Raw genomic sequence first — 121,896 nt, 5'->3', positions numbered from 1 at the left:
GTCAGTTAACTTCACCTCTGCTCTGTGCCTCTGGTAGCCCTGGTCCCCACTGATGAACCCTCAGTGAACCCTTTCTTTGATAACACCTTCTCCCTGATATGCCTCTCCAAGCAGTTGCATTTGTCATTGTTATCATCACACAACCATTACCCACAATTCCACACTGGGTGTTACTTGTGTGGAGAGCTCCCCGGTTTTCTCAAGCTTCCCCCTATCTTGCCCCACTGCCTTCCTTATGACTGTACCGCTGATGCATTCACCCCAACAGGTGCTCACTTAGGTATATTTAGATTTGGAAACATGAGAATGCTGGGCTCTGATTGGCCACATACACCACATGATAACCCGGGTAGAAATCGCAGCTGTGTGCTGTCTCCCAGGGTCTCTTGTGGAGGGAAGTTGGGGAGGCTTTGGCGGCGCTTGGGAAACTCTTAAACTCTAAAGTGACTGGTAAGAAATTGAATGGAAATAAGCATACAAATCTCCATGTTTTCTCAACTCTGCATGCCCTTCCATCTGCCTGGACATCTATCTTCACTGTCCTCTTCTGGTGACTGGATTCTGGGGAGACAGTTCTTTTGGGAATATGGAGTTTAAATTTATTTGCTGCGCTTATTGAAGGAGTAACATTTTTCCCTGATGGTCCAGAACTGCAAACCTCAAGCAAGATCAGCAATGGCCTACCGTGGGATACTTCTGAAATCTCAACACCTCAGTCTGTCCATTTGCTCCATCTTCCTGCCTCTTCTTTAACCTTTTATTGGGGGGTAAAAAAGCATCTTTTTCAAGTGAAGAGTTGGAATTCAAGTACTAAAAAAGGGTAGTTAGTATATGCCATCCTATATTTAACCATGCAGCCTCAGAAGGCATTGCATCTCCGTTAGCTAAACAAAGCCAACCAATCGGGCTGTGGCATTGGCTTACATGAAAAATAGCTGGAGTGCTGTGGGGCAGCTGTCGCTTTGCTTCAGCCAGGAGGAGGCAGAGCTTTTGGTTAGGGTGGGGGCTATTGAGGGGAGTAGGTTGGCAAACATTCAAAGCCTGGGGCCTTCTATTTGGCTCTTGGAGTCACACCTACCTTATCTGCCCTTCCGTATACCTGATCCTTTTTCGATCAATGTATTTTTATTGATACATTTCTGTTATTCTATCTAGGATTGAGGCAAGTCAGAAAGTTGGAATATCCGTGTGGGACCCCATTTGCAAGTGACAGGACTCTTTTTCTGGTATGGTATGCACAATGGTTGGAGATTTATATATGTGTTGTTGTTTTAATGTTTATTTTATTAGCTGCATGTCTGTCTGCTTGTTTTAAATTTCTAGCTTGGGTTCAAGCATCCTAAAATATCAACAGTATGATAAAGATGTCCTCGAGGACGTCAATCAGTATGAGGCCTGCACTAGTCCAGGCCTCACTATTGTATGTGAACTCCTCATCTCAGTTGAATGTATGAATGCCTGATGGTGTCATCTGTGTCTTGTGTAGACCCTTTGAAACTGCCAACATGGCGGAAGAGGAATTTGATGAAGACTATGACGAAGAGGTTGATGAGGTAAGTGGATATGATTTCACAACACAACGTTGTTTTCATATTAATACATTGGTTTTAGTTCATTTTAAAGATGCTACAAATAATAATAATAGCAGGTCCATCCTCCCAAACATAATGCCATAATTGATAACACTACTTTCAAAGGATTGTTACAGATAATTCACTATAGATCACTATTTGTAATTCAGTTTTTGTGGTTTATTGCAATTAGTGATCCAGATACGCTATACACGATTCTGGGGGCTGAGGTTATCTTCTTGCTGCCCAGGTTCCATGGCAGACCCTATGAATAGTTAAGTTAGTTACGATACCCACCCAGTCAGCATTTCAGGGGACCAGGCATCCAGCCCTGCTATTAGATCCTGTTTCAGATGGACACCTCCCTGGGTTTCAGAGCCTGGATCACCCTTAAGAACCAGCTGTAAATCAAAACCAGCTAACTACAAACCAAAAATGAAAATATTTAAATTAAATAGTATGGAGCATCAAGATTAATGAAACACCTATGAACTGATAGATGGAGCTATTTGCACCACAGCCAAAATTGCAAAATATACACAGTGATATAAATTCATGCCGATTATAATGTATCTAGACCAGTGTTAACTGTCAATCACATGACACTTTTAGGACTGTAGTGTGTAGACAGTGGAAATGGTGGAAATTGATTTCTTGCAAGCCTCCACTTTCTTGAACATTAACATTGTGCTTTTCATGTTAAATAAGAGGCCTTTTCACACAAATTAACTTTCCCATAGTTTCCTCCAATCAAAAATAATACAGCAAACTTAATAACAGTTCAAACATAATTTTCTCTGTATTGTGTTTGTGTTTTATTGTCTTTATAGTGCAGCCCAAAACCCCCAGAAATCACTTTCCCAACTTATAAAACAATTATTGGTGAATGTATCATCCATGCTGTCTGTTAAAGATCTCCGTACCAGTGTGCAATGGAAGAGTGAAAGCAGAAGGCTAACAACTTAATCCCTTATTTCCTTGAGAAATAGGATTAAAGTTAGCCTGCTATTCATCCATCTGAAATCTTGCTGATATCTTATAGGGGAGTTGGAATGATTTCTTAAACTGAACCACAAAACAATTGTAACATTTCAGACTGGCTGTATATGTCTTCTTTGACATTAGAGTTGCAGATAAAGAATATCTATATACAGTACATGCAAATGTACCAATGTTATCATTTTGCTCCCATATAACATATTAACTAGCAAATCGTTTTACTTTCTTTAATACAAAGATGTAAATCATTTGTCAGGGAGTACATACAGTACATACAGAATTCCCATAAATCAATACACTCTGATTTCACTATTACTTTCATCTATACACTCTGGAGAACATTTGCATTGTCTTTATCTGAATAGTAAGGTGGCTTCTTATTGATCTACAGAATGGGGAGAAACATATTGCTATTAATGCTATGTACTGCTATACAGTACATATAGAAACATAAATAATGCATACACAAACATGTCTCTCTGTTATTTACTACGTTAATCAAACCGCCTCAACCAAACTCATGTTGTCATCACTGCTTCCATTATACGTTTATTTTCCTCATTATCAACTTGAGAAATTACTTCTTCCTCACCGCATTAATGGACGACTTGCAAAGGCCTGTGTCCATCAGTCAGACAAATTTAGAAGTCGACATCTACGGCAGACTGGTAGAGAGAGAGAGAGAGAGAGAGAGAGAGAGAGGCAGAGAGAGAGAGAGGCAAGTGAGATGAGCCACTGTGCTGTAAATCACACTCCCATAGCCTGCACTCTAAACCTAAACGTCACAGTAATGGAATGTGCTTAGGAGAGGTGGCTGCCTGAAAAAAAAACACTTGCTGGGGAGGTAGCGAGACAGAGAGAGGGCTGCACAGAAAAATCATGACTTCATTTTATTCTGAAAGTGTAAAAAGGTGAAAGGTGGCCGGTTTGACCCTTTGGCTCACCCAGTTTATCTGTCGCAGTGTCCCTGAAGACCCCTAAATACGGTATTAATAGCGTCCACTGCTCTTAATAGTTAGAATGGGTAAATGCAGCTCTAGGGTAAATTCCAGGTAAATGGAAATGTATTGGGCAAATACATATAACATATAATCTTATATTATGATTATTATTATACTTTTCTTCCGTAAAAAAACATTTTTACAATGGTTTTTTTATTGAAGCTCAGAGATTTCACATTTGTTCAGTTGCCGTATACAGTGCGTATAGAACAACCCATTTTTAACACATCACAGAAAAACAGCAAGTACCTTACCACAATGCAAGCAGACATTCCGTTAAGCAAACAAAAAAAGAAAGAAAGTAAGACAAACAAGTACACCACCGTTTTGACATGAATGTACATTCCATGTTATTATTATGATGATTATTATGATTATTATTATTATTAATAATAATAATGTTAATAATTAACCTATGAAGTATACGTGTATAGGTATGGTTCTTTCCTGTCTGATAGATTCTGATAATGAAGCCTCTTACAAATGTTGTTTAAAGCGTTTGAGATGTTCTTTCCCTCAGCTCTGGTTGGTTGTACTGTAGGTTGTATTGCACTGAGTTGTACCAGACAGACTATAGATTTGCATAGGTCTCTACTAGAAATATCTCAGTGGTCTGGGCTCGAACTTTCGTGTTGAGCATACTATAGCCATTTTCAAGGTCCACGGTGGACAAGGCCACAGCGTAGGTCACTGTAATTTAGGGACTGTTACATTTACCTGTAGAAACATGCTATTCACGGAATAGTGGGCTATGTGTTGGAATGTTAGTTAATGTAATGTTTGTACTGGGTTGACTGATAGAAAAGATCGGTATTAAACCCATGAGAACCTTTGTGTGAACAGACACAGATAAATTATTAATCGTTTATAAATTATTAGTTGGTACAGTGTACCACTAGGCACCCTAGTGATTCATTACAAGGACAGTGAATGAACCCTTTAACAAGTAATTGGAATAGCAATGAAGCCATGGGACTGCTTAGAGGTTCAAAGGGTTAAAGAGTTCTGCACACCAAGGATATTATAAGCCCAGCTGGGATATGGGCTTTAATTACACTGAAGCTTAATTCAGAGCATATTCTCCTCCGTGTATTTGAAAGTCATTTAAAGTTACTGTGAGTGAATGTCAGAACATATTATTACTGGGTCATGAGGACTGCTGTACTGTACAGTACAGTACACCGTGTAATTAGTCTGTTTTTAGTTTTGCATTTGTCAGAATGTACAGTATGCAACTATAATATTGTAGAAATACAGAATACAGCAATCATACTGTATGTCAGCTGAGGTTGCAAGTAAGCAGGTTTAAGAACTGGTGACAGAGCTGGGGAAAAATCAACCTCAATCCAATACACTGTGCTGTTTCTCCCAGTACCTTTACTATTAGTTTTGTACATTTGTAGGGATCTACAGTACAGTACAGTACAACTCTCAGTGGCTCTCAGCTCCAGGTAAAACACCATCTCCCAAAGGCCAGCAAGTAAAACAAAACAGTGTATACAGTAGTTTACATTTCCGGTGTCTAGCTGTTTTTTATTTTATTTTCTCACCATGTTGTCTTGTCTGCATGCCCTGGAGGCTAACCAATTGAATAGCTATTTGACTGTACTCCCTACTTATGTGAGCACCTAAAAGAAGATGACTGCCTTTATGGCAACAAAGGAAATGGCTGCTGTTATTGCAATAAAGTAAATGGCTGCCGTCATGGCCATCCATGACTTTTATGTTGTTATTGTTGACGTGTGCTGCTTCATTTGCCCATTGCTACACTCTGCTCCTTAAAATTCCTTGTATGTCTTCATCATACTCTAGTCTGTATTCCAAAAGACCTTGTGTCCTTTACCTCTTCTGTAACATTTTTGTAATTCCCATCCCATTAACTTGCTCATGACATCATAGAATTACTGTTTAATTCATTCCCCTTACCCCTATTTTGCTTCTAGTCATTGTTATGAGTGCTTAAAGGTAAGTAATGTAGCTGTAGTTTTATTGTACTGTGGGTTGAAATTACAGGTCAATTCCTGGTAGAGTTCTTCAGATTCCTACATAAGAATAAAATGATCTGCATTCAAGCAAACAATTAACATTTATTGAAGTCACGAACACTTTGTTTCAAAGTCATATTGGTCTCTTCTCCTCTTTTGTGTACAATATTGTAAATAATTTAAATATCTTGATGTTTCCTGTCTCAGTAGACGGTTGTGTCTATGCTGCTACTACTTACTAGGTCTAACTACATTTCTCCTTGATGCTGAGTATGGATTCTATAGTATAGTGCAGTACAGTACAGTACAGTACAGTACAGTACACTAACTACACTACAGTACAGAGTACACTACATTTGGGACTAAAACTGGACTCAAGTGTAAACAATTAACCTAGCATTCTAAATCTATTTGTATTATAAACTAGCATTTGTCAAAAAAGAAAGGACAAGAAGGGAGTTAAAGCTTTAATTCGTAATTATTTTCCTATCCAGGACTTGAACAAGGGTCTTTCATGCAAAATACCACATTTCTACGACACATCCAAGAGCCAAACCCACTTGGCAAGGCAATTAAGAGCTTCAGGCAGTACTACTTGTCTCACACGTGTGTCCTACCTCACCTGACACCAGGTGTTAAATGTCTCATTGGAAGAGTGGGGAGACCACCTCCAACCACTGCAGATGTGCAAGCTAGTATATTGTAATAACATACTCATCATACCATACAGATTGGTCAAAATCATGTTTTATTCATTACAATTTGTTCTTGATTGCAGCTTTAAATCAACACTCAGGATCTTACAGTGTAGGCTACTCTGTTGCTTTGCCTGCTGAAAGTGTTTCTGTGTGGGACCACGGGGTCATCATATCAGTAAAGTGTTTCTGTGTGGGACCACGGGTCATCATATCAGTAATGGTAGTTAATTGCATTTCCCTCTGCTCTCCTATAGACTGGCTTGGAAGTCAGGAAAGTCAGGAAGAAGGTCAAGGTGGATACTTCCAAGTTCATGACCCCTTACTTGGCTCATGCCACCAAGATGCTGGAGCAGTACAGCCACGTAAGCAGCAGGAGTTTTACATTGATTACAGTCCATATTCTTTTACATTTACAGTACAATATATTAACCATGCACGTACACCCTTACTTGGTCCCCTCTTTTTTTCCTCTAAAATATCTTGGCAGAAAATAGCCAACCTACAAGCTCAAAACGCACCGTCACTATGCGACGTGTTGTGAGCTTGTATGTCTGCTATTTTTATTTTCGCTGAACCCCACAATATATATATATATAATAGGGACTCTAGGTAAAAATAAAAAAAGTATTTAATTTCCTAAATCTTTTGAACGTGTATACATACTCCCCAACAGAATGTGTATCGTAAGGCCTATGACCTGTCCAAGGGGACACCACCTGCCTTAGCTACTGAGACCCCTGAGATGATACGCATCAGGAAGGCTCAAGCGCAGCTGAGTGAGGTACAGTATGGAAAGTAACTAAATACATTTAAGTATATGTACTGTACTTAAGTACACTTTTGAGGTATCTATACTTTACTTGAGTATTTTTGATTTCTAATAATTGTACTTCTACTCCACTACATCTCAGAGGCATTATACTTTTACTTAAGTAAAACATTTGAGAACCTTTCCCCACCACTGGTACTTAAACTACCATGCTTTTATTTATCCCATTCAAGTACTAATTTGACACCTTTAAAAATATTTAAAGGTGTGCTTGTAAATTGGTCACTGCTATAAAAAACGGGTGAGATTGAAAAAAAAAACATGCCTGCTCAGCAAAATAAATGGATACATAAATGCCACAGAACATAAAATAAATAAAAATTGATATCCTGCATTGTTTTTCCAAGCTAGGAATGCAGTATAATGGTGTTTATTATCGTCCGCCAGGTGAAATACCGCATGGAGGGCAACAAGGCCAAGACAGGAAGCTTGTACGGCGGGGATGCTAGAGAGGTCGTGCATGTCAAGCACGTGAATGAATTGATCAGCAAGGTGAGTGCCCTGAAAGGAATCGCATACACTGCAATTTATCTCTGAGAGTGGGCCCATTTTTACACCCTCAGAATTGTTTGACATGGGACGTCCAGGCCCCCCTCCTTTTTCCTCTTTGCTAAATGTCTTACCTATGTTCATTAACTTAAGGTACTGTACTTAAGTACAATTTTGAGGTATTTGTACTTTACTTGAATAATTCCAACTTCCTATACCACACTACATCTCCGATCCAAATATTGTACTTTTACTCCACTACATGTACTGTATTTGAAAACTTCAGTTACTAGTTACTTTGTAGATTTTGATTATTATTACAAAACATACAATAACCAATTCAAGCTTATACATTTCGGCCATTTAAAAATAGCTGATCTACAAGCTCACAATATGTCATTGTGAGCTTGTAGAGCTGCTATTTTCAAATTATCTTTTATTTGAAAACTTTTGATACTTTTGATACTTCAAGTACATTTTGATGCCAATACGTTCGTACTTCTGCTCAAGTACATTTTGAATTCCCAACTTTTACTTGTAACAAAGTATTTCTAGATTGCAGTATTGATTATTTTTGAGCACTTTTACCACCACTGTTCATTAATAGGGTTCATGTGGTTAAAGAGCTAAAGTTCTCAGTGCTGGGCATGGTATTGACTGCTCTTTCCCTTGCTCTAGGTTCTGTACAGACAGAAGTGGGATGAGGTAAAGGACAAGTATCTGCTGCCCCCTGATGCTCCTGAACTGGTTCTGGCTGTGAGGAACGCCAAGAACTACAGCAAGGTAAACACAGTCTGCCGTTCAGACAGGACAGTGAGCACAGTGTTTTACCCATATGACCAGGGTCCAATTTGTTGGTCGATCACTCTGAGGAAGGCTCAAGCCGAAACGTGTCTGTGTTGCTGCTCGTGCCAAAAAATATAAGCTAAGGACTTAAAGTGAGTGCTCTTTTGATTTAGTTTAATTCTCTTTGCACCAGCACCTGGTAAAAGATTGTTGTTTGTGATTTGGCACCATTTCTGTCTACTTGCTCTGTGTCTCGGAAGAGGGTCGTGGATAGTTCAGAAACACTGACCTCATCAAACCCTGGATAGCCATAGATACATGGTGAATACTGGATCATCACCTAGATCTGCATATACTGTATGGAGCCGGCCGGCCAGCAACTCTACACCACAAACCCTTAGATCTCCATATATGGAGCTGACCTGTTCTGACATTCCATATGTTGATCCCCCCCCACCCGTCCTTCCTCTTTGATGTCTCCCTTTTGACTGATACCTGTCCATTCAAACTCTAAGACCAAAGTTATTAGCGCAGCCTCGCCCGGCAGCCGGCGAAAACTAGAGTTCTCAACAGGCCCTACCTGGGCCCTCATCAAACCCTGTACACTCAAGACACTGCCCCCGCTGCCACCCTTAGATCTCCATATATGGAGCTGACCTGTTCTGACATTCCATATGTTGATCTGACCTCATCAAACCCTGTACACTCAAGACACTCCATTATGGCCAGACCTCATCAAACCCTGCACACTCAAGACACAGATTTCATTCCATATGTTGATCTGACCCCCATGCCAAAGCACCAGCGCTCGCCCAGCAGTCTGCCGTCACCCCAGGATGTGTGCACGCGACATCACCCTTTCGGGCGACTTACTGGTTATATCTATATTAATCTCTCAAGAACAGATTCAGTGAAAGGAAACAAACGGCATAGGGCGCAGTTTTTTCATATTTTTTGTCGATGGGTTCCCAGATTGTAACTATATGCATACCGTAAGGCGTAAGCTATGTCCTACTAAACCTTACGTGATATGCCTATATGAAATGGCTCTCGCACTTGATTTGACTTGATCTAATAACTTGTGGCTTCTTTGTTTTTAGAAACTGTACTCGGAGGACTGGGATTATGATAAGACCCAGTGTCTCCCCTACTCAGACAGTCCGGAGCTGCGCAGGGTGGCCAAGGCTCAGGAGATCCTCAGTGACGTAAGTGGACCAGCACCTCTCAACTACTAGACTAATCTAGAGGATATGAGAAACATGTATCTGACCAAAAAGAATGTATACTGTATTGCGCCCTTACTGCCCTTAGTCCCAAGTTCAATGTTCTTTTGCTTCAATACAGTATGCCCTCTAGGATAGTGATTAGCTTCTTAATTGGAATTTGAACTGACACTGTGCATGGTTATAAGTCTGTTATAAGTGGCTCAGGACTCAAAACTGCGACTCAATGCCAGGCTGCATTAGAGCCTATATATGGTATGTGCCTTAACCGTTAGGCCAGCACCCCCCCAACATTTCCAATGTTATTTTTTAACAGGCAATTCAAATTAAAATCACCCCAAAGGCCCAAACTATCTCTCTCTCTCTCTCTCGTTCTCTCTCTCTCTCTCTCTCTCTCTCTCTCTCTCTCGTTATCTCTCTCTCTCTCTCACTCACTCACTCACTCACTCACTCACTCACTCACTCACTCATCTTAGCTATTGATCTGGAATAATTAACCGGTGTCAGTAAATCTCACCCTTTCCCTCTTCCGCGGTGTCCCTGCAGATCCACTACAAGAAGGGTCATGCCCAGCGCACAGCCAAGTACACCTCCCTGGCTGAACCTCTTGAGGTGGAGCTGGCCAAAAAGGTGTTCGCCCAGCGCAGTGATGTAAGTGCCTGAATCTCAACACTGTACTTATTGATGAAATGATTGAAAAAAGTCGTATGACTTGTGCATAAAGAAAGGGATACAAAGAAAAAGAGAAAAGTTAATTCTGTCATAGCCCCTAAGTACAGTAGATCTGCTTTTTTTGCTACATTTAAACATTTTTCATATTTAATGGCATGCCCAAAATAGGGATGGTTGAAAATGTGGTTCATTAGTGGTTCTAATGATGGATATTGCACGTCCACTGACACACACACACACACACACACACACACACACACACACACACACACACACACACACACACACACACACACACACACACACACACACACCATCAAAGGTCCCACCATCCCAGGAGACTGATATGATTAACTGAACACCTGCTCTATGATATTACTGGAGACAGACATTCTAGGCTGGCAGAGAGAGTCAAAGTCCTAATAATAGCAGTAAATTACAGGAATACCTGTTTGCCACCAAATGTGTCTCATCATCACATAGATAGATAGATCTGAGTTTAACACAGCACTGAGTGGCAATAGGAACATTCTTTTGTTATGCATGTTATAATGCTTGGGAAAGAAGACACACTTAGGCCTACACCAATGCACTCCAGGATACTTGCATACGTAGGCACTCTTATTCATGAATTATAGACACAAAAGAAAAATGGTTTGCTTATTGTTATATTAATTATTAACCTGGTCAGTAGCCATGGCTCTAAGGATGGCAATACACTGTATGTCTGTCTAACAGTTTGGAGCGAAACAAGATATCTTCTGGCAGCGATTGTCATGAAACTTTTTTTTTAAAAGATTTTTGGGTTTTGGGTTTTTTGCCTTTATTGATAGATGTATAGTAGGTAGACAGGAAACGGGGAGAGATGGGGGTGAAGACACACAGTAACGTTCATCAGGATCAGGACTCGAACCCGCAGCACACTGTCATGCTGGATTACCAGCCAAGGTGCCTGGACCGCTAAGGCCCAGGCCGTCATGATTTTTTTTTTTTTTAACAATGTATTTATTTTCCTTTTTTACACACAAATGACAATACAAATATACAAAAAAACAACAATGAACATTACAAGACAATTACTGATATAAAGAAAGCAAAACAACAATAAGCACAAAACAAAACAAAAAACAAACAAAAAAACAACAACAACAACAGCACTACTCCTCTTCAGCTCCATCCATTAAATGTGACAAATTATTGTTCTTTATGTATCTTATAAAACGGCCCACACCTCCTGAAACATTTCTTGTTTGTCTTTAAGAATGTATGCAATCTTTTCCAAAGGTAAACATAAAGACAATTCCCTGAACCACTGTGTAATACTTGGTTTGTCTGGCCTCTTCCAGGTCAATGCTATCATTCTCTTAGCTTGTAAAAGACATATATCTATAAACATTTGTTCATTACGCTTTATCTTGTCCCTCCAGATATAGACCGAGCAGGAAGAACTTTGGTTCTGGTACAATATTTATTGACAAAATCTTCTGTATTTCCTGCCCGACCTTCCCCCAAAACTCCATCAATTTTGGACAGGACCATAGACAGTGGAACAATGTGTCATAAAACTTTCTAAGCACATTCTTGCTCTCTTCTTCCTGGAGGATGAACCGTAACCATTTGAGTGACACCATGACCTTTCCTCTAGCGCAAGCGTCATGACAAGATGTCAACATTGAACACAATATATTTCATAAACTAATAGGGAGATTCCAGGATGAGCTGTGCTGATTTTGGTGACCCCAACATTTTTAAATTATGAATTATTATTTATGCCTGCAGCTCAAGTACAGGGAGGACTACAATAAGAATGTGAAGGGCCAATGGTGCGAGACCCCCTACTTTGACGTGGCCACTGCCAGGGTGGCGATGGAGAACCTCAGCGATGTAAGAACATTTCCTTTGTTGGTATTTCTTGTCAGTTGTCACATCTTGTTAACCACTTAAGCAGTATACTGTATACAGTTTATATATATACTTTGTCTTACAATGAACAGCGAAAATAGCCGGTCTGCAACCTCACAAGGCTGGGACACATTTTGAGCTTGTATATTGGCTATATTTTCTATATTTCCGTAAAGTTTAAATGCCTTAACCACTGCCCTCGTTCGTTCACAGATTCGTTACCATAAAAAATGGGAGAAAGTGAAAGACAAGATTAATTTCATGCAAACGGAAACCCCAGTTTACGATTCAAACAAGAAGGCTCGCCAAACTATTAGCCAAGTGAGTACCACCAGCAATTGTGCACCCACGCACAGTCGCACACACACACACACACACACACACACACACACACACACACACATGCACGCACGCACGCACGCAGGCACACGTACACCTACCTACATGGTCAAAATTGAGCTGTACCTCAGAACAGAGTGTGAGTCAACACATATACTGTACCGTATGTCCACAGCCTGTGACTGCTGTTGACGTGTGCAGATTTGAACGACAGTAGCCTATACAGGATCTATGAGTAACACTTAATTTAATCTCGGAATAGATTTTCAGTGGATGGAATCATATATGTATATAGCTTTTTTGTTCTTACGAATTAGTGTATACTAATATAGTTGCAGCTACACTCCAGGCCACCCACTCATCCACATACAATGCGGTTATTCGTCATTTGACTCATCAGTCATAATTATATAAAATAGTACATTCCAGTAGATGTGATGTGACTCATTGTTTCTCAACCAGCTGTCCATGGAACACCAGTGGTCCATGGCATAATTACAGGTGGTCCATGGGAAAATCTTTTAAAATGTTATATACAGTAACTAAATACAGTAGCCTATATATTGTTACATATAACAAACATTATGGTTGATATTCGGAGGATAGGCTTGATATACTAAATTGTGCATGGTGTCACGCACCATGCAATATGGATTTAAATAAGCTAGTGGTCCAGAGCTCAAAAATGTTCGAGAACCACTTATATACCTCATCATAAACCGTGTACAGGGCCGGATCTACCATATGGGCACTTTGGGCACGTGCCCAGGGGCCCTTGGGCACCAGGGGCCCCTAAAAAACAAACAAAAAAACGTTTTTTTTTTGTTTGTTTTTTAGCTCCACAGAAAATTTCCCTGCTAATCCGAATTAAATAAATGGTGTCTAAAAAGATTAGTGTTTTATTGTTGGTGAGAAGGGCAGCTGAAAAGTGCAATTGTGTGTGTGTAAAGCAGCAACAATGCGCTAGATTGGCTGTCACTCTGGGGGGGGTAGGCGACCGGAAATAGGCCAATATAACGGCATAAAACTGCCCCAAAACGGCTCCGAAACAGCAAAAATGTTGCGCGCGAGTGAAGGGGGGCCCTTCGAGCTTCAGGGGCCCTCAGAGGTGTTAATCCGGCCCTGACCGTGTACCATCTGTTCTCTACTCTTACTCTGTTCTCTACTCTTACTCTGTTCTCTGTGTTTTCATCCATAGGTCCATTACAAGAAGGCTTACGAGAAGACCAAAGATCAGTCCGCTTACAACGTTCTTCCCGCTACAGAGAATCCTCTTCTCAGACAGCTCAGATATGCTGGAACCATCCTCAGTGATGTAGGTTTCCTATAGGATTACCATGTAGAAGAGCTTTGGGCTCTACATATGACATCCCTGTTCTTCATGTGCCTCCACAAATAACCCGTGTAAAATAAAAAAGCCACTTGTCTTGTATCATACTTTAGTAATACTTTTAAATACATAAAAGTATTTACAAATGTACACTTGGGCCCTGATTTGTATTGTAGTTCTCATGATAAATGTGATTTGTTTCCTATCCTTTACAGACGGTGTACAAAAAAAGCTATGAGAAATCCAGGGGATCCAGCATCAACTACTGCGACACGCCCAAGTTTCAGATGGACTCTGTACTTAAACAGTTTACTGAGGTGAGTATTCCTGTAGACTAGCAACAATCAATTGCTTTCTTAGTTTTAGAAAAGTATGTGCATTGACATGAAAGAAATGTGAGTAGATATTTTTTATAAGCAACCAAATCGATGACTCTGATGAACTACTTTAAGTCTTATTTTATACTTGTTATAAAATATTGAAAATCTACAAGCTCACAATGAGTCGCATAATGACGCATTGTGAGCTAAAAATTGGTTATTGATCATTTTATTCAAATCAATTCATGTTTTTTTACATAATTGATTAAATGGATTAGTTCGATTAACTGTGCACCCCTACAGCCATCCCTTTTCTTTTCATTTCAGCCCTCTAATTTGATGAGGCCTTTTGTCCAATCCCATGTCCAGATTATGACCATGTACATTTTTTTCCCAGACAAAATACAAAACAAAGTATGACGAGGAGGTGAAGGGACACTATATCGGCAGCTATGAGGATATCTGGATGATTCACTGCAAGCAACTTGAAGAAATGAAGAGTAACGTAAGTTTCTTCTGGTTGTGCTTTTTTTTCCTGATATTCTTAGTAATGTATCAATTCACTTATCATGTCCTGCATTTGGTTTTTCAGCAATGGTACAAGGGAGATGCTGATGACATCAACTCAAGATGCTTCTTCCCCCAAACTATTACGCCTGGATATGAAGCTACTAAGAGTCTTCAAAAATGTAAAGATGTAAGTAATCTTGGTTGATTTCATTTATGTAGTTAATTATTCCTTAAATCAACCAAGCAGCTCTGACATTTTATTCATATAGAAATATTTCATAGAGTTTTTGTGTTTTGTGTTTGTGTTTTGCAGAAAGTATACCGGCAACATCCGGACAAGGTGAAATTTACACAAGTGACGGATTCTCCAGTTCAAGTTCAAGCCGCCATCAACGCCAAACAGCTAAGTGATGTATGTATCAAAATGTTGCCATTGTTGAAAATGTTTGAAATTGCTAAAAAAAGAAAAAAAAGGCTAGAATAAATGCGTCTCTAATGGCGGCGCCCAAAATATGGATGCCAAGTTTAAAGTGACAAAAAGTCCACTAGAAATTGTAGAACTGTAATGTAAGCCAACAAAGATATATTAATATACTTTTTTTCTATTTCGGAAGGGGTCAGGTTAAATGCCAGTTGGATGAAGTGAATACAATCACATTTTCAGTTGTTACACACTGTATACATTTACTGACTCAAAATTGGAGGCAGCTAATTCATTGGATCTTATTGTGTTGGAGACATGATAGCCGAGGAGAGGACTTCCTAAAGAATTTGCCCATTCATCCACATAGCTCAGCTGTCTTTCCGTGACCACCATGGAAACTGGAGAGCCACCTCTGTAGTATAAATAGCAGCATGCGTTCAGTTAGCCCAGAATAAACCCTGTGATCACACCAGGGTTGATGGACAAGGAAAGTGTGTGACTGTTTACTAGACGGTATACTGTAACTATCAGATAAAGAAAGATCTCTCTTAGGCCGCCAGTACCCTCTAGTGACAGGAAGTAAAATAACTATTTGATCCTGAGTTTGTTCGCTATAATGTCGCTGTTAAGCGTGCATGAATTATTATTATTCAAATATTTGTATTGAAATTTTCACATTTTAGAAGGACAGACAACAGATACAAAACAAAACAAATACAGAACAGATAAAAAAAACGAAACAACAAACATAAAAAACAAACACCAGTACTCAACATTCATGTATAAAGTGTATGAAATGCAATGTAGAAAAATAAAACCCCAAAACTGTATGCTGAATGATATCAACTATAACTGGAATAAAGAAGGGGGGGGGGGGGGGGGGGGGGGGGGTAGAAAATACTACCTCAAAATAGGTTAGAAACGGTTAAGCGTCCATGAATGTGCATGAAGTTGAGGGGAATTAAAGACTACAGTGATCAATTCCATGCTGATTTCACTCTCTTTTTTTACAGCTCAACTACAAGGCAGATTATGAGAAGATGAAGGTTAAAAATGTCCTGCCCGCAGACTATCCATTCTTCATCCAGTCCAGAGTGAACGCCTATAACCTTAGTGATGTAAGTAAAACAACTACAAGTTTTTTTTTTTCACTGAAATCTAAACTTTTGATCTATCCCAGAGTCCATTTTCCATTGCTGTTTCAAACTCAAATGCCAATGTTTGCTATTGTTGTAGAACTCCTATCATCATGACTGGGAGAAAGTTAAAGACAAGCAGTTTGAGGTCAAGGGTGACGCCATCTCGATCCTTGCAGCCCGCGCCCACACAAACATTGTCAGCGATGTGAGTATTAAATAATGTTTATGGGAATACTTAAATCCCTCCTTTTTAAATATACAGTGTGTTTGGTGCTTCTGTATAGAATTTAAATTCAAATGTTGTTGTTGCTACTTTCAGGTTAAATACAAGAAGGAATATGAGAAGAACAGGGGACACATGGTTGGAGCCCTCAGCATTAAGGACGACCCCAAGATTATGTTGGCCGTTCATGTGGCCAAAATGCAGAGCGAAGTAAGTAATGTTACCTTTGGGTTATGGGTTAACTGCATGGAAAATAAATAATTTCCCTCATGTAATTAACCACGTATACTTGGTCATATGATGATGGGCCATAGCTTAGTGGGTAGAGGTTTTAGAGAGATTGCCTTCTGGTAATCAGAAGGTCACTGGTTAACCTCCCCAGCCCGCTACATGTTGACACGTAACCCCAAAAATGTGCCCTGCAAGATTAAAAAAGGTCAACCATCCTGCTATTTTCACCATGTTTGACTATTATGATTGAATGATGAATTATTGATGAATTATTATTTTTAGATTTGACAGAGTACATTACCACTGACTGTCGTATATGTCATGTGTCCACAGCGTGCGTATAAAAAGGACTATGAAAAGATGAGGACCAAGTTCCAATCCCCGCTGGACATGATGTCGGTCACCCTGGCCAAGAAGTCGCAGGCTATCGCCAGCATGTCTGGCTACAAGAACATCACCAACCGCTACCTCATGCCCCACGACAGCGTAGCGCTGGTCACGGCCAAGAATGCCAATCAAATCCAGAGTGACGTAAGACACATCAGACATCGTTTTTGTAGACAGACTGCAAACTGTGGATATTTTCTGGGTGGGGTGGGGGGGAGCCATTTATGAAACTGGTAAATGTTGGGAAATTGTGGAGCCAAATGATCCATTGTTACACGAAACTCCTGAGTGTTAACTCTGAAAGTAGTATAAAAGAGTATAGCTTTCAAATTAATGCTCAGGATTTTACTATAGTATGAAGAACATTTTTGTTTTCTTATCTTATATGTGCCATTTTGATCTTTTCTTTGTGCTAGAATGAATACAAGTATGACTACAACGTGAACACCAAGGGAACTGCATGGGTCCCCTATGGCTCCGTGGAAGTGGAAACAGTCAAGAAGGCCGGTGAAATCTTTAGTGAAGTACGTACTGTACACATACAGCATCCCTTCTCTTCCTCCCCTTGAGGATGCACGAAAGCAATATATCATTATTTGATATGCAATGGAATAATTATCTCATCAACTTCCCTGTATTCCCCCGCAGAGAAAATACAGACAACATCCAGCCACTGTCCCCTTCACGGCCATCGATGACCATCCAACCATGCTGCAGGCCAAAGTCAACCAGCTTCAGAGGAGTGACGTAAGTCTGCAAAGTTTGCACATTGGTATAGGCTGCCATTCATGGAGAAATGCAGAATCTACAAGTTCACAACACATCCGCTCTTTAGGCTTTTTTGTGTGTGAAAATGGTTAAGTCTGTCTGTGGGTATTTTAAATATAGAGCTTGTTGTGACTAAATAATAACTACATTGGATCCTTAGAACAAAGGGAATATACCAACGCGCCTCAAGCCTGGAACGGCTGATCCGGTGCATCACAGGAACAAGGACAACAGATGCAGAAGGAGGAGAGGACACTGGAGCAGCACGGACATTTATGTCTTTTATTAGGTGCTAATATACAAGAAAACAACATTTCGACCTTGCAGTCTTTATCAGAGTCAGAGTCATCATGACTCTGATGAAGACCGCAAGGTCAAAACGTTAGTTGTATTCTTATATATTAGCATCTAATAAAAGGCTTAAATGTCCGTGCTGCTCCAGTGTCCTCTCCTCCTTCTGCAACTACATTGGATCCATTGGAACACATCCATTTCCATTTCCATTTTTGAGGGGTGCTAGACCCTCCAATACATGCCTTTTGAAGATTCCATCATATGGCAGCCAAGTCTATGGGATTTTTAATGTTTGTTTACAGCACTTATAATGTAAATATTTGCCAGCCAAGTCTATGGACTTTAATGTTTGTTTAGGGCAGTAAAGGATGACGTTAGACGTCATCATATGGCCAATATAAATAAATCTTGTGCCCCTCACTTCACACAAGTGTGATTCATTTCTTTCTTAATGTTGCTCTGATCTGCAACATGTTTATGATTTAACATTATCTGTCCTCTGCCCCATAGCTGTTCTACAAGAGAGGCCTTGAGGCGATCCACCAGAAGTACTCTCTGCCTCCTGACGCCCCTGAGTTCCTCCTAGCCAAGAGTAATGCATACAACGTGAGCCAGGTGGGTTAGGAGAACTTAGGACACAGTACAATATGTTCATATGGCATATTTGTTAGAAAATAACTTAAGTCTCCTCACAAGTTGTGAGATGCATGTCACATTGTTTTGCCTCATGCATTAGAAGGGTTTGGACAGAGGATTGATAATTCCAATTCTTTATTTCAGAGCTGCTATAAGATGGCCTGGGAGGCGACAATTGCTAAAGGTTATCACCTGAAGCCTGATGCTATTCCCATTGTTGCTGCAAAGGCTGTCAGACATGCAGTCAGTAATGTAAGTATTTGTTGTCAGACTACACCCACCTATCTAAAACTGAAGAAAACCTTGGTCTTAATTTCACAAGCATAATGAATTGAATTTAAGAGTATGAATGAATGTTGTTTTCTTTGACAGGTGCAATACAAAAAAGCATACGAAAAGGCAAGGGGACACCACGTTGGCTTCCGTAGCATCAAGGACGACCCCTTGCTGGTTCACTACATGAATGTGGCTAAGATGCAGAGTCAGAAGAACTACCAGAAGGACTACCACAAGTCCAAGCTGAAGTATCAATCCCCCGTGGACATGATGAGTGTGGTTCTGGCCAAGCACGCCTCTACTATACAGACGGACATTGGCTACAAGAAGATCATCAACCAATACACTCTTCTACCAGGCGCTATGAGCCTGGAACTCGCTCGTACCATGAGCATCAACGCCAGCGATGTAAGTTTGAATATTAGCACCATATTAATACCATAGGTTATTATGTGTTTGCAAGCTAAGACTAAAACTTACCAGGTGCATTGCTACTGTACTATATATTTCTCAGTTGGTATTCGATTGAATAAATTGGGGCAAGAACCCCCTCCTCATTTCCCTTTGACCCTAACCATTACATTACAAAGGTAGACAAGACAAGAAAAGTTAATTGTGTATTTACATTTATAAAGAAATGAAGGCGGCAAGTTTTTTTTACACTGTTAACAATACACTCGTATTTGAGAGTGTCATGGTGTCTTGTCTGCTATAATGTGCAAACATTCAGTATAAAGAGCTCATACGTACAGTACATACAAAGAGAACAGAACCGCCAGTCACAAACAAACACATGGATTGCTTCACTGGAATACCAGTTTTTCTCCTTTTTTTGTGTGTGCACTTTTCAGGGTTTTCGCCTACATCACAATAATGAAACGATCAACAGAATCAACAATTCATTACTGGTGCTAGTGTAGGTACTCTAACTCTACTCTATTTTTAATTATTTGCTTACAGAACAACTACAAGAGTGACTATGAGACCTATATGAAGGGAACCAGTTGGGTCCCCATTGGCTCCGTGGACGTGGAGAAAGCCAAGGCGGCAGGCAAAGCAATGGATGAGAGGAAATACAGGCAGCACCCTTCCAACTTCAAGTTCACCAGTGACACTGGATCCATGAGCATGGAGCTGGCCAAGGCCAATGCCAAGATCATGGATGGGGTGAGTGGCAGTGGCCATAATATCTCATTATCTCGTTCTATGGCTATGTTTATAGAGCGTCACAGTCCCACCCCCTTTCATGACGACGAGAGACCCGGAAAAGAATTCCCTGTTCATTTTCCTCATAGACTTTTCAAAAACTATTTATTTAAAGACGTTTACGCTGCTGCGGACAAAGCCAACTCGAGTTGTGACAAATCATGACAATAAACACAATGTTTTGGACCGATCATATCATTTGTATCCTGCCTTTTTTTCTTCTTTCTAATTATTTGATCAGCCCAAAACATTGTGTTTGTTGTCATGATTTGTCACAACTCCAGTTGGCTTTGTCCGTGGTGTAAACGTCTTTAAATACATACTTTTTGAAAAGTGAGGAAAATGAACAGGGAATTCTTTTCCGGGTCTCTCGAGGGGGCGGGACTGCGACGCTCTATAGACTGGCAGTCCAAATCAGATTTTTGGCATATCCAGTTTGGAATGGCATGAGTTAAGTCTGGAAAAAATGATTTATTTAATTCAAATGTCATTACTGCGTGGTTTGAAATGAGTTTCAAATCTGATTTCTAAAGATGTCTCTCAGTCTGTACACTCGGACACTGAAGCCTGAATTAACCTTCGTCCTATAGTGATGTTGCTTGCGGACAAATAAGCCGATCTACAACCTTACAACGCGTCGCTGTGTGACTTGTTGTGAGCTTGTATATCTGAGTATAAAAGTATAGATTAAAATAATAATAATAATAATGTTTATTTTTTCCCCTCTCTCTTTTTCTTTATAGATTGCCTATAAAGCCTCTGGTCAGAAGTTCATGCGCACATACCATCTACCAGGCGATGCCCCTGAGTTCATTCTGGCTAAAGCAAATGCCCAGACCATGAGCAAGGTCAGAACACAACATACTTGTGGTTAGTGCAAATAAATGTATATTGTAAGCTAATCTTAACCGTGGACTTATTTTCTCCATCAGACTCACTACAATCGCAAGTGGCAGGAAGATATCGCCAAGGGATACGACATGAAGCCTGATGCTATATCTGTCGTGCATGCCAAGCATGGCAGACATATTGTCAGCGATGTAAGCACCATATCAACAGCATTTGCGGTTGCATTGCTATGAATGTATTCAGAACTACTATTTTTTCTTTTTCTTTATTCTTATTTGTGTGTGGTCGTTTTTTTCTCTTTTTTCATTCAGATACAATACAAGAAAGCATATGAGAAGGGGAGGGGCCACCACATTGGCGTCCGCAATGTCAAGGACGACCCCTTGCTGGTTCACTACATGGAAGTAGCTAAGATGCAGAGCAACAGGAACTACACAAAGGACTACCACAAGTCCAAGCTGAAGTATCAATCCCCCGTGGACATGATGAGTGTGGTTCTGGCCAAGCACGCCTCTACTATACAGACGGACATTGGCTACAAGAAGATCATCAACCAATACACTCTTCTCCCCGATAACCTGAACTTGGAACGGTGTCGCAACATGATGGACATTCAGAGTGATGTACGTTTTCAGACTTAATTTGATTGTGCCTGTCCTGTGCAAAACAATGGTCCCTTTCCACAGAATTGTCATAACAATGTAAAGACAGCTGCAGTTAATTAAATTAATGAGTCTAATTTAATTAGATGCAACTGTATTTACACTGTTATGCTGATACATGTGGGGAAATTGCCTATTGCAGTTTACTTAGGATAACAAATAATGGACATTGATCATGTTTTATCTGTCTGCACATCCACAGAATGTCTACAAGGCAGAGTACAACAGTTTTTATAGAGGTGCAGGATGGGTCCCTCTTGGTTCCGTTGATGTTGAAAAGGCTAAGGCTGCCAAGGCAGCTCTGGATGAAACGAGCTACCGCCAACACCCCAGTACCTTCAAGTTCAGCAGTAAGACCGACAACATGAACATTGCCTTGGCCATGGCCAACTCTAAGCAGCAGAACATAGTAAGCTCTTGTTCTTTTTCATCTAATGCCTCTTGGTATTTTAGTTGAGGTGATTGTTCCAAGATTTCACAAACCCCCTCCAAAAAAATATAGTTAATGTTCTTTTTTCCCCCCTCGCTTCTTCTTTCTAGACTGCCTATAAAGCCGCTGGTGAGAAGTTCATGCGCACATACCATCTACCAGCCGATGCCCCTGAGTTCATTCTGGCTAAAGCAAATGCCCAGTCCATGAGCAAGGTTAGAACACAACATACTTGTGGTTAGTGCAAATAAATGTATATTGTAAGCTAATCTTAACCTTGGACTTATTTTCTCCATCAGAGTCACTACAATCACCAGTGGCTGGCAGATATCGCCAAGGGATACGACATGAAGCCTGATGCTATATCTGTCGTGCATGCCAAGCATGGCAGACATATTATCAGCGATGTAAGCACCATATCAACAGAATTTGCGGTTGCATTGCTATGAATGTATTCAGAACTATACTATTTTCTTTTCTTTATTTCTTTTTCTTTATTCTTATTTTTTGCGTGTGGTCGTTTTATTCTCCTCTTTTCCATTCAGATACAATACAAGAAAGCATATGAGAAGGGGAGGGGCCACCACGTGGGCGTCCGCAATGTCAAGGACGACCCCTTGCTGGTTCACTACATGGAAGTAGCTAAGATGCAGAGCAACAGGAACTACACAAAGGACTACCACAAGTCCAAGCTGAAGTATCAATCCCCCGTGGACATGATGAGTGTGGTTCTGGCCAAGCACGCCTCTACTATACAGACGGACATTGGCTACAAAAAGATCCCTCACAATTATTTCCTTCTCCCCGATAACCTGACCGTGCAACGGTGTCGCAACATGATGATCCAATCCAGCGATGTAAGTGACATTAATGTTATCTAAATATCTCTGATCAATTGATATTTATCTTTTCATGGTCTAACTGATTTTTAAAACACTGCAAGACTTTATCAATACGCTAAACGTCATTCATCTGAGTATACAAGCCTAGATACTAACTAGCCAATCAATAATGTCATTCATCTGAGTATACAAACCTATACTAATTAAGCCAATCAATACAATTATGTAACCTAACCTGCTTGCCTGTCTTTCCAGTCGGAATACAAGTCTGAATGGAAAAACTATATGAGAGGAGTTGGATGGGTACCCATTGGTTCACTTGGAGTTGAGACTGCTAAGATTGGTGGTGATATTCAAAGTGAAAAGAAGTACCGAACTCATCCATCCACCTTTAAGTTCAGCAAGCTGATGGATTCCATGGACTTGGCTCTTGCTGCCGAAAACAACAAGATCATGAACAAGGTGAAGCATGCTCATACTGTATAACATATTTGAAGTGAAAAATGTACCACACTCTTCTACAGGAGTGCTTGTATTTGATATTTTGTATGCCTTTAAATATCCATGTGTCATTACAGCAAGCATACACAAAGAAATGGAACAAGGACAAGCTGACGGTCCATGTAATGCCAGATTCTCCTGAAATTGTCTTGGCCAAGTTCAATGCCCAGAATATGAGCGACGTAAGACAAATACAATTTCCATGGTCAAGTTGTGATGGTAGTACATCAATATAATAAAATAACTGCAGAATGTTATAGTAGTCCTTGTTATTTAATTTATGTAAAGATCTAATCTCTGTTCTGCATCATTCACAGAAACGTTACAAAGCCAGTGTCCTGGAGATGGCCAATAAGGGCCATAACATGAAAGCAGACGCCATCCCTATATTGGCTGCCAGGGCTGGCACCACTATTGCCAGCGATGTAAGTTGGGATGCCCCTTGCTACAGTTGGGTGCCACCGATATTGTCCCTTATCATTTGACCCATTTAGGCCTGACCTCAAAATTTAAAAACAATCCTTCTAAATCCTCCAGTTTTCTGAAATAAATATTTTCACGATTTTTCAAAAATAGCAGACCTACAAGCTCGTAGCGTGCCACTCGGTGGCGCGCTATGAGCTTGTAGATCTGCTATTTTTCAATAGCTAAATTATAACAATGTTTAAAACACCAAAAGGGGTTCCCGCCCAAAATGGGTTAACTGTCCTTTTGCGCAGATCACGCAAACCTCAGCAAAAAGAAAAGGACAATATCGATGGCCTCCAACTGTATACCAAACCAATATTTGCTACCACACTTTATATAGTATAGCAGTTATGACAAAAACAAATCTCATCACCAATTACAGTACAAGTACAAGCTGTCCTTTGAGAAGGCGAAGGGACACCATGTGGGCTTCCGCAGTATCGAGGACGACCCCTTGCTGGTTCACTACATGCATGTGGCTAAGATGCAGAGTTTGAAGACTTTCATTTTAATAAAATGCATCCTTGTTTTTTTAGTACAAGTACCTTGCAGGATACCGTAAGCAGAGGGGCCACCATATTGGTGCCCGTTGCATCCAGGATGATCCTCTGATGATGCTGGCTCTGAACTCAGCCAAGATCCAGAGTGAGGCCCTGTACAAGAAGGACTACGAAAAGTCCAAGCTGAAGTATCAATCCCCCGTGGACATGATGAGTGTGGTTCATGCCAAGGAAGCCACTCGTGCTCAGACCATGATTGGTTACAAGCGCATCATCAACCACTATACAGTCCTCCCTGACGCCATGAATCTGGTAACAGCTCGTAACATGCAGTTCATCGCCAGCGATGTAAGTGTAAATCGTTATTTCTTCTTTTTATTATAATTTTTCTCCTAATTTGTATGCAGTGGTGGATTAAGTACTTTTACTTAAGTAAAAGTATCAATGCCTCTATGTAGAAAAGTCTGTTACAAGAAAAATGCCCGTATTCAAGTATTTGTATTTATCAAAATATACTTTGTACTCAGAGTACTCCTTTTACACCTTTTTAACTGAGGTATAAAATAGAACTTGAAATCTGTAAACTTGACTAGTAACTCAAATAGTAGTGGAGTAATAAAAAGTATATTTGCCTCTGAGAGTGGAGTAGAAGTATAAAGTATTGAAGAATGGAAATACTCAAATACAGTAAAAGTACCTCAAAATTATATTTAAAGGACCACTTCATCACTTTTCAACCTATCTTCATATAATTGGTCCTCACTAATGTTCATGATAAAATACCACAATCTTTTTCCTACTCGGTCTGTGTCTCATAGGGGGGCTGTGGGCAGTTCAGAAACCTGTCCACCAGTGACACCATTATTAGGCAGATTTTTTTTAAACGAGATTAAAAATATATATATATTTTGATTTTTATTATCGTGAGAACGATGCCATCCATTTTTGCATTGCAACTTTTCAGGAATATATTAATTAAAGCCTGCAGTTTCTATTAGCTTGGATTCCCCATCGATGATGTCATTGGTGGACGGGTTTCTGGTCTGCCCACAGCCCTCCTATGAGACACAGACTGAGTAGAAAATAATTGTGCTATTTTATCATGATCATTAGTGAGGACCAATTATATGAAGATAGGTTGAAAAGTGGTGAAGTGGTCCTTTAAGTACTTCAATAGGCTAAATGTACTTAGTTCCCTCCCACCACTGCTTTTATAAATGATTTTCTTTGTGCAATAGACTATAAAAGTAAATGTAATCTATTTTGAATGAGAACCATCTCAAGGACCCCTGGGGGCCCCCGAACCCCACATTGCAAACCACTGTCATACAACACATTTAAATAATGATATTGACATTAATTGTAAAGTAACATGTTTTATGTCTTCCTTCAGAACCAGTACAAGAGTGAATACAACAGCTACATGAAGGGCATAGGATGGGTTCCTATTGGTTCTGTGGACGTTGAAAAAGTGAAATATGCTGGCAAGGTCTTGAATGAGACACGTTATCGCCAGCACCCCAGTAACTTCAAGTTCACCAAGGACATGCATTCCATGGACCTGGAACTGGCGACTGCCAACAACAAGAATATGAATAAGGTGATGGGTGATACTCACTGACCGTTTGTACAAGACTACATAGTGTTCATGGAACATCAAAACACTAACATGCACATGTGTCTTTCCAGCAAGCATACCTGAAAGCCTGGGAGGCGGTCAAGACCGTGAACCACGTGATGCCTGATGCCATGGATATTGTTCTGGCCAAAGCTAATAAGGCAATTTACAGTGAGGTACAGGACTGGACTAGTGCATTTCCATTTATTTGTCAACAGCAAACAATTATGTATCATTATGTGGAATGACCGTTCATGAACAGAATCACTGTGGTACATTCTTTGACCAATTCACATTATTATGTAGTCCCTGACATTTCTATTGACCACCAACTCATGCTCTCCTTTAAATAAATATTTTATCCCTCTTTAGAAAGCATACAAGTTGGACAATGAGCTGTCCAAGAAGAAAGGACACCATGTACGTACTGATGCCATTGCAATCCAATCTGCCAAAGCCTCCACCCGCATTGCCAGTGATGTAAGTTGTTTTTTTGTTCATCATGCTACTGTCATCCCCATTAGATTAGTCTTACTTTTCCCCCATAATTTAACATTAATATTACACTCTCTTTCACAGTACAAGTACCTTGCAGGTTACCGCAAACAACGTGGCCATCACATTGGTGCCCGCTGCATAGAGGATGACCCTCTGATGATGCTGGCTCTGAACTCAGCCAAGATCCAGAGTGATGCCCTGTACAAGAAGGACTTCCACAAGTCCAAGACCAAGTTCAACCTTCCAGTGGATATGATGCAGTTTGAACTGGCCAAGAAGAACCAGATTCAGGTCAACCACGCCAAGTATGTCACTCGCCTGCACAACTGGACCTGCCTGCCAGATGCCACTGACGTTGTCCAGGCCAGACATGCATATGATCTGCAGAGTGATGTACGTATCAGACCAGATCAAAATGTGTGATTATCGTGAGAATGATGCCATCCATTTTTGCATTGCATCTTTTCAGGAATATATTAAAGCCTGCAGTTTCTATTAGCTTGGATTCCCCATCGATGATGTCATTGGTGGATGAGTTTCTGGTCTGCCCACAGCCCTCCTATGAGACACAGACTGAGTAGAAAATAATTGTGCTATTTTATCATGATCATTAGTGAGGACCAATTATATGAAGATAGGTTGAAAAGTGGTGAAGTGGTCCTTTAAGTACTTCAGTAGGCTAAATGTACTTAGTTCCCTCCCTCCCACCACTGCTTTTATGAATGATTTTCTTTGTGAAATAGACTATAAAAGTAAATGTAATCTATTTTGGAGTTATTGGTTCACTCACATACTGTAAATGTTATATTTTCCATGAAGTTGCTTGCATGTTGTGTGTAGACTACATGACTTAGTTAAAATAGTGATTCTCAAACTTTGATATGCATTAGGCCACCATTCACCATTTGATAGAATTGTTTTAATCTCTTTGACACCAATCTACCACTGTTTGTTAGTAGAATTGAACAGACCCACAAGCCCAACTGGTTCCATTTGTAGCCTTCACTGAGTTACACATCTGTAAAGGTCCTTTTTGTTCGTGAATGTCCACTAGGTTCATAACTATCAATCATTTAGTTGAGGACCCCATGGAACCATCTCAAGGACCCCTGGGAGGCCCCGAACCCCACGTTGCAAACCACTGTCTTACAACACATTTAAATAATGATATTGACATTAATTGTAAAGTACAGTAACATGTTTTATGTCTTCCTTCAGAACCAGTACAAGAGTGAATACAACAGCTACATGAAGGGCATAGGATGGGTTCCTATTGGTTCTGTGGATGTTGAAAAAGTGAAATATGCTGGCAAGGTCTTGAATGAGACACGTTATCGCCAGCACCCCAGTAACTTCAAGTTCACCAAGGACATGCATTCCATGGACCTGGAACTGGCGACTGCCAACAACAAGAATATGAATAAGGTGATGGGTGTTACTCACTGACCGTTTGTACAAGACTACATAGTGTTCATGGAACATCAAAACACTAACATGCACATGTGTCTTTCCAGCAAGCATACCTGAAAGCCTGGGAGGCGGTCAAGACCGTGAACCACGTGATGCCTGATGCCATGGATATTGTTCTGGCCAAAGCTAATAAGACAATTTACAGTGAGGTACAGGACTGGACTAGTGCATTTACATTTATTTGCCAACAGCAAACAATTATGTATCATTATGTGGAATGACCGTTCATGAACAGAATCACTGTGGTACATTCTTTGACCAATTCACATTATTATGTAGTCCCTGACATTTCTATTGACCACCAACTCATGCTCTCCTTTAAATAAATATTTTATCCCTCTTTAGAGATCATACAAGTTGGACAATGAGCTGTCCAAGAAGAAAGGACACCATGTTCGTACTGATGCCATTGCAATCCAAACTGCCAAAGCCTCCACTCGCATTGCCAGTGATGTAAGTTGTTTTTTTGTTCATCATGCTACTGTCATCCCCATTAGATTTAGTCTTACTTTTCTCCCATAATTTAACGTTAATATTACACTCTCTTTCACAGTACAAGTACCTTGCAGGTTACCGCAAACAACGTGGCCACCATATTGGTGCCCTCAAAGGGATCCAGGATGATCCTCTGTGCATGCTGGCTCTGAACTCAGCCAAGATCCAGAGTGATGCACTGTACAAGAAGGACTTCCACAAGTCCAAGACCAAGTTCAACCTTCCAGTGGATATGATGCAGTTTGAACTGGCCAAGAAGAACCAGATTCAGGTCAACCACGCCAAGTATGTCACTCGCCTGCACAACTGGACCTGCCTGCCAGATTCCACTGACGTTATCCATGCCAGACATGCATATGATCTGCTGAGTGATGTACGTATCAGACCAGATCAAAACGTTTGAATGTTATAATGTTATAATTTTTTAACTGTACTTGTTGATTTTTCAAACACAACATGGGAATATTTGTTTTTATGTGTTCAGTATCTGTGAAACAATTATTATATTTTTTGTTCGATCCAGGCTGTTTACAAGGCTGATCTGAAGGACCTGCGGGGCATTGGATGGGTTCCTTTAGGTTCACTGGATGTGGAGAAGGCAAAGATTGCTGAACGAATCCTGAGTGAAAGAAAATATCGTAAACATCCCAGCAACTTCAAATTCACCAGCACAACTGATGCCATGCCCATGGAATTAGCTAAGGCCAATGCTCTGATTGCAGACAAGGTAACACCCTGTCAACAATAAACATCAATCTCATGACCAGAAATGTACCCCTATTTACATCAAATGAAAAATATATTTGAAGTAGAAAAAAAGGCTAAATTATTGGCTGGTATTGAATGAACATTAAAAGCTTGATTTGGGCTCAGACTGCTGGCGTAGAGGTCTGGGCACCTAGGCTACAATGCAGCCTGACAGCGTGCTGCGGGTTCGAGTCATGATCCCGACGGTCTTTGCTGCATGTCACTCCCCTTCTCTCTCTCCCCATTTCCTGTCAGCCTACTGTCCTATCCATAATAAACGCATAAAAGCCCCAAAATAAATCATAACAAAATAAAAGCTTGATTTGATCTTTTTGGTTATATAATTACATGATTATTCATTGACCTTTCATTGCAGAAAGCATATAATGCTGCCTGGGAGAAGGACAAGACTAAACTCCACATCATGCCTGATTCTATGGATATCGTTCTGGCCAAAGCAAATAAGGCCAACTACAGTTTGGTAAGTCTTCAATCCAAAACACGTGTTTGCAAATACTCAATTTTGTATTGTAAATAATTGTAATTTAATTGTAAATTTCTTCTGCAGATACAAAATGTTTTAAAATTCTGATGTATGATTGAAATGGATATACTATATTGTTTAGATCTTAATGTCTTCATGTTGAATCCACTAAGATTTTGTCATTTATTTCTCATACAGAAACAGTACACACAAGCAAATGAAGACGCCAAGAAGAAGGGGTATGATTTGCGTAATGATGCCATTGCCATCATTGCAGCCAAGGCTGGAAGGAACATTATCAGTGATGTAAGTTCTTGTACATAAAGACTTTTACAGAAAGTGTGTTACTACACATTACCATGACTTTCATTTTAATAAAATGCCTCCTTGTTTTTTTAGTACAAGTACCTTGCAGGATACCGTAAGCAGAGGGGCCACCATATTGGTGCCCGTTGCGTCCAGGATGATCCTCTGATGATGCTGGCTCTGAACTCAGCCAAGATCCAGAGTGAGGCCCTGTACAAGAAGGACTTCCACAAGTCCAAGACCAAGTTCAACCTTCCAGTGGATATGATGCAGTTTGAACTGGCCAAGAAGAACCAGATTCAGGTCAACCACGCCAAGTATGTCACTCGCCTGCACAACTGGACCTGCCTGCCAGATTCCACTGACGTTATCCATGCCAGACATGCATATGATCTGCTGAGTGACGTACGTATAAACCAGATCAAAATAAATTGTAATTTCCGGGTAGAATGTCTATTCATGTTTTCACGATATAAAAGTGTCCAAAACATTAGCTGTCTAGTTGATCAACCTGTGGATATTTATAGCAAAAATATAATAGTCAATAACAATATCATATAAGGGTTATCTAGCCGGAAGTATATATTTTTTGGTAGTGATGTCATGATGATTTTGTTGTTATGTGTTCAGTATCTGTGAAACAATTAAAATGTTTGACCCCCCCTCCCAGGCTGTTTACAAGGCTGACTTGAAGGACCTGCAAGGTATTGGATGGGTTCCTATTGGTTCACTTGATGTGGAGAAGGCAAAGATTGCTGAACGAATCCTTAGTGAAAGAAAATATCGTCAGCATCCCAGCAAATTCAAGTTCACCAGCACAACTGATGCCATGCCCATGGAATTAGCTAAGGCCAATGCTCAGATTGCCAACAAGGTATTGACTCAATATAAAATGAAGTAGTATAATGTCAAATTATTATGCTGATAAGACAATTAAATTCCTCTCTCTTAAAGCAGCATATTTACTGTATTTTCAATATAAACATTTCCCATGTTGTTTATATATCTTAACAGCAAGCATATCTAAAAGCCTGGGAGAAAGACAAGACCAAACTTCATGTTATGCCTGATGCCATGGATATCGTTTTGGCCAAAGCAAATAAGTCCAACTACAGTGTTGTAAGTAATTATACCAAGATATGGTGATGTTAAAATGTACATGCATATCTGGATCATATCCATGTGGTACTAAAGTGTATGGGATGTTCTTGTTTTTTTTACAGAAAGCCTACAAACAAGCAAATGAAGATTCCAAAAAGAAGGGCTACGATCTACGTATTGATGCCGTTGCCATCATTGCAGCCAAGGCTGGAAGGAACATTATCAGTGATGTACGTTTCAGATTGATTTTCAGTAAACATATTTATTTATGGTTTTATTTATGTATTTATGTATTTGTTTGTTTATTTATTACAATTACTTCTACTACTAGAAAAAATGCCATTTGACCCGGTCCTTCCTGAAACCCTCCCCCCATTGCCCCCCCCCCCCCCCCCCCCCCCCCCCCAACACAGCTTCCAACCACAAGTACCCATATACTGTATCACTGAGTGATTATTTTTGTCTGAGTTATGTTAAAGGTCCATTTTAAATTGTAGATTGATTTGAAAGATCTAGACTTAAATAGGTTTTATTTGATTTATTTTAATTTATTTTTAAGAATGTGTATGCACGTTATCCTGAATGTTCCCTCCTTTTGTTTTGCAGTACAAGTACCATGCAGGATACCGTAAGCAGAGGGGCCACCATATTGGTGCCCGTTGCATCCAGGATGATCCTCTGATGATGCTGGCTCTGAACTCAGCCAAGATCCAGAGTGAGGCCCTGTACAAGAAGGACTTCCACAAGTCCAAGACCAAGTTCAACCTTCCAGTGGATATGATGCAGTTTGAACTGGCCAAGAAGAACCAGATTCAGGTCAACCACGCCAAGTATGTCACTCGCCTGCACAACTGGACCTGCCTGCCAGATTCCACTGATGTTGTCAATGCCAGGAAGGCCTATGATCTGCAGAGTGATGTGAGTACCTCAAACATATTAAACATGTTATTTCATGTAATTTAATTGTGGCTCTGCTCTGGTGAACTTTCATGCTGATTAATTTGCTCCTATCTATACAGGCTATATACAAGGCAGACCTGCAGGACACTAAAGGAGTTGGATGGGTACCCATTGGTTCACTCGATGTGCTGAAGGTCAAGCATGCAGGAAAGATCCTCACTGACCATGGCTACCGGGTGAAATTAGACAAACAGAAATACACCTCGGACATGGAAGCAATGCCTATGCAGTTGGCAAAAGCAAACGCTGCGATCAACGACAAGGTATGCAATGAGATATCTTCATTTTGAGTAAGACTTTAGTAAAATGAAATCAATACAGAATTACAAACGCTCCAGATTACAAATACATTAATCAAACTATTTTGCTTTTCTATTACTGGATTTAAATGGTCATCACTAAATGGGTTGATTGCTGATATAAACATCTAATGACAGATGATGATCGAAGCTCATGTCAATTGTCCCACAGGTGCCTAGCCCCACATTAGCCTTCTGCCATTAGCTAGCTAGTACGGTTGTTACTTTTCATTAGAAATGTTTAACTATAATTTTAAACTGGTCAAGTGTGAAATACTCAAACTCTAATGACCTGTTCAATATAAACATTGAAGTGCAACTGATGCCATGCCCATGGAATTAGCTAAGGCCAATGCTCAGATTGCCAACAAGGTATTGACTCAATATAAGATGAAGTAGTATAATGTCAAATTATTATGCTGATAAGACAATGACATTCCTCTCTCTTAAAGCAGCATATTTACTGTATTTTCAATATAAACATTTCCCATGTTGTCTATATATCTTAACAGCAAGCATATCTTAAAGCCTGGGAGAAAGACAAGACCAAACTTCATGTCATGCCTGATGCCATGGATATCGTTTTGGCCAAAGCAAATAGGTCCAACTACAGTGTTGTAAGTAATCATACAATACCAAGATGTGGGGAATGGGGATGATAAAATTGACATAATTTGGAGAATTGTCCACGTGGTACTAAATTGTATGGGATGTTTTTGCTTGTTCACAGAAAGCCTACAAACAAGCAAATGAAGATGCCAAAAAGAAGGGCTACGATCTACGTATTGATGCCGTTGCCATCATTGCAGCCAAGGCTGGAAGGAACATTATCAGTGATGTAAGTTTCAGATTGATTTTCAGTAAACGGAAATATTTGTTTGTTTATTTAATTATTATCATTTCTACTACTGTACTACTAGAAAAAAATCACTCCTGTGTGAAGTGAGGGGCGCTCTTATCATCGTACTGTAGCGATCTGGCACCCTGGCGCTCGCCCCAACAAACCGCTAGAGTACATCATCCATTCATTGTCAATGGGAATAACATTTTTGTGTAGGACAAAAATATCCAATTTGCTCGTCTACAACTCTACATATGACGTAAATTCTCCATTCATTGTCAATGGGAATTAAACTTTGTGTGGGACAAAAATAGCCGATTTGCTCGTCCACATATGACATAAATTCTCAATTAATTGTCGATGGGAATTTAATGTTTGTGTAAGACGAAAATCTACACTATAGGTGAATAAATAGTTCCTGGAGAAAAGATCAATTCATGAATTAAATCCAAATGTCCATGACAAATGAACTGCGCACTTATGTTTGACCATCTTTGACTAAATTATTCAGGTATGTTTGGTAACGTTTTTGAGGGGCGCTATAGCCCCTCCTATGCCCAGCTTTCCGGGTTTGTGTGAACACAAACATTGGCTTGTGATTGGCTGATCACCCCATAGCAATGATTTGATTGGCTGAGCAAAGTTAATATTGAAGCTGAAAGTGAGGGCAGAAAAGTGAAGACGGAAAAGTGAGGACGCAAATTGTGATTGGCCAGAATGAGATGATGTATGATGATAAGAGTGCCCCTCACTTAGTTCACATGGGTGTGATTTTAATAATCTAAACTGAGAAATGGTCGGTTATGTACAGTAACATATGGCCCAAACTGTGAATCGATGAAGACATAGACATATTGACGCCGGTATCGTCTTTCTTTTAAATACAATTTTGTGTGTTACTGTAAGTAAGTTGGCTATCGCATAAAGTATTTATTTATTTATTTTTCATTATTTTTTTAAGAATTTGTATGCACGTTATCCTGAATGTTCCCTCCTTTTGTTTTGCAGTACAAGTACCATGCAGGATACCGTGCACAGAGGGGACACCATATTGGTGCCCTCAAAGGGATCCAGGATGATCCTCTGTGCATGCTGGCTCTGAACTCAGCCAAGATCCAGAGTGATGCCCTGTACAAGAAGGACTTCCACAAGTCCAAGACCAAGTTCAACCTTCCAGTGGACATGATGCAGTTTGTACTGGCCAAGAAGAACCAGATTCAGGTCAACCACGCCAAGTATGTCACTCGCCTGCACAACTGGACCTGCCTGCCAGATTCCACTGATGTTGTCAATGCCAGGAAGGCCTATGATCTGCAGAGTGATGTGAGTACCTCAAACATATTAAACATGTTATTTAATGTAATTTAATTGTGGCTCTGCTCTGGTGAACTTTCATGCTGATTAATTTGCTCCTATCTATACAGGCTATATACAAGGCAGACCTGCAGGACACTAAAGGAGTTGGATGGGTACCCATTGGTTCACTCGATGTGCTGAAGGTCAAGCATGCAGGAAAGATCCTCACTGACCATGGCTACCGGGTGAAACTAGACAAACAGAAATACACCTCGGACATGGAAGGAATGCCTATGCAGTTGGCAAAAGCAAACGCTGCGATCAACGACAAGGTATGCAATGAGATATCTTCATTTTGAGTAAGACTTTAGTAAAATGAAATCAATACAGAATTACAAACGCTCCAGATTACAAATACATTAATCAAACTATTTTGCTTTTCTATTACTGGATTTAAATGGTCATCACTAAATGGGTTGATTGCTGATATAAACATCTAATGACAGATGATGATCGAAGCTCATGTCAATTGTCCCTCAGGTGCCTAGCCCCACATTAGCCTTCTGCCATTAGCTAGCTAGTACGGTTGTTACTTTTCATTAGAAATGTTTAACTATAATTTTAAACTGGTCAAGTGTGAAATACTCAAACTCTAATGACCTGTTCAATATAAACATTGAAGTGCAGCAGGCTATAAGTGAAGGGTTCCTGTTAGACTAAGGCTAATGTAATGGCTCTGTGCACAAGATACTTAATTTCCCATCAATGCTTGAGTGCAGGCATCACCCATTGGATGTATTGTTTGTTGCCTTGTAGACGGAGCCTGACATCCAAGCATCATTCAGGAGATAACAATATTTAGACCACACCCCCAAGTCTCAAGCAATTCTAAAGCCTAATTTATACTCTGTGTCACTTGCCAAAAAGCCCTGATTTTCAGGTATAGTAGTATAGCAAGCGACACAGAGTATAAATTAAGCTTAACACCCATTCAACCCTCTTGAAACATGTTAGCACAGTAGCATACAACATGTATCCTGTAAAATCTCCATGATACTAAAGTTATTTTATTTTCAGAATGCTCAAATATTGGTGGATGATACAGATAGTTCTCAAGAATGATACTAAATAAGAAACAAACTGTTTATCATAACTGTAATGCTTTTGTTCCGTAAACTTGATAACAGGACAAGATTATATGGTTTTGTAGAAACATGTTTACCTTGAGTTCTAACTTTTGTATTCTCTCATTACAGCGAAGCTATGTGGCAGCATGGGAGAAAGACAAGGTTAAAAATCACGTGTCACCTGACATGCCTGAAATGGTGCTCTCTAAGGCTAATGCTGCCAACATGAGCAAGGTGTGTATCAGTCTCACAGGAGATGCATTCTACAATGTGTACTACAGTATATAGTTTTCAGACTGAAATTGGTTGCTGTGACTTTACTTTTGTCATTTCACTTTCAGAAATTGTACAGACAAGCAGTTGAGGACATATTCAGAAAGGGTTATGACCTCAAGGCAGATGCAGTGGCTATTGTTACGGCCAAGAAGGGGAGAGAAATTATCAGTGATGTAAGTGACATCTGATCTAATCATTTCTTTCATATTATAATTATATTATGTATTCATATTTATTCTGACATTTTCACGAATTCTCTTCACACAGTACAAGTACCATGCAGGATACCGTGCACAGAGGGGACACCATATTGGTGCCCTCAAAGGGATCCAGGATGATCCTCTGTGCATGCTGGCTCTGAACTCAGCCAAGATCCAGAGTGATGCCCTGTACAAGAAGGACTTCCACAAGTCCAAGACCAAGTTCAACCTTCCAGTGGACATGCTGCAGTTTGAACTGGCCAAGAAGAACCAGATTCAGGTCAACCACGCCAAGTATGTCACTCGCCTGCACAACTGGACCTGCCTGCCAGATTCCACTGATGTTGTCAATGCCAGGAAGGCCTATGATCTGCAGAGTGATGTGAGTACCTCAAACATATTAAACATGTTATTTCATGTAATTTAATTGTGGCTCTGCTCTGGTGAACTTTCATGCTGATTAATTTGCACCTATCTATACAGGCTATATACAAGGCAGACCTGCAGGACACTAAAGGAGTTGGATGGGTACCCATTGGTTCACTCGATGTGCTGAAGGTCAAGCATGCAGGAAAGATCCTCACTGACCATGGCTACCGGGTGAAATTAGACAAACAGAAATACACCTCGGACATGGAAGCAATGCCTATGCAGTTGGCAAAAGCAAACGCTGCGATCAACGACAAGGTATGCAATGAGATATCTTCATTTTGAGTAAGACTTTAGTAAAATGAAATCAATACAGAATTACAAACGCTCCAGATTACAAATACATTAATCAAACTATTTTGCTTTTCTATTACTGGATTTAAATGGTCATCACTAAATGGGTTGATTGCTGATATAAACATCTAATGACAGATGATGATCGAAGCTCATGTCAATTGTCCCACAGGTGCCTAGCCCCACATTAGCCTTCTGCCATTAGCTAGCTAGTACGGTTGTTACTTTTCATTAGAAATGTTTAACTATAATTTTAAACTGGTCAAGTGTGAAATACTCAAACTCTAACGACCTGTTCAATATAAACATTGAAGTGCAGCAGGCTATATAAGTGAAGGGTTCCTGTTAGACTAAGGCTAATCTAATGGCTCTGTGCACAAGATACTTAATTTCCCATCAATGCTTGAGTGCAGGCATCACCCATTGGATGTATTGTTTGTTGCCTTGTAGACGGAGCCTGACATCCAAGCATCATTCAGGAGATTCACACAGAGTATAAATTAAGCTTAACACCCATTCAACCCTCTTGAAACATGTTAGCACAGTAGCATATAACATGTATCCTGTAAAATCTCCATGATACTAAAGTTATTTTATTTTCGGAATGCTCAAATCTTGGTGGATGATACAGATAGTTCTCAAGAATGATACTAAATAAGAAACAAACTGTTTATCATAACTTTAATGCTTTTGTTCCGTAAACTTGATAACAGGACAAGATTATATGGTTTTGTAGAAACATGTTTACCTTGAGTTCTAACTTTTGTATTCTCTCATTACAGCGAAGCTATGTGGCAGCATGGGAGGCTGACAAGGTTAAAAATCACGTGTCACCTGACATGCCTGAAATGGTGCTCTCTAAGGCTAATGCTGCCAACATGAGCAAGGTGTGTAATTGTGTATCAGTCTCACAGGAGATGCATTGTACAATGTGTACTACAGTATATCGTTTTCAGACTGAAATTGGTTGCTGTGACTTTACTTTTGTCATTTCACTTTCAGAAATTGTACAGACAAGCAGTTGAGGACATATTCAGAAAGGGTTATGACCTCAAGGCAGATGCAGTGGCTATTGTTACGGCCAAGAAGGGGAGAGAAATTATCAGTGATGTAAGTGACATCTGATCTAATAATTTCTTTCATATTATAATTATATTATGTATTCATATTTTTTCTGACAATTTCACGAATTTTCTTCACACAGTACAAGTACCATGCAGGATACCGTGCACAGAGGGGACACCATATTGGTGCCCTCAAAGGGATCAAGGATGATCCTCTGTGCATGCTGGCTCTGAACTCAGCCAGGATTGCCAGTGACAACCTGTACAAGAAGGACTTCAACAAGTCCAAGACCAAGTTCAACCTTCCAGTGGACATGCTGACAATTGAGCTGGCCAAGAGATGTCAGAAACAAGTGAATGACTTCAACTACAGAACCTACCTGCACAACTGGACCTGCCTGCCAGACTCCAGTGACGTGGTCCAGGCCAGGAAGGTCTACGACCTGCAGAGTGATGTAAGTGGCACTGGAACTCTTGACTGGTGCAATTCCAGTTGATGAATGTCGTTACTGATGATGTGCTGAATTTGTTGCATAACATTTGATTCACAAATGACGGATGTTGGTGATCTCCTTTTAGGCTGTATACAGAGCTGACATGGAATGGATTCGTGGATGCGGCTGGAATCCTCAGGACAGCGTAGATGTCGTCAAAGCGAAAAATGCCCAGATCGTCCTCAACGACAGATTATACCGTCAGCACCCTAGCAACTTCAAGTTCAAAGCTCAGACAACTGACATGCCATATGCCCTTGCTACAGAAAATGCCAAGATTATGAACAAGGTACCAATACCATATCTCATATTTTTGCTTCATCTTTATTTGCATAATCATTTAAGTTAAAATATGTGTATAAAGTTTTGTTTCTGTAAAATAAGGTTATTTAAATGTTCTTGATCGTCCATTTACAGAAAGCATACGTTGAAGCTTGGGAGAAGGATAAGATCAAGCTCCATATCCCTAGTGATACTCCAGAGATTGTCCTGTCCCAGCAGAACAAACTGAACACCAGTCTGGTAATAAAACGCATGATTTGCACCCAAAGTCAATGAACAAGTAGCAAGGTTCCGATGTCATGAATGTCTCAATTCTAATAGCCAAAAACAAATATAATGTGTATGACATTTATCACATTCTATTATAATTAGATTTTCTGCTCTGTAGCCAATAGATAATAATAATAATGTCATATTTTGTTCCCACAGAAATATTATCGTGCAGGATTTGAGGACATCATCAGCAAGGGCTATGTCCTGCCAAAGGATGCCATTTCTGTCCTGCACGCCAAGGCCTCTAGAACCATTATCAGCGATGTAAGTCTTGAACTTTGAATTCCTCATTTGATGTTAGAACTTTTCAGACTATACTTCTGTGTACTATTTTGACAAAACATTTCCTTTGCAAATGTTCCAGTACAAATACAAGGCTGGCTACCGTAAGCAGACAGGCCACCACGTTGGAGCCCTCAGCATTCAGGATGATCATATGTGCATGCTGGCCAAAAATGCAGCCAGGATCCAGAGCGATAATATATACAAGGCGGACTACAACAAGATCAAGACCAAGTTCAACCTGCCAGTGGACATGCTGCAGTTTGAACTGGCCAAGAAATGTCAGATCCAAGTGAATGACGTCCACTACAGAACTAAGCTGCACAACTGGACCTGCCTGCCTGACTCCAGTGATGTTGTCCAGGCCAGGAAGGTCTACGACCTGCAGAGTGATGTAAGTGGCACTGGAACTCTTGACTGGTGCAATTCCAGTTGATGAATGTCGTTACTGATGATGTGCTGAATTTGTTGCATAACATTTGATTCACAAATGACGGATGTTGGTGATCTCCTTTTAGGCTGTATACAGAGCTGACATGGAATGGATTCGTGGATGCGGCTGGAATCCTCAGGACAGCGTAGATGTCGTCAAAGCGAAACATGCCCAGACCGTCCTCAACGACAGATTATACCGTCAGCATCCTAGCAACTTCAAGTTCACTGCTCAGACAATGGACATGCCATATGCCCTTGCTGCAGAAAATGCCAAGACCATGAACAGGGTACCAATAGCATATCTCATATTTTTACTTCCTCTTTATTTCAAGTAGGCAGGAGTCCTGGAGGCATTTAATACTCAGGTTGCTTAGAAGTTTATATTTTGTTGCTTGGAAATAAAGTCATTAAATGTTCATGATTGTCTGTTTACAGAAAGCATACGTTGAAGCTTGGGAGAAGGCCAAGACCAAGTTTAACCTGAAGCCAGATATTCCAGAGATAGTCTTGGCCAAGCAGAACAAAATCAACACCAGCCTGGTAATAAATCACGCACGCACGCACGCACGCACGCACGCACGCACGCACGCACGCACGCACGCGCGCACGCACGCGCGCACACGCACACAACACACATACAGTATATATATGTATATACGTATATATGCCAAGTGCTGAGTGCAAAGTTGGTTGGATTCTCCAGCACCAATGTTCTGTGTGCATTGATGCTATGGACATATACGGATATCCTTGATGACATCAATATAGACTGGCTTCCAAGTACTATGATAATGGCTACTGCACTAAGTACTCTGACAATGGGCACAACGGGTGTATGTATTCCCAACAGGTATCGATCGGCCTAATTTGATTAATGCAATGTAGCCTGGAATCATGGAATGTATTATTAGTTTTACTTGAACGGTGTCTCGTGTCTCATCTTTGCTCCTCACAGAAACTGTACACCAAATCGTGGGATGACACAAAGGCCAAGGGCTACCACATCAAGGAGGATGCCATCTCTGTGCTGAAAGCCAAAGCCTCCAGAGACATCATCAGTGATGTAAGAGAAATATTCACTGATGACAGCAACTCACTTATTACCATAGAGGAGACACCAATTCTTACGTCTTTATCCATGTCTCTCTCTCTCTCTGTGTTAGTACAAGTACAAGGCAGGTTACCGTAAGCAGACAGGCCACCACATTGGTGCACGCTGTGTCCAGGATGACCCTCTGTGCATGCTGGCTATTAACTCAGCCAAGATTGCCAGTGACGCCCTGTACAAGAAGGACTTCAACAAGTCCAAGACCAAGTTCAACCTTCCAGTGGATATGCTGACAATTGAGCTGGCCAAGAAATGTCAGATCCAAGTGAATGACGCCCACTACAGAACTAAGCTGCACAACTGGACCTGCCTACCAGACTCCAGCGATGTGGTCCAGGCCAGGAAGGTCTACGAAATGCAGAGTGATGTGAGCTTAATTTTGTACTTAATATTATTTTGTATTTTTCCATTTCAACTCAGGGGTTGTTAGTTTACCCCCCCCCCCCCCCCCCCCCCCCCCCCCTATTGAGCCCTGGAGCTCTGGGTTTAGAGGTGGTATCTTAAACATGATATGAAAGATAACTCTGGTGCTGCTTCCATAGAATGTGTATAGAGCTGACCTGGAGTGGATTCGTGGATGCGGTTGGATACCAGATCAGGGAGTGGATCACATGAAAGTGAAACACGCTCAGAAGATCCTTGCTGATGTAAGTCTGTCTCTTAACCCCATCATCATCATCCCACAGATTTTAGTGACTCTGTGAGATTCTGCATATTAATATATTTATTCGAGAGATGTTTTGTATGGTTAAACAAATATGAGCTAGAATTAGATTTGTCATACCATGGGAAAGTAAAGTGTGTATGTTTATGTGGTGAGACGTTTAAACCATTATTGATGCTGTGTTAACAGAGAGGCTACCGTGTGAAGTTGGATACTCAGAAGTTCACCACCAACACAGACAGAGTGGACTTTGTTTGTGCAAACGCTGCTGCTGAAGTCCGTGATGATGTGAGGAATGAGCTCTTCTGTTTGGCGCCTCTTGTTGTTCTTGTTAATCATTATTAGATCATTTGGATGACATAATTATATCATTGTCATATAATGCATGCCAGAAGAGAATCTTGTGGTTGGTAATTGTCTTTTGACTCTACACTCCACAGTGGAAGTATCGTGAGGCCTGGCAGAAGGACAAGACCAAGTACACACTGACAGACACCCCAGTCATGGCCACAGCTAGAGAGTCGGGTAAAATGTTCCATCCGGTAAGACATATTGAAATAGAAATACAGAATCTTACCAAAAATTGATGCATTTAACACCAAAAAAACGAAAATAATGATTATGAATAATTGACTTCCCTCACAGCATCTATACACCAAGGATTGGGACAAGGCCAAGCAAACTAAGTTCTTCATGCCTGGAGATGCGGTGGGAATAAAGCAAAGCATTCACAATAATAAAGTACAGAATCAGGTGAGTGTCCAGGCCAAGTGTTTTCTTCTACAACAGTTTTTTCCCTCTGCACCAAATCTCTTCACCGAATATAATAAAAGAATAGGGATGCTAGGGTTCATGTAAGTGGTTCATGTAAAAGAAAAAGAGTTCCTATTAAACAAACATCATTCTCGGAACCCCTGTTGAAGATCCACAGTTTAGAGTGAATAATAAAAAAATATCCTCTATGTTTCCCTCACAGCGCCTCTACAGGGAGGGCTTCGTGAAACAGTGCGGTCACCATATTGGCGCCCGCTGCGTTGAGGACGACCCTCTTCTCATGCTGGCCATTAACTCAGCCAAGATCCAGAGTGACTCCCTGTACAAGAAGGACTTTAACAAATCCAAGACCAAGTTCAACCTGCCAGTGGACATGCTCCAGTTTGAACTGGCCAAGAAGTGCCAGATCCAGGTCAACGATGACAAATACAGGACACGTCTGCACCAGTGGACCTGCATGCCTGATCAGAACGATGTCATACAGGCCCGCAAATCATACGAACTCCAGAGTGACGTAAGCGCTGCATAATAAAAAATGCACTGAAGCGGTAACTTGTCGTCAGCACACACATATCATTACAGCGTGGAATAAATACATTTTCCTTCTTACTGCTCAATATGTAATCTTTCTTCTGTCCACAGATTCTCTACAAGGCTGACCTGGAATGGATCCGTGGCTGTGGATGGATACCAGCGGAAGGTGTTGACCACGTCAAAGTCAGGAATGCCCAGAGGATTATCAATGATGTACGTTCACCACCATAACATATTCACTATTATCCTCATTCTTTGTGTGTTTGTATGAGTGGTGAGGACATGTTTAATATGCTTTTGTATGAATTATTTGTGTCTCATGTTGTTGTTGTGATGTCGCTTGCAGAGACACTACAAGAAGCATGCCAAGGAATGCTTCGGCAAATTCACTGTCATTGTGGACACCCCAGAGATCGTTCTGGCTAAGGTCAACGCTGCCAATCTCAGCGACGTATGTAAACGAAGCAGAAAAAAGACCAAAGTTTATTTTCAAGGGTATTGTTGTGTTTTTTCCTGTGAATTCTGACTGATAATTTAATTCCTTTTTGTATATCAGCTTAAGTACAAGGAGACCTTCAATGCACACAAGGGTCACTACATCGGCTGTCCGGACACTCCTGAGATGGCCCATAGCCGGGAGTGTAGTGAGAATATCAGTGAGGTACTGTATATTAACCATATGGTTCATTCATTCAATATCTACATTTACAGATGTGACAGCTACTGACTCTGATGACCCTTTATGTGATTTCAGAAACTTTACAAGAGCAAGTGGGATGAGACCAAAGCTACTGGTTACACGCTGGACAAAGAATACGTCCCCCTGCTCACTCACAAAAAGAGCCGAGATATCATCAGCGACGTGAGTCTCCATCCTACTTGTGCGAAGATATCCAATTGTGTCGAATTTATTTGTAACATTTTATTACTGATCATCTCCAAATGTTCTTCATGATAGACGATGTACACTGATTTCTTTATAATAATAATATTGACTGTTGTTTCCCCTTTGAAATGGACTGCTAATAGGCCAAGTACCACAATCTCCATGAGCTGCATAAGGGCCACTACATGGCTAACACCCTGGCTGACTTCCCTGAGGTGGTGCGCTGTGGCGAACAAGAGAAGGGCAAGCCAATGGTGAGACATTCTGGTTCTAAAAATAAATTAAAAAATAATAATATAATAATTTGTTTCTCCTTATCAGTTAGTTAGTTTTTATTCATTAAAATAATCTATCATATTGGAGAATTATCTGCCCCTATTATGACTTTTATATATATATATATATATATATATATATATATATATATATATATATATATATATATTAAATCTACAGACTGCACTTTAGACTGCATTATTTATCAAAAGAGTTTATTTATTTATTTTGTTCAGATGATGATTTTTTATTTCTATTTCATTTTCAGAGGCACTACCAGAAGGACTACAAAACAACTGTTGTCAAAAACAACATCCCAGCAGACATTATTGCCAACCAGGTGGCCAAGAGATGTCAGGACATGCTGAGTGACGTCCTCTACCGCACCCGTCTGCACCAGTGGACCTGCCACCCTGAACAGATGGATCTCATCCGTGCCCGCAAGAACAATGAGATTCTCAGCAACGTAGGTTTTCTTTTGTTGTTGCAATTATAATGTGATAATTATAATATATTATAAATGTTCTGTCACTGTCAGGCGCCTTAGCAGCCAAATTAGACGACCTCAGAATCTCAGGCATTTGTACCTTCAACGACTGTGATGATTGTTTTTCCCATTGTTATAACTTTTTTAATTCATTTTTTTAACGAGACAAACGGGTACAAGCATTAATTTCAGATGAAATACAAAACCAATAAATCTCTAGCCCCCTCAATGGCTCTTCCAAGAGAGACAGCCCCAAACCCTGCACCCCGACTCCAACCACCACATAAAGGATCAAATTAACTTAATACTAACGCAATAATCATTCACAATATAATAATTCAATTGCACGTAATCAAAGTAAGACAAAGTTAACCAGAACAATTATAAAATGTATCAATGAATCCCATTGTTAATTAATACTGATTCTATATGATATGCCATACTATAGGTGTTCTACCAGGATGACCTGAACTGGATTAAGGGTACGGGCTGTTACGCATGGGACACACCTGAGATCATCCGTGCCAAGAAGTCCTATGAGCTGCAGAGTGATGTGAGTTGAAGATCATACTAGCACACATGCTTGATTTACTCATCACCAATCACAATGTATTCTTTATGTGTGACTACATATTGACTACATATGAATACAACATTTGAATGAATCCATGAACAGGACCTGGTGTTGTTCATTGATCCTTGTCGTACTGTCATTTACAGCTGAAATACAAAGCGGATGCTAAGAAGGAATTCGGCAACTACTCCATCGTGACAGACACCCCAGTCTATGTGACTGCTATTCTGGGCAGCACATGGGCCAGCGAGGTGAGTGATCCTTCCCTCTGTTTAAAATAAATAGTGTTTCATCCCTCCTGAGAGGAGTTTATCCAAGTAACGTAATCAAAATTACTTTGAAATTAGCCAGTGAGGTGAGGGAAATAACGTGGATTTTTAAATATTCCCACAGCTGAACTACAGGGAGGCTTACCATAAGGAGAAGCACCTGTATACCACCATCGTGGATACCCAAGACTATGCCAGATGCCACGACTTCAAATATTTCTTCAGCAATGTAAGCAATGATGCCATTCACTTTAACTGAGACCTCAGTTCTGGAACTGGTGCATTTTCAACAATGATAATGCCATTTCTTCTCTCTACAGAAAAACTACACAGCTGCTTGGGACAAAATCAAGGCTACTGGCTACTCAGTTCCGCACGACTCCTACGAGCTGATGCATGCCAAACATCAGAAGATCGTGCTCAGCAATGTGAGTTTAACTCTGCCTTCTTTAAAGAGTTCCGATAACACGGAGTGCCCCTTCTTTGTGGCCTCCACCGTATGTGGTTTAAAAAAGAATTTACGGACAGAACCTTTTATGTTCAGTTTTAAAAGATGAGACTATTATGTTCTTTTCAAATCTAGGTGAAGTACAAGGAAGATTATGAGAAATTCAAGTCCCTCTACAGTCTGCCCAAGTGCCTGGAAGATGATCCTAATACTGCCCGCTGCGTCAAAGCTGGAAAGCTCGTCCTAGATGTAAGCCTGGATTGATTTCTACTTCTCTCATGGATATGTATTATTAGTAGAATAATATATATTTTTATTATATTCTTTTCTCAATTATTGATTACATAATATAATGTGAGAAATTAAACCTGTTGGTGTTTATTGTTGCTGCTCTCATAGCGCCTGTACAAGGCGGACTATGAGAAGACCAAGGCCAAGAACAACATCCCAGCAGACATGCAGGAGATCCTGCTTGCCCGTACCACTCAGAACGCTGTTAGCGAGATCGGCTACCGCAAGAAACTACACCAGTGGCTCTGCCTGCCCGACATGCAGGTGTTCGTCCAAGCTCGCAAAGTCAACGAGCAGCTCAGTGATGTGAGTGTCTACCTTTACAAAACCTCTCGGGTGACCTGAAAAGGAATTAAAATGTTTTAAATATTAATATATTATTGTATGGCATACTGTATTTATGAATGTATAGTGCTTACCTTTAGCGGTATCTTACCTATGTTACTGTAACTATGTCTGCATTTAGTGTTTAAGTCATAACATCTAGCGCTAACTAAATTTATGTTTAGCTTAATTCTTTAAATCTCCTGATGCATTAAATCCCTAATTTGTTAAACATACTAGTATTTTCTTCAGTGTGTTTACACATTTCTGTAAACTGTCTTCATAACAGTTCATTATATGTGCCTTAATTCCCTAGGTCTTCTACAAGGATGACCTGAACTGGATTAAGGGCACCGGCTGCTACGCCTGGGATACACCAGAAATCCTCCGCGTCAAGCATGCCGGCATCCTGCAGAGCGAGGTCAGGCAAATCATCTCTATCCTTTTCTGTCTTCTGTCCTCTGCTTTTCATCACTCCCCAATGTCCCATCACCTCCGGTGGTTCTTAAAGTAGTAAAGTAGTAATGTCAGACTCAGAAACTGTCTGTTGTGTTCAGATTAATCACATTTGTTTCATTACTGTGTTCCAGGCCAAGTACAGAGCCAAGGGCATAGAGAGCTTCAAGGAGTATACCGTTGTGACGGACACACCAGTGTATGTGACCGCCAAGGAGGGCGCTGTGAACTTGAGCGATGTGAGTGCCACAAATCCTTGCCCTCATAGTCTGTTTGCCTGTCTGTTCACTGCGAAGATGAAGTTCTTGCCTTTATAGTCTGTTTGCCTGTCTGTTCACTGCAAAGATGAAAAACTTCTGTTTTCTTGTCCCTTCCAGCTGCATTACAAGTATGATTACAACACCAATATCAAGGGCACCAACTCCTCACCTGCTGTCACCATGGACACTGAGAGGGCGCGCATGGCCAACCACATCCAGAGTGATGTAAGACATTAGTTCTCAATATTAGGCCTGACCGATGCCATATTATTGGGTCCATTGAGTCCACCGATTGCCAATGTTTTGATCAGTATTTTGTCTAAACCTACAATATTTTCGAATCAATTTAAAAAACTTAGATTTTATATAAATGTATATTTGTAACATTTTACAATAAAATAAAAAAAATGTAACGTAAGACATTTCTTGAAGTATATATACATATATAAATATAACTATGGGAAAATAATGTTTAACAATGAACAATGAATAAGCAAATTTAAAATACACGCAAACATAACAAACTGAATTTTTTTTTTCTTTTTTTTAACTATAGCACAAGGCTAACCTACACAAGTACCTTGTTAAGGATTTTTTTTCCTCCATCGATTATGTATTCTGTATTTTGCTGTAATGGGTCTATACTCTATCCTGTTTTCAGAACTTGTACAAGGAGGCTAACAATATGTCCATGGCCACTGGATACTCCCTGTCCAACGACACTCCAGTCGTCCGACAGGTTAAAGCCAACAGCATTGTCACCAGCAGTGTAAGTCCTTCACTATCTTCTTACCTTCAGTAGTCCACTATCCAGTTCCCTTGATATCAATGAAGGCTGTTTTAGTCCTGGACCAAATTACAATTACTACACCAATTCATGGAATGAATGACATATAAACCAGGGACAAAACGTAATGAATAACCAAAACAAAGTACTTCACTTATTTCCTGTTCAATGCCACAAAGTCACACATAACGTTTATTTTTTTATTTTCTACTGTTTAGGTAAAGTATAAGGCAGCCTATGAGATGATGAAGGCAACGGGGTACCAGCTTCACCCAGAGGGCGTGAGCTTTGAATGCGCCAGGAACGCCAACAAAGTCTTCAACGATGTAAGATCCAGATTCCAATTGCTGTACTGTATGCATAAAAAGCTGTAAACGATTATATATTTTTTGGTTTGACCCTAAAAACACGATGAAGTTATCTAATACCCGCCTCTCTTCAGCGCCTGTACCGTGCAAAATATCACAAGGAGAAGGACAAGATCCACTCGGAATTAGACACCCCCGAGATCCGGCAAGTGAAAATGAACCAGGATGTCATCGGTCCCGTAAGTACAATATCCATCTGTTTCTTGTTACGTTCTTCCTTTCTCTATTTGGTTCCTGGCATGCTTGACTTTGGATAACGGCGTGAACACTCTTTCCTCTCTTCTCGCCACAGACTTGGTACAAAGAGAAGTACAACAGGGACACCAAAGGGCAGATGATCGCCATGGCCTGGACGCCTCAGCTGATGCACTGCTCCCATGTCAACGATATCACCAGTGATGTACGACTAAAGGCTACATCATTTTACATGTATATTGTTTCAAGACATCCGATTGTCCATGCTATGAAACCGTTTTTATTTAATTATTATTATTGTCATCAGATTCGTTACAAAGAGGACCTGCAGTGGCTGAGAGGTATGGGCTGCTTCCTGTACGACACCCCTGAGATGGTCACCCTCAAGAACATCAACAAGTTCAAGGTGTGTGTTTTTGCCCCTTAACCCATTCAGGCCTGACGTCGAAATAAAAAAAACGTTCGCTCTGAAAGAATATATATTCAAAGATTTGTGCCGCATTTTTACGATTTTTCAAAAATAGCAGACCTACAAGTTCATAGCGCGCCACTCGGTGGCGCGCTATGAGCTTGTAGATCTGCTATTTTTCAATAGCTAAAGTATAACATAATGCTTAGTTAAAACACCAAAAGGGGTTCCTGCCCAAAATGGGTTAAAAGCTATAATATGACACAGATGCGTCCTCAGGTCTAAATGGGTTAAATGTTCCTTTCCAGCACATCGTCTGCTGTCTCTCAACAGAATAGCCTTGTAATCATTTAATATATCCTTTATTTCCTTTTGCAGGCCAACTATCCAGTTGAGGCAAAGAAGAACCATGCTAAGTTCACCGTGGTCCTGGACACACCAGAATACCAGCGTGTGACGGAGCTCAAGACCCACATGAGCAAAGTGAGTCATCTGGGCTTATCTTGCTATTTACAGTACTCCATCAGATCATCTAATCTGTTTAGGTGAAATCACAGTAATGTTTGAGGAAGTTGTCTAATGACATCAGACAATTCTCTAAAAAATCTCTAAAAAAATACACTACTGCATGAGCTCTGTTTCTACAGTAAATTAAAACACCACAAACTGATGTTTCAGCGCTGATATCTGTTGTTTATGTCTCTCTTCAGCGGATCTACCAATACAACGCCAAGCAAGAGATGACCAAAGTACACATGCCTCTCAATGCCATGGACATCGAGAGAGTCAAATGGGCCCAGCAGCTGTCCAACAAGGTACATTCAGAGTAGCCATCACCGCTATTATTCATACATATTGCCACAATGCTAGCCACGTTATTTTATGACATATTTCTGTACTTCTGTTCTCTCTGCAGTTCTTGTACACAAACCTTGCCCAGAAAGAGAGGGCCCACTTTACCCCAGACAGCCAAACCCCTGTAAATGTCCATGCCAGGCGTATGAAGATTGTCCAAAGTGATGTAAGTCTGCCTCCTGGTTCCACCCAACAGATTATCTAACTATGCTGATGATCAGCAGTCACTGATTTCAACACCTCTGTTTTCAAACTACAGCTTTAGGATGTTGATGTTGAACACTTTTTTTCAGGCGACTTTAGCTTCTGCTAGTTTTGAAATAACTGAATAGCGCTGTCAAGGAATTCCCTTTCTAATATTTTGCATCAACTTTACTCATCCCCTCCTCTAGGTCAAATACAAGGAACAGTATGAGAAGATGAAGCACAGGTACACTCCCATCGCGGACACACCTCTCCTTATCCGTGCCAAGAAGGCCTACCTCCAGTCCAGCGATGTGAGTATACAATACAAATATGAACCAGTTATCAAATAGAGGGTATGCACATGCATAAAGTGAATGGCAAATCGAGTGGAAAATCGAGTGGCAAAGTAAGTGCGTTTAACCCATTCAGGCCTGACGTCGAAATTAAAAAAAAAAAAGTGTTCTAAATCATGACAATTTTCGGAAAGATTTGAGGCACATTTTAACGATTTTTCAAAAATAGCAGACCTACAAGTTCATAGCGCGCCACTCGGTGGCGCGCTATGAGCTTGTAGATCTGCTATTTTTCAATAGCTAAATTATAACAATGTTTAAAACACCAAAAGGGGTTCCCGCCCCAAAATGGGTTAATGGTTAATGTGGTTAAACGCTAACGTGACATGGATGCGTTCCAGGTCTCAATGGATTAATGCAATCAGATAGGACTTTTCTGTTTGGATGTATGGTCTGTCAAGACCAGAAAGTATTTTTTTGCCACTTACTAGGTGTTCCTGCGTAACTTCCGGGTATGATGATGATGTCACGTCTATAGGATAATCATTTTGTTTTTTTATTACCTCTGTTGACCCTGTTCAACCTACCTTTCTCCTCTGTAATAATAATAATAATAATGTTATGATAGTTGTTGTGGTGATGGATGAAAAAATAAATTGCTGATTCTGAAGAAAACGTCTGTAATTTGCTTGATATCTGACCTTTGTTGTTATTGTCCATATTTCTAGCTGAAATACAAAGAGACGTTTGAGCTGGCCAAGGGACACTATCACTCTGAGAAGGACGCCCTGGACATCCTCTGTGCCAAAAGGGTCAGAGATGACATCAGCGAGGTCAGGAAACAACCCCAATGATTATTTGCAGTGGCTTCCTCTGCCTCTCTACATACTAGATTTTTTTTAATAATACAGACATGAGCCATGGAGAGGGGATTAAAATCTCTCTCTCTCTCTCTCTCTCTCTCTCTCTCTCTCTCTCTCTCTCTCTCTCTCTCTCTCTCTCTCTCTCTCTCAGGTCAAATATAGGGAGAAGTACATCAGCACCCTGGGCACATGGAAGTCCATCCCTGACCGTCCTGAGTTCTTCTACAGCAAGATGGCCGGTGATAACATCAGCAGCGTGAGTACAGCCGTCTGAATATGAAAATGCTAATATCACATTTATTGCAACTGACTATTTGCTTCTAAAATGGTGTTTCACTTTCAGAATTATAGATATTTTGGCACAATACTGGACATGTATATTTGGCATTGTCCATCACAGTTGTTACTTACAACAGAATAACCTCAAAATAATCTTTTTTCTTTGTTCTTAGGTCAAGTACAAGGAGGATATGGAATGGCTGAGGGGTATTGGCTGTTACGTGTGGGACACACCTGAGATGGTGCAGGCTGAGAAGAACAAGACTCTGTACAGCGAGGTGAAGGATCTCTGAAGTTATGTTGTACTGTAAAGATGGTAGAGGGTATACTTCTCTGATAAGTGGTTAACCCATTCAGGCCTGACGTCGAAATAAAAAAAAACGTTCGCTCTGAAAGAATATATATTCAAAGATTTGTGCCGCATTTTTACGATTTTCCAAAAATAGCAGACCTACAAGTTCATAGCGCGCCACTCGGTGGCGCGCTATGAGCTTGTAGATCTGCTATTTTTCAATAGCTAAAGTATAACATAATGCTTAGTTAAAACACCAAAAGGGGTTCCCGCCCAAAATGGGTTAAAAGCTATAATATGACACAGATGCGTCCTCAGGTCTAAATGGGTTAATGGAATCCATCATATGACATTGTATCATATCAGAAAGTCTCAAATAACATGTTTATTTCTTGGTAACAGAGACTGTACAAAGCCTCCTTTGAGAAGAACAGAGCCAACTTCCATTACACCAGTGACACTCCATTCTTCGCAGCTGCCAGGAATGCCTCCGTTCTCATCAATGACGTACGTAACCTCATTTTCTGAATACAGATCACAGCAGATAACATGATTTATTGATATACCTGTTACTGTTAACTGTGTAAACAAGCAAAGTTTTTTATTTCTCATCATGCATCTCAATTGGATTATCAGCTTTGGAGGTGAAAGATAAATTCATAGTAGTATCTAAATGATCATTTATAATGTGTGTTGTGTTCTACTGATTATGATCAACACAATTGTGGGACTGTTCTTCTCTTTGTACCTGTTTTTTAACCATACCTTCTCTCCAGCAAAATGTCATCATATGGTTGTCATACGTTCTGGGATGTGTGTCTCTAACTGCCTTTTGACCTTCCCGAGTAGAGGATGTATAAAGCGGACTATGAGAAGAGAAGGTCTAAGTTCACCATTACCACAGATGATCCTAGATACGTACTGGCCAAGGAGAACAAGAAGATGGGCCAGGTAAAAAACCCTGGAATGGACTGTACGAGAGACCCACCTTCTGCCTCCCTTTGGTCAATGAGATCAGCCTTGCCTCTGAGCCTGGTGCATGGGGTCCTGAGCTGCCTGCTGGAAGTCATCGCAGCATGCCTATGACGTCACTATGACATAATTCAACACAAAGTCTCTCACTCTCTGAGAGAGACGTTCCTTTCTCCTTCTCCTTAAGGATAGTGGGACTATCCTTAATCTTTGCCTTCAGAGACAATATTATTTCACCCTGAAAACAAATTATTTGCACAAACAAGGTGCTACGGCAACTCTGTTATTTTACAATTTGGCTGTTGATCATTGTTGTTAACTTGCTTTGCACTGACGGCAAAGATTAGGATACCGGCTTCTCACTTGGACCTCAGGAGACCCACCTCCAGTCTTCCCAGTGTTCAACTTTTTGTTTGTGTGTTTGTACTCAACAATGGCATGCTGTGTGTGTGTGTCCTTATGGACAGAAATTGTATAAAGCCAAAGCCAAGGATCTGCTAAAGAGTGGCTGCAATGAGCTGCATCGACCTGACATCCTCGTAGCCCTTTACCAGACCATCTTGGGCAGTAAGGTAAACTAGTACAGTCAGAGAATCAGTATTTCTGGGCCACTAATAATGGCACAGTTCCTGGTGCCGATTCACAAACATTTATTCTAAGAGTTCATTCATCCCAACTTTAACTTAAGCTGTGAACATTCACATTTAATCTTCACACCACTACCTCTACTCCAGTCCTCACCATGCTTTGATTTGGATTCAGCCACCATCCATCCCCCACACCTGAAGCTGTCATTCATCAGTCATTCATCAAGCAGTCAAGCAGTCATTCATCCCTAGCATTCTTGTTTAATATCCCATCCTACTGTAAGTGCAGTCCTGCAATAGAGTAACTCTGCAGTCACACAGAATGATATAGTCTGCTGTTGTAATCAAAACACACCTGTCTGCAACACACTAGAGACATAGTTTAATATTACAGATGTGATATTTGCTATACCACTGTAACTACAAGCAAGCTCTGTTAAACCTTTTTTTTAATCAATAATGGAAACGCTATTCTGTTATAAAGTTAAGGCATTGTCTTATTTCATCTTTCAGTAAGTCAAATAGTCTGCTAGTGTAGCTTGAATATTATTATTACTACTATTATGCATCACACACAGTCAGGTTACTTGATTTAAATGGATTTGTGAATATCTCATGTTTACTGAAACTATGTATCAGGATCACAGACTCAATGACAGGACATTCTGTGTACATCGCACAGTAAGGATTAGACGGACAACTAGTCACCGCAAGCTGTGTGGATAATACACGTTTCATAACTGATTCCTGAATATTGGTAACATGAATCTCTGTCTTCATTCTCACACTCAAAGTTTCTTACTCATTGTTTGTGATGCATGTTTTTAATTAAGGCATGTTTTGTAAACGTATGCATGGCGTCATTTAACCACATTTAGAGAACATACTTAATTGACCTTCATAGCAAACTTAAATGTTATATTTTAACATACTGAAGGAAGAACATATTAGAGTTCATGTTAACTCTGAAAGTAAGTAGTGTAGTTAGTTCTCACTATGTAACCTTTTTAATGAATGCATTTAGAATGTGTCCAGTCTGTATGGTAGAGTATGTTAGTCCAATATAACTTATAGAATCAGCGGGGTTGTATTTTGCCTCCCTGCTCTTCTATTGAGAAATTTAGATTGTGTCAAAGGTCAAGTCTCACCTAGACACAGGATCTGACACGAATTTTGACCTGATGGTCAAGATTTAATTTATCCCCTGAGCAAGGAGGCAGGCTCTATTAGCTGTTAGCTCAATGGTAAAATGTCAGCACTGTAGCAAGTTATAATTATAGTTCTACTTTAATGGTACCGGTAATACATGTTCATTAAATGTAAAAACAACTTTAAAATAAATACATATAATTAGACTAGTGTGTATATATAGAAATATTTAAACAAGTATGAGTGATTCTAACTTGTGCGTCCTCTTGCGTCGCCCTCTTCCCTCAGTTGAAGTACAGGGAGCAGTATGAGAAAGCCAAGGATAAGTTCACCTCCATCTTGGACACACCTGAATATGAGTCCCACAGACGCACCAAGAAGATCAGTGATGTGAGTGTGCTTCTCTTTTCAACGAAAATGACCAATTGACACGAGTCACAAGTTGCATCTGAAGCTTTCTTTCTGACATTTTCTACTTGCATTCCATTCAATCCTGCCATGTGATGTGACTGTTTGACCGTAATTGTCTTGCAGATCATCTACAGGATGGACTACAATAAGACCAAGGCCAAGGGATACAGCCTGCCTTATGACACTCCCTACCAGCAGCACATGAAGAAAGTCAAGGAGATCACTAGCAATGTATGTGCCCCCTTTTAACACATCATCAAACACCAAAATACAAATGTGTCCTTCCATTGACATTGTGAGGCCAAGGACAGGTCTTATAAGTTAATATCGGAACGGCTGTCTGTTATTGTATAATCGACTAAATATGTTGTCATGTTCCTTTTAGCTGAAGTACAGAGAGGTGTACGAGAAGAGCAAAGCTCAGATCAACATGGCTCCAGATGCCCATGAGCTCCGTGCTGCCAAGGAGGCTTACAAGAACATCAGCAACGTGAGTGTGGCCAATAAGAAGAATTGTACACAGATTTGGTTTTTTTAAGTAAAAGTAACAATACCACAATATAAACTCATTTCAAATAGCATAAGTATAAAATAGGGTGTATGTTTTGTAATAATAATCTCTAAATCTAGAAAGTAACTAGTAACTAAAGCAGTCTAATAATTGTAGTGGAGTAAAATGGAGTATAAATAAATGTGAAGTATGTAGCAACGACATTATGTGTTGCTACAAGTATCAAAAAATGGAAATACTCAAGTAAAGTAAAACCTCAAATGTGTACTAGTCTAGTACAGTACATGAGTAAGTATACAGATGTACAGAATGATCATATGGATTGACTAAGAAGGAGCTATTGCTTTGCTCGTTGTAATGACCATTTTTATTCTGCCCATGTTCAGCTTGAATATAGAAAGAAGTATCACGCCACCAAGAACAAGTGGATCTGGACCCCAGACAGACCTGACTTTCTCAATGCTGCCAGGAACACTCTACAGCAGAGCGACGTGAGTTAAGAACCTCTTGTAACCTACAGTACCATACTGTGAATTAGTGATCGACTGATTAGTAAACTACAGATATTATTATTATTATTATTATTTTGCCTATCTGTAAAGGGTAAAAAAACAATTGTCTACAATGAAACAAAATTAAAATGAATCCGCTGGGGGAAAAAGAGCCTAATATCTGTCGACCACTACTGTGAATATATATATATTATTTATTTATTTCAACAACAGGAATCTCCCTTACTGTATGTCACTCTAATATATATTCCTTTGTCCACAGATTGAGTACAAGTATGATAAGGAGTCGATGAAGGGCTTTGTGCTGTCAGTAGTGGATGATAGGAACACTCTCCTGGCTATGAAGAATTCTGAGTTGAGCAGTGATGTAAGTATCTCGATCCCCTGTACATTACTGTATAGTGTATACAGTAAGCTCTATAATTTGCACTATAAAAAAATTAAAAATGCACATACTCAAGTCTGCATTTTGTATTTCTTAACCCTCCAGGTCAAGTACAAACAGAAGTATGAGCAGGCCAAGGGTCACTACATCCCCGTCAAGGACACTCCCCAGATCCTCCATGCCAAGTCAGTCAAGTCACTCTCATCTGAGGTGAGAACCGTACAGTTTCTGCACATTGCACAATTTTAATAACCACTTTTACAAACAGTGATTCTCAACCTTTTTCATTTCGAGGACCACCAGTTTGGTATTAGGCCACAGAACTTAGATTTTAGTTGTTGTTTTTTGAGTGGTGCAACTCCAAGGAACAGCTTTGTCCCTATGGGACTATGTTTAGAGTACCAAATGTGACTATGTTTAGAGTACCAATAGGGGGTGCTGTTGCACCACTCGCTTCAGACTGGTCTGATTTTTTTTATCTCTAGGACCCAAATCTACACTGTACAATCCTCAGTGTTTATTATATACACTGTGAAAGTGTACAAATTGAACCAAATGGATCCATTGGCTCCAGTGTTCTCTTTTGTCCCTCTAGACTAGACCAAATCTCTTCACCAAAAACAGCCAATGTACAATCTCACAACGCATTATGTAGATGTAGATCTGCTGTTTTCAGTGAATGTTCCCCCCAGAATAGTGATGCTAGGACTCAAGTGGATAATAACTCAATGGAAAATGAGAAATCTATCTCTCATATACAGTATAGACTTTATCATGTTTTCTCTCTTTTTCTTACACTCTCTCACATTCTCAATCTTTCCCAAGGAACAACATTGTAGTCTGTACTGTAGGTACTACAGTATATCTTACTGAAAGCATTGCTTTAAGTTAATAATGGATGATATTACAAGGTATAAGCCCCATGTCTATTTTCCCTACCACAGAGTAAATACAAGGAGGCCAGTAAGAAGGACATGACGGCCGGCTTATTCACCACCATGGCTCAAAACCGCGACACCATCCACAGCAAAGAAGTCAACAAGCTTATCAGCGGGGTAAGGTCACCCTTCCTTTGAAAATGAACCACTTCCAACCTAATAAATATTTTTTCTTTCATTGCAATATTAAAAAAATATCCAAGAATGTATTTTTTATTTTTATTTTTGAAATCCTAGATTAAACGAACCCCTTACGCCCATATAGTCAGGACCACAGCCACGCCACTCTGACTCAGACATAACCATAAATAAAACGATACGCCCACATATTGGCATGTCACTATGACCCAGACATAACCATAAATAAATATTCCCAGAATATTATATATCAGCAAGGACTCGAGTTGTTCGGATATACAGTACGGTTGTCCAGAAATGCAGAACTGACCGATATGCCCATATATGGGGATACCAATAAACAGAGTATGGGCATATACTAATGACATCAGGGATCTCCATATATGGGCATACAACTGACACAGACAGGTACAACAGGCACATTGGTCAGATCGGTGCGACTATTGGGTGTGAGGACCCAAACCTCTAGTTTTCAAAGCATACATACAAGCTCACAATTTACCTCACAACGCAATGCGTTGTGAGCTTGTAGATCGGCTATTTCCACTAAAAGCCATACAACAACATATACACAATCTTAAGTGTTTAACGTACTACTTGGCCATTTGTCAATCCTGTACTATTTTATTTTATTTGGTAACTAACTTCCCTTTCCTCCCCTGCAACAGAAACTGTACAAACAGAAGTTCGAGAACGAGAAGGGCCAGTCCAAGTACAACAAGATGATTGTTCCCCCAGATGTTAAGCACGCCATGGATGTCGCCAAGAGTCAGAGCAGTGTAAGACATTTTAACAGGCTCTGAATTAACATAACCTTTTTCTTGCCATTGATTTCACACGTGCTATACTATTAAATACATTCCGCCCTGGGATGGGTGCATAGGATATTCATTAGAACATTGCCACAAAATGTTAATGTGGTGGCTTGTACTGTAGTTAGTGTAGTCCAAGTCTCCCTCGCGTGGTTCATTCTTCTGTATGACTCTGTCTTGTTCCTTCTTCCCAACCCTGTAGTTCGCCTACAAGAAGGACGCCAAGGCCAGCCTGTGCTACACTTCAGTAGCCGACCGCCCTGACATCAGGAAGGCCACCCAGGCCTCCAAGCTCGCCAGTGAAGTAAATACAACCAATACTTGTAGTCTGAGATCACTTCAGATTAAATCACATACATTGCCACTCCTTTGTACACGGTCCATCAAAGCCTGTTTCCTGTCTCTGTTAGGTTGGCTACCGTGACAAGGCTCGCCAGGAAGCGGCAAATCGTGGCTCTCTGGTCAACCGTCCAGACATTATGAAGGCCACAGAGGTGTCCAAGCTGACCAGCCAGGTATGGTCAGCCACGTCTGCCCCTGAACTCAACCTACTACTTTCAAACTGTATCCTGTATTTGTACAATTTCTCAATGTACATTCACCTTGACCTTATTTTGACCTTAATTTGAAACCTTTTTTCACAGCTGAGATTACATGCATTGAGTGAAAAGTGACTGTACTTACTTACAGCTAAGATCCGCTTCCTAGAGACCATCCTCGCTTCAAGCTTTTAAGAGCTCATAATAGCTTCTGTAATAACTGTGTAGCTGCAATAATATAGCTTCAGTATGTAGGTCTAACTTCCGAACTAGCAGCTGTTCTGTATCGCTTCCCCTGCCACCCTGCCTTACTCTCCTAGTACTATTTTATCACTGTGTCCAATCCTGAATTTAGAATTACACATTACACTACTACTAACTCATAATGCAGTTTTACAGGGTTGATGTCTTTTTTTGAGGCCAACTCCAAAGTTACCTCCACCAATGACCATGGGTTTCTGACCACAGATTTCCAATGGAACATTTGCATTTTTCTTTTTTAAATTAGCTCCATAACAAACCAGGTTTATGATATTAACACGTTTTGTTGAACGAGATAATCTCAACAAACCAACACAGACTTAACTCTGTTACATTTGTGGATGTGTGGATATTGGTACTGTATATCATAACATACTGTACCACATACTGTAACCACAACGTTAGATTTATATACTTATAGTTGTACTATGGTGTCCCGCACTAACAATAGCAGAGCATGTAGATCAGCTATTTTCACCATTGGACACTGTCTGTAGAGCGGAATATAAATTAGGCATTTCCCTACCACCCTGCATCCCTAATGTCCATCCCCTCACCCGTCTCCCCTCCTCTGTCATTCCATACTGTCCTGCTCACTGTGTGCTCTCACCCCTCCATCTCAATGCGCTTTGTAGGCTGATGCCAAGCCCTACCTCCATGGAGCATCCTGCTACGATACCATACAGATGCGCCACCTTAAGAAAATGAGTGCCCTGACTAGTAATGTAAGGAGATCTTTAACCCTGTGGGACCACTGGGTTGCTTGTGACAACATGTCTGCTCTGCCTCATTATCCTGCCCTCTGTCTCATTTGATCCCTATCCGCTGACAGATTGACTGACTTGTTGAATTCTGACAGTAACTGGGGTCCCACATGGTTTTGAACAGGAGGAATAGCTTTTGTGAACTTGTTTATGATTTTCATTGCTCAGTATGTTTTTTCTTTCGTCTTCAGCATGTCTTCAGCTTGTTTTTGTCCCACTGGCACGCTATGCATCATTGCTAAGCATAGATTAGTCATTAGTCTAATGAACTTTTTTGATATACTGTATATTGCCCGATTTGTCTTTTCCTTACATCGTTGAAGGGTTTCTAAAATGTCCTGACTCATGTCATTGTCTCTGTCTCGGGAATGTTTTAAATGGAATTAATGAGTGTACAATGCCATGAAAATGGTAAACTGATGCATCTGTTTTTGTTTCTAAAGGTCTGTGTACAATCCAGTAGTCAACTACTACACTCTCACTTCTAACACTAGGAGGCAGAGTTGTACCTTTTGAAAAGAGGGCTTTTAACCACATGAACCCTATAGCGTCCCTATTCTGCACTGTGAGCTTGTAGATCGGCTATTTCCGATGAAGAGATTTGGTGTTGAAGTGGAAAAACAGAGCAGACAGTATAGGGCCCTGGGGGAACCTGGTCAACCAAGTATATATAGGGTTTAAGTGGTTAAATTAGCCCTGGCACACTTATTGTGAAGTTCATGAAGTGAATACCACAATACATGTACTGTAGTTCCTGCTTTAATGTACACATGCCTAGAGAAACAAACCAATAACATGATGTTTTATAGACACGGCTCTTTCTCTCACTGCTTCTCTACGGAGCTGCAGTACAGAAGAGTCCTGTGTTTGTTGTGTGTTTTCATACATTAGAATGTTCCATTCCAGTTCTATGGCAGGGACTGCATGTCCTGCCTTGTGGGATGTGTGACATGGACAGACCATGACTAATTCCCAGAAGACAGTCCATGATTGGACAGCAATAGTTCCACCTGTATACCAAGGGACTGAAATGATCTTGATGCACAAGCAGTCCAGGCCCAAAGCCATCACTGTTTCTGATTTGCTCAACCCTTTTTATACAGTTGGACCAATTACTGTCTTGCCCTTTAAATGTTTCTGTTCCAATGTAACCTAAAACCCCTCTTAGAGTGTGTGTGTGTGTGTGTGTGTGTGTGTGTGTGTGTGTGTGTGTGTGTGTGTGTGTGTGTGTGTGTGTGTGTGTGTGTGTGTGTGTGTGTGTGTGTGTGTGTGTGTGTGTGTGTGTGTGTGTGTGTGTGTGTGTGTGTGTGTGTGTGTGTGTGTGTGTGTGTGTGTGGCCCACCAGTCTGCCCATAAGGCTGCCAACGTTTAGTAACTAATTCATAACATGTATCCTACTTCACCTCCTAGGTGAAGTACAAGGAAAAGTTTGCCAATGAGATGAAAGGAAAGAAGTCGCAGTATGACCTGAAAGACAGTAAGATTTACCAGACATTGAAGGACGCCAACAATCTGGCTAGTGAGGTAAGAGGTCACATATTAAGTCACATCCTTATTCCTTTGAGGATTATGTCTAGTAACATTATCAAACTTTATTGTTCAGTGTCCAAGGTATGGTTTAAAACAAAATGATCCTCTCATATATTCTTCCCCTGTCTGAGTCTGTACATTTCCCATTTCCAATTCTGCGATAAAGCTCTTTTAAGATAAAAGAAAATGGCAATTACCACATTCTCCTCTATTCTCCATAGAAATAATGTTATAGCATGGTAATTTCTGTTCATAACAATGCTGTGCTTCCATGTCAGACATGAAGGAGGAATCCACAGTTGCATGTTACTGTAAAATGTAATCATCAGATCATGGGATGCCCCAGCAGAGTACCTGGCTGTAAACATGGAACTCTTATGACCTATCCTTTTTAAAATCTATGTTATTTACCCCAGGTGAAGTACAAGGGTGACCACCTGAAGAAGGTCCACAAGCCTGTGACAGACATGGCTGAATCTCTGTCCATGCAGCACAACCTGAGCACCAGCAAGTTGTCCAGCGACGTAAGACATTGTCAGACTACTTAAGCCTGGTTTATACTTAGATGGTGTCACATGCCGTAAATAGCCAATGCACAAGCTCACAACATGCTATGCTTTTTGACGCATTGTGAACTTGTAGATAGGCTATTTCCAGTGTGCGACACAATACACAACCAAGTAAATCAGGCATAACCCTCTCATTAACTCTTCCCCCACAACCCACCCACTACTAACACCCAGGATGATGGGTGTCGGTTCGGTTTCATTTGAAATGGACCTGACCTCATCGTCCTCCAGTAGTCTCCATCCATTACTCCATCATCACATTATAACAATCATCTCTGACTCAACCTGCTGTAGACCCTCCTCACATGGACTAAAGGCTGTAGCATACATCCTGCAGAAACAAAGTTCAGTCATGTATGAACAAAATTACATAGTTGCAATGAAAACAAACAAGGACATATGACAGTTTTGAAGAAAGGTTAGCTGAGGAGGTTAGAAGGTACAAACCTCTATAATCCCTCTCTGAGGGACTACAAACACAACCAGGTGGCAATTAGTTCATGGATAGAGATAGCACACACACACTTTGTCCACTGAATCTGTCGACCAGATATGGCAAAACCTACTCGGAGACAAATATGTCAAGGCGCATCCAGGTGGCAAAATCTCCATTCCAGGTGTGTTTTCAGTGAGCGGGTTCTAATGTTCGAATACGTCACATCGAGTATAAAACAATTTTATCCGTAAAGAAATTTTGGCCAAAAAACAATATTTCTACTTATTTTGAAGTATGCTGCCAGCTTAAGTTGAGTGTCTTCCCAGCCCTCATTCATCCATAAACAGTATTCAGGAACTTCATCTGGTAGTGATTCAGCTCTCTCTCATTCTCTCATTCCCATGACCCTCCATTACTAGTATCATCTATAACCACCTCCTCCATATTGTTTTTTTCCATCCCATGGATTTATTTTTCCCTCCCAAAATAATGGTAATGTTAAGCTCAATACAGAGGTTCTTTTTAATTCCACCCCCCTTTGTTGTACTGAGCTGTGTTACTTGACTGGGAATTCCCCCTTAGTACCGCTACAAGAAGAAGTTTGAGGAGAGTAAGGGTCACTACCATATGATTGCTGACACGCCAGAACACCTCCATCACAAGGATGCCTCTGACCTTCAGAGCAATGTAAGTGGCACAGTCTATGAGGACTCAGCTGTCCCAGAGTCCTCATAACATCACCTGATATGGTTTTCACTTCATCTTATCTACCAGTTTGCCTACAGTACACGTGGAAGCATTTCCTGCAGTGTGTCCCATTGAAAGCTACAGTTTTCCCTAACTGCTATTCCAGTTTTCCCTAACTGCTATTCCTAACAGCAAGATTTAAGAAATGCTTCTCAATAATTGTGTGCTTACCAAGTTCTAAACTATGTTTAGAACAAATAAGGGGTCAGAATGACTTTCAGATTACAGCCAGCACACCTACATTTTCCCAGACACTTGAAAACTATAAAGTAGTTGAATTACATAAACACTTCAGTGTTTGTGTTACTTAAGTAGGCCTTGGCTGACCCTGTAAAACAGTTTTACTGGAGGGCGTTGTTTGCCGTGTCCAAGTGCAATTTGTGTAAGTTTATTAAAATAGTAAAGTTTTGTTGTGCCTGTCCATGAACTGAAACAAGCTATTTGTATAATTTAGTGTAGGTTGTTTAAATTAACAATGCACATACAGAGGTCTGTAGAGGGTACTCCTACTCAACAAGGAACCCCATTGGTCCCATTTAATCTAAATTCCGGATCCAGTGCCAACTTAACTATAGCATGCTATAATACAAAACACACAACACAACACATTGTGTTTCATGTACTTTTTCATGTACTTTTCGGTATATTTACATACAGTCTAGAATCTGTGTTGTGGAGTCTGTTTGACTGGTGTGTGGGCTCTTACAGGTGAAGTACAAGGAGAAGTATGAGAAGGAGAAGGGCAAGGCTATGCTGGACTTTGAGACCCCAACATATGTAACCAACAAGGAAGCCCAGCACATGCAGAGTCAGGTAAAGTACCCTTCAGGCACCCAGAGCCCGGACGCAGAGACCATTCCATTAACCTTTTGTGTTACAGGACCACCACTCTCTCGAAATCTTGAAGGACCACTGTGAAATCCTGCAGACATCTCTTCCTATGCTTTATCACTTGTTGAATTTGGAAATGCATTAGCCTGTTGTATGTCCTGCTTTTTATATTGTTGGGTGTATGTCTAGTATGATGGCAGCACAACCTGTTTTTACATTGCCTTCGCAGCCAAATTCATTAAAGTGAGGTCATTATTTTACCAGCTTCAATTTCATAGAAAAGTAGAAATTTGCCAATGAAAAGTTTTAATTTCCTGAAATTATACGGATGTGAGACTTGAAAAAGTAAAAGGCAGTGTAAAAATGATGTGTAAGCCTTGCATTAAACTGACCCTGAGCCTCAATATGTACTGACTGTCTAGTTTGTCTCTGATGATCCAGGGCCAAGAAAGGTACAGTATACATATTTGTCGTTTACATGTCGTTTAACAACACGTTGAAGTATCCACATGATGATACTGACACTTTCCATTCACATGGACATTTGTTGATGATGATACGTTTTTAAATGTATAAATTTCAGTAAACGTACACATACGTTCCACCTTTAGGTAAATTGTCACACATCAAAGTGCATGCATGCAGAGGTTTTGAGTGAATGTTCCAAGGAGAATGGTACAGTTAAGAACCACGGTAACCGCATTGTGAACCAGGACTGCCTGCATGTGCTTATCTGAGCCATGTCTGTCCCTTGTCTTATCTTTTTATGGTCAATAGAAAGACTATAGGAAGGACTTTGAGGAAAACATGAGGGGCAAGAACCTCTCAGGCTTGGAGGTCACCCCGGCCATGATACATGTCAGACACGCCACCAAAATAGTCAGCGAGGTAACTGACGGACCAATCCCCCGGCCGTCCCCGTCCCTTCCCGCCCTGGGTGTTAATCCTCCCACAACAACCCCACCCGTGCTTTATAATCATACTAAGACCACGGCACAACCACAGCCCCTCTCTTCCCTCCCTCCGTCTTTTTTTTTTTTATCCCACCTCTGTTTCTTTTTTTTCTTCATTCTTTTTTCCCCCCCAGCTCTACCACCCTGTTTAGTTTGGGGTTAGCTTGCATGGTTTATGCCAAAACCATAATGCCCTCTTAATAATACGCTACATTCACCCATGCCTCTCCTCTTGTAGGACCTCTCCATTGTGTGACTGGTGATATTAATGTCATTTGTTGTGTCCCTGCGTCTATGTACGCGTTAATGCAGGGGTTTCTTTCCAAACGGTTCCATGCAGTGGACCCCCAAATAGACTGTGGCCCCTCTATTGCGAAATGCCTTTAAAAAGAAAGAAAACAGCAACAATAGCCCATCTACAAGTAGATTGGCTTTTTGTCACAAAAGCAAAAGACAAATTTGGAACTATTTTGACAATAATGACATTGCCAAACAGGTTGAAAATCGCACAATTATTTGAAATATATATATATATATATATATATATATATATATATATATATTATTGGCCCACCTTTCAAAACCACTGTGTTAATGTAATTTATTGTGTTTGTGTGTCTGTGTAATGTGTATGTGTGTTTGACACCCTGGATGATTCCAATTCATGCTTAACTCTCCATCAAGCAACCCTCCATACCAATAATATGATGGATTTCTGTCTGTATTTGTTTGTGTATGAGGGATTTTGCATAACAAAATGGTATCTCAAAAAGCCTAATTTGTAAAAAAAAAAAAAAAAAAAAAAACTGCGGGCTTTCGATGAGTTGTCATGCAAAAAGTGTAAATTAGACACGAGAGCGCACGTTTACTGTTCTAATGAAACAACGTCTTGAATGCAGTTATTTCTGTGTTTTCAAGCTGTGTATGATAAAATGTTGTTAACATTGCTTTTGTCGGGCTACTTGCTAAAGTCACCAATGTCTCTCTCTAAACATCTTTTTCATGAACAATGAAAATCTGATTCGGGATTTGGGAGTCTTGGTGACTTTGCTCAAAGCTCTGTGTGCCCTGGCCTGGCCTGCTTGTATGCCCGTCTCTCTACAGTCTCTCTGTTCTTCCATCCTGTAGAAAGAGTACAGGAGGGATCTAGAGGAGGGAGTGAAGGGTAAAGGGCTAACTGCCTTGGTGGTGGAAACTCCGGAACATTTGAGAGCACGGAATGCCACTCAAATCCTGAGTGAGGTATGATTGTACAATTTATGAGTGGATGGAAGTGGCTTTGTTCCCTCCATGCCCACTCTCTTAAAGCATCCTAACCTAGCCAAAGCCTTTAACATAATGTTGCATCGTCACACTAACATGGTAACCCCTGGCCTGACATGTTGGCCTTGCATGATGACATTACTAATATTTCCCATACTGTAGTTGTCCTTTTAACTGTATTATATTCTGTACCTGATCATTGTATGACTTCTACTCATTTAACACACTGAAGTTCCTAACTAATGCTGTTCTACCTTTCAGTGTTAAGTGGAGCCTCACATGCGATCCTCCATTGCAACACTATAATCATTCCCTCTAGTCCTTAATTCATGCTAACCTTGTTTTATTGAACATTCCCCCAGGAGTTTTTGGTTTTGCAGCCCCTTTCCTTATCCTAATCCACCAGTCAATTCTCATGTTATTAAGGCTGTGCTAACATTGTGTACCTTGTCTCATTTGCAGAGAGAGTACAAAAAGTCACTGGAGACGGAGATCAAGGGCAAGGGAATGTTGGCTTTGGCTTGTGACACCCCAGACTTTATGAGGGCAAGGAACGCTACTGACATCCTCAGTCAGGTTCGTCTGTAGTCTTTCAAGTATTGCTCTCTTATATTTTGTTTGGAGCACTCCAGGTTAGGGTAGGGCGGGTGAGGTTCTTAAGGTATGACAGAGGCCATTTTGTATTTGGAAAGTCGAGGAAAAAGCTGTGCCATATGTTTACACTGGGTTGGTGGAGTTTCGTAGAATTAACGTGTCATTGTTTTTTGTCCTTTAGAAACTGTACAAGCACACTGCCGAGATGGACAGGGCCAGCTACACGTCAGTCATTGATACCCCTGACATCATCCATGCACAGCAGATGAAGAACATTGTCAGCCAGGTATTGTAGTCTGACAGGTCTATAATTGCCTTAACCACTCCTCTTTTGGGCAAAACATTTTCAGAAAATCACAAAGTTTTCCAAAAATACATGAGGGGTCGACAAGCTCATAATGTGTTACATCATGACACGTTTCTCAATGGCTTTTTGCTCCCTACAGAAAAAATACAGGGAGGAAGCTGATAAGTGTATGTCTCATTACGTGCCGGTCATGGACACCCCTGAGATGTTGAGAGTCCGTGAGAATCAGAAGAACTTCAGCACCGTAAGTAGTTGATGAAAACAAATTGTTGATTAGTGACACGGTATAAGCAGGTTCTTATAAGAACCTTGGGATATGGACTCAAAGGTTAAGTCCAATGTCCTGGTGGCTCTATATGTGTGTCTTCATGTCAGCTCTTTAAAGTATTACCTGCAATACTTTATACTTGTGTGTGTACTGTTCATGAAATGTCTTTTTGTTTAGCGTCCCTAGAAGTTCAAGTTGCCTTAGTGTGTAAAGATTTTTTGGAATTCAGTGCTATATACAGTATATATAGCCTAGTTTGTTATTAACCCTGGGCTGAAATCAACATGACACTCTTTTTGTGGATCATGAACACTTTTAACTACACCTGTCCTCTTTTTCCTGTAGCTTCTGTACCAGACAGACCTTAAAAACATAAAGGGCAAAGTGTCTGCTGTAAACGACACTCCTGAAATGCTTCGTGTAAAAGAGAATACAAAGAATTTCAGCTCGGTACCTACTTTGCAAATAGTACCCTTTTAACCGTTTTTCCTTAACCTTATTCTAATAACATGTTTTTGGCTTTTTTTTCTTCACCGTTCTTCTTTCATTGTTTCTTTATTTTCTCCCACACTCGATTTTTTTTTTTTAGATGAATCTTAAAAGTCCCTGACATGCAGCCCATTTTTGTGAGAAAGACAGTATCTTCTTGATGCAGTAGATGGCCTATATTAACCCCAAGGATTTTAAACTAAGCAACTAACTATAGCTGAGTTGTTACGGTTCTTCTTTTAGTAGTCCACAGCTTGAGTGCCGTTGAAGGTTTTGTTCACTGTCAGCGTGTTGTGTGTGGATTATTGTTGAACGATGTCTATTGTTTTTATGTTTGTGTTAAATGTATATTTGTCTGAGGTGTACTCAATTTAGCTTGTAAGATATGACAGACAGAGTCAACACTGAATTGTCACAAAATCCCTTACCCAAGGTAAGCAATGTTGAGCTTATCTCAGGTTTAGGTATGTTGGATAAGGGAAAATTAGGCTAACCCTTTGTTGCTGCTTTCATTCTATGAAAAGATTCATTACAAAGAGGATTTGGGTGGAGGGACAGCTATACCTGAGACCGCTGACATGGAAAGAGTTAAACGCAATCAGAAGAACATTAGCACGGTACTCCAACTCCATAGAGTGACCCTGGCTTTCTTCCTCTCCTCTACCCCTCCTCCTCCTCACTTATTATTTTCATTACACTATCCCCTATAGTATCCAATGTTGAACTTAACCTGCTCTTCACAATTAAGTGACAGCCATTTTTTCTATTTCCAACATTTTTTATTATCCCTTGTTTAACCACTTAAACCCTTACATTGACCAGGGTCCCCCAGGGCTGTAGCCCCGCCCCACTCCTTTATCCCTCGACACCAAACCTCGTCACCCAAAAATAGCCGATCTATAAGCTCACAACTCCTTTGCTTGTTTACTTTTTGTGAGCTTGTAAATTATTTTTTTCTGCTGAATGTTCGTCTATTATGACATGCCAAGAATAGGGACACTAGGGCGTTCAAGTGGTTAAACTATTTTACAAGATCCCACATGTTTTGATTCTAACTTCTGGATATTCCGTTCTCTCAAACTAAAGACTAAAGATGCCACCCATTACATGCACGCTCGCGCGCACACACACACGCACACGCACACACACACACCGTATAATATGATACCGTATGTAAATCAAGGTAAAGGTAAATCAAACTTTGATTTCCCATCCATGAAAAGATTCAATACAAAGAGGATTTGGGAGGAGGCACAGCTATACCTGAGACCCAAGACATGGAAAGAGTAAAACGCAACCAGAAGAATATTAGCACGGTACTCCATAGACTTGAGTGACCCCGCCCCCCACATCCCCTATCATTCTCACTCGTATCTTCCTCTCATATTTCCCTGACCCCCTGATCTAGTATAGATAGAATGTAGAACAGTACCTGATCCTCACACATGTAATCCCTGTTCAAATGACAGCCATTGTTAATTTCCACCTTCATAAATGATCCCTCGTGTTGTTATACAGTACTAATTTCAGGATTTGTTTTAGCTCTTGGATATAAATAATCCGACTGTACATATACAGTTAGATGCCACCCATGATAACTGCATCTAAGCCCCCGAGTAATGAACTAAATGAAGCATCATCCATTGTGAGCATTACCTGTTCTCATCATTATGGTGATGACTCATTTCCGTATTTGGTTCATATAGCGTTGGTAACTGTGATGTATGAATGGATGGTGATTTGTGTGTGTGTGTGTTCGTGGCACTATGTTTACCCCTCTGTCTTACTCTGTGCTTGTGAAACCCATGGGGTCAACGGGTAGATAAAGTACAAGGACTTGCTGGGTCAAGGCATAGCCATACCAGATCTCCCTGAGGTGAAGCGGGTCAGAGAGACCCAGAAGCACATCAGCTCGGTAGTGTAACAACAGAAACCCCGAGTGAACCCCTTGTCATTTCCTGCCATCGAGCCTCTGACCCCCATGTCACACATGCTCAATGTCACTACTGACCTCTAAGCCCGCTTTCTACTTAGTCGCAACGACAGTGTGGCGCGGGGAACATAGCCGATCTACGAACCGTCTCGCATTCCGCGACACGTTGTACGCTTGTACATCGCCTTATGTTCGCCGCCCGACACCGTTGTACGACGTGGCATAAATCAGGCCTTAGACTTGTTGCAGGAGATATCCTGTTGTGGTTTTGCTGTGATTGTCCCTGTACCATCTTAAGAACCTGTTAAATCCATATATTTCTTTTTCCCTTTACTTTAAATTGTAATATATTGTACTGTGTATATTTCCCGACTGACTGGTCTGACACATTTGACCTTTTTGTGTCCCTGGATTTTCTCCCATGTATTCCCTTCCTTACTAAAAGGGAACAAAAACCTCTATTTCAATTGAACGTTTAACACCTATTCATTTACTTATTTGCTGGTTTATTTATTTTTGCTGTTTTATCCCCCCCAAAGCTTCAGTATAAAGAGGATTTGGGACAAGGCACAGCTATATCAGGGACCCCAGAGATGGAGAGAGTTAAACGCAATCAGCTGAACATTAGCACGGTACCCTACTGAGTGAAACCGGTCTCTCCGGACACATTTTGCGTTCATTTGCCCCCTCTCAACTTCCATATACCCTGTAAAAAAAAACATCATAACCCCACCCACCATTCAAGGTGTTTTTACTTTGCAGTGTTTTTCCTTTTCTTCTTCTTCTCTCTCTCTCTCTCTCTCTCTCTCTCTCTCTCTCTCTCTCTCTCTCTCTTTACAAAAATCTAGACAGTGTCTACTGTCTATCATGGTAATAAAACAACAGTATCTACTGTCTATCATGGTAATTAAACAAACTTAATCTCTGATCTTCATCCCATCAAAGCCATTGTGAGCTGATACTAATCAATTTTAGTGCGGTTGAATTTACCCCAATGTTCATCTAACACAGATGACACATACAATCATGTATTGTATCGTTGCAAATGGGAAGAAACCTTGTATGTCTATATTTAATATATTTTTCTTCGGAAATGAATGCCCGATTTTATACTTCATCGATTGAGAATGTAACACTAAAGTTGCAAAAACACACAATGCATTATTTGTGAGATAGTAGAACTTGTGACTAAATAATAACAACATTGGATCCATTGGAACATAGTTCAGGGTCTTTTTTCCATTTCCTGAAATGTAACTTTTGGACATACTGTAGGCTACAAGGTTTCGACCTGACATCGAAGATATATTACATTTAAATAGTAATAACGAGGTGTTCCGCCCTTGTTTTTCTGAACAGGTAAGGTCATAGCAAAAGCTTCTTCCTTGTGTGCTTTGACATCAAATAGTCAACAGCATTTACTTTCACTCTCTAATGTTCCATGGCAATTGTGATGTACAATGATGTGCTATGTGTGAGCGTGTGTTGTCTTTCTATCTCCTCTCCATTATCTCTGACTGATGCCGGCTCTGTTGTGTTTGTCCTCCATTCCCTATGCATGGAACCCGATACACAGATAAAATACAAGGACTTGTTGGGTAAAGGCACATCCATACCAGACCTCCCGGAGGTGAAGAGGGTCAGAGAGACTCAGAAGCACATCAGCTCGGTAGTGGAACTATAGAAACCAGAGCCGCGCGTGCTCATAACTGCTGAGAGTGACCCAACACCCACTTAAAAAAGCCCTTGATTTGCATCATCAATCATCAGTTCATCTTCTTATCAATTCATCTTCCCATCATCTCATCTCATCCGCCCTCATCCAAGGCTCAGACAGCAGTTTCCAGAGCTCCAGCCCTTCCATACAGCGCCAGTTTCACCCTAATCAAGCCTGTTGCCCGACCTACCTCCTTAAAGCTTCCATTCATTCATCCCTTGTCTTCTTCTGTCGTCATGTACTCTTGCAAATCATCTTTGAGCTTCAAATCATCCCCACCACCCTCAAGCCTTCCCTTTATGTGGCCTATGATACTCCCCAAGGGCCTACCCTATTTCTTAACCAAGCGCTTTCTTCCCATTAAATTGCTGTAAATTCTAATTTCACAGTGTTACCCTCAGAAACACAAGCTGTTACATTTGTGTGTGTGTGTGTGTGTGTGTGTGTGTGTGTGTGTGTGTGTGTGTGTGTGTGTGTGTGTGTGTGTGTGTGTGTGTGTGTGTGTGTGTGTGTGTGTGTGTGTGTGTGTGTGTGTGTGTGTGTGTGTGTGTGTGTGTGTGTGTGTGTGTGTGTGTGTGTGTGTGTGTGTGTGTGTGTGTCTGGGAGTCTGGGCTTAATGCAGGTCTATGAAAGCAGTCCTATACGTGTTCTATACGTGTTCTGTTTGATGTGTGTGTTTCAGCGTGTTTGACTGTCCCCTCGGGGGCACTGTGCTTTTGTCCTGTAGGTGTTGTATAAGGACACTAAAGCCAAGGGAACCCCCGTGTGTTACACTCCAGAGATGGAGCGAGTCAAACGGAACCAAGAACAGATTAGCTCGGTACCAAACGTGTTCTCAACCCTCACCCCCCCCCCCCCCCCCCCCCCCCCAGTAGTGACCCCCACCCCCTAAGTTAACTCTTCCCTAACTCTTGTGTCCCCTGCCTATATTTAATCATATTAACTCTTCTATTGTTCCTTCTTAAATGTGTTTTAATACAGCACTGCCAGCTGTGAGGTGTTTTGTGCACACATCAACACTGCTAACCTCCTGTGTTGTCAAGACTACTCTTCATCTCTTTCCCCTTTCTTCCTGCTGTGGATTGGAACACACTTGTTTCTCGTATGATTGTTCCACCCTCTCTTAAAAAAAGAAATTCTCCCTGCTAATTCATTCGTCTGAGCACCCAATAGTTTCCCAGCTCCTTCTGCAAGCAGCCCTGTATGTCATTGTATCTCTGTGTGCAATCAATGCTGATGTTTACTGTGTAAGAAGGCCGAACGGTTTCAGAGCGCTCACTGTGTGCCGTTGCTGTGTCGTCCTGTCTGTCCTGCCCGTCTACCAGGTGCTGTATTCTGACAGCTTCCGTAAGCAGGTCCAAGGCAAGGCCGCCTTCGTTCTGGACACCCCAGAGATGAGACGTGTGAAAGAGACCCAGCGCATCATCTCTGGAGTGAGTCTGATTCTGTGTTCCTTTTGTTTTGCAGCGAGTAGCGGTGGAAGCAATGTAGAAATACTCAAATACTGTATTTGTACAGTAAATGTACAAAAGTATTGACATCAAAAATATGCTTACAGTACCAAACATGAATGTTGTCCTTAATGCAGAATGGCCCATTTCACAAATATGTATGTATTATGTTCCAAACGTAAAAGTGTTCATTATGCAGAATGGCCCATTTCCCAATCATATATGCATTAATGTGTTAATCACTTTAAGGTTTCAACTGGTAAAGGTGGTGCTGATTTGAATTACTTTATGTATAATATGTCATCATTTATCAGTTAACCCATTTTGGGGCGGGAACCCCTTTTGGTGTTAGCATTATGTTATGCTTTAGCTATTGAAAAATAGCAGATCTACAAGCTCATAGCGCGCCACCGAGTGGCGCGCTACGAGCTTGTAGATCTGCTATTTTTCAATAGCTAAAGCATAACATAATGCTCTGAAACATAGCTTTTTCAGAAAACTGTCAGGATGTAGAAGACATTTTTAGAATCTGATCTCAGGTCAAAATGGGTTAACGTATGAATATATTAATAATCGGAATCTAACTAACTTTAGTAACTAGTAACTAAAGCTAAAAAACCCAAACAGCAGTCCTATATGAAGGGTGACTGACCCCAGTCCTTATTGTCATTATATGTCTACTGTGTGCCACACTCACCAGGTGAGATACCACGAGGACTTTGAGAAGAGCAAGGGCAGCTTTACCCAAACCGCCACTGACCCAACGATGGAGCGCGTGAAGAAGAACACAGAACAGTTCAGCGACATCAACTACCGCGGCATCCAGAGGCGCGTCGTAGAGATGGAGAGGCAACGCACCGTGGAACACCACCAGGAGACCACCACTGGTATGGCCAGCCCAGGGACACACGCACAGTACACACACACACACACACACAGCATGCACATGCACATGCACGCACACACACACACTCACACACTTACACACATACGCACATTCACACATGCACACGCGCACGCACGCACACGTACATTTACGTAGACCTACTCAAAATGCTCTATAACAATACGGTAATTGCAGGTCACTCAGACTTTTGGCCAGGATCAATAGTGGTATTATAATCTTCCTAGCTGTAAATACTTATAACGGTCTAATCACTGTTATTATTTAATTATAGTGTATTGCGACTATGAGAATTATAATACAAAACAATTGTCTTACAAAAAACGCACGAACGCAGAACACACCGAAATACACAGATTTATATCACTCTCGCTGTGTCCTCAGATCTGCGCGTGTGGCGTACCAACCCAGGCTCTGTGTTTGACTACGACCCCGCAGAGGACAACATCCAGTCCAGGAGTCTGCACATGATGTCAGGTGTGTTACACCAACAGCTTTTACTCCACACTGTAATGCATTGGTTCTCCAGTTATATTGTATTAATTCATACTCTGTATACCTGACTGTTCTTTCTCCAGTTATATATTGTATTAACATAGTATCTAAACCTGTTCTTTCTCCAGTTCAAGCCCAGCGTCGCAGCAAGGAGCACTCCCGCTCCACCAGCGCCATGAGTGGCCTGGGTGATGAGAAGTCTGAGGTCTCTCAGGATGTGGACCACCACATGTCCCTCTACAGCAACGGCTTTGGTGCCTCCAGTATTGGTAAGATGTCATCACATCATAGATACAACGCCCACCACGTTATAAGATAATGAGAAGAGGGAGAGAAAGCACTGTAAAGCAAAACGCCCACAACACTCCAGGCTAACCCATAAAAACCGGGAAAGCATCTGTGTATTTATTTACTTATTTGCGTTGGCTATTCCAAAATAGTAGATATACATTATACAAGCTCACATCGCACCACTTTGTGCGGTGCTGCAAGCTTGTACATCTGCTATTTTTGAACATTTTTGAAAAAATCTTGAAAGTGTGTGAGAACTACTGTGAAAATGACATTAATATTGCTGGCTGTTTGTTTTTTTTAAATCAGTTTTCAGTTTGCCTATCATATTGATAGGAAGTAAACGTATATTCCATGTGCAGAATGTACTGGGAACAGACATAACAGTGAACATGTTTGTTTTGCTGTGCACAGGCTACCAGCATGCTAAGACTGTGGAGCTGCAACAGAGGTCATCATCAGTGGCCACACAGCAAACTGCCGTCTCCTCTGTCCCATCACATCCCTCAACCACTGGTGTAAGTACCCCCACAACACACACACACACACACACACACACACACACACACACACACACACACACACACACACACACACACACACACACACACACACACACCCCACATGTGTGGCCCCCAGTGCCCCCCAGAACTACTTAATATTCCTCAAAACCAGACCACCACGAGACTCGGTCAATGAATTAATACCTTTGCAACCAAGTATTTCATACAGCTTTAAGTCCCAAAAATTCGAACTATATCACTTTAATGCAAATGTCTGAAATAACATACTAACATACTATTTAGTATGCCGAATTACCTTCTAGTATATGCAGAAGCTTAGTGGCTACTAAATGGTAAAGTGAGATGCATAATACATTCAGGCAAATGTATAGTATTCAACAGTGGACACTATAGTACGCTGTTATCCCAGAATGCAATGGCAATGGCAGAGAAACTCGGAGAACAACAGTCATCAGAAATAATGTATGCGTTGCCCATGTCGTTGCTCTTAGATATAGAGCTAGATATCAAATTTTGACAGCTTGGAGAGGACAGGTTGGCTGAAATTTGCACCAGATCTCCGTAGTATGTCCGAAGTGAAAGCGTACTGCTTAGGCCTTTTGGAGATATTAAACAGTAGACTTAACATAGCATAGCATGTGTAGTGTGTATATAAGTATAAGTGTTTGTACGCAACTTAGGATGCTTGGACTAGATTATCCATTCAGATGGAGCATTTTTCAGTCATTTTCAGTCGGTTTCGTTTTTCAGCATTTTTCAGTCATCAGTTTCTCCAATGTAGAATTGTTGATGTCGTCATAGAAAAGGAATCTTCAGTTAACACAATAACGAGCTGAGCACCATGTGGCCCTGTGTGTAGTGAGCAGCTTTGGATATTCTATGGCGTGAACATGGGAAATGGGGAAACCAGAGGCAAGAGAAAGAGTCAGTTTGTGCTCTGTAGGCGTCTGGCCTGCTGAGAGATTCACTTTTTCCAAGTGTACTTTTTGTTTATTTATGCTGGGATGTTTATGAAATTCCTTAAAGGAATATCAGCTTGCATGTGAGAAAGTAGAGAAAGCATAATGCTGTGGTGTTGACTTCCTGAATCAGCCTGCCCTGGACTCTGGTCTCTCTCTCCCCATTACATTTTTCCCCAACCCCATCCATCCATCCATCTTCAACCGCAGACATTCACAAGCATTAGTACAGTAGTACAGTACTACTACTACTACTGTCTACAGTAGTAGTAGTAGTAGTATAGTAGTAGTAGTCCAGATCTCATATAGTTAAGCGATTTGCTATTGTGATCATGTGATAGACTTATTACACTTTCCTCTCCTCTACAGAAAACCGTACGTGCCATGTATGACTACACAGCAGCCGACAGTGACGAGGTGGCCTTCAAGGACGGTGATGTCATTGTTAACGTGCAGTCCATCGACGAGGGATGGATGTACGGTACCGTGCAGCGCACCGGCAAGACCGGCATGCTGCCAGCCAACTATGTTGAGGCAGTCTAAAGATAAAGCCCGCCCACCCCCCACTCATCCTGTCTCAGGAGTGGGTGAGACACATCCATGGCGCATAGGTCTGCCACCACCTGCGGCTGGATCTATCGCTTTGTGCAATGTCTAGATTTTAGGTTCTAACCAGCTCTTAACTGTTTTGTTGTTGTACTGTGACTAGTGTGTTGTCTGTTGTCAAATAAATATGTTATCAAATATGGCTGTGTTCCCCCCTGTTGCCTGTGGAATCGTGGATGTGACAAACCATATGATACATATAAATACTTCTGAATACATACCATACCTATATGATATGATAGACTACTGTTGGACGTTCAAGCTATTCCAAGACTCTATCTTGTGATGATGACATCATTTAGTTAACGGACGATTATTATGTAAATTGCAAAACCACATTATTTAATATATATATAGAACCTTTTTTTTTTTTTTTGGACAAAGCCTTATCAACGGAGAAATGATCTCAAGAATATAGGGGCTCATGCTGTTTGAACTACGCTAATAGAAATGTTGAACCTTATGGAGATAAACTCTAGTCACGTACGACAGGAGTAGTGAAGAGAAAAAGAAGAAAGAAAAGTTAAGAACCTGAAGGAGGCATTAACCCTGTATCTCCTCCATGATCAAACCAGTCCTAAAGAGTTGAATGAGTCAAGCCCCAGTCTACCCTCCTTTACTGAAGGCTGGCCATTAGTAGAGTGTGTGTTTTGTTTCTTCTGATTATCTAGGTCTGACGCTAAGGGATGTTGTGTACCTTTAATCTGTAGTTAATAAAGCACACCAAGCTTCTGCAAGACTCTGCTATCTTATTTTCATCCTACCAAAAACCATGAAATACGACATATACTATATGTCGTTTTTCACGATATCTTTTTTTTTACGTTAAACCATGAAAAACACGTTATTTATTTTTATTTGTTTTTTTATTAAAAAAAAGAAAGTGCTTTTGGATGGCATACTATAGTAGGCTATGTCGTTTTTCATGGTTTTCGACGATTTCATGGTTTTTGACAATTTAAAAAGATGGTGGAAATGGTGCAAAAAACTACCTTTTAGTCTAGTAGCCAGAATGTGAACCCGGGACATGTTGAGTACACCAACGTTTTATGTTATAAATGTTTAGTATGGGTCCCCAGCATGTAGAAAAACCATCAACAACCTATATGTCATCATGCTTTATGTAGCATGTGACGTGTCAAACTAGGGGGTTTTCATGATGCTGAATCCATTCCAAGCATTAGTTTTGCAAAAAATCACTCATTGGGCTAAAAACGGCCATTGCCGTCATCACAAATGTGATGATGTCAGCACAATTGGGCAAGTGGGCATGGCCGTTTTTAGCCCAATGAGTGTTTGTGGCACGTCAAAAATAGTTTTAGAAATATAGTGCTTTCAAATTTGAGAAATGTATAATGGGCTCAATGGCAGATATTGGCACGTCAAAAAAGCACTTTCACCTAGAAACTCCATTCACACTTTTTATAATTCAGCTTACTGTGGAGACACATGCTGGAACTTTTTACTTTGAAATGTTTTGTAGTTTCTGAGTTATTTAACTTAAACGCCCAATGCATTCCCAATGGCAATAGCACAAACTTTGGCATGCTACTAGTCCTACATACTTACACCTAGAAACCCCATTCAAGCCTATTTAGGTTCATCTTACGGTGGACATGTTTGCCTGAAAAGGAATCTTTGAAATGTTTTATCGTTTTAGAAATATAGTGCTTTTAAATTTGAGAAATTCAGAATGGGGGTCAATGGCAGATTTTGGCAAGTAAAGATTTGAGTGGGGTTTGAACCCACAATCTCCAGATCATGCAGCCAGTGTGCTAAGTCATTGATCTACTTGCTACCTGCCACAATGCAGTCTGCTGTTCCCTTTGAGTACAACATTATACAAAAATAAAATACAAAAAATAAAATAACAGGAGATTTGTCTATTGTTTCTTTTGCTGTTGTTTATCTCTAGACGTTTGAATGTTTATGAACCACAATGGAAACAAGTCTCTGGCTCTTCTGTCATTATCTTTTCGGCCTTTTAAGAACAGCATGCACAGTGGTTCACTGGGTACAGAGCCTGCCTGGGAATCATGAGGCTGCAGGTTCAAGTCCTGGCTCTGACATAGTGTCCCAAAATCATGAAAATATGACATTTTTTTCAAATCCTCCAAAATCATGAAAAACGACATGCTATAGTATGCCGTCCGAAACCATGAACTATAGTATGTCGTTTTTTCATGATTTTCATCTTTTTTTCAAACAGTCCAAAATCACGAAAAACGACATTCTATAGTATGCCGTCCGAAAAAAATTATAACTTTGGCATGCTACTAGTCCTACATACTTACACCTAGAATCCCCATTCAAACCTATTTAGGTTCATCTTACGGTGGACATGTTTGCCTGAAAAGGAATCTTTGAAATGTTTCATAGTTTTAGAAATATAGTGCTTTAAATGTGAGAAATGTACAATGGCAGATAGTGGCACGTCAAAATCACTTTCACCTATAGAAACTCCATTCACACGTTTTATAATTCAGCTTACTGTGGAGAGACATGCTGGAACTTTTTACTTTGAAATGTTTTGTAGTTTCTGAGTTATTTAACTTTAACGCCCAATGCATTCTCAATGGCAATAGCACAAACTTTGGCATGCTACTAGTCCTACATACTTACACCTAAAAACCCCATTCAAGCCTACTTAGGTTCATCTTACGGTGGACATGTTTGCCTGAAAAGGAATCTTTGAAATGTTTCATAGTTTTAGAAATATAGTGCTTTCAAATTTGAAAATTTTACAATGGGGCTCAATGGCAGATATTGGCACGTCAAAAAAGCACTTTCACCTAGAAACTCCATTCACACGTTTTATAATTCAGCTTACTGTGGAGACACATGCTGGAACTTTTTACTTTGAAATGTTTTGTAGTTTGAGTTATTTAACTTTAACGCCCAATGCATTCTCAATGGCAATAGCACAAACTTTGGCATGCTACTAGTCCTACATACTTACACCTAGAAACCCCATTCAAGCCTACTTAGGTTCATCTTACGGTGGACATGTTTGCCTGAAAAGGAATCTTTGAAATGTTTCATAGTTTTAGAAATATAGTGCTTTCAAATTTGAGAATTTTACAATGGGGCTCAATGGCAGATATTGGCACGTCAAAAAAGCACTTTCACCTAGAAACTCCATTCACACTTTTTATAATTCAGCTTACTGTGGAGACACATGCTGGAACTTTTTACTTTGAAATGTTTTGTAGTTTCTGAGTTATTTAACTTTAACTCCCAATGCATTCTCAATGGCAATAGCACAAACTTTGGCATGCTACTAGTCCTACATACTTACACCTAGAAACCCCATTCAAGCCTACTTAGGTTCATCTTACGGTGGACATGTTTGCCTGAAAAGGAATATTTGAAATGTTTCATAGTTTTAGAAATATAGTGCTTTTAAATTTGAGAAATTCAGAATGGGGGTCAATGGCAGATTTTGGCAAGTAAAGATTTGAGTGGGGTTTGAACCCACTATGGCCAGATCACGCAGCCAGTGTGCTAAGTCACTGATCTACTTGCTACCTGCCACAATGCAGTCTGCTGTTCCCTTTGAGTACAACATTGATACAAAAATAAAATACAAAAAATAAAATAACAGGAGATTTGTCTATTGTTTCTTTTGCTGTTGTTTATCTCTAGACGCTCGAATGTTTATGAACCACAATGGAAACAAGTCTCTGGCTCTTCTGTCATTATCTATTCGGCCTTTTAAGAACAGCATGCACAGTGGCTCACTGGGTACAGAGCCTGCCTGGTAATCAGGAGGCTGCAGGTTCAAGTCCTGGCTCTGACATAGTGTCCCAAAATCATGAAAATATGACATAATATATTATGCCGTCCCAAACCATGGACTATAGTATGTCGTTTTTTCATGATTTTCATCTTTTTTTCAAATCCTCCAAAATCATGAAAAACGACATGCTATAGTATGCCGTCCGAAGCCATGAACTATAGTATGTCGTTTTTTCATGATTTTCATCTTTTTTTCAAATAGTCCTTAATCACGAAAAACGACATGCTATAGTATGCCGTCCGAAAAAAATTATAACTTTGGCATGCTACTAGTCCTACATACTTACACCTAGAATCCCCATTCAAACCTATTTAGGTTCATCATACGGTGGACATGTTTGCCTGAAAAGGAATCTTTGAAATGTTTCATAGTTTTAGAAATATAGTGCTTTAAATGTGAGAAATTTACAATGGCAGATAGTGGCACGTCAAAATCACTTTCACCTAAAAACTCCATTCACACGTTTTATAATTCAGCTTACTGTGGAGACACATGCTGGAACTTTTTACTTTGAAATGTTTTGTAGTTTCTGAGTTATTTAACTTTAACGCCCAATGCATTCTCAATGGCAATAGCACAAACTTTGGCATGCTACTAGTCCTACATACTTACACCTAGAAACCCCATTCAAGCCTACTTAGGTTCATCTTACGGTGGACATGTTTGCCTGAAAAGGAATCTTTGAAATGTTTCATAGTTTTAGAAATATAGTGCTTTCAAATTTGAGAATTTTACAATGGGGCTCAATGGCAGATAGTGGCACGTCAAAATCACTTTCACCTAGAAACTCCATTCACACGTTTTATAATTCAGCTTACTGTGGAGACACATGCTGGAACTTTTTACTTTGAAATGTTTTGTAGTTTCTGAGTTATTTAACTTTAACGCCCAATGCATTCTCAATGGCAATAGCACAAACTTTGGCATGCTACTAGTCCTACATACTTACACCTAGAAACCCCATTCAAGCCTACTTAGGTTCATCTTACGGTGGACATGTTTGCCTGAAAAGGAATCTTTGAAATGTTTCATAGTTTTAGAAATATAGTGCTTTCAAATTTGAGAATTTTACAATGGGGCTCAATGGCAGATATTGGCACGTCAAAAAAGCACTTTCACCTAGAAACTCCATTCACACTTTTTATAATTCAGCTTACTGTGGAGACACATGCTGGAACTTTTTACTTTGAAATGTTTTGTAGTTTCTGAGTTATTTAACTTTAACGCCCAATGCATTCTCAATGGCAATAGCACAAACTTTGGCATGCTACTAGTCCTACATACTTACACCTAGAAACCCCATTCAAGCCTACTTAGGTTCATCTTACGGTGGACATGTTTGCCTGAAAAGGAATATTTGAAATGTTTCATAGTTTTAGAAATATAGTGCTTTTAAATTTGAGAAATTCAGAATGGGGGCCAATGGCAGATTTTGGCAAGTAAAGATTTGAGTGGGGTTTGAACCCACTATCTCCAGATCACGCAGCCAGTGTGCTAAGTCACTGATCTACTTGCTACCTGCCACAATGCAGTCTGCTGTTCCCTTTGAGTACAACATTGATACAAAAATAAAATACAAAAAATAAAATAACAGGAGATTTGTCTATTGTTTCTTTTGCTGTTGTTTATCTCTAGACGCTCGAATGTTTATGAACCACAATGGAAACAAGTCTCTGGCTCTTCTGTCATTATCTATTCGGCCTTTTAAGAACAGCATGCACAGTGGCTCACTGGGTACAGAGCCTGCCTGGTAATCAGGAGCCTGCAGGTTCAAGTCCTGGCTCTGACATAGTGTCCCAAAATCATGAAAATATGACATAATATATTATGCCGTCCCAAACCATGGACTATAGTATGTCGTTTTTTCATGATTTTCATCTTTTTTTCAAATCCTCCAAAATCATGAAAAACGACATGCTATAGTATGCCGTCCGAAGCCATGAACTATAGTATGTCGTTTTTTCATGATTTTCATCTTTTTTTCAAATAGTCCTTAATCACGAAAAACGACATGCTATAGTATGCCGTCCGAAAAAAATTATAACTTTGGCATGCTACTAGTCCTACATACTTACACCTAGAATCCCCATTCAAACCTATTTAGGTTCATCTTACGGTGGACATGTTTGCCTGAAAAGGAATCTTTGAAATGTTTCATAGTTTTAGAAATATAGTGCTTTAAATGTGAGAAATTTACAATGGCAGATAGTGGCACGTCAAAATCACTTTCACCTAGAAACTCCATTCACACGTTTTATAATTCAGCTTACTGTGGAGACACATGCTGGAACTTTTTACTTTGAAATGTTTTGTAGTTTCTGAGTTATTTAACTCTAACGCCCAATGCATTCTCAATGGCAATAGCACAAACTTTGGCATGCTACTAGTCCTACATACTTACTCCTAGAAACCCCATTCAAGCCTACTTAGGTTCATCTTACGGTGGACATGTTTGCCTGAAAAGGAATCTTTGAAATGTTTCATAGTTTTAGAAATATAGTGCTTTCAAATTTGAGAATTTTACAATGGGGCTCAATGGCAGATATTGGCACGTCAAAAAAGCACTTTGACCTAGAAACTCCATTCACACGTTTTATAATTCAGCTTACTGTGGAGACACATGCTGGAACTTTTTACTTTGAAATGTTTTGTAGTTTCTGAGTTTTTTAACTTTAACGCCCAATGCATTCTCAATGGCAATAGCACAAACTTTGGCATGCTACTAGTCCTACATACTTACACCTAGAAACCCCATTCAAGCCTACTTAGGTTCATCTTACGGTGGACATGTTTGCCTGAAAAGGAATCTTTGAAATGTTTCATAGTTTTAGAAATATAGTGCTTTCAAATTTGAGAATTTTACAATGGGGCTCAATGGTAGATATTGGCACGTCAAAAAAGCACTTTCACCTAGAAACTCCATTCACACTTTTTATAATTCAGCTTACTGTGGAGACACAGGCTGGAACTTTTTACTTTGAAATGTTTTGTAGTTTCTGAGTTATTTAACTTTAACGCCCAATGCATTCTCAATGGCAATAGCACAAACTTTGGCATGCTACTAGTCCTACATACTTACACCTAGAAACCCCATTCAAGCCTACTTAGGTTCATCTTACGGTGGACATGTTTGCCTGAAAAGGAATCTTTGAAATGTTTCATAGTTTTAGAAATATAGTGCTTTCAAATTTGAGAATTTTACAATGGGGCTCAATGGCAGATATTGGCACGTCAAAAAAGCACTTTCACCTAGAAACTCCATTCACACTTTTTATAATTCAGCTTACTGTGGAGACACATGCTGGAACTTTTTACTTTGAAATGTTTTGTAGTTTCTGAGTTATTTAACTTTAACGCCCAATGCATTCTCAATGGCAATAGCACAAACTTTGGCATGCTACTAGTCCTACATACTTACACCTAGAAACCCCATTCAAGCCTACTTAGGTTCATCTTACGGTGGACATGTTTGCCTGAAAAGGAATCTTTGAAATGTTTCATAGTTTTAGAAATATAGTGCTTTCAAATTTGAGAATTTTACAATGGGGCTCAATGGCAGATATTGGCACGTCAAAAAAGCACTTTCACCTAGAAACTCCATTCACACTTTTTATAATTCAGCTTACTGTGGAGACACATGCTGGAACTTTTTACTTTGAAATGTTTTGTAGTTTCTGAGTTATTTAACTTTAACGCCCAATGCATTCTCAATGGCAATAGCACAAACTTTGGCATGCTACTAGTCCTACATACTTACACCTAGAAACCCCATTCAAGCCTACTTAGGTTCATCTTACGGTGGACATGTTTGCCTGAAAAGGAATCTTTGAAATGTTTCATAGTTTTAGAAATATAGTGCTTTCAAATTTGAGAAATTCAGAATGGGGGTCAATGGCAGATTTTGGCAAGTAAAGATTTGAGTGGGGTTTGAACCCACTATGGCCAGATCACGCAGCCAGTGTGCTAAGTCACTGATCTACTTGCTACCTGCCACAATGCAGTCTGCTGTTCCCTTTGAGTACAACATTGATACAAAAATAAAATACAAAAAATAAAATAACAGGAGATTTGTCTATTGTTTCTTTTGCTGTTGTTTATCTCTAGACGCTCGAATGTTTATGAACCACAATGGAAACAAGTCTCTGGCTCTTCTGTCATTATCTATTCGGCCTTTTAAGAACAGCATGCACAGTGGCTCACTGGGTACAGAGCCTGCCTGGTAATCAGGAGGCTGCAGGTTCAAGTCCTGGCTCTGACATAGTGTCCCACAATCATGAAAAACGACATGCTATAGTATGCCGTCCGAAGCCATGAACTATAGTATGTCGTTTTTTCATGATTTTCATCTTTTTTTCAAATAGTCCTTAATCACGAAAAACGACATGCTATAGTATGCCGTCCGAAAAAAATTATAACTTTGGCATGCTACTAGTCCTACATACTTACACCTAGAATCCCCATTCAAACCTATTTAGGTTCATCATACGGTGGACATGTTTGCCTGAAAAGGAATCTTTGAAATGTTTCATAGTTTTAGAAATATAGTGCTTTAAATGTGAGAAATTTACAATGGCAGATAGTGGCACGTCAAAATCACTTTCACCTAAAAACTCCATTCACACGTTTTATAATTCAGCTTACTGTGGAGACACATGCTGGAACCTTTTACTTTGAAATGTTTTGTAGTTTCTGAGTTATTTAACTTTAACGCCCAATGCATTCTCAATGGCAATAGCACAAACTTTGGCATGCTACTAGTCCTACATACTTACACCTAGAAACCCCATTCAAGCCTACTTAGGTTCATCTTACGGTGGACATGTTTGCCTGAAAAGGAATCTTTGAAATGTTTCATAGTTTTAGAAATATAGTGCTTTCAAATTTGAGAATTTTACAATGGGGCTCAATGGCAGATATTGGCACGTCAAAAAAGCACTTTGACCTAGAAACTCCATTCACACGTTTTATAATTCAGCTTACTGTGGAGACACATGCTGGAACTTTTTACTTTGAAATGTTTTGTAGTTTCTGAGTTATTTAACTTTAACGCCCAATGCATTCTCAATGGCAATAGCACAAACTTTGGCATGCTACTAGTCCTACATACTTACACCTAGAAACCCCATTCAAGCCTACTTAGGTTCATCTTACGGTGGACATGTTTGCCTGAAAAGGAATCTTTGAAATGTTTCATAGTTTTAGAAATATAGTGCTTTCAAATTTGAGAATTTTACTATGGGGCTCAATGGCAGATATTGGCACGTCAAAAAAGCACTTTCACCTAGAAACTCCATTCACACTTTTTATAATTCAGCTTACTGTGGAGACACATGCTGGAACTTTTTACTTTGAAATGTTTTGTAGTTTCTGAGTTATTTAACTTTAACGCCCAATGCATTCTCAATGGCAATAGCACAAACTTTGGCATGCTACTAGTCCTACATACTTACACCTATAGAAACCCCATTCAAGCCTACTTAGGTTCATCTTACGGTGGACATGTTTGCCTGAAAAGGAATATTTGAAATGTTTCATAGTTTTAGAAATATAGTGCTTTTAAATTTGAGAAATTCAGAATGGGGGTCAATGGCAGATTTTGGCAAGTAAAGATTTGAGTGGGGTTTGAACCCACTATCTCCAGATCACGCAGCCAGTGTGCTAAGTCACTGATCTACTTGCTACCTGCCACAATGCAGTCTGCTGTTCCCTTTGAGTACAACATTGATACAAAAATAAAATACAAAAAATAAAATAACAGGAGATTTGTCTATTGTTTCTTTTGCTGTTGTTTATCTCTAGACGCTCGAATGTTTATGAACCACAATGGAAACAAGTCTCTGGCTCTTCTGTCATTATCTATTCGGCCTTTTAAGAACAGCATGCACAGTGGCTCACTGGGTACAGAGCCTGCCTGGTAATCAGGAGGCTGCAGGTTCAAGTCCTAGCTCTGACATAGTGTCCCAAAATCATGAAAATATGACATAATATATTATGCCGTCCCAAACCATGGACTATAGTATGTCGTTTTTTCATGATTTTCATCTTTTTTTCAAATCCTCCAAAATCATGAAAACCGACATGCTATACTATAGTATGCCGTCCGAAGCCATGAACTATAGTATGTCGTTTTTTCATGATTTTCATCTTTTTTTCAAATAGTCCTTAATCACGAAAAACGACAAGCTATAGTATGCCGTCCGAAAAAAATTATAACTTTGGCATGCTACTAGTCCTACATACTTACACCTAGAATCCCCATTCAAACCTATTTAGGTTCATCTTACGGTGGACATGTTTGCCTGAAAAGGAATCTTTGAAATGTTTCATAGTTTTAGAAATATAGTGCTTTAAATGTGAGAAATTTACAATGGCAGATAGTGGCACATCAAAATCACTTTCACCTAGAAACTCCATTCACACGTTTTATAATTCAGCTTACTGTGGAGACACATGCTGGAACTTTTTACTTTGAAATGTTTTGTAGTTTCTGAGTTATTTAACTTTAACGCCCAATGCATTCTCAATGGCAATAGCACAAACTTTGGCATGCTACTAGTCCTACATACTTACACCTAGAAACCCCATTCAAGCCTACTTAGGTTCATCTTACGGTGGTCATTTGCCTGAAAAGGAATCTTTGAAATGTTTCATAGTTTTAGAAATATAGTGCTTTCAAATTTGAGAATTTTACAATGGGGCTCAATGGCAGATATTGGCACGTCAAAAAAGCACTTTCACCTAGAAACTCCATTCACACTTTTTATAATTCAGCTTACTGTGGAGACACAGGCTGGAACTTTTTACTTTGAAATGTTTTGTAGTTTCTGAGTTATTTAACTTTAACGCCCAATGCATTCTCAATGGCAATAGCACAAACCTTGGCATGCTACTAGTTCTACATACTTACACCTAGAAACCCCATTCAAGCCTACTTAGGTTCATCTTACGGTGGACATGTTTGCCTGAAAAGGAATCTTTGAAATGTTTCAAAGTTTTAGAAATATAGTGCTTTCAAATTTGAGAATTTTACAATGGGGCTCAATGGCAGATATTGGCACGTCAAAAAAGCACTTTCACCTAGAAACTCCATTCACACTTTTTATAATTCAGCTTACTGTGGAGATACATGCTGGAACTTTTTACTTTGAAATGTTTTGTAGTTTCTGAGTTATTTAACTTTAACGCCCAATGCATTCTCAATGGCAATAGCACAAACTTTGGCATGCTACTAGTCCTACATACTTACACCTAGAAACCCCATTCAAGCCTACTTAGGTTCATCTTACGGTGGACATGTTTGCCTGAAAAGGAATATTTGAAATGTTTCATAGTTTTAGAAATATAGTGCTTTTAAATTTGAGAAATTCAGAATGGGGGCCAATGGCAGATTTTGGCAAGTAAAGATTTGAGTGGGGTTTGAACCCACTATCTCCAGATCACGCCGCCAGTGTGCTAAGTCACTGATCTACTTGCTACCTGCCACAATGCAGTCTGCTGTTCCCTTTGAGTACAACATTGATACAAAAATAAAATACAAAAAATAAAATAACAGGAGATTTGTCTATTGTTTCTTTTGCTGTTGTTTATCTCTAGACGCTCGAATGTTTATGAACCACAATGGAAACAAGTCTCTGGCTCTTCTGTCATTATCTATTCGGCCTTTTAAGAACAGCATGCACAGTGGCTCACTGGGTACAGAGCCTGCCTGGTAATCAGGAGCCTGCAGGTTCAAGTCCTGGCTCTGACATAGTGTCCCAAAATCATGAAAATATGACATAATATATTATGCCGTCCCAAACCATGGACTATAGTATGTCGTTTTTTCATGATTTTCATCTTTTTTTCAAATCCTCCAAAATCATGAAAACCGACATGCTATAGTATGCCGTCCGAAGCCATGAACTATAGTATGTCGTTTTTTCATGATTTTCATCTTTTTTTCAAATAGTCCTTAATCACGAAAAACGACAAGCTATAGTATGCCGTCCGAAAAAAATTATAACTTTGGCATGCTACTAGTCCTACATACTTACACCTAGAATCCCCATTCAAACCTATTTAGGTTCATCTTACGGTGGACATGTTTGCCTGAAAAGGAATCTTTGAAATGTTTCATAGTTTTAGAAATATAGTGCTTTAAATGTGAGAAATTTACAATGGCAGATAGTGGCACGTCAAAATCACTTTCACCTAGAAACTCCATTCACAAGTTTTATAATTCAGCTTACTGTGGAGACACATGCTGGAACTTTTTACTTTGAAATGTTTTGTAGTTTCTGAGTTATTTAACTTTAACGCCCAATGCATTCTCAATGGCAATAGCACAAACTTTGGCATGCTACTAGTCCTACATACTTACACCTAGAAACCCCATTCAAGCCTACTTAGGTTCATCTTACGGTGGACATGTTTGCCTGAAAAGGAATCTTTGAAATGTGTCATAGTTTTAGAAATATAGTGCTTTCAAATTTGAGAATTTTACAATGGGGCTCAATGGCAGATATTGGCACGTCAAAAAAGCACTTTGACCTAGAAACTCCATTCACACGTTTTATAATTCAGCTTACTGTGGAGACACATGCTGGAACTTTTTACTTTGAAATGTTTTGTAGTTTCTGAGTTATTTAACTTTAACGCCCAATGCATTCTCAATGGCAATAGCACAAACTTTGGCATGCTACTAGTCCTACATACTTACACCTAGAAACCCCATTCAAGCCTACTTAGGTTCATCTTACGGTGGACATGTTTGCCTGAAAAGGAATCTTTGAAATGTTTCATAGTTTTAGAAATATAGTGCTTTCAAATTTGAGAATTTTACAATGGGGCTCAATGGCAGATATTGGCACGTCAAAAAAGCACTTTCACCTAGAAACTCCATTCACACTTTTTATAATTCAGCTTACTGTGGAGACACAGGCTGGAACTTTTTACTTTGAAATGTTTTGTAGTTTCTGAGTTATTTAACTTTAACGCCCAATGCATTCTCAATGGCAATAGCACAAACTTTGGCATGCTACTAGTCCTACATACTTACACCTAGAAACCCCATTCAAGCCTACTTAGGTTCATCTTACGGTGGACATGTTTGCCTGAAAATGAATCTTTGAAATGTTTCATAGTTTTAGAAATATAGTGCTTTTAAATTTGAGAAATTCAGAATGGGGGCCAATGGCAGATTTTGGCAAGTAAAGATTTGAGTGGGGTTTGAACCCACTATCTCCAGATCACGCAGCCAGTGTGCTAAGTCACTGATCTACTTGCTACCTGCCACAATGCAGTCTGCTGTTCCCTTTGAGTACAACATTGATACAAAGATAAAATAAAAAAAATAAAATAACAGGAGATTTGTCTATTGTTTCTTTTGCTGTTGTTTATCTTTAGACGCTCGAATGTTTATGAACCACAATGGAAACAAGTCTCTGGCTCTTCTGTCATTATCTATTCGGCCTTTTAAGAACAGCATGCACAGTGGCTCACTGGGTACAGAGCCTGCCTGGTAATCAGGAGCCTGCAGGTTCAAGTCCTGGCTCTGACATAGTGTCCCAAAATCATGAAAATATGACATAATATATTATGCCGTCCCAAACCATGGACTATAGTATGTCGTTTTTTCATGATTTTCATCTTTTTTTCAAATAGTCCTTAATCACGAAAAACGACATGCTATAGTATGCCGTCCGAAAAAAATTATAACTTTGGCATGCTACTAGTCCTACATACTTACACCTAGAATCCCCATTCAAACCTATTTAGGTTCATCTTACGGTGGACATGTTTGCCTGAAAAGGAATCTTTGAAATGTTTCATAGTTTTAGAAATATAGTGCTTTAAATGTGAGAAATTTACAATGGCAGATAGTGGCACGTCAAAATCACTTTCACCTAGAAACTCCATTCACACGTTTTATAATTCAGCTTACTGTGGAGACACATGCTGGAACTTTTTACTTTGAAATGTTTTGTAGTTTCTGAGTTATTTAACTTTAACGCCCAATGCATTCTCAATGGCAATAGCACAAACTTTGGCATGCTACTAGTCCTACATACTTACACCTAGAAACCCCATTCAAGCCTACTTAGGTTCATCTTACGGTGGACATGTTTGCCTGAAAAGGAATCTTTGAAATGTTTCATAGTTTTAGAAATATAGTGCTTTCAAATTTGAGAATTTTACAATGGGGCTCAATGGCAGATATTGGCACGTCAAAAAAGCACTTTCACCTAGAAACTCCATTCACACTTTTTATAATTCAGCTTACTGTGGAGACACAGGCTGGAACTTTTTACTTTGAAATGTTTTGTAGTTTCTGAGTTATTTAACTTTAACGCCCAATGCATTCTCAATGGCAATAGCACAAACTTTGGCATGCTACTAGTTCTACATACTTACACCTAGAAACCCCATTCAAGCCTACTTAGGTTCATCTTACGGTGGACATGTTTGCCTGAAAAGGAATCTTTGAAATGTTTCATAGTTTTAGAAATATAGTGCTTTCAAATTTGAGAATTTTACAATGGGGCTCAATGGCAGATATTGGCACGTCAAAAAAGCACTTTCACCTAGAAACTCCATTCACACTTTTTATAATTCAGCTTACTGTGGAGACACATGCTGGAACTTTTTACTTTGAAATGTTTTGTAGTTTCTGAGTTATTTAACTTTAACGCCCAATGCATTCTCAATGGCAATAGCACAAACTTTGGCATGCTACTAGTCCTACATACTTACACCTAGAAACCCCATTCAAGCCTACTTAGGTTCATCTTACGGTGGACATGTTTGCCTGAAAAGGAATATTTGAAATGTTTTATAGTTTTAGAAATATAGTGCTTTCAAATTTGAGAATTTTACAATGGGGCTCAATGGCAGATATTGGCACCTCAAAAAAGCACTTTCACCTAGAAACTCCATTCACACTTTTTATAATTCAGCTTACTGTGGAGACACAGGCTGGAACTTTTTACTTTGAAATGTTTTGTAGTTTCTGAGTTATTTAACTTTAACGCCCAATGCATTCTCAATGGCAATAGCACAAACTTTGGCATGCTAATAGTCCTACATACTTACACCTAGAAACCCCATTCAAGCCTACTTAGGTTCATTTTACGGTGGACATGTTTGCCTGAATAGGAATCTTTGAAATGTTTCATAGTTTTAGAAATATAGTGCTTTAAATGTGAGAAATTTACAATGGCAGATAGTGGCACGTCAAAATCACTTTCACCTAGAAACTCCATTCACACGTTTTATAATTCAGCTTACTGTGGAGACACATGCTGGAACTTTTTACTTTGAAATGTTTTGTAGTTTCTGAGTTATTTAACTTTAACGCCCAATGCATTCTCAATGGCAATAGCACAAACTTTGGCATGCTACTAGTCCTACATACTTACACCTAGAAACCCCATTCAAGCCTACTTAGGTTCATCTTACGGTGGACATGTTTGCCTGAAAAGGAATCTTTGAAATGTTTCATAGTTTTAGAAATATAGTGCTTTCAAATTTGAGAATTTTACAATGGGGCTCAATGGCAGATATTGGCACGTCAAAAAAGCACTTTCACCTAGAAACTCCATTCACACTTTTTATAATTCAGCTTACTGTGGAGACACATGCTGGAACTTTTTACTTTGAAATGTTTTGTAGTTTCTGAGTTATTTAACTTTAACGCCCAATGCATTCTCAATGGCAATAGCACAAACTTTGGCATGCTACTAGTCCTACATACTTACACCTAGAAACCCCATTCAAGCCTACTTAGGTTCATCTTACGGTGGACATGTTTGCCTGAAAAGGAATATTTGAAATGTTTTATAGTTTTAGAAATATAGTGCTTTCAAATTTGAGAATTTTACAATGGGGCTCAATGGCAGATATTGGCACCTCAAAAAAGCACTTTCACCTAGAAACTCCATTCACACTTTTTATAATTCAGCTTACTGTGGAGACACAGGCTGGAACTTTTTACTTTGAAATGTTTTGTAGTTTCTGAGTTATTTAACTTTAACGCCCAATGCATTCTCAATGGCAATAGCACAAACTTTGGCATGCTACTAGTCCTACATACTTACACCTAGAAACCCCATTCAAGCCTACTTAGGTTCATTTTACGGTGGACATGTTTGCCTGAATAGGAATCTTTGAAATGTTTCATAGTTTTAGAAATATAGTGCTTTAAATGTGAGAAATTTACAATGGCAGATAGTGGCACGTCAAAATCACTTTCACCTAGAAACTCCATTCACACGTTTTATAATTCAGCTTACTGTGGAGACACATGCTGGAACTTTTTACTTTGAAATGTTTTGTAGTTTCTGAGTTATTTAACTTTAACGCCCAATGCATTCTCAATGGCAATAGCACAAACTTTGGCATGCTACTAGTCCTACATACTTACACCTAGAAACCCCATTCAAGCCTACTTAGGTTCATTTTACGGTGGACATGTTTGCCTGAAAAGGAATCTTTGAAATGTTTCATAGTTTTAGAAATATAGTGCTTTCAAATTTGAGAATTTTACAATGGGGCTCAATGGCAGATATTGGCACCTCAAAAAAGCACTTTCACCTAGAAACTCCATTCACACTTTTTATAATTCAGCTTACTGTGGAGACACAGGCTGGAACTTTTTACTTTGAAATGTTTTGTAGTTTCTGAGTTATTTAACTTTAACGCCCAATGCATTCTCAATGGCAATAGCACAAACTTTGGCATGCTACTAGTCCTACATACTTACACCTAGAAACCCCATTCAAGCCTACTTAGGTTCATTTTACGGTGGACATGTTTGCCTGAATAGGAATCTTTGAAATGTTTCATAGTTTTAGAAATATAGTGCTTTAAATGTGAGAAATTTACAATGGCAGATAGTGGCACGTCAAAATCACTTTCACCTAGAAACTCCATTCACACGTTTTATAATTCAGCTTACTGTGGAGACACATGCTGGAACTTTTTACTTTGAAATGTTTTGTAGTTTCTGAGTTATTTAACTTTAACGCCCAATGCATTCTCAATGGCAATAGCACAAACTTTGGCATGCTACTAGTCCTACATACTTACACCTAGAAACCCCATTCAAGCCTACTTAGGTTCATTTTACGGTGGACATGTTTGCCTGAAAAGGAATCTTTGAAATGTTTCATAGTTTTAGAAATATAGTGCTTTCAAATTTGAAAATTTTACAATGGGGCTCAATGGCAGATATTGGCACGTCAAAAAAGCACTTTCACCTAGAAACTCCATTCACACGTTTTATAATTCAGCTTACTGTGGAGAGACACATGCTGGAACTTTTTACTTTGAAATGTTTTGTAGTTTCTGAGTTATTTAACTTTAACGCCCAATGCATTCTCAATGGCAATAGCACAAACTTTGGCATGCTACTAGTCCTACATACTTACACCTAGAAACCCCATTCAAGCCTACTTAGGTTCATCTTACGGTGGACATGTTTGCCTGGAAAGGAATCTTTGAAATGTTTCATAGTTTTAGAAATATAGTGCTTTCAAATTTGAGAATTTTACAATGGGGGTCAATGGCAGATTTTGGCAAGTAAAGATTTGAGTGGGGTTTGAACCCACTATCTCCAGATCACACAGCCAGTGTGCTAAGTCACTGATCTACTTGCTACCTGCCACAATGCAGTCTGCTGTTCCCTTTGAGTACAACATTGATACAAAAATAAAATACAAAAAATAAAATAACAGGAGATTTGTCTATTGTTTCTTTTGCTGTTGTTTATCTCTAGACGCTCGAATGTTTATGAACCACAATGGAAACAAGTCTCTGGCTCTTCTGTCATTATCTATTCGGCCTTTTAAGAACAGCATGCACAGTGGCTCACTGGGTACAGAGCCTGCCTGGTAATCAGGAGCCTGCAGGTTCAAGTCCTGGCTCTGACATAGTGTCCCAAAATCATGAAAATATGACATAATATATTATGCCGTCCCAAACCATGGACTATAGTATGTCGTTTTTTCATGATTTTCATCTTTTTTTTCAAATCCTCCAAAATCATGAAAAACGACATGCTATAGTATGCCGTCCGAAGCCATGAACTATAGTATGTCGTTTTTTCATGATTTTCATCTTTTTTTCAAATAGTCCTTAATCACGAAAAACGACATGCTATAGTATGCCGTCCGAAAAAAATTATAACTTTGGCATGCTACTAGTCCTACATACTTACACCTAGAATCCCCATTCAAACCTATTTAGGTTCATCTTACGGTGGACATGTTTGCCTGAAAAGGAATCTTTGAAATGTTTCATAGTTTTAGAAATATAGTGCTTTCAAATTTGAGAATTTTACAATGGGGCTCAATGGCAGATATTGGCACGTCAAAAAAGCACTTTGACCTAGAAACTCCATTCACACGTTTTATAATTCAGCTTACTGTGGAGACACATGCTGGAACTTTTTACTTTGAAATGTTTTGTAGTTTCTGAGTTATTTAACTTTAACGCCCAATGCATTCTCAATGGCAATAGCACAAACTTTGGCATGCTACTAGTCCTACATACTTACACCTAGAAACCCCATTCAAGCCTACTTAGGTTCATCTTACGGTGGACATGTTTGCCTGAAAAGGAATCTTTGAAATGTTTCATAGTTTTAGAAATATAGTGCTTTCAAATTTGAGAATTTTACAATGGGGCTAAATGGCAGATATTGGCACGTCAAAAAAGCACTTTCACCTAGAAACTCCATTCACACTTTTTATAATTCAGCTTACTGTGGAGACACATGCTGGAACTTTTTACTTTGAAATGTTTTGTAGTTTCTGAGTTATTTAACTTTAACGCCCAATGCATTCTCAATGGCAATAGCACAAACTTTGGCATGCTACTAGTCCTACATACTTACACCTAGAAACCCCATTCAAGCCTACTTAGGTTCATCTTACGGTGGACATGTTTGCCTGAAAAGGAATATTTGAAATGTTTCATAGTTTTAGAAATATAGTGCTTTTAAATTTGAGAAATTCAGAATGGGGGTCAATGGCAGATTTTGGCAAGTAAAGATTTGAGTGGGGTTTGAACCCACTATCTCCAGATCACGGAGCCAGTGTGCTAAGTCACTGATCTACTTGCTACCTGCCACAATGCAGTCTGCTGTTCCCTTTGAGTACAACATTGATACAAAAATAAAATACAAAAAATAAAATAACAGGAGATTTGTCTATTGTTTCTTTTGCTGTTGTTTATCTCTAGACGCTCGAATGTTTATGAACCACAATGGAAACAAGTCTCTGGCTCTTCTGTCATTATCTATTCGGCCTTTAAAGAACAGCATGCACAGTGGCTCACTGGGTACAGAGCCTGCCTGGTAATCAGGAGGCTGCAGGTTCAAGTCCTGGCTCTGACATAGTGTCCCAAAATCATGAAAATATGACATAATATATTATGCCGTCCCAAACCATGGACTATAATATGTCGTTTTTTCATGATTTTCATCTTTTTTTCAAATCCTCCAAAATCATGAAAAACGACATGCTATAGTATGCCGTCCGAAGCCATGAACTATAGTATGTCGTTTTTTCATGATTTTCATCTTTTTTTCAAATAGTCCTTAATCACGAAAAACGACATGCTATAGTATGCCGTCCGAAAAAAATTATAACTTTGGCATGCTACTAGTCCTACATACTTACACATAGAATCCCCATTCAAACCTATTTAGGTTCATCTTACGGTGGACATGTTTGCCTGAAAAGGAATCTTTGAAATGTTTCATAGTTTTAGAAATATAGTGCTTTAAATGTGAGAAATTTACAATGGCAGATAGTGGCACGTCAAAATCACTTTCACCTAGAAACTCCATTCACACGTTTTATAATTCAGCTTACTGTGGAGACACATGCTGGAACTTTTTACTTTGAAATGTTTTGTAGTTTCTGAGTTATTTAACTTTAACGCCCAATGCATTCTCAATGGCAATAGCACAAACTTTGGCATGCTACTAGTCCTACATACTTACACCTAGAAACCCCATTCAAGCCTACTTAGGTTCATCTTACGGTGGACATGTTTGCCTGAAAAGGAATCTTTGAAATGTTTCATAGTTTTAGAAATATAGTGCTTTCAAATTTGAAAGTTTTACAATGGGGCTCAATGGCAGATATTGGCACGTCAAAAAAGCACTTTCACCTAGAAACTCCATTCACACGTTTTATAATTCAGCTTACTGTGGAGACACATGCTGGAACTTTTTACTTTGAAATGTTTTGTAGTTTCTGAGTTATTTAACTTTAACGCCCAATGCATTCTCAATGGCAATAGCACAAACTTTGGCATGCTACTAGTCCTACATACTTACACCTAGAAACCCCATTCAAGCCTACTTAGGTTCATCTTACGGTGGACATGTTTGCCTGAAAAGGAATCTTTGAAATGTTTCATAGTTTTAGAAATATAGTGCTTTCAAATTTGAGAATTTTACAATGGGGCTCAATGGCAGATATTGGCACGTCAAAAAAGCACTTTCACCTAGAAACTCCATTCACACTTTTTATAATTCAGCTTACTGTGGAGACACATGCTGGAACTTTTTACTTTGAAATGTTTTGTAGTTTCTGAGTTATTTAACTTTAACGCCCAATGCATTCTCAATGGCAATAGCACAAACTTTGGCATGCTACTAGTCCTACATACTTACACCTAGAAACCCCATTCAAGCCTACTTAGGTTCATCTTACGGTGGACATGTTTGCCTGAAAAGGAATCTTTGAAATGTTTCATAGTTTTAGAAATATAGTGCTTTCAAATTTGAGAATTTTACAATGGGGCTCAATGGCAGATATTGGCACGTCAAAAAAGCACTTTCACCTAGAAACTCCATTCACACTTTTTATAATTCAGCTTACTGTGGAGACACATGCTGGAACTTTTTACTTTGAAATGTTTTGTAGTTTCTGAGTTATTTAACTTTAACGCCCAATGCATTCTCAATGGCAATAGCACAAACTTTGGCATGCTACTAGTCCTACATACTTACACCTAGAAACCCCATTCAAGCCTACTTAGGTTCATCTTACGGTGGACATGTTTGCCTGAAAAGGAATCTTTGAAATGTTTCATAGTTTTAGAAATATAGTGCTTTCAAATTTGAGAATTTTACAATGGGGCTCAATGGCAGATATTGGCACGTCAAAAAAGCACTTTCACCTAGAAACTCCATTCACACTTTTTATAATTCAGCTTACTGTGGAGACACATGCTGGAACTTTTTACTTTGAAATGTTTTGTAGTTTCTGAGTTATTTAACTTTAACGCCCAATGCATTCTCAATGGCAATAGCACAAACTTTGGCATGCTACTAGTCCTACATACTTACACCTAGAAACCCCATTCAAGCCTACTTAGGTTCATCTTACGGTGGACATGTTTGCCTGAAAAGGAATCTTTGAAATGTTTCATAGTTTTAGAAATATAGTGCTTTCAAATTTGAGAAATTCAGAATGGGGGTCAATGGCAGATTTTGGCAAGTAAAGATTTGAGTGGGGTTTGAACCCAATATCTCCAGATCACGCAGCCAGTGTGCTAAGTCACTGATCTACTTGCTACCTGCCACAATGCAGTCTGCTGTTCCCTTTGAGTACAACATTGATACAAAAATAAAATACAAAAAATAAAATAACAGGAGATTTGTCTATTGTTTATTTTGCTGTTGTTTATCTCTAGACGCTCGAATGTTTATGAACCACAATGGAAACAAGTCTCTGGCTCTTCTGTCATTATCTATTCGGCCTTTTAAGAACAGCATGCACAGTGGCTCACTGGGTACAGAGCCTGCCTGGTAATCAGGAGCCTGCAGGTTCAAGTCCTGGCTCTGACATAGTGTCCCAAAATCATGAAAATATGACATAATATATTATGCCGTCCCAAACCATGGACTATAGTATGTCGTTTTTTCATGATTTTCATCTTTTTTTCAAATCCTCCAAAATCATGAAAAACGACATGCTATAGTATGCCGTCCGAAGCCATGAACTATAGTATGTCGTTTTTTCATGATTTTCATCTTTTTTTCAAATAGTCCTTAATCACGAAAAACGACATGCTATAGTATGCCGTCCGAAAAAAATTATAACTTTGGCATGCTACTAGTCCTACATACTTACACCTAGAATCCCCATTCAAACCTATTTAGGTTCATCTTACGGTGGACATGTTTGCCTGAAAAGGAATCTTTGAAATGTTTCATAATTTTAGAAATATAGTGCTTTAAATGTGAGAAATTTACAATGGCAGATAGTGGCACGTCAAAATCACTTTCACCTAGAAACTCCATTCACACGTTTTATAATTCAGCTTACTGTGGAGACACATGCTGGAACTTTTTACTTTGAAATGTTTTGTAGTTTCTGAGTTATTTAACTTTAACGCCCAATGCATTCTCAATGGCAATAGCACAAACTTTGGCATGCTACTAGTCCTACATACTTACACCTAGAAACCCCATTCAAGCCTACTTAGGTTCATCTTACGGTGGACATGTTTGCCTGAAAAGGAATCTTTGAAATGTTTCATAGTTTTAGAAATATAGTGCTTTGTAGTGGCAGAAAATACTACACTGCCTGGAGCAAGGCTTCCACCTGTTGATTGTCTGTCAAGATGACCTATTCTTACCCAAGACCCATGTTTGAACATGTCCACTGACCACACCTCAAATGTATTTGTGTTCCTTCACTGTGTATAAGAGAAACTGATGTCGACAGCGAGGAGGGCTTGCATCCGTGCACCTCCCTGGGCTGGTACAGACCACTCCTTGTAATAAACGTGACATTGTTTCAGTCCACTCTCTACCTCGATTATTTCTTAAAGTCTCTGTTAGGAGTATTAATAATCCCACTACAATTATGGCGCAGTGAGCAGCGTGTTTCTACTGTCCGTCAGCATTCTCTTTTTCAGATGATAGCGCTGTGCATATGGATCTGAGATGCTGGTCCGACAGGGACAACACCTAAACGAACTTTGGGGTAAGAGTGTTTTGACTCAATGTACAACATTTTGTATTTTGAGGCTGTGATCGTTAGAGATACAGCCGTACAAAGTACTAGTTCATCGTATTCATCGTATTTGAAAGAGCTGGTAACAGTCCCTCATCGTATTCATCGTATTTAAAGGAGTGGTGACAGTCCCTCCTCATCGTATTTCATCGTTGCCGAGTGGTAACAGTCTTTTATAGACATTTATATAGTATTCATCGTATTTAAAGGAGTGGTGACAGTCCCTCCTCATCGTATTTCATCGTTGCCGAGTGGTAACAGTCTTTCATAGACATTTATATAGAAAAACTATAGCCTATATCAGTAGGATAGGGAATAGCATAGGAAATCATACAGACAGCGTCCACCGTTATTTTCTTTCTTTTCTCTCCTGTTGGGACCAAACAGCCCACAGGGAAGATTAAAAGAGAATGGTGAAACAGCAACTTGTATAACGCGTAAGACTCGAGCAGCAGGTATGAATGTGGAATGTGGAATGTTGAGTATGGAATGGAAGTGTGTGGGACGTACGTGTGGATGAACGGAAAATACTATTTTTGTGAAAAGTCAAATGGTGATTTCCTAGTATAAATGTGGCGTTGTGAACAAGTAAGTATGAAGAATGTAGTCCTGGTATTTTAGTTAAGTGTCACCACCCATGGTTAGTAGGACAGCAGTTAGCAGTTGTCAGCGGCAGACTCAAAATAGCAGGTCTACCCAGTAAGTGCTGTCTTGTATTTAAAGTAATTAACAAACAGTAACGTGGTTAGCTGATCATCATGGTCATATGTATTATCTTATTACGTCTTATTATAAAATAATGACAATATAACAATTTCCCAGAGTCACGGCAAGTTGAGTGTAATTGGGCTTTGTCACTCTCTATATTTGGACTAAATAGATAGGCAAAATTATACTCAAAGCATGAAATGTATAGGTAGTAAGTAACTCCTTACAATAGGCAATATTTGTAACTGTCATCACATTTTTTCCCAGTCAAGACAGGAACCCCTGTTTTTGTTTTTCCTAGGAACCTTTCGTTTTTGTCGCTATACAGAATATATCGGTATGGCATTTTTTGTGGAAAGATTAGAGAGGTCCTCAGGGAACTTAAGATCAGATTCAAGTAAGGGACATTTTTCAGGACAGGCAGTTCAGAAAGTAGCCCCGTTCTTCTCCCCTACCATTGACAGCAGCTGCTCTGAGTGGACACACTTGGGACGGGTCGAGCTGGGGAGTCGGGTGAGTGTGAATAAGTCTATTATTACAGTAATATGAGTGGTGGAGAAAGGTTCTGAAATGTGTTACTTATACATACACGATATAGGAATACTCTGTAGCAAGTAAATGTCCAGAATTCAAATGTAGGCTTAATAGTAAATTAGTGTTGGCTGTGGCTGTATTTAAGAAACTATAAAACTAAAACAATTTAGCAGAATGTCTCATTTTTAATTATAAAATAACTGTAAAATAAGCAGATCTACGAGCTCACAATGTGTTGTTCTTGTAAATTAGTTATTTGCAACATGGAAAAAATGTATATAGGGCTGGAGTGGTTAATGTATGATTTGTAATAACCATAATCTACACAGTAACCAGTAATTACAGTATTCAACTACATGCGTATTACGGTCCCATATACGGACAGGTCATCCATTAGGGAAGACATGGTTTGAAGTTGTGTTGAGTTGATCATATGGACAAGCGCAATTCCCTCATGAGAAAACTTGAAGTGAGACACAGAACTCATACGTTAGTGTGAGTGACGTGCAATTAGATATGTAAAGGTTATTATTGGCCAAGTTGATTCACCAGACATATAAATGAGTAGTACTGTGTTTTGCGTAACCTGGGTACTGCTGGACCATTGAGTGCACCGCTTGTCACATCGCACGATTGCTAAAAGAGAGGTCAATAAGTCACATGTACAGTCAGTAGACTGCTTCCGCACTTTGATGTTTGAACGATATATGCATGTGTTGGTTTGGGGCCCAACACACGGGAAAGGACTGTTTTCCGAAAAGTGACATTTTGTGAACATGGACACGTGAGTGACAGGAGGCATTCGGACAGAGGGACAATGGAGGATTTTGTGAAAAAGGGAACATTCCAGGCTTGATGAACTAATGAGTGTTCTTTTTCCTTTCATGTGATTGAACACTGGGCATCTCTTGAGGCGGTGTGCGATTGTGATCGTGGTTTGCGTTGGTGGTCTCGCAGTGACTGGGTGAGTAAAGTGGCATATGAGCCTAAGTGCTATTTCTTGTCAGCATTATGGATAGCTTCAATTCAACTTTATTGTGGTGAGCAACAACCCAGTGCTCCTGGGCCACGGTCTCTTGGTGTCATTCATGGTGTTGATTTCGTCACCTCCGTTGGTGCAGGGTGACGGCGTTGACATTGTTGGTGCCTAAAAGAAGCAGTTTTGCGACGTGGGTAACAGGATACTGTCTTTTGGCTTGTGAGTTGAGATGACATGCAGTATAGTATTTACGTGAACCAGCACTATGCCTATTGCTAGCTGACATGTCATATTTGTTTTAGATGAGATACTGGTGATTTGATTTGGATAAGGAATGGCATGTCGATATGATCATACAACTGTCCTATAGTCAATAATATATCAGACAATTGAATGAGGGGAGGTTAAGGACTCACTCATTTTGTAGTAAATTGGTCTTGATTCAAACGTAATATTAATGAACAAATAGGTCAAATCAGACAACCCCACAGCCAAATAGGGGATGATTCCCTATGTAATGTTTAATGCAGAGTGGTCAATTGCCACTCAGAGACATCATGCAAATAGGGATAAAGAATTGGCATGAGCACACAAGGTTCGACTTTATACATTGACTAATTATGTAGATTTAAAATGCGTAAATACTACTGTAGCACCCTTAAACAAAATAGGTAATTCACAACATAGATATGGAACAGTAAAGTAAGAAATAAGTTGTTGTCACCAACAGTGGATGGCATGACGTCATGTCTCCCTCCCATGCGTGCCCAGGAGCACTGAAGAATATATATAACACAGGCAGATAGATACCGTATACTACTGAGTATCTCATATTGTAAGTAAGACTCACATATCAAGGGGTACCTAAATCATTGGGCTTGACTAGTTCACCAGCCCCCCCCCAACGCCTAAGGCAAGGTAGCATAGGCATTTTCACACGCAAAATGTAAACTTGTCCGCAGAAATAGCCTGATCACAGCTGTTAAAATAACAATGGGGGCTCATATTGTTCAGTTTTCAGTTCAGTTTAGTTTCTCTAATTTAAGGAGAGTTTCACAGCATGACATGTCACTTACGCCAACCAGGTGTCCATTTGCACCCCTCCTTTCAGAGTAGCAGTGTGATTGACAGGCATCAGTGTTTGGGGGGGGGGGGGCAAGAGAAGGTCCCCTAATAGTGGCCTCTGTCATAAAACATTGTCTCTGGTCAGCAAGATGTGTAAATTAGACTTTAGACCAATGTGAACCTTTACTGTCCTCTACGAGGACTGGTGATGATTATTATTCTGGATAACTCACACTCATGGCAAATGCCCTGTTGGCTCATTTTTGTAGTCAACATTTACCTAATACCTCTCCTACCTCACTTTATTCAGCTAGAGATCGTGGTCAGGCATTTCACTTAACTATATTCTTGATTCCAAGCAGTGATGTAAATAGATTATCGATGTAATGAGTCCTGGGATGCAGGAATGATTTTGTAAATAAGTCAGGGGGATCTATCAGTCCCATGTCAATAACGTTAGGAGTTATATTTTGCCATTTTTACAAAGTGCAGCATACTCCACAGTTCAGTAGGATGCGTAATACACACATGCACTGTCACTGAGGGTGCATGGTTACAGCTGCTGTTGCATTGTAGTCAGAGGAGGACTTTAGAAGGAAGGATTTTTATTATCTGGACTTTCCATCAAACAATCAAGCAGCAAGCATACTGGTCAATTAATTAAGACGCATACACATTTGTATGATAAGCTATGAGGTTCAATTTGAATGTCTAGTTGATCATGGTGTTCATTTATATATCAATAAATATATCAATAATAGTGTAAACCATATACAGCAGAGTCATGTACATACTAAATACTATTTTAAGTTACGAGTCATGTAAATACTAGCATTTTATTTTAAGAAATCAGTTGAGTGAACCCGTGGATCAGCTATTTTCAATGAACAAGATTTAACAGTTAAAAACCATTTAACCAAGTCGGCCTTCCTTCCTTAGTTTATTTCTTTATAGATGTGAGATCATTTTATTTGAAGTTAGGAGAAAAAAAAAATGTACCGAAAGATAGAAAAGGATTTTTAAAAATAGCAGATCTGCGTGCACAAAACATACCTAGCACGTTGTTTCAATTATAGATAGACTGGCAGGAGGAAGTGACGAATAGGGTAAAATAGCTTAGTGTTAATAGGATGTTGATGCTGTTAAATAGCTTAGGTAATATTAAAAATGTTTAAAGTAAAGCGATGGTTCTAGCAATTATGAGCAATTCTATGGATAAATTCTATCTATATCCGACAGAAGTGCTCAGAGGGGGGACATGTATAGTTTAAGAAGTGTATAGTTTATGAAGTATAGTTTAAGTTGAACATGTATAGTTTAAGAAGTGTATAGTTTATGAAGTATAGTTTAAGTTGAACATAATTTAATTCAAATTCATTTTAAGCATTGGAACATAATTTATTCTTGAGTCTATGGCGACATATTGTCAAACCTCTAAAACTACATTCAGTAGGCTGCTGAAACAATAAACAAACAAAACCTCTACGGCATTTTAGATTGCATGTCAAATTGTAGATGTACCGAGTAGAATTGCGGGCCCACATTTGTCTGAAAGATCTGATGAGTAAATTAATGTTATTTCAAAGGACCTGGCCTCATGTCGCCTATTTAGACTACACATGGGGAAGTTTTTTCACTCAAGTACTACACTATATTTAAATATTTATAAAATACTGCAAAACCATACACACACACATAGTGCAAACTGACAGCGACCACATTCTAACTTACCTCAAACAAAGGGTAAAACGTAGGTAGTCACAGCAGCAGATTACATGTAAAATCTCATTCCCCATTGACCATTCAAATAATTTGGCCAATAGCTTTTTGAAAAACAAAAGGTAAAAGGGAAAAAAAAAAAGGTAAGATGTTAGTGTATGTAAAATAGTTTGTTTTCATGTTCTCGGTCAAAACCGGTTTAAGTCACTCTTAGTGCACGTCTGTGAACGTATTATTGTTAGAAGGAAACTTTATGCGTAGGTTCCCCCAGTGATGAGTAGTTCGTAGGCGGGGTCTCGGCTCCACCTGCAGAGTACCACACATGCACACAGCATCCCCAGCATCTGAATTGCAGCAAATGTTAGTGCAGCCCAGATGACATACATCATGATTTTTTTTAGTTTCTTCACAACTAGAACTTCACATCCCTCCGGGTAGAGGTCTTCAGTATGAGCAAGAGATCCAGTGCAGGCTTCTGTATTACTTTTGCAGCAGCTAATGGGGACGCTGTTGTTTTTAGTTTCATTAAACCAGCGAGTGTTCATCCAATCCGAGTAATTGTGGATTCCGCAGCACTGAAGCTGTCTCTGCACATAGTCGATGGCACGGCTCGGGGCATCACTGTTGGTGCCACTGTACTCGTCATACACGTTCCGGATGGAACCGTTAACCTCATCTTCAACCTTTGCTCTGTAAATATATCCAAGAACCACCACAGCCACTTCCGTCATGAACACTAGCAGAAGGATGATTTGCAAGTCCACAGTAGCTCTCTCGTACTGTAGCACAGCATCCAATGAGTCCAATAATGAACAAGAGGGCTCCGACAGCAATGATGGTCACAGCAGGGATAAAGGTATACACATCCTCAAAGAAGTGGTCATAGTCATCATATGTGATGAAGACATAGGCTCCAACATAGCATAAAATACCAGCTGCTGCCCAAAATATCAGATTTAGAAAGACCACGTTATGCCGCACTGCCCCATGCCTGATACTGAGAAGGAATCCAGTATTGCTATAAAAGTTAAAAGGCTTTTCTTCTATTCAGACATATTGTCCTGGGCCGCTGACATCCCGATACCGACCGACTGAACCCCTCAAAAACAATCAAGGACAGGGGGGAGCAGTTGTCACAGAGACTTTGTCCAAGGAAGCTATTTCCATTCATTCCATATCCAGAACCTCATCCTCATCGGGAGACTGGGGCACAGCACTCAGAAATAGACACATATTCTTCAACAGTACATGTGCAGCGACGCTGGACACCTGATGAACTGAAAGACATCATGAAGGACCTTCCAGACCACAAAGTCAACATGGAGCGCTGGTGTGCAGCTGTGTTAGACTTGATTGAGATGTATGAGCCATCGGCAAGAATGCTCGAATCTGTATTTCGCAAAGTCTTTGGATTAAAATGGCTACATCTCAGGGAACATTTTGATGTGAATGGAGCACAAAATCACATTGTCACTGGACAGCTGCTGGATCACGGTGGTCTTTTTGACAGCATCAAAGCAGCATTTCCAGTACCCACTGATTGGCCAAAAATTCACAGCACTAAGCAATGGCCTGATGAAACCTGTGACACCTACAGAAATAGACTGGAGAACTGCTTTCAGAAGCACTGTGGTGTGCCACTAGACAACCCCGCTTACAATGACTTGTTAAAAACCTCCTTGATCAATGGCCTGCTCCCTGCAATCTACAGTGTTATGACCTCTTGCATTGGCTGGGAAACCCGACCTTTGACTGAGGTGTGGGGTCACGCATTGCATGCTGAGAGGAACGCACTCTCACAGGACTTCATGAAAAAGAAGAAATTGGAGACAGCACAGCTGATGTTCTATGAGAACACTGTCAGCAACCTACCAACCAAGTTAAGCAGACAGGTGGGGCCCAGCCGGGGGTCAAGTGGCGACCTATGGGTTAGGCCACTACACAGATTTGGTGTGATATGGAGCGAAGTAGAATGAAGACCTACGCAGTGGCAAGTGTGGAGAATGAATGGCCCGGGTATGTGTGGAATGTGATGTTTATCGAGTAGGCCTATAAGTAAGTAAAATGTTTTAAGGTATCACTGTGTACAACAGTGTTATTTTTAGGAAAAGTCATCCTAATGAAAATTGTTCTTTCCTACTTTCCAGGACTGGATGGTGAATCAATGAGATGGTCTAAATGTGTTGACAATTTAATGAATATCTTCCTTTCCCAGTGTGCATGGCATGGTTAATATGGCGATATTGACTAACTCACTAAAAACTTAGAATAACTCGTCTAGGAAGAGTGTTGTGATACAATGCAATTACAGGAGGAAGGAAAAAGGGAAAAATGAGTATCTATAGACATTACGTCGACAAGGTAAGAACCCACTCACTCCCAAACGATCTCATACATTATTGAAATATTTGTATTGACAGGAGGATACTAGTAGTGATGAAATACAGTGTAAAGATGCAATAATGTGTAACCTGTCAATGTAGCTAATAACCATAAGAGAGGGAGTTAACCATAAATCAGACTGTGAAAGATTGTGATCAACTGTGATCAAGATAGATCTTAATAAATTCCTAATTATGTATTATCATCTGGGGAAAAGTATAGAACAAATGTTTTAGAATAGGGGTAGTGTGTTGTTTTGTTTTTTTCCAGCTCTGAAATCCAATAAATTAAGAGAAACATATCAGGAGATGTGTTTAAACAAGGGAAAAAACAAACAAGCAAATGAAGACAGCCGGAGAAAGCACTAAAAGGATTTGGGTTTGTATGATGGGTAAATATACACACATACATTGACGTCAGTCTAGTGTTATATGAATTACAATTTAGGCATTTAGCAGACGCTCTTAATCCAGAGCGACTTACATTAAGCAATAACAAAAAGCATGGCATACATCACATGTATAAAAAGTAGTTATCATGAATCATGCGTAAACTAAGAACGTAACATTGGAGTATCTATGTAAACTATACATACTATACTATATAATATATTATACATGTGTACTATAAAGTGCTATGACTACATAAAGTGCAATTCTAGAGCTGTCTACATAACAAGCTGAAGCTGAAGACAATTAATGTAAAATAATAATAATAATAATAATAATATTGAAATGAATTTTGTATAACCACCTTTTTAACCACGGTGGAAATAATTCAAGTGAACAAAATTACCTGCAAGTTGTTCTCCCTCTAAAAAAACCCTGACAGACATATAAATATGTCACATGGGCCAGTGACACCAATGAGAGCCAAGCCACATCATCATGTCTGTCCAGAGACTCCAGACGTCCCTACAAGGCCCACACGCATTCGATCCCCGCAGTCACCCCCCAGTGACAACGATGGGAGCCGGATAAAGACGAGATACTGGGCCCACCATGGGGAAAAAAGACTAAAATGCCATGCCACAACGTGTGACAGAAACATAAGGAGAGGAGAACATTTGCATGGAGGAAAGAACCACGGAAAAAGACTACACCTGATGCTGGCTTATGAGTGATCGCTCAAGACAAATCGAGGGTCGTAGGTTGGAATTTCCCAATAAGAAGGAAAAGGGTTTTCGCCCCTACCAGCCATCAGAAGTTGTGTGTAATAAAAAGAAAATTATCATGTGGATGAACATTGAATACACTTAAATGTGAACCTTTCTTACTCTAGGAGATAGTCCATATATAAGTCATCTTTTTGTAGTAAATTTGCAGACAGTATAGTATCTCATGTTCCTTGGTATAAATTAATATGAGACATTTAATTTACATATTTGAAATGGAGGAATGTAGTGGCAGAAAATACTACACTGCCTGGAGCAAGGCTTCCACCTGTTGATTGTCTGTCAAGATGACCTATTCTTACCCAAGACCCATGTTTGAACATGTCCACTGACCACACCTCAAATGTATTTGTGTTCCTTCACTGTGTATAAGAGAAACTGATGTCGACAGCGAGGAGGGCTTGCATCCGTGCACCTCCCTGGGCTGGTACAGACCACTCCTTGTAATAAACGTGACATTGTTTCAGTCCACTCTCTACCTCGATTATTTCTTAAAGTCTCTGTTAGGAGTATTAATAATCCCACTACAGCTTTCAAATTTGAGAATTTTACAATGGGGCTCAATGGCAGATATTGGCACGTCAAAAAAGCACTTTGACCTAGAAACTCCATTCACACGTTTTATAATTCAGCTTACTGTGGAGACACATGCTGGAACTTTTTACTTTGAAATGTTTTGTAGTTTCTGAGTTATTTAACTTTAACGCCCAATGCATTCTCAATGGCAATAGCACAAACTTTGGCATGCTACTAGTCCTACATACTTACACCTAGAAACCCCATTCAAGCCTACTTAGGTTCATCTTACGGTGGACATGTTTGCCTGAAAAGGAATCTTTGAAATGTTTCATAGTTTTAGAAATAAAGTGCTTTCAAATTTGAGAATTTTACAATGGGGCTCAATGGCAGATATTGGCACGTCAAAAAAGCACTTTCACCTAGAAACTCCATTCACACTTTTTATAATTCAGCTTACTGTGGAGACACATGCTGGAACTTTTTACTTTGAAATGTTTTGTAGTTTCTGAGTTATTTAACTTTAACGCCCAATGCATTCTCAATGGCAATAGCACAAACTTTGGCATGCTACTAGTCCTACATACTTACACCTAGAAACCCCATTCAAGCCTACTTAGGTTCATCTTACGGTGGACATGTTTGCCTGAAAAGGAATCTTTGAAATGTTTCATAGTTTTAGAAATATAGTGCTTTCAAATTTGAGAATTTTACAATGGGGCTCAATGGCAGATATTGGCACGTCAAAAAAGCACTTTCACCTAGAAACTCCATTCACACTTTTTATAATTCAGCTTACTGTGGAGACACATGCTGGAACTTTTTACTTTGAAATGTTTTGTAGTTTCTGAGTTATTTAACTTTAACGACCAATGCATTCTCAATGGCAATAGCACAAACTTTGGCATGCTACTAGTCCTACATACTTACACCTAGAAACCCCATTCAAGCCTACTTAGGTTCATCTTACGGTGGACATGTTTGCCTGAAAAGGAATCTTTGAAATGTTTCATAGTTTTAGAAATATAGTGCTTTCAAATTTGAGAAATTCAGAATGGGGGTCAATGGCAGATTTTGGCAAGTAAAGATTTGAGTGGGGTTTGAACCCACTATCTCCAGATCACGCAGCCAGTGTGCTAAGTCACTGATCTACTTGCTACCTGCCACAATGCAGTCTGCTGTTCCCTTTGAGTACAACATTGATACAAAAATAAAATACAAAAAATAAAATAACAGGAGATTTGTCTATTGTTTCTTTTGCTGTTGTTTATCTCTAGACGCTCGAATGTTTATGAACCACAATGGAAACAAGTCTCTGGCTCTTCTGTCATTATCTATTCGGCCTTTTAAGAACAGCATGCACAGTGGCTCACTGGGTACAGAGCCTGCCTGGTAATCAGGAGGCTGCAGGTTCAAGTCCTGGCTCTGACATAGTGTCCCAAAATCATGAAAATATGACATAATATATTATGCCGTCCCAAACCATGGACTATAGTATGTCGTTTTTTCATGATTTTCATCTTTTTTTCAAATCCTCCAAAATCATGAAAAACGACATGCTATAGTATGCCGTCCGAAGCCATGAACTATAGTATGTCGTTTTTTCATGATTTTCATCTTTTTTTCAAATAGTCCTTAATCACGAAAAACGACATGCTATAGTATGCCGTCCGAAAAAAATTATAACTTTGGCATGCTACTAGTCCTACATACTTACACCTAGAATCCCCATTCAAACCTATTTAGGTTCATCTTACGGTGGACATGTTTGCCTGAAAAGGAATCTTTGAAATGTTTCATAGTTTTAGAAATATAGTGCTTTAAATGTGAGAAATTTACAATGGCAGATAGTGGCACGTCAAAATCACTTTCACCTAGATACTCCATTCACACGTTTTATAATTCAGCTTACTGTGGAGACACATGCTGGAACTTTTTACTTTGAAATGTTTTGTAGTTTCTGAGTTATTTAACTTTAACGCCCAATGCATTCTCAATGGCAATAGCACAAACTTTGGCATGCTACTAGTCCTACATACTTACACCTAGAAACCCCATTCAAGCCTACTTAGGTTCATCTTACGGTGGACATGTTTGCCTGAAAAGGAATCTTTGAAATGTTTCATAGTTTTAGAAATATAGTGCTTTCAAATTTGAGAAATTCAGAATGGGGGTCAATGGCAGATTTTGGCAAGTAAAGATTTGAGTGGGGTTTGAACCCACTATCTCCAGATCACGCAGCCAGTGTGCTAAGTCACTGATCTACTTGCTACCTGCCACAATGCAGTCTGCTGTTCCCTTTGAGTACAACATTGATACAAAAATAAAATACAAAAAATAAAATAACAGGAGATTTGTCTATTGTTTCTTTTGCTGTTGTTTATCTCTAGACGCTCGAATGTTTATGAACCACAATGGAAACAAGTCTCTGGCTCTTCTGTCATTATCTATTCGGCCTTTTAAGAACAGCATGCACAGTGGCTCACTGGGTACAGAGCCTTCCTGGTAATCAGGAGGCTGCAGGTTCAAGTCCTGGCTCTGACATAGTGTCCCAAAATCATGAAAATATGACATAATATATTATGCCGTCCCAAACCATGGACTATAGTATGTCGTTTTTTCATGATTTTCATCTTTTTTTCAAATCCTCCAAAATCATGAAAAACGACATGCTATAGTATGCCGTCCGAAGCCATGAACTATAGTATGTCGTTTTTTCATGATTTTCATCTTTTTTTCAAATAGTCCTTAATCACGAAAAACGACATGCTATAGTATGCCGTCCGAAAAAATATATAACTTTGGCATGCTACTAGTCCTACATACTTACACCTAGAATCCCCATTCAAACCTATTTAGGTTCATCTTACGGTGGACATGTTTGCCTGAAAAGGAATCTTTGAAATGTTTCATAGTTTTAGAAATATAGTGCTTTAAATGTGAGAAATTTACAATGGCAGATAGTGGCACGTCAAAATCACTTTCACCTAGAAACTCCATTCACACGTTTTATAATTCAGCTTACTGTGGAGACACATGCTGGAACTTTTTACTTTGAAATGTTTTGTAGTTTCTGAGTTATTTAACTTTAACGCCCAATGCATTCTCAATGGCAATAGCACAAACTTTGGCATGCTACTAGTCCTACATACTTACACCTAGAAACCCCATTCAAGCCTACTTAGGTTCATCTTACGGTGGACATGTTTGCCTGAAAAGGAATCTTTGAAATGTTTCATAGTTTTAGAAATATAGTGCTTTCAAATTTGAAAATTTTACAATGGGGCTCAATGGCAGATATTGGCACGTCAAAAAAGCACTTTCACCTAGAAACTCCATTCACACGTTTTATAATTCAGCTTACTGTGGAGACACATGCTGGAACTTTTTACTTTGAAATGTTTTGTAGTTTCTGAGTTATTTAACTTTAACGCCCAATGCATTCTCAATGGCAATAGCACAAACTTTGGCATGCTACTAGTCCTACATACTTACACCTAGAAACCCCATTCAAGCCTACTTAGGTTCATCTTACGGTGGACATGTTTGCCTGAAAAGGAATCTTTGAAATGTTTCATAGTTTTAGAAATATAGTGCTTTCAAATTTGAGAATTTTACAATGGGGCTCAATGGCAGATATTGGCACGTCAAAAAAGCACTTTCACCTAGAAACTCCATTCACACTTTTTATAATTCAGCTTACTGTGGAGACACATGCTGGAACTTTTTACTTTGAAATGTTTTGTAGTTTCTGAGTTATTTAACTTTAACGCCCAATGCATTCTCAATGGCAATAGCACAAACTTTGGCATGCTACTAGTCCTACATACTTACACCTAGAAACCCCATTCAAGCCTACTTAGGTTCATCTTACGGTGGACATGTTTGCCTGAAAAGGAATCTTTGAAATGTTTCATAGTTTTAGAAATATAGTGCTTTCAAATTTGAGAAATTCAGAATGGGGGTCAATGGCAGATTTTGGCAAGTAAAGATTTGAGTGGGGTTTGAACCCACTATCTCCAGATCACGCAGCCAGTGTGCTAAGTCACTGATCTACTTGCTACCTGCCACAATGCAGTCTGCTGTTCCCTTTGAGTACAACATTGATACAAAAATAAAATACAAAAAATAAAATAACAGGAGATTTGTCTATTGTTTCTTTTGCTGTTGTTTATCTCTAGACGCTCGAATGTTTATGAACCACAATGGAAACAAGTCTCTGGCTCTTCTGTCATTATCTATTCGGCCTTTTAAGAACAGCATGCACAGTGGCTCACTGGGTACAGAGCCTGCCTGGTAATCAGGAGGCTGCAGGTTCAAGTCCTGGCTCTGACATAGTGTCCCAAAATCATGAAAATATGACATAATATATTATGCCGTCCCAAACCATGGACTATAGTATGTCGTTTTTTCATGATTTTCATCTTTTTTTCAAATCCTCCAAAATCATGAAAAACGACATGCTATAGTATGCCGTCCGAAGCCATGAACTATAGTATGTCGTTTTTTCATGATTTTCATCTTTTTTTCAAATAGTCCTTAATCACGAAAAACGACATGCTATAGTATGCCGTCCGAAAAAAATTATAACTTTGGCATGCTACTAGTCCTACATACTTACACCTAGAATCCCCATTCAAACCTATTTAGGTTCATCTTACGGTGGACATGTTTGCCTGAAAAGGAATCTTTGAAATGTTTCATAGTTTTAGAAATATAGTGCTTTAAATGTGAGAAATTTACAATGGCAGATAGTGGCACGTCAAAATCACTTTCACCTAGATACTCCATTCACACGTTTTATAATTCAGCTTACTGTGGAGACACATGCTGGAACTTTTTACTTTGAAATGTTTTGTAGTTTCTGAGTTATTTAACTTTAACGCCCAATGCATTCTCAATGGCAATAGCACAAACTTTGGCATGCTACTAGTCCTACATACTTACACCTAGAAACCCCATTCAAGCCTACTTAGGTTCATCTTACGGTGGACATGTTTGCCTGAAAAGGAATCTTTGAAATGTTTCATAGTTTTAGAAATATAGTGCTTTCAAATTTGAGAAATTCAGAATGGGGGTCAATGGCAGATTTTGGCAAGTAAAGATTTGAGTGGGGTTTGAACCCACTATCTCCAGATCACGCAGCCAGTGTGCTAAGTCACTGATCTACTTGCTACCTGCCACAATGCAGTCTGCTGTTCCCTTTGAGTACAACATTGATACAAAAATAAAATACAAAAAATAAAATAACAGGAGATTTGTCTATTGTTTCTTTTGCTGTTGTTTATCTCTAGACGCTCGAATGTTTATGAACCACAATGGAAACAAGTCTCTGGCTCTTCTGTCATTATCTATTCGGCCTTTTAAGAACAGCATGCACAGTGGCTCACTGGGTACAGAGCCTTCCTGGTAATCAGGAGGCTGCAGGTTCAAGTCCTGGCTCTGACATAGTGTCCCAAAATCATGAAAATATGACATAATATATTATGCCGTCCCAAACCATGGACTATAGTATGTCGTTTTTTCATGATTTTCATCTTTTTTTCAAATCCTCCAAAATCATGAAAAACGACATGCTATAGTATGCCGTCCGAAGCCATGAACTATAGTATGTCGTTTTTTCATGATTTTCATCTTTTTTTCAAATAGTCCTTAATCACGAAAAACGACATGCTATAGTATGCCGTCCGAAAAAAAATATAACTTTGGCATGCTACTAGTCCTACATACTTACACCTAGAATCCCCATTCAAACCTATTTAGGTTCATCTTACGGTGGACATGTTTGCCTGAAAAGGAATCTTTGAAATGTTTCATAGTTTTAGAAATATAGTGCTTTAAATGTGAGAAATTTACAATGGCAGATAGTGGCACGTCAAAATCACTTTCACCTAGAAACTCCATTCACACGTTTTATAATTCAGCTTACTGTGGAGACACATGCTGGAACTTTTTACTTTGAAATGTTTTGTAGTTTCTGAGTTATTTAACTTTAACGCCCAATGCATTCTCAATGGCAATAGCACAAACTTTGGCATGCTACTAGTCCTACATACTTACACCTAGAAACCCCATTCAAGCCTACTTAGGTTCATCTTACGGTGGACATGTTTGCCTGAAAAGGAATCTTTGAAATGTTTCATAGTTTTAGAAATATAGTGCTTTCAAATTTGAAAATTTTACAATGGGGCTCAATGGCAGATATTGGCACGTCAAAAAAGCACTTTCACCTAGAAACTCCATTCACACGTTTTATAATTCAGCTTACTGTGGAGACACATGCTGGAACTTTTTACTTTGAAATGTTTTGTAGTTTCTGAGTTATTTAACTTTAACGCCCAATGCATTCTCAATGGCAATAGCACAAACTTTGGCATGCTACTAGTCCTACATACTTACACCTAGAAACCCCATTCAAGCCTACTTAGGTTCATCTTACGGTGGACATGTTTGCCTGAAAAGGAATCTTTGAAATGTTTCATAGTTTTAGAAATATAGTGCTTTCAAATTTGAGAATTTTACAATGGGGGTCAATGGCAGATTTTGGCAAGTAAAGATTTGAGTGGGGTTTGAACCCACTATGGCCAGATCACGCAGCCAGTGTGCTAAGTCACTGATCTACTTGCTACCTGCCACAATGCAGTCTGCTGTTCCCTTTGAGTACAACATTGATACAAAAATAAAATACAAAAAATAAAATAACAGGAGATTTGTCTATTGTTTATTTTGCTGTTGTTTATCTCTAGACGCTCGAATGTTTATGAACCACAATGGAAACAAGTCTCTGGCACTTCTGTCATTATCTATTCGGCCTTTTAAGAACAGCATTCACAGTGGCTCACGGGGTACAGAGCCTGCCTGGTAATCAGGAGCCTGCAGGTTCAAGTCCTGGCTCTGACATAGTGTCCCAAAATCATGAAAATATGACATAATATATTATGCCGTCCCAAACCATGGACTATAGTATGTCGTTTTTTCATGATTTTCATCTTTTTTTCAAATCCTCCAAAATCATGAAAAACGACATGCTATAGTATGCCGTCCGAAGCCATGAACTATAGTATGTCGTTTTTTCATGATTTTCATCTTTTTTTCAAATAGTCCTTAATCACGAAAAACGACATGCTATAGTATGCCGTCCGAAAAAAATTATAACTTTGGCATGCTACTAGTCCTACATACTTACACCTAGAATCCCCATTCAAACCTATTTAGGTTCATCTTACGGTGGACATGTTTGCCTGAAAAGGAATCTTTGAAATGTTTCATAGTTTTAGAAATATAGTGCTTTAAATGTGAGAAATTTACAATGGCAGATAGTGGCACGTCAAAATCACTTTCACCTAGAAACTCCATTCACACGTTTTATAATTCAGCTTACTGTGGAGACACATGCTGGAACTTTTTACTTTGAAATGTTTTGTAGTTTCTGAGTTATTTAACTTTAACGCCCAATGCATTCTCAATGGCAATAGCACAAACTTTGGCATGCTACTAGTCCTACATACTTACACCTAGAAACCCCATTCAAGCCTACTTAGGTTCATCTTACGGTGGACATGTTTGCCTGAAAAGGAATCTTTGAAATGTTTCATAGTTTTAGAAATATAGTGCTTTCAAATTTGAGAATTTTACAATGGGGCTCAATGGCAGATATTGGCACGTCAAAAAAGCACTTTGACCTAGAAACTCCATTCACACGTTTTATAATTCAGCTTACTGTGGAGACACATGCTGGAACTTTTTACTTTGAAATGTTTTGTAGTTTCTGAGTTATTTAACTTTAACGCCCAATGCATTCTCAATGGCAATAGCACAAACTTTGGCATGCTACTAGTCCTACATACTTACACCTAGAAACCCCATTCAAGCCTACTTAGGTTCATCTTACGGTGGACATGTTTGCCTGAAAAGGAATCTTTGAAATGTTTCATAGTTTTAGAAATATAGTGCTTTCAAATTTGAGAATTTTACAATGGGGCTCAATGGCAGATATTGGCACGTCAAAAAAGCACTTTCACCTAGAAACTCCATTCACACTTTTTATAATTCAGCTTACTGTGGAGACACATGCTGGAACTTTTTACTTTGAAATGTTTTGTAGTTTCTGAGTTATTTAACTTTAACGCCCAATGCATTCTCAATGGCAATAGCACAAACTTTGGCATGCTACTAGTCCTACATACTTACACCTAGAAACCCCATTCAAGCCTACTTAGGTTCATCTTACGGTGGACATGTTTGCCTGAAAAGGAATCTTTGAAATGTTTCATAGTTTTAGAAATATAGTGCTTTCAAATTTGAGAATTTTACAATGGGGCTCAATGGCAGATATTGGCACGTCAAAAAAGCACTTTGACCTAGAAACTCCATTCACACGTTTTATAATTCAGCTTACTGTGGAGACACATGCTGGAACTTTTTACTTTGAAATTATTTGTAGTTTCTGAGTTATTTAACTTTAACGCCCAATGCATTCTCAATGGCAATAGCACAAACTTTGGCATGCTACTAGTCCTACATACTTACACCTAGAAACCCCATTCAAGCCTACTTAGGTTCATCTTACGGTGGACATGTTTGCCTGAAAAGGAATCTTTGAAATGTTTCATAGTTTTAGAAATATAGTGCTTTCAAATGTGAGAATTTTACAATGGGGCTCAATGGCAGATATTGGCACGTCAAAAAAGCACTTTCACCTAGAAACTCCATTCACACTTTTTTAAATTCAGCTTACTGTGGAGACACATGCTGGAACTTTTTACTTTGAAATGTTTTGTAGTTTCTGAGTTATTTAACTTTAACGCCCAATGCATTCTCAATGGCAATAGCACAAACTTTGGCATGCTACTAGTCCTACATACTTACACCTAGAAACCCCATTCAAGCCTACTTAGGTTCATCTTACGGTGGACATGTTTGCCTGAAAAGGAATATTTGAAATGTTTCATAGTTTTAGAAATATAGTGCTTTCAAATTTGAGAATTTTACAATCGGGCTCAATGGCAGATATTGGCACGTCAAAAAAGCACTTTCACCTAGAAACTCCATTCACACTTTTTATAATTCAGCTTACTGTGGAGACACATGCTGGAACCTTTTACTTTGAAATGTTTTGTAGTTTCTGAGTTATTTAACTTTAACGCCCAATGCATTCTCAATGGCAATAGCACAAACTTTGGCATGCTACTAGTCCTACATACTTACACCTAGAAACCCCATTCAAGCCTACTTAGGTTCATCTTACGGTGGACATGTTTGCCTGAAAAGGAATCTTTGAAATGTTTCATAGTTTTAGAAATATAGTGCTTTCAAATTTGAGAATTTTACAATGGGGCTCAATGGCAGATATTGGCACGTCAAAAAAGCACTTTCACCTAGAAACTCCATTCACACTTTTTATAATTCAGCTTACTGTGGAGACACATGCTGGAACTTTTTACTTTGAAATGTTTTGTAGTTTCTGAGTTATTTAACTTTAACGCCCAATGCATTCTCAATGGCAATAGCACAAACTTTGGCATGCTACTAGTCCTACATACTTACACCTAGAAACCCCATTCAAGCCTACTTAGGTTCATCTTACGGTGGACATGTTTGCCTGAAAAGGAATCTTTGAAATGTTTCATAGTTTTAGAAATATAGTGCTTTCAAATTTGAAAATTTTACAATGGGGCTCAATGGCAGATATTGGCACGTCAAAAAAGCACTTTCACCTAGAAACTCCATTCACACGTTTTATAATTCAGCTTACTGTGGAGACACATGCTGGAACTTTTTACTTTGAAATGTTTTGTAGTTTCTGAGTTATTTAACTTTAACGCCCAATGCATTCTCAATGGCAATAGCACAAACTTTGGCATGCTACTAGTCCTACATACTTACACCTAGAAACCCCATTCAAGCCTACTTAGGTTCATCTTACGGTGGACATGTTTGCCTGAAAAGGAATCTTTGAAATGTTTCATAGTTTTAGAAATATAGTGCTTTCAAATTTGAGAATTTTACAATGGGGGTCAATGGCAGATTTTGGCAAGTAAAGATTTGAGTGGGGTTTGAACCCACTATGGCCAGATCACGCAGCCAGTGTGCTAAGTCACTGATCTACTTGCTACCTGCCACAATGCAGTCTGCTGTTCCCTTTGAGTACAACATTGATACAAAAATAAAATACAAAAAATAAAATAACAGGAGATTTGTCTATTGTTTATTTTGCTGTTGTTTATCTCTAGACGCTCGAATGTTTATGAACCACAATGGAAACAAGTCTCTGGCTCTTCTGTCATTATCTATTCTGCCTTTTAAGAACAGCATTCACAGTGGCTCACGGGGTACAGAGCCTGCCTGGTAATCAGGAGCCTGCAGGTTCAAGTCCTGGCTCTGACATAGTGTCCCAAAATCATGAAAATATGACATAATATATTATGCCGTCCCAAACCATGGACTATAGTATGTCGTTTTTTCATGATTTTCATCTTTTTTTCAAATCCTCCAAAATCATGAAAAACGACATGCTATAGTATGCCGTCCGAAGCCATGAACTATAGTATGTCGTTTTTTCATGATTTTCATCTTTTTTTCAAATAGTCCTTAATCACGAAAAACGACATGCTATAGTATGCCGTCCGAAAAAAATTATAACTTTGGCATGCTACTAGTCCTACATACTTACACCTAGAATCCCCATTCAAACCTATTTAGGTTCATCTTACGGTGGACATGTTTGCCTGAAAAGGAATCTTTGAAATGTTTCATAGTTTTAGAAATATAGTGCTTTAAATGTGAGAAATTTACAATGGCAGATAGTGGCACGTCAAAATCACTTTCACCTAGAAACTCCATTCACACGTTTTATAATTCAGCTTACTGTGGAGACACATGCTGGAACTTTTTACTTTGAAATGTTTTGTAGTTTCTGAGTTATTTAACTTTAACGCCCAATGCATTCTCAATGGCAATAGCACAAACTTTGGCATGCTACTAGTCCTACATACTTACACCTAGAAACCCCATTCAAGCCTACTTAGGTTCATCTTACGGTGGACATGTTTGCCTGAAAAGGAATCTTTGAAATGTTTCATAGTTTTAGAAATATAGTGCTTTCAAATTTGAGAATTTTACAATGGGGCTCAATGGCAGATATTGGCACGTCAAAAAAGCACTTTGACCTAGAAACTCCATTCACACGTTTTATAATTCAGCTTACTGTGGAGACACATGCTGGAACTTTTTACTTTGAAATGTTTTGTAGTTTCTGAGTTATTTAACTTTAACGCCCAATGCATTCTCAATGGCAATAGCACAAACTTTGGCATGCTACTAGTCCTACATACTTACACCTAGAAACCCCATTCAAGCCTACTTAGGTTCATCTTACGGTGGACATGTTTGCCTGAAAAGGAATCTTTGAAATGTTTCATAGTTTTAGAAATATAGTGCTTTCAAATTTGAGAATTTTACAATGGGGCTCAATGGCAGATATTGGCACGTCAAAAAAGCACTTTCACCTAGAAACTCCATTCACACTTTTTATAATTCAGCTTACTGTGGAGACACATGCTGGAACTTTTTACTTTGAAATGTTTTGTAGTTTCTGAGTTATTTAACTTTAACGCCCAATGCATTCTCAATGGCAATAGCACAAACTTTGGCATGCTACTAGTCCTACATACTTACACCTAGAAACCCCATTCAAGCCTACGTAGGTTCATCTTACGGTGGACATGTTTGCCTGAAAAGGAATCTTTGAAATGTTTCATAGTTTTAGAAATATAGTGCTTTCAAATTTGAGAATTTTACAATGGGGCTCAATGGCAGATATTGGCACGTCAAAAAAGCACTTTGACCTAGAAACTCCATTCACACGTTTTATAATTCAGCTTACTGTGGAGACACATGCTGGAACTTTTTACTTTGAAATTATTTGTAGTTTCTGAGTTATTTAACTTTAACGCCCAATGCATTCTCAATGGCAATAGCACAAACTTTGGCATGCTACTAGTCCTACATACTTACACCTAGAAACCCCATTCAAGCCTACTTAGGTTCATCTTACGGTGGACATGTTTGCCTGAAAAGGAATCTTTGAAATGTTTCATAGTTTTAGAAATATAGTGCTTTCAAATGTGAGAATTTTACAATGGGGCTCAATGGCAGATATTGGCACGTCAAAAAAGCACTTTCACCTAGAAACTCCATTCACACTTTTTTAAATTCAGCTTACTGTGGAGACACATGCTGGAACTTTTTACTTTGAAATGTTTTGTAGTTTCTGAGTTATTTAACTTTAACGCCCAATGCATTCTCAATGGCAATAGCACAAACTTTGGCATGCTACTAGTCCTACATACTTACACCTAGAAACCCCATTCAAGCCTACTTAGGTTCATCTTACGGTGGACATGTTTGCCTGAAAAGGAATATTTGAAATGTTTCATAGTTTTAGAAATATAGTGCTTTCAAATTTGAGAATTTTACAATGGGGCTCAATGGCAGATATTGGCACGTCAAAAAAGCACTTTCACCTAGAAACTCCATTCACACTTTTTATAATTCAGCTTACTGTGGAGACACATGCTGGAACCTTTTACTTTGAAATGTTTTGTAGTTTCTGAGTTATTTAACTTTAACGCCCAATGCATTCTCAATGGCAATAGCACAAACTTTGGCATGCTACTAGTCCTACATACTTACACCTAGAAACCCCATTCAAGCCTACTTAGGTTCATCTTACGGTGGACATGTTTGCCTGAAAAGGAATCTTTGAAATGTTTCATAGTTTTAGAAATATAGTGCTTTCAAATTTGAGAATTTTACAATGGGGCTCAATGGCAGATATTGGCACGTCAAAAAAGCACTTTCACCTAGAAACTCCATTCACACTTTTTATAATTCAGCTTACTGTGGAGACACATGCTGGAACTTTTTACTTTGAAATGTTTTGTAGTTTCTGAGTTATTTAACTTTAACGCCCAATGCATTCTCAATGGCAATAGCACAAACTTTGGCATGCTACTAGTCCTACATACTTACACCTAGAAACCCCATTCAAGCCTACTTAGGTTCATCTTACGGTGGACATGTTTGCCTGAAAAGGAATCTTTGAAATGTTTCATAGTTTTAGAAATATAGTGCTTTCAAATTTGAGAATTTTACAATGGGGCTCAATGGCAGATATTGGCACGTCAAAAAAGCACTTTGACCTAGAAACTCCATTCACACGTTTTATAATTCAGCTTACTGTGGAGACACATGCTGGAACTTTTTACTTTGAAATTATTTGTAGTTTCTGAGTTATTTAACTTTAACGCCCAATGCATTCTCAATGGCAATAGCACAAACTTTGGCATGCTACTAGTCCTACATACTTACACCTAGAAACCCCATTCAAGCCTACTTAGGTTCATCTTACGGTGGACATGTTTGCCTGAAAAGGAATCTTTGAAATGTTTCATAGTTTTAGAAATATAGTGCTTTCAAATGTGAGAATTTTACAATGGGGCTCAATGGCAGATATTGG

General features: G+C 39.5%; 1 protein-coding gene and 1 pseudogene across 20 annotated transcripts; one reads left to right on the top strand and one right to left on the bottom strand.

Moving 5' to 3' along the window:
* The first annotated feature begins 346 nt into the window (after positions 1-346).
* On the top strand, positions 347-77,217 carry neb (nebulin). 19 transcript variants are annotated; one of them, XM_079517477.1, is made up of 137 exons: positions 347-450; positions 1,156-1,226; positions 1,487-1,553; positions 6,509-6,616; positions 6,928-7,035; positions 7,471-7,575; positions 8,251-8,355; positions 9,459-9,563; positions 10,128-10,232; positions 12,033-12,137; positions 12,369-12,476; positions 13,693-13,809; positions 14,040-14,141; positions 14,542-14,649; positions 14,737-14,841; positions 14,968-15,066; positions 16,092-16,196; positions 16,315-16,422; positions 16,537-16,650; positions 17,005-17,202; positions 17,475-17,582; positions 17,707-17,805; positions 18,631-18,735; positions 18,901-19,008; positions 19,129-19,440; positions 19,993-20,199; positions 20,982-21,086; positions 21,171-21,278; positions 21,399-21,710; positions 21,952-22,158; positions 22,290-22,394; positions 22,479-22,586; positions 22,725-23,036; positions 23,277-23,483; positions 23,600-23,704; positions 23,840-23,947; positions 24,527-24,838; positions 25,884-26,090; positions 26,180-26,284; positions 26,481-26,588; positions 26,688-26,999; positions 27,825-28,031; positions 28,121-28,225; positions 28,422-28,529; positions 28,630-28,944; positions 29,095-29,298; positions 29,695-29,799; positions 30,001-30,108; positions 30,202-30,513; positions 30,779-30,982; positions 31,123-31,227; positions 31,332-31,439; positions 31,816-32,127; positions 32,229-32,432; positions 32,981-33,085; positions 33,199-33,306; positions 34,318-34,632; positions 34,734-34,937; positions 35,862-35,966; positions 36,074-36,181; positions 36,276-36,590; positions 36,692-36,895; positions 37,714-37,818; positions 37,934-38,041; positions 38,136-38,450; positions 38,575-38,778; positions 38,907-39,011; positions 39,201-39,308; positions 39,409-39,720; positions 39,845-40,048; positions 40,197-40,301; positions 40,717-40,824; positions 40,925-41,236; positions 41,412-41,516; positions 41,723-41,821; positions 41,974-42,075; positions 42,179-42,286; positions 42,510-42,821; positions 42,950-43,054; positions 43,188-43,292; positions 43,398-43,502; positions 43,596-43,703; positions 43,871-43,981; positions 44,272-44,469; positions 44,939-45,043; positions 45,211-45,315; positions 45,458-45,562; positions 45,654-45,761; positions 45,917-46,030; positions 46,181-46,378; positions 46,713-46,817; positions 46,987-47,091; positions 47,230-47,337; positions 47,774-47,881; positions 48,118-48,225; positions 48,342-48,446; positions 48,560-48,667; positions 48,770-48,868; positions 49,250-49,354; positions 49,582-49,686; positions 49,788-49,892; positions 50,119-50,223; positions 50,934-51,038; positions 51,220-51,324; positions 51,521-51,625; positions 52,042-52,146; positions 53,079-53,183; positions 54,636-54,737; positions 54,882-54,989; positions 55,144-55,248; positions 55,656-55,760; positions 56,044-56,148; positions 56,272-56,376; positions 57,111-57,221; positions 57,911-58,021; positions 58,257-58,358; positions 58,465-58,569; positions 59,490-59,579; positions 61,029-61,142; positions 61,565-61,672; positions 63,609-63,713; positions 64,509-64,619; positions 65,813-65,926; positions 66,410-66,523; positions 66,723-66,827; positions 66,988-67,092; positions 67,462-67,566; positions 69,428-69,520; positions 70,078-70,170; positions 71,115-71,207; positions 71,983-72,075; positions 72,581-72,688; positions 73,407-73,593; positions 73,995-74,087; positions 74,234-74,374; positions 74,811-74,914; positions 76,249-77,217. In XM_079517477.1, exons 3-137 carry the CDS (start codon positions 1,506-1,508, stop codon positions 76,420-76,422), a joined length of 18,753 nt encoding a protein of 6,250 aa, XP_079373603.1. In that variant the 5' UTR covers positions 347-450; positions 1,156-1,226; positions 1,487-1,505; the 3' UTR covers positions 76,423-77,217. The 19 variants fall into 19 exon arrangements, with proteins under 19 accessions (XP_079373603.1, XP_079373593.1, XP_079373604.1 ...); XM_079517467.1 differs by lacking the exons at positions 31,123-31,227; positions 31,332-31,439; positions 31,816-32,127; ... (11 more) ...; positions 69,428-69,520; positions 70,078-70,170 and adding an exon at positions 52,489-52,590; XM_079517478.1 differs by lacking the exons at positions 31,123-31,227; positions 31,332-31,439; positions 31,816-32,127; ... (12 more) ...; positions 69,428-69,520; positions 70,078-70,170 and adding an exon at positions 52,489-52,590.
* A 27,230-nt stretch (positions 77,218-104,447) lies between these two features.
* On the bottom strand, positions 104,448-105,294 carry LOC306935354 (tetraspanin-3-like; annotated as a pseudogene). Its single transcript has one exon. The product of its transcript is annotated as a tetraspanin-3-like (transcript).
* Between the last annotated feature and the right edge of the window lie 16,602 nt (positions 105,295-121,896).

The sequence above is a fragment of the Electrona antarctica genome (genome assembly GCF_951216825.1).
Source record: "Electrona antarctica genome assembly, chromosome: 13".
Taxonomy (NCBI): domain Eukaryota; kingdom Metazoa; phylum Chordata; class Actinopteri; order Myctophiformes; family Myctophidae; genus Electrona; species Electrona antarctica.
Note: the sequence above shows the minus strand (reverse complement) of the source record. Positions and strands in the feature narration are given on the sequence as shown.

Bases quoted from the DNA above. Each gene is read 5' to 3' on its own strand.
- neb (XM_079517477.1), top strand. From the start codon at position 1,506: ATGGCGGAAGAGGAATTTGATGAAGACTATGACGAAGAGGTTGATGAG. The intron at 56,149-56,271 runs GTAAGTATCTCG...TTAACCCTCCAG, and splicing joins ATTCTGAGTTGAGCAGTGAT to GTCAAGTACAAACAGAAGTA. The intron at 64,620-65,812 runs GTAACTGACGGA...TCCATCCTGTAG, and splicing joins CCACCAAAATAGTCAGCGAG to AAAGAGTACAGGAGGGATCT.